At 43.2% G+C, this 144,179-nt stretch overlaps 1 protein-coding gene across 2 annotated transcripts; it reads left to right on the top strand.

The window, feature by feature from the left end:
- The first annotated feature begins 17,578 nt into the window (after positions 1-17,578).
- Positions 17,579-70,854, top strand: LOC129057792 (uncharacterized). Of its 2 annotated transcripts, none has more exons than XM_054548459.1 (2): positions 17,579-18,453; positions 47,250-47,391. In XM_054548459.1, exons 1-2 carry the CDS (start codon positions 17,869-17,871, stop codon positions 47,337-47,339), a joined length of 675 nt encoding a protein of 224 aa, XP_054404434.1. In that variant the 5' UTR covers positions 17,579-17,868; the 3' UTR covers positions 47,340-47,391. The 2 variants fall into 2 exon arrangements, with proteins under 2 accessions (XP_054404434.1, XP_054404433.1); XM_054548458.1 differs by lacking the exon at positions 47,250-47,391 and adding an exon at positions 70,682-70,854 and having other exon boundaries at positions 17,622-18,453.
- Positions 70,855-144,179: the final 73,325 nt, after the last annotated feature.

Below are 144,179 nucleotides of genomic sequence, written 5' to 3' on the forward strand. Positions count from 1 at the left end.
GCACTGCACCCTCCATCCTTCCTCACAGGCACATGTGGCCACATTGCTGGGTTCTGGCTAATGGAGGAAGACAGTGTTGCTGCATCCCACTTCTGGGCTTGGCCAGGAAGGCTCTTCATGCTATTTTCCCATCCCTTATCCTGGGGTAGAAGATTAACCAGAGGCTTTCCAAGTCCAAGGACAGGGCAGTTCCCAGATGGGCCCCTGAATAATAGCATGGAAGGACCCTCCCATCCCAAAGAGTCTTCACCAGATTCTTTGGACTTTGCTTGGAAAAGAAATAGGCTTTGATTGTTTAAATCCACTGAGATTTGGTAGTTACAAAAGCAAAACTTATTTTCCATAACACATACTTCTTTCCAAAGTTCTGAAACCACTTCAGTTACAACTCTGATCTTTACTAGCTAATGTCAGCTGCCCCCTATCTCTTGCCATATGCAAAAATTAAATCAAGATGGATTAAAGGCTTCTAAGACCTCAAACTATGAACTAGGACATTAGTCTGTATATTTGTCCTTTCTCAGGCTGCTATGAAGAAATATCCAAGACTGAGTAATTTATAAAGGAAAGAGGTTTAATTGACTCACAGTTCAACATTGCTGGGGAGGCCTCAGGAAACTTACAATCATGGTGGAAGGGGAAGTAAACATGTCTTTCTTCACACGGTGGCAGGAAGGAGAAGAATGAGTACCAAGCAAAAGGTGAAGCCCCTTATAAAACCATCAGATCTCATGAAAACTCACTCACTGTCATGAGAACAGCATGGGATAAACTGCCCCCGTGATTCAATTATCTCCAACTGGTCCTGCCATTGACACATGAGGATTATTACAACTCAAGGTGAGATTTGGGTGGGGACACAAAGCCAAACCATATCAGTCTCAGCAAAATTTTCTTGAGCAATACCCCACAAGTACCAAAGCCAAAAATGAAAAAATGGGCTCACATCAAGTTACAAAGCTTCTGCACAGCAAAGAAAAGAACAATATGAAGAGGCCAACCATGGAATGGGAGAAAACATTTGCAAACTAACCATCTGACAAGGGATTAATCACAAGAATATATAAGGAGCTCAAATAACTCTACAGGGAAAATATGTAATAATCCAACTAAAATGGACAAAAGATCTGAATAGACATTTCTCTAAAGGAGACATGCAAATGGCCAACAGACATGTGAAAAGGTGCTCAACATCACTGATGACCAGAGAAATGCAGACCAAAACTACAATAAGATATCATCTCATCCCAGTGAAAATGACTTTTATCCAAATGTCAGGCAATAACAAATGATGGTGAGGATGTGGAGAAAAGGGTACTCTTATGTATTGCTGGTGGGAATGTAAGTTAGTACAACCACTATGGAGAACAGTTTGGAGGTTCCTCAAAAAACTAAAAATAGAGCTACTGTATGATCTGGCAAACCTACTGCTGGGTATATGCCCCAAAGAAAGGAAATCAGTGTCTGGAAGAGATGCCTGCACTCCCATGTTTGCTGTTCACAACAGTCGAGGTTTGGAAGCAACCTAAGTGTCCATCAGGAGATGAAGGGATAAGAAGATATGGTGCATATACACAGTGGAGTACTATTCAGCCATAAGAAACGAGAGTCTATCATTTGCAACAACATGGATGGGACTGGAGATCATTATGTTAAGTGACATAAGTCAGGCACAGAAAGACAACAAGTTCTCACTTATTTGTGGGAGCTAAAAAATCGAAACAATTGAACTCATGGAGATAGAGAGTAGAAGGACTATAACCAGAGGCTGGGAAGGGTAGTGGGGTTTGAGGGCAGCCAGGATGGTTAATAGGTACGAAAAACAGTTAGAAAAAATAAATAAGACCTAGTAATTGATAGCACAACCGGGTGACTATAGTCAATGATAACTTAATTGTACATTTAAAAATAACTAAAAGAGTAAAAATGGATTGTTTGCAACACAAAAGATTAATGCTTGAGAGGATGGATACTCCATTCACCACGATGTGAGGATTCCACATTGCATACCTGTATCAAAGCATCGCTTGTAACCTACAAATACACACACTTACTATGTGCCCACAAAAATACAAAATAAATCTTTAAAAGTAAGAAATAAAGTCAGCTGCAACAACAAAACCAATAAAAACAACCCAACATAAGCTAAACTTACAATGCCCGGTGGTGGTTTTGGGGGGACAGGAATTGCGAGGTGGCAGGAGCAAAGGGGCTGTGTTCTCAGTGGAGAACCACCACATGTCTACACCAGCCTACTGTTTTCTTGTCAACCAAATAGGAATTACGACAAAATTTTAAAATAAATTAGTAATGTAACCATGCCTAGCACACTGTAGGTGTGCAAGAAGCGACTGGCCTTCATTCATTCATCCTAGAATTTTTTTTTGTCATGGTTTTTGTGATCATGTTCATCTTTAAGGTAGTTTGAGATTTCAATATTTGCTGAGTACTCTACTAAGGGCTTGTGGGATTTGGTTGTTACTATTCTATTCTATTTTTTTTAAATGTGCAAATATAAATTATATATCTATTGTATACAACATGTTGTCTTGAAATACGTATGCATTGCAAAATGTCTAAGTTGAGCTAATTAACATATTCATTACCTCACATATTTGTCATGAGAATACTAAAAATCAACTATTTATGCGATTGACAAGAACAGAATACCTTGCCATTACTATAGCCACTATGTTGTTTAACAGACTTCCTGAACTTATTCTTCCATCTAGACAAAATGTTTTATCTTTTAACCAACTACCTGTCGAAGTGCTCATCTCACTAATGCCTTCATCTCCAACCCAGTGGTAACTTAATGCTAGCCAGCACAATAGCCATCCATCTAGGGTAGTATGTGTCCTAACGGTACACACACGAGACATCCGTGTAGGGTAGTACACATCCTAACGGTACACACAGAAGACATCTGTGTAGGGCAGTATGTATCCCAATGGTACACATGATAGTCATCATCTAGGGCAGTACGCGTCCTAATGGTACACACGTGAGACATCCATGTAGGGCAGTGTGTATCCTAATGGTACACACGATAGCCATCATCTAGGGCAGTACATGTCCTAAGGGTACACAGGCTAGCCATCTGTCAGGGGCAGTACACATCCTAAGGGTACACATGCGAGACATTCGTGTAGGGCAATACGCATCCTAACAGGAAACACACAAGCCGTCCACACAGGGCAGTCCATGCCCTAATGTTTGCCAAGCGTGCTGTCAGAGCGGCTATGAAGGTCAGGAACCTGGTGGGTCAGAGAAAGTGCTCCATTCCAGTTGTATATTTTGGTTGTATTTGAAGTAACACTGTTACTTCAATAGTTGGGAGGGCACCGATGTTTGCCAAAGATTTACTTGTTTTCAATACTTAAGAGCAGTTTCGACGTTCACGTCGCAGGCTCACGTGGAAGCTTCCTGTGAAGGGCGGGGCAGGTCAACGCTGCCAGTGTGACCAGCGTCAACGTGGCTCACAGCTCTGGATGTGATCAGGGGTGAGAAGCATCAGAGGCATTTTCTGCCCCCAGGTGACCATGGTGACAATAAGTGGTCTTTCCCCAGGACTCTGAGTAGGCCCCAGGGTCACCAGCAGACTCTGGGAATTTCTAAGTAGCTGCAACCTTGAAGTTCATCCACTTCCATCCAGGTCACAAGGCCACACTGGGAGGCTTTGCCAAACTAGCCGAAGTCCTGACACGCTACCTGCATGGCGTTCTCCAGGTCTGTCGGTTCAACACTGTGTCGGGCACTGGGAGTTGGAACCCCTCCCCCTGCACACAGGTGGCAGGAAAATCAACCCCTAATGCAGTTGTCCAGAGTTGACACAGCCCATGGTTAGGCTCTTTCTTGGAGGTCCAGACCATAAACTTTGTAGGAATTTAGCAGAAGTAAAGGACATGGATGAGGGTTAAATTAGTCAGAGGAGGCTATGGAATAAAGAAGAAATTAGATTTAGTCCTGGAGGAAAAACTAACTTGGGAAAGTGGTGGAGAAATGGCATTTCACAAGCAAGGGGGGCAACGCCAGCCAATGGGGACTTGTAGGTCACTGAACTGATGGGAAAGCCTTTGAGACCAACCTACAGGAGTTCACGTCAGAAATGGCAGACGGCCAGGAAACAGGCAGCGCACAAATGTCCTGACCACCATGCAAAGCATTGTCGATTAGATATTGTAGGAAAGACCAAGCTGTGAAAAGGTTGTGTAGAGAAGAGACGCTGGCAGGTGTGCTGCCTGAGTCAGTGGCCTCGCGGGATGCCCCGGCTGGGCTTAGCCAGGTGTCTGTAACCCTGAATGAATGTGCAGCTGTTTTCATGGGATGCGACGGCCTCCAAGGTCTGTGCCACATGCTGGCTCCCTGGTGTGCCCTTGAGTTTCCCAACCCGGGGAGCACAAGACAGGGGCAGCTCCCTGTCTTTCCACACTACCAGTTGGCAAGGGACGGAGCTTACATTGCATGCTCACAAATTATTTTAAATACAATTTATATTCAGAACACATCTCCGAGGAGGAAATGAATACGTAGGAGCTGCAGTATCCTGAGACTGTGGCAATGAATTGCAAACTTAAGGACAAGCGAATGTTTTTGAAAACAATATGCTTATTTTATCACATGTTCAATTTTTTTTAAGAAAATCAGAACATAATGCATCTTGTTTTCCAGCATCCACAAAACATTCCTTTTCCTCCCTCTGAGGAGAATAAAATGAGCTCTCCCAAAATAAGTAACTTCTACTTGCAGAAAATTAGCAGCCTGTCATTGGCATTGTGTCCGTTGTTGTGTAATTACTGGCTTTGCTGTGCTAAAATTGCTTCAAATGAATCTACTGTAGACCATGCGTCATGTGCTGAACAGGGGCTGCCACAGGGAATTCTTTTCAGCAAATCATGTGTCTGACAAAGACAAATTCTTCTTTTCAGTACATCAAGGCCTTGGTGGTGTGATGTACTGTTCACCATATGTTATTTTAGTAGCTGTATTATTGTTATTTTTCTGCTCTCTGGGATGTGGATTTTAGCTCCCCACGAAGGCTGACACTTGATTGAATGCAAAGGTTAAAGAAAGCTGTTGCTTGAAGTCATTTTAAGGTTGGAAATAGCAACCAATCTTTCCCTTTGCTGGATTAAGAAATAATTCTGTACTAAAGGGACCAGGAGAACATATCCTCACAGGACAGCATCAGCCCAGACAGACACGGAAGCTTTGGCTGTGAATCAAGTTGGCTGTTTTGTGTAATTTTGGGGGAAGGGTGGTATTTTACCTATTTATGTTCCATCTATAAATATTGATCCTGCATGGACTCCACAGGGTACGATGTGGGAACAGAGCAGGTACCGCCCTCCCGGCCCCTCCACTGCACAGGACGGTGCTCAGGGCCTGAACAGAGAGACCCCTCGTGTCTCCACCCCAGCCCCGCCCCAGGCCTTTGCCTTCTCACACTGGGGGATTTTTCAGCAGCCTTTGACAAGCCGTCCTGCCTCTGGCTGCCCTTGATCCATGCGAACATCGTCTGCCTGGGCCGACAGCCCTCTGGCCTGTGGGGCTTCTGTGCTTTCATCAGTGAGTGGCTCCTCAGGGGCCGCAGGGCCGCGTTCCTCCACCTGTGGCCTGGCTTCCACTCCAGCCACCCAGAGGCTTGTGGTTCTTGCCGTGTGCCTTTTCACGCTGTCCTTGCTCGGCCTCCCCGTCTTCTGGAGAAGCCGCCCCCTGCTGTGGTGGCTGTGGAAACCTGCTTTGCTTCTACCACTCAGAGAATGGATTCTTCCAACACACATTTTCTTCAGACACCCCAGAAGTCCCATGAGAAACAGAGACCCAGGCTGAGAGCAGAGCTGGGCTCAGGCTGCGGGGAGGAATTGCCCCCAGGTGTGGACTCTCTGTGCTGAATCCTTAATAATAGTTAATTATATTTTCTATTATTACCATGAACAGAATCATCTGAGAGAAAAGGAGAGTTCTAGATCCCCCACGTTTTCAGTGGCTTGCGGGGTGGCGGGGCGGGGGGAGGGGGGTCTCCAGACCCTGTGTTTTTGTTTTTCCGTTTTCTCTTTTCTCTTTTTCACATGGAATAATAAGAACCAACTGAAGCCTTTCCTGAGGGGTTTGTTCAGGAGATGGCCTGTGAAGTGTATGTAAATGCAAAGTGTCCTAGCGATGTTGATTAAAATTGTGATTAGTGTAGGAAAGAGCGACATCATGGCTGAGGAAGCCGGCTGGGCACTTGCGGGCAGTGTGTCAGGGGCTCCTCTCTTGTTCACTGGCCTCCGTTGTGTGGCCTCTGCTCTCATCTCCAGGCCAGAGATGACCAACCGTGGGTCCAAATGCTTAGAAATAAAGCACTGGGTGGGAAGACTCACAGGTGATCCGGATCCCTGCCTTGATACAAGGGCTTCCATTGACAAATTAAAAACTCCTGAAGGATGGTTTCTAAATGACTGAGAGTCAGCAACGTGAAATCTAGGATGGAACCTCTCAAACATCCATCTTACAGGGCTCCACCAGCGTTTCAGCAATATTTGGATGAGTAATAAAGAGATTCATAATTCATGCATTATACTGTTTATTTATTCCATAAAATGTATTTTTCTTTTTTCTTTCAGCAACATCACAGATTATGATGTTTTGCTTTTATATGAGAAAAAAACAGGATTACCTCATTCAACATATTGTCTTCAAAGTGCTCAGAATATTACCTATTTTACAGAAAATGTAAATTAAATGTAAAATATTAAAAAGTTATTTTATTTTTTAAATTATTTTCTTATAAAACACTAAATCATATATTAAAAAGAAAACAAAAAAATTACTTTGTTAATATTAAAAATATAAAAAAATTACACAGAAATTTTATATTCTTTTTGGAAAATGTAATGAACTATTATTAAGTAATTTATACAAGTAATTCACGATCAGCTGTTTTCTTTCCATGAATGGAAGCGTTTAACACAAATAGGAGTTCGTAAGCACACATTCTGGAGTTCCATGTCCACCATCTGCTGATAGAAATAATTAGCGTCCTGCTCAGTGGAGTGCCCATGGATGTCTCCATACACAACAAATTCAAAAGTAACATGAGTTCTGAGATATTCTTCTCAATTGCCACAGACAACTCCAGCAAATAACATATGAATCCACAGGCTTATCAACAGCTATGGAATTGGAACACAAAGAAGCCAAGGAAGGGCTGCTCCGGGGACGGAGGGTTCATACTGTTTACACTGCATTAAGCTCTTGCAGGAATGAGTTGTCCTCCTGTGAGGGAGACCCAAGGGAACAACTGTCTTTCCCTTGACTCCAGCGCTTCTGAAGCCCAGACCTCCCGTGCTCCCGGCACTGCCCCCATCAACATGTCGTCTTTCCTTTGATGACGACATTATGATTTATTGTCCATTTCTCCTGTAAATGAACTTTGGGGTTATTTCCATTTTGGGAGTAATTTCACCAGATGATTCTGTGAAGCATCTTAACACATGTACGCAGGTGCTTGTGTGCCTCCGTGTAATTTATTTTTTAATTTGATTTAATTTTATTAAGTGACGCCAGGCATTCACTAATATTATCCTGATGTCTTTCTGGATGTCTTAGGCCCAGCGCCGTCCTGGCCCGGCTCTGCACTCTGGCACGGGGTGGGGCTGCTGTGATGGTTTTGGATAATCATGTCTTCACTTGCATCCGTATGAAACATTACAGCATTATCTACTTCCTGGCTGCACGGCAGGCCTTGGTTATGAGTTGATTTACTCTCCTTGATTTGCACTCTTTTGGAGGATACGTAAACAGATTTTGATCTAGGTTGCTTCTATCTTACAGGAATTGTTAAGTAAAAATTAATACAAATTCTACCATCATTTAATACAATGAATTTAACACTTAGATACTCATTAATGTAAATAAAATATTTTTTTCCTTAGGCTTTCTTTTTTAGCTTTTGTTAATTTGCCATGCATGAATAGCTAATAAGGGGTATAAAAGGACAAATCTCATTTTTGATGATTTTTTTCTTTTTCAATCAAGTCATCATCAACTTCTCGGTGCATTGTTTGATATGAATTCAGCTAAGATTGGCTGGGTGCTGATTAGACACTGGACTCTTGTCTTCCATGAAACAAAACAAAACAAAGCTGACTTTCTAGCTCTTCTTCCACCTACGAAGGACAAGTTACAGGAATTGCTTTCCTTCCATAAAAAAAAAAATAGAAAACAGGATAAAACATGGGAAGCACACGTTTGCAGATAGAAACAGCTCATCGTGGAGGCTCCTGAGAGACAGGAGACAGACCCAGTGAGCCCTAGGCATGGACGCGCTCACCTCCTGGCAGAGCCTCCACTCTGCAGCACAGAGACCAGAAATGCAAAAGCAAACCAAACCAGGGCTGCTGGGTGGAGAGACTGAGCTGAAAGCTCAGGTGGCTGAGACAGCCACGCTGTGTGTGCAACACACTGGGAAGCAGAGGCCGCCAAGCAGAGACTCCCGTGACACGCAGGGAACCCTCGTGAGTCCTCTGCTGGGCCCTGGTCAGCATGCTGAGTGAAAAGCCCACGAGGTCACTGAAAAAGACACCGGGAATCTTCAGGCTGAAAACGTCTCAGCGCTCACACAGGCCGGGGAAGGTTGCACTTCACCATAAGAAAGGAGAGGCCTCCTCATACACAGGAAGTGAGTAGGGTTTTAGAACGGCCAGACTAGTTCTAGACAGGACAGGCCATCACAAGGCTGGAAAAAACCACACTGACCCACAAGTAATTCAACTGTGAGCCTGAAAAAGGCATGAATCTCCTAACAAATAAAATAAAATACAGCTGTCTCACATGGTGTTCACAATACTATGCAGGCAATAAAAACATTCCATATAGTCTGAAAAACGGGGAAAATGCCCCCTTAGCAGAGAAAACGCAATGAAAAACATACCCAGCTGACAGAGATGATGAAATTAGCACATCATAACCTTAGTTATTATAAATATTATTAATAAGCTCAAGGCTCTAAAGGAAACAAACACAATAAAGAGAAAGAAAATATGAAAATGGATCTTCTAGAGATGAAAAATGTAACACTTGCTGTGAGGAATACTGTGGATGGAATTAACAGGAGGTTAGACATGGCTGAAGGAAAGATTGGAGAACTGGAAGAAAGGGCAAAAGAAACTGTCAAAAGTAAAACAGAGATTGAGAACAACATCAACCTTAATGCTAAGTCTTTAACTCTTATAAGGAACAAACTAGTTCCTTCATGCCATTTAGAACAACACTCAGGACAGTGTATTAAATATAATGTACATGGAATTGTAGTAAAAGGGGAAAGCGATGAGGAAAAACATACATAACAGTGGCTTAGACATTTCCAAATTTGGTGATAATTACAAACTCAGGAGGCTAACTTGATATTCCCAGAGCAGCCACAGATGCATTTCTAGCCCTGCATACTCTGCCGTAGCTTCTGCTCCCAACAGAGTGGAGGCTGTTTCTCTCCTGTCAGGCCCCAGTGATTGGGCAATCCATACACAGCCTGCACCAGCAGGGAGGCTGTGATGCCACCAGGTGACCTCCTTCAGGTCCGAGAGGAAGACAGGGCTGTGTCACTTGTTCTCTCCTTGGGAGCAAGTGACTTGGAACCCCTGTGCCAGCACAGAGGGCATCTGGCTGCTCTGAAGGTAGCATGCTGGGGAGCGCAAGTGGAGAGATGGCTTAGGGAGAAGCGCCCCCAGGGCCCTGCAGGAAAGCTCCAGTGGAGAGGCCACTTATAGAGGAGCACCCCTGGGGGCCCTGCAGGGGAACTCAAGTGGAGAGGCCACTTAGAGAGAAGCATCCCCAGGGGCCCTGCAGGGGCGCTCAGGTGGAGAGGCCACATAAAGAGAAGAGTGCCTCCGAGGCCGTGCAGGGGAGCTCAGGTGGAGAGGCCACTTAGAGAGGAGCACCTCAGGGGCCCTGCAGCAGAGCTCAGGTGGAGAGACCAGCAAAGAGAAGCGTGCCCCCAGGGCTTCGTTCCAGCCCCTTGATGCCGGAGCCCCTGGCCGGGACATAGCATGGAAGAGTGGGCAGACCTTCAGGTGATGCCAGTCCCAGTGCCAGTCAGGCCCATGGGTGCCAAGTGGGTCAGAGAGAAGCCATCTCCAACCCCCTAACCAATTTTCTGATTTGTGAGCGGACAGCTGAGAGAAGGCCACAGATGCAGACGAGACTCTGGACAGGACCAGCAGAGCCAGGCAGTTAACACGACTTCTGCAATCATACAGGTTTCCTACAGATGGGCTGGGACACTTGCAGTTTAAAAGGTTAATATCGTAGTGTCCTTTGGGTTGTTGAAAACACTAGTGTCACCTCTCTGAACACGCAGCTATTCTCAAATGTGTGTATTTTTAAAGTTGTGATGCCCACCTTGGCTGCATTTTTTTAATCAGTCAGGAAGAGTTTAAAAGTATCTCCCACCAGATGCCAACCACATGCCTGTGACAGGGTCTGGGCACCAACACTTTGAAAAGACATGTGGCCATGCTGAATAAATCCGTCTCAAAATAATCCCGCTCATAAATCTATTTCAGAAAAAATATTTAAAAATAACCTTGTTTTCCCTGAGCAGGGTGGTCTTTCTGAAGCAACAACAACAAAAATTCAGCTTTTCAAATATGGAACTTTCTTGGAAAAAGTAGTTTTCCTTTATACATTTCTTCATTCACTAAACCATTCCTTTATTCACTCATTCACTTATTCCTTCATTCACTCATCCATCCTTCATTCTCATCTATTCCATCATTCACTCATCCATTCATTCTTTCACTCATCCATTCATTCATTCACTCATCTATTCCATCATTCACTCATCCATTCGTTCTTTCACTCATCCATTCATTCATTCACTCATCCATTCGTTCATTCACTCATCTATTCCATCATTCACTCATCCATTCGTTCTTTCACTCATCCATTCATTCATTCACTAATTCATTCATTCATTCACTCATCCATTCCTTCATTCACTCATCCATCCTTCATTCTCATATATTCCACCATTCACTCATCCATTCATTCATTCACTCATCCATTCCTTCATTCACTCATCTATTCCTTTGTTTACTCATCCATTTCTTCATTCACTTGTCCATTCCTTCATTCACTCATTAATTCATTCCATTATACTCTTGTCCATTTCTTCATTCACTCATCTATTTCTTCATTCACTTGTCCATTCCTTCATTCACTCATCCATTCATTCCTTCATTTACTCATCCCTTCCTTTATTCTCGTCTATTCCATGATTCACCCATAAATTCCTTCATTTACTGATCTATTTCTTCATTCACTTGTCCATTCCTTCATTCACTCATCCATTAGTTTCGTCATTCTCTTGTCCATTCCTTCATTCACCCATCTATTTCTTTATTCACTCATCCATTCCTTCATTCATTCATTCTTTTATTCACTCATCTATTCTTTCATTAATTTATTCCTTCATTCAACTATTCCTTCATTGATTTATGTATTCATTTGTCCAAAGATAATAATTATCTACTATTTGATGGTCACTGTGCAATAAGGTTATAATTTAGCTTGCTTTCCACTGCCAATGTAGGCATTTCAACAGGAACATCTCTAACAGAAAAGTTATTTTCCCTCTTTTGTTCACCAGTAGGCAAAATTGCTATGAAAGGGACTTTGACCATCTTTTAAATATTGAACATGGACCCATCTTGACTTTCTTTAAGTTGTTGCCTTCCTCAAATATTATTGGGTTTCACATTCTGAAAAAATATCAAGATACTCAAATTCTTATTTTTTTAATCAGCCGAAGTACCTGATATTAAGATTTCAGATAACAAATTAGTTCAGGGGACAACTTATTCTGAAAATGAGAGGATGAAGGGATTTCTAAGGAAAAAACTTAAAGAAATTATCCTTACTTTTTGAGAAATAGTTGCCTCAAGTTGCAAAAAGTCTGTATTAGGAAGTAGAATACAGACAGGCCTGTTTAAAAGAGAAATGAAGCCTTTCAGACATGACTTGTGAATCAAAATGACAAAAAAATAGAATTTCTAAGAGTGGGTACATTTTTTTTCCAAATCAAGTTTTTAAAAGAACAAGTCAATATCAAGGCTAGAACCAGTGAAACATTCGTGAAGGCAGGCATGTTCCAATACTTCTTAACAATTTCTATCTTTCTGGCCCAGAGTAGAAAGCACCAAGGCTCCCAAACATGGTACCTGCTACACTGTGTTAGAAAATGGCTCCAGGGTCTTTGGCAAATGGTGGCACCAGCGCATTAGAAGACCATCTGCTGAAAACCCTGACCACAAAACAGCAAGATGGTGAAGAATATTGGCCCCCACACGTGGACAAGAGTCAGATACACTGACTGGCAAAGACTAGACAGTTAAAGGCTCTGGAATGAGACAGAGTCCAGGCCCGGCAGGATGTCCGAGGTGTGGGAGCTGCTGGCTTCTTCTGTCTCTGAAGCTCGTCCATCTGGAGCCCCTGTCTCATTGCCAGTTTTGCCAGCAGCAGACTCTGGCTCTGTTACATTCCTCAGAACACCCAGGAGCCCTGAGTCACTCGCCTTAAAGCAAGACAGACCTGACAAATGCCATTCAGCTTCCCAGGAGCTGAAAATTGACCACAGCCTTGTTTTTTGAAGACATGGTTCTCAAACGAAGTTTCTACACAGTAAATAGAGCGTGGATTTTTGCAAGACTGTTGAGTTTTCAAACATGACCTCGTGCTCATGAACTCGCTCTAGTTTTATAACAGCCCAGGGAAGGAGGGACTCCAGAGTGAATGAACTGGACAGTACTGGGCATTCCGATCATGCCCGTGGGGGCCATGTCCTCCATAGCCAAGGTCCTTCTGGGAAAGCCCAGGGGTGCGGTCTCTATGGCTGTGTCCATGTTCCTCCTACAGGTGAGTGAGTGACCCACGCTGTCACCGCTGGGGTCAAATGGTCAAAGCCATAGCCTGGGACCAATGAGACAGGTGTGGTGCTGCATGTGAGGACCAGCATAATTCTCATATTGGTTCCAAAAGCAAACTCTGGAGTTTCTGGAATCTGATTCAAACTGTGGATCTGGCACTTACTGCAGCATTGGAAATGGCCCCTAACCACTCCATCTTTGCCTTCTCCCCTGCAAGGTGGCACCAGAACCCAGGGCTACCCCTCCATCTTCGCCTTCTCCCCTGCAAGGCGGCACCAGAGCCCAGGGCTACCCCTCCATCTTCGCCTTCTCCCCTGCAAGGTGGCACCAGAACCCAGTGTTACCCCTCCATCTTCACCTTCTCCCCTGCAAGGCGGCACCAGAGCCCAGGGCTGTCCTGACGATCCCCTGGTACAGTGCATAGAAAGGGCTTATCATCCCGGGTAGGCCAAGTAAACTCTGAAAAATGAAACTCATTATCATCAATTAAATGTCCAGAAATTAGGAACTGAGGCACAGAAAGCCCCATTTGGATGGCGTGTGGTTCTGGAACGGAGAAGTGAGGAGGGCTGCATGTTTGCGCTTCTGTGAATGACGTGCAAAGACAGGCAGTGGGTGTCCTAAATGTGACCTGGAGAATGGACTTCACACATGGGAAAGCAGGTGGGAAGTGTGATCCCTGGGAATAAAGTCCCGAGGACCTGTCAGCTGCACAGGGTCCTGAGAGCCGCTGCTCCCTCGTTCTGCCTCATGGAACCCGAATTGGCTTCCTGCCCCAGGTTTCTCTGTGGACGTCCCAGTTCCTCATATTACTACCCCTTTTAGTATGTTAAGGGCTTTATGACTTCCAAGTAGGTAATCTCTAAGTCAATCCCGTTTAAGTCACATGTGCTCATGAAGCTGAGAGTAATTGTCATCTGAAGCTACCGTCTGACATGTGCTTCAGTCTAGACTCAAACCGCCTCCTGCCAGGTTTAGATTGACTTTAAATTGCCACTAAGAATTAAAGTTTACTGTTCCTGGTTCACTGAGGATTAATTAGGTTCACATTTTGATTTGCCTTTATCTTTTCAGCATGTTACTGAACACTCTTCTGAATGTTAGGTACTTCCCCAAAAGGAGCTGGACTAGGAGCCGGGCATTTGGCAGCTCTAGTGTTTTGGAGCAGGCTGGCTCTCCTCACTGCAGATTTCCCCACACTCAGTGCCAGGAGGGAGGCTCTGGGGTGCACGGGGTTCTCCCCAGCTGGAGGTGGGGTCTGGGCATGTCTTGCAGGCCCTGGGTCCAGGGCCTGGGCCCTCCTGTAGGACAGGTCAGTGGGCAGCCCAGACCTGAGCCAAGGAGAGCAGGGAACAGCTCCTGTGATAGGAGACAGCAGGGAGGCCGGCGGCAAGTCAACACCCGGGATCGGGTTCCTGTCCGTGCAAGAGAAGAATGGGGCCAGCTGCAGAGGTGTGAGGGGCAGGTCAGACGTGGGGAGGGGCACAGGGATGACACCCTGGGCAGGTGTGTCTCAGGTGGATGAGGAAAAGAGAGACCAGGGCTTCCTTTCCTGCCTGTCTCCCTCCTTCCTTTCTTCCCTCCTTCCTTCCCTCTTTTCCTATTTTCTTCCCTCTTTCCCTTCTTCCTTCCCTCTTTCCCTCCTTTCTTCTTTTCTTCCTTCCTCCCTCTCAATGCAGGGGCTGCTGTAACTGTCTTTGAGCTTCCACTGCAATCTTCTGAGGTTGCTATTTTGTACCCACTTTCAAAACTGAGGAAACTAACAGGGATTACAGCGAGTCTCGTGTCCCACTGGCTGCATTTATCTCCCTCGTGGCAGAGTGGCAAGGTTGCTCTAAGACATGCAGCAAGGTCTGAGGCCAGCAAGTGTGGTGTGTACATCCATTCACACCATGTTAGTGGAGGAGGAGACGGGCACAGAGCTTGAGAGCGAGCCTTTTCAAATGTGCCAGCCTGAGGTGGGCGCACTCCTCTTCCTCACGGACCTGGGAGAGCTCAGGTGCCGCGACCTCACCTGGCGACTGTCAGGAACCATTTGCTGTGCAGTAGGCAGATCCCGTGGCACCAGCTCACAGCAAGTGGTGTGCTGCAGTCAGCTTGCCCACGGTAGCCCAAAGGTGCTTAAAATACGGAATCAATTTATTTTTTTGAAAAATAATTTAAAATCAATTACAATATTACTGAATAAATCATAGGAACTGGCTACTGAAGAATGGTTTAAAGGGAATTTTCTAAATAGAGTTCCACCTGTGTCCTGAATAAGTGTTAGAATTGGTATCCTGAGCTTGCAGAAATTGCCTGAACATCTTCTCTTCTCTTTCACTCCTGTCAGCATAACTGCATGATTGGTTTCCACTGTGAGATGCATTAAAACAAACCATAACATTTCTTTAGAAATGCGTTATCTCTTGCCCGTTGAATTGGCACTCCATGTAGAGAAGATAAATGAACAAGCAAGAAGCAAGCTTATTTTTCACTTAACATTTTAAACATTGACACGCATGCCTTTCCTTCAAGGTGAGCTGCGGCACACATTACCTTTTGTTTGGTTGATTATGAGAAAAAGCAGAACAGCTCTGCCCTGCTGAGCACCCATACGAAGGCCCTCACTGTGTAGCCTGTGTATTTCCCTAAAATGTTTCCTTCTTTTCTATGTCACCTTGGGTTATAATTATATTTATTAAAATGTAGCAAATATCTAAGTTTGCATTTTGTATTTCCCATTTTAATTAAATGGCTTAGTATTCATTTTGTTGCATTTTATATGTGTATCAGCCTGTGAGATATTGTAAATCATAACGAAAATAGTCTGTCCTACAGATAGCATGAGAGCCACTGGCAGAGTTGATGGTCAGGCCGGGATGGAAATTCCAGTCTCTCTGGTACTACATGGATGCTCTGGGAGAGTAGGGATCCGAGACCTGCTGGAGGATGAGGGGCCCACATCTGGAACAGCAGAAGGAGGTGCAGGTGAGGTCACAGGGGCCAACTCAGCAGTGACCCCCTCATTCTGGACCCCAGACCCAGCCCTGGTGAGCAGAGAGAAGGTTAGTCTGGGGAAACTGTCTAGCAAATGCAGAATCTATCAAGCACAATGCTGTTTCAACGGGTGGGACTCTTGGAAAAGAGGTAAATGTCTGTATTATTAGTAGGTACATAATTTACGGGCATCAGCCTGTGACTAAGCCAGGAGACTACCGGCCACCTAAAATGATGAGGCGTGTCCTCCAAAATCCTGATCAGGAGCAAAAGCGTGTGGCGCAGCGATGGCCTGAAGACAGTCGGGCTCACAGTTACTGAGTGTGTATCATGTGCTGGGAAACGACCTTAACATTTCATAACCATTAACACATTTAACCTTCTCAGCAACTTCAATACAGGGACCTATCTGATCTCTAATTTATAGACAGAGAAACGGAGGCATGGAACAGATTAGCAACCAGCTTGAGTTTGCAAATATGGCAAAGGGGCTGCTTAGACTTTGCCCTCAGCAGGGGGGCTCCAGGGCCTCTGTGGTCAATCCTCTCACAGGAAAAAGAACAAGAAACAGAATCCTTAATACTTGGGTCTCAGCCCGGCTGCCATTCCGAACCTTGGAATTAGCTGAGATGTTTGACAGTCACTTTTCCTCTTCGCTCTTTGCTCTCCCTGTGAACGTTGGGATGGAACGGCACTGTGAGGTTCCTGCAGGCATTTCAAACAGCAGCGGGGAGGCTGAGATGTTCCAGTGTCTCCAGAAAACTTGGATTATTGCAGACACGGTTTCTACACCCATGCCCTGTTGGGCCTGGTTTTCTTGCCTGCAGCAGCAGAGCTGATCTGAGGGTCGGGTAGCACCAACATGCTGGTGTGCGGCTGGGTTTAGTTTAAGTTACATCTGAACCCAGTCACAGATATATATATACTTGGTCAGCTTATAGTTGTACATGAATGGAAAAAGATATTCATCAGGCAACTTTTAAAAGTATAAAATGGATACGTAGGTTTATGATAGACACTTTTTTGTTTTGTTTTAAGTAGACTTTTTTTTCCAGAAGTTTTAGCTTCATGGAAAAATAGAGTGACAATACAGAGCTCCTATATGCCTCCTTACCCCACAGAACACACGTGCTCCAATCACTCCAGAGACTACACGTGCCCCATTCACCCCACAGAAACACACACGCCCCAATTACCCCACAGAACACACGTGCTCCAATCACCCCAGAGAATACATGCGCCCCAATCACCCCACAGAAACACACGCGCCCCAGTCACCCCACAGAAACACATGCGCCCCAGTCACCCCACGGAAACACACACGCCCCAGTCACCCCACGGAAACACACGCGCCCCAGTCACCCCACGGAAACACACGCGCCCCAGTCACCCCACGGAAACACACGTGCCCCACTCACAAACATTACTCATTTATGTGATATTTTGTTACAATCAATAAACCAATATTAATACATGATCCACTGAAGCCCACAGTTTACATTAGGGCTCCTTCTTTGTGTCGCGCACTCTTTAAGTTTTGACAAATGCATTTTGTTGAGAATTCACCATGACTGTGTCATACGGAGGAGTTTCACTACCCTGAAATTCCCCTGTGCTCCACCAGCTCATCCCTCCCCCATCCCTGGCAACCCTGGACCATTCCATTGTCTCCATAGTGTTGCCTGCTCCAGAATGTGGCACAGTTGAAATCATACAGCCTGCAGCCTTCTCACAAGGGCTTCTGTCGCTTTGTACATTTTAGGTTCCTTCATTATTTTTAATGGCATAATTGCTCATTTTTAGATCTCTGAATAATATTCCATTATCTGGATGAACCAGTTTATTTTTCCTCTCAACTACTGAAAGATATTGTAGGTGCTGCTGATTTTAGGCAATTGTGAATAAAGCTGCTATAAATAGCTGCATTCAAGGTTTCATGTAGAAATAAGTTTTCAGCTCATGTGAGTAACTACAGAAGAGTATGAATGCTGGACCGCATGGTAAGAGCATGTGTAGTTTTGTAAGAAACTGCCGAACTATTCCAAGGTGGCTGAACCACTTCAGAATACACCAGCAGCCGATGAGAGTGAACTTCCACCAACAGAGGGTGAGCATGAATTTCCACCAGCAGCTGATGAACGTGAATTTCCACCAGCAGCGGATGAGCATGAATTTCCACCAGCAGCAGATGAACGTGAATTTCCACCAGCAGCAGATGAATGTGAATTTCCACCAGCAGCCGATAAGCATGAATTTCCACCAACAGAGGGTGTGCGTGAATTTCCACCAGCAGCCGATGAGCGTGAATTTCCACCAGCAGCCAATGAATGTGAATTTCCACCAAAAGCGGATGAGTGTGAATTTCCACCAGCAGTGGATGAGTGTGAATTTCCACCAGCAGTGGATGAGCATGAATTTCCACCAGCAGTGGATGAATGTGAATTTCCACCAACAGTGGGTGAGCGTGAATTTCCACCAGCAGCCGATCAGCGTGAATTTCCACCAGCAGCCGATCAGCGTGAATTTCCACCAGCAGTGGATGAATGTGAAATTCCACCAACAGTGGGTGAGCATTCCTGCTGCTCCACATCCTCCCCAGCATCTGGTGTGGTCAGTGTCTGCATTTTAGCTTTCCTAATGGGCTTGCAGTGACATCTTCTTGTTGCTTCAATTGGCAATTCCCTGAAGACATATGACGGGCGGAGGAGCATTTTTCTAAGCTGATTTGCCATCTGTGTATCTTCCTTGGTGAGGTGCCTGTTCAGGTCTTTTGTCCACTTTTAAATTGGGTTGTTTGTTTTCTTACTGTTGCATTTTTAGAGTGGTTCATATATTTGAATAATAGTCCTTTATCAGACAGAAACTTTGCAAATATTTTACCTCAGTCTGTGACTTATCTTTTCATTCTCTGAACATTGTCTTTTATAGAGCAGAACATTTAAGTTTAATGAAGTCCAGCTTATCAATTATTATTTACTTGACAGATCCTGTCTTTGGTGAAGTTGTTGCTAAACCCAAGGTCATCTAGTTTGTCTCCTATGTTATCTTATAGGAATTTTATAGTTTTATGTGTTCCATTTGAATTTCTTATCTGTGTGGAGTTAATTTGGGGGAAGGGCACGAGGCTTATGCCTGGATTCATTTTTGGCATGTGGGCACTATTTGTTGGAAAGACTACTTTCTCCAACTTGTGGCCTTTGCTCCTTTGTCAATGGTCAGTTGACTCTATTTATGTGGGTCTGTTTCTTTGCTCTTTATTCTGGCCCATTGATCGATTTTCCTAGTCTTTTGCCAATACTATACTATTTACGACTGTGGTTTATGCTAAGCATTGAGGTCAGGTAGCGTCAGTCCTCCAACTGTGTTCTCCTTCACTATTAAGTTGGCAATTCTAAGTTTTTTGCCTCTCTGTACACACGTTAAGATAAGGTTGTCAATATCCACAAAATAACTTGCTGTTATTTTGATTGGGGTTGCATTAAATCTACAGGACAAGTTGGGAGGAACTGGCATCTTGACAATATTGAGTCTCAGAATTGAGCCTCACTGCCCATAGTCACAGAATATCTCTTCACTTATTTACTTACAGAAAACATTCAAGCTATAATGTTTTGTAAGAAAACAAATAAAACACAAAGCAAAGCACTGTAATCCTAAATACACACAGTCACACACTTGCACACGCACATTTGCACACGTGCATACACATTTACACACATGCACACACAGGCAGAAGGAGAAAGCGCTCACCCCAGGTTACATCTGCACAGTGGTGTGCAGGTGGTGGGTATCTTGTATTTTCCTATGCTTTCTAACTGTTATATAATAAACCCACGTGACTTTTATCGTCAGGAAAAAGAAACTTTAACAAAATGATTTCACTTTAGTGGTGTAAAAAATATGACTGTGGATTGAATAGCAATGACCCAAACATATTCTCAGATTTCACTATGCTTCACAGAAGCCTGTTTCTCTCTTAATTTTTCCTCCTTTAAATTCCTCTGAAGTTAGAATTCTTTCATCCTTAGCCTCCACTCACTTTCATGACGTAATCATATAACATCAAAGCGCTTGTCAATTTCTTGTGAACCTCGAGCCCTCTCTTCATGAACCAGGCCCTCCATTGCCTGCTGTGCACTTGTTCCGGCTTCACTTGGAGTCACAGAGCGTGGCGAGGTCACTTCTAATTTAACCCCGGCAGCTCATTTTTTTTTTTTTGTCATTGACTTATTTTTAGTGATTCCAATTAGATTTGATGCTTATTGACAGAGTCTGCTATATTTTTCTTATGAGGAAGAATATATGAGAAGTGGATGCTTTTGATAATTTTGATGAAATTAATGCTTAAAAACAACATGGTTATTTAGTTAGAAATGGGTTACATTGCTACAGTCTCTCTGAGTTTCCCCTACACTGTCATTATTTTGCCTGCACTAGAGCTGGTAGTTAATTAATTATAAAACCATATGCATAATTAAATCCTTATTGTCTAGTGGGTTTTAGTCATCGTCCTTTGTTTTTTTCTGTCATTAGTTGGCTTAGTTTCTTAGAGATTATATGAAACCCTGCACACGGTAGGCCAGTCTTTAGCGGATAGAAAAATGAGTAAAAACATGTTGCCTCCTGTTCTCTTCTGCATACCATGGATTTCTGCTTGAATTGCAGTTACCATTTGAAGAATATAAACATCGTATTTCTGAAAGCTAGATCTCTAAAGATACTCTGATGTTACAATCAAATAGATGCATATACGTGTACATATACATGTGTATCTGTGTGCATTTCTCTATATATGTATCAATACACATTACATATTCACCCTGCAGATGCCATCAACAATAAAAACAAAACATCTCAGTCCTAACATTAAAAATAGAGATTTTAAATGCACACATAAAATATTTATCTGTTCTTTGAAACTGAGTACTTTTTGAAGAGATATGATAGAAGGAAAAAAAGATCCCACAACCTTTTAAAGAAAATTGCTTCCTTAAGGTGCCTAGAAGAATGGCAGGTCTATACTTTTAAAAACAAAATTATGAAAATTGTCTCTATTTCCGAGACAGCCTAAAATTAAGATGACTTTGAAACCACTTCAAACAGTTTTCAAAATTCTTTCAGGAGAAAGCCCTAATTACTAAAGTAAAATAGCTTTATTGGGCGCTCTTATCTTAAAAGCATGCTGTTTAGAAATTAAACCTACACCGAGCTGAGGGTGTGTGGCTCCTGGTCTCAGGGGTCTGGAGGCCCCAGTCCTGTGAAGATGTCCAGGGAAGTGTTCTGAGCCTGGTGTGGGTGAGCCCTGCTGACCTGGGTGGCTCCTGCGGTGGGAATGGGGTTCAGAGCTCCCCCCTCAGGTAAATGAGAACCATGCAGTCTTCTCACCTCAGGGGCGTGGACACTTTCAACCCGTCCATAGGGCTTCCACAAAAGTCATATGGAAGGGGCTGTGGAATTGTAACATTCTCTCAAGGGCTCCACGTGCAGTCAGGACATTTGGGGACTTGTGTTCAGGATTTGGAGGGGGCGTCTGCCCTCCAGGAACTTTCTAGTTTGTTTTGGTAAAAAATGACAGTGAAGAAAGAAATTAGTAGAAACCAACGGGTGCTAAGCTGTGTTTGAGGGACGTGTTCTGGTTAAGTTTAGGTGTTTTTGTTTGTTTGTTTCTTTACCCATTTTCTAGATGCCACAAAGGAGAAATTCTTAGCTAGTAGAATAAAACGAGTTATAGCAATTCTATTGAACTATTGAGTTAATTAAGGGCATTTGTGTTGGGGTCGGACAGAGCAAAGAAAATTCCAGGTGTGTGGGAGGGTGAGGAAAAGCAGTGATTAACCCGGGGGTGAATTTCAGCCAATCCACCAGCTTCTGGAAATGCCCCTCCGGCTTTTTTTTTTTTTTTTTCCAGTAAAATTGGTGCTGTTTTGCCAATGAAAAGATAACATGGTAGCTATTCTGATAGTAAATTTAATGCCTGGAAATATTTTTTGATACTTTGGGGTTTCAATGCAAGCTCAAATTGTTATTACATGAAATTTTAGCATTTTTGAATAGAAAATAACAAAATTTAGAGTTGTTAATTTATAGTCACAGAAATTAAAGTATGATTTTCTGCTCTTGCTCTATAACTACTACAATGAGTAACTAGACTGATTTACAAAGACACATGACCCCAGTTCACAGAGAGACCTGATTGCAAGACACCCCTGGGGCTGGGGCCTGTCCATCCGCTCCGTCCTAAGAGTTTCCTGGGGGCCCTGGCTTCCCTGCAGCATCTGAAGGCACTCAGGACCGACCCCCTCCCCCGCCGAAGGATACGGAGAGCAGTCCTTCGCATTTTCAGGTGAATTTGTGCAGAGAAATAGTCTTGACCTAAGAATGTGGAGCTAAAAGGCCTTTCAACAAAACACTAAACTGCTTCCTGCCCTGCAGGAATAAGCAGCACCCAGAGCTCTCTGCTGATAGCCTTTGAAAATCAGAGGGACTGAGGGAAGCTTCAGGAGGTTTCTGTTTTTGTTTTGTTTTGCTTTTCCATGGAAATTACATACATCTCAGTATTTGCCTATTAAAGATACCTTTGTTAGAAAAATGAGCTCTTGATAATATCCCACAATTGTTAGAAAATACCAATTAGTGAATAATATTCAGATGAGGAAGGAATTGTCTGAGGACACCTAAATAAAGTTTCAAAGCTTGAGGTGTTCTTGGCAGTGACACAGATGAAAGCGCAGGTCCAGCTCCGTGAGCGGCTGTGTTTACCATTTCCCAGTTGTGGTGGATATGCCCAGAATTCATTGTGGAGCGTGATCTCCAACTACAGGGAGCAGGAAAATAAAACAAAAATAAATGCATGGAAGTAACTGGCTGGGATTTACTCAGGGGAAGGGAAAAAGCATAAAAGAGAAAAGCTAAAGCCATATTTCCAAAAATTCAAATAATATTTTAAAAAAGAATGCAATCTCACTGGCAATAGCAGATGATAAAAAGCTACTCTTTTTACCAATAAAGTAGGCAAATACTGACCACATTATAGACACACACACATATATAATCACACAGAGACATCGTTGCACACCCACAAACACACGCGGCACATGCTACCTGTGAGGCGGTGGCTGGACTGGCCTAGATAAAGGAGACTGGAGTCCTCAGGAGTGTTTGTGTAGGTGCAGAAAGGGATGCAATATTGTTGGAAGGCATTGCGGCAGTTTTTCTCTCAAACATATATACATTCCATATCTACAAAATCATCCTCAGTAATATCGATAATACAGATCTGCTCATCTCAATACCATTGCTAAAATTAAAGGCAGCAAACGAAGGAAGGTTATATAAATTGCTATGTCATGCAGTTATTAAAAATTCTACTTAAAAGTGCTTATTGAAATTGATAGGTTAAAGCTATTATAAATAGAATTATACTACTACATAGACTGTAATTATATTTTTGAACTAAATATTCATGAATGTATGTGCACAAATGAAATGACAGATATGCTAAACCAAACGTGAACAGTGATTACCACTGGGTAATGAAATTGCAGAGGAGTTTTCTCTTCTTTTCACCTGTCTATCGTAATGTTTTTAGATGAAAATATACATGTTTTTGAGACAGGGCGTTGCTCCATGGGCCAGGCTGGAATGCAGTGGCACAATCACAGCTCATTGTGGCCTCCAACTTCTGGGAGCAATCTTACCACCTCAGCCTCCCCAGTAGCTGGAACTCAAGCACACACCACCACACCCGGCTAATTTTATTTGTATTTTTCATAGAGAAGGCGTTTCGCCATGTTGCCCAGGCTAATCTTGAACTCCTGGGTTCAAGCTATCCTCCGGCTTCAGACTCTCAAAGTGTTGGGATTATAGGCGTAAACCACTGTGCCTGCCCACTTTTTTAACATATGAAATAAAATCTATATCATAGATGTATGTGCATGTGTATATAAGAGATGTCTGTGTGTATGCGAACATGTGGAGAATAATTTCACTTCATCCAAGTGTTCTCTCTTGAAAGATAAATCAAAACGAGAGATTTTGCAGAAAGACAAATGGGATGTACTTTGGAAGAAAGTGCCTTGTTTTGGAGAATATGCAATAATAATCCTCTTGTCCTCTCACTAGTCTTCAAAACTGAATTCCCCGAAGAACTGAGGCTTAGGCAGCATTTTGAGAAAAGGACGGAGCTGCTTGTTGAATGAGGGATGCAAACAGCCGGTGTGGGGACAGTGCCGCATCCATCCCTGAGGTTTCTTGCGCGTGATTCTTCACTCTTCAAACAACCAGCCCAAGTTCCTCTTTCCAGATGCCCCTGAGCTTCTTCCAGGCACTCAGCCCAGCGGCTGTCATGGGACCCTGTGCCCCCTGCACTGTTGACCACCAGTTTATGACAGGAATGACCAGCTGCTTCAAGGATGGGACGATGGCATTCAGGAAAGGAGAGATGCTCACCCATAGGCCAGTGCCTGGGAGGAGGTGCACCCCGCAGCAGGGCGGCTGTGCTACAGCTGGCGACTGTGTTATGGCTCCCTTCCCCAACTCTCCACTCCAGTGTCCTGGGGATCACTCCACAGTGGGAATCAAACAATACACTTGTTAAAGTGTTTGGAACAATTAGATACACAATGCCCAAAGGCACTGCTCAGCGAATGCTGGCTCTATCAGAACTATTATCAGCCGTAGCTGTTTCTGTGGTTGGGACTCTTTGCAAGAGCTATAAAATGCTAAACTGACAAACCACAGGGAAGCTGGGAAGTCAGGGAAATACGACAACCCCTTTAATCAGAGTATGAAATCTCAAGGAAGTCAGTGTTTTGTCTTTTTTTTTTTTTTGAGACGGAGCCTTGCTCTGTTGCCCAGGCTAGAGTGCAATGGTGTGATCTCAGCTCACTGCAGCCTCCGCCTCCTGGGTTCAAGAGATTCTCCTGCCTCAGCCTCCCCAGTAGCTGAGATTACGGGCACCCACCACCATGCCTGGCTAATTTTTTGTATTTTTAGTAGAGACGGGGTTTTGCCATGTTGACCAGGCTGGTCTTGAACTCCTGACCTCAGGTGATTCTCTCACCTTAGCCTCCCAAAGTGCTGGGATTATGGGCATGAGCCACCGCACCTGGCTGAGTGTTTTGTCTTTAATAGCTAAAGCAAGATGGCGACCGGATGTTGCCTTGGTTGAGTGATGTTGCCGGTTGAGTCTGTGGGTGCTCCTTATCCGGGTGTGCTGTTACTAACTGGTTCTTCCCACTGTGCGGCCTGGATACAGGGTCGAGGAACCCGAGGGGCCTAACGAGCGGCCTGGATACAGGGTTGTGGAACCTGAGGCTAGAATTCAGTGTTCTGAAACAATTTCAAGCGAAAAAAATCAGATGGTCTGATAAAACCAGTCAGGTTAATCATCGTGTGAGTTTATACTCCTTAATAAACTCCGCTTTATATATACATCTATCCTATTAGTTCTGTCCCTCTAGAGAACCCTGGCAAATACACGTTCTTTTCTGCATGGAAAGGAGGTGGAGACATGTGTGTTTGTGCATGTATCATGCATATCTCCAGGCATCTTGTCAATCTCCAGGCTGGAGAGGTAAAAACTGAGGAGTTTTCTTTTTTTTCAAGTCCAAGAAGCTATCAGCCCTTCCACCCTCTCCAGGTGTCAGCACCGCTAATGTCCCCAGTGCAGGGCTTGTTTAGGCCGGAGCTGCTTGTTTTCCTGAAACTTACCAATTCCCTTCTGGTTAAAAAGCCATCTGCATCTTTGCAGAATGATTGGTTGCAGTGGGTCCCACTCACGGGCTGCGAGTTTCTCTTATGAATTAAAACCCCAGAAGGCAAAGTTCAGCCTTCAGAGGGTGGGTGACCCTCAGGCCTGAATGTGGCAAATGCCTTAGGAAACACTCATGTGCATTGGATTGTGAGATTCTGTACCACCAAATGTGTCAGCTCGATTTCATAAATTAACAAGTAAATTCTCATTCACAAGCAATCTGAGGCCCGGCCTGCGTGGGTGGCACATGAGAGAAATGCATAAAATGCCAAGTACTTGCCCAAGATTCATGCATTTGCCTATTTCAGAGAGAAAGCAGGCACAGGCCGCTTTTCATCCTAGATTGCCAAGGTGAAAGTGACTGTCGGTATTGTGTGCATTTGATATAGGGTCCAGAGAGGTGTAGAGGGAAGAATGGCTTACCTGATGTCACAAGGACAATTATTGGCAAAGTGGAAATAGAGCCCCTTCCAAACCATGAACCAAGGAGTGATTTCAAGTTGCTTTCTGGGAATTGTGTTGGCATCTTATAGACACTGGCTCCACTTTTCAGAATAACTGTGTAAAAAATGCTTTATACAAATAAGAAAAATGAACCTAATAAGAATTGCAAGACCTCCCTGGCTTATGTACAATTATAAATAGTAGAGACAAGGTACTCTTTCTGCCTGGCATATTTATCTTGTGTTTTGAGAAATTCAGAACTCTCAGATGCATTAAAAAGTGACCTAATTCAAAGAAATAGTTGCTTACCCCTGTCTCTACAAGGTGTAAAAGCAGGAGAAAGTGTCATCATTGTTTCTTGCCAGTTGTTGGATTGTATGGAAGAGGACACTATGGAAAACGGGATGAGCCTGTTTGTTGATGTAGAATATTCAGGGGTGTTCAGGAAGGAAGTTCAGGTCAAGAGGATGGACTTTGGGCTTCTTCCTCTGTGAAGGGGAAACATCACCTCACGTGTGAAGCCTTATGTGAATTCCCAAGCGGAATGGATCTCAGCTCCAGCTGCTTCACCACTCTTTATATAAGAATCGAGGCACTGTTTTGTTAATGATTTTATGAATGTAAATTTTAAATAGCTTTCTGCAAAACATCCACCTGTAAAAAAAACTGTTCTTCGGTTACTTAAGTTGAGAAACTGCAACCTGGGGTATATCGCAGCATAAGCAGCTGCTGCAGAGAAGCAGCCACGATCTACACGAGGACTTGTGAGGAAGAAGGTGTGGGAGGCGATATTTCCTTCCTACAGAGGGGCCAACACTCGAAATGTTCTAACAGCAGATAAAAGTGCGTTTTGTGAATTAAAAAAAATGACGCTGTTGCAGACAGAGAAATAACCAAGCACAAACACAGTAATTCAGGGAGAGACGGCCAGGTGGAAACAGGTGAGGGGTGAGGCCGAGTGGCATCAGGTGGAATCAGGTGAGGGGTGAGGCCAGGTGGAATCAGGTGAGGGGTGAGGCCAGGTGGAATCAGGTGAGGGGTGAGGCCAGGTGGAATCAGGTGAGGGGTGAGGCCAGGCATAAACAGGTGAAATCAGGTGGAAACAGGTGAGGGTGAGGCCAGGCAGAATCAGGTGAAATCAGGTGAGGGGCGAGGCCAGGTGGAATCAGGTGAGGGATGTCAGGATACATGGACTAGAGCCAGCAATGCTCAGAGAAGAACTTTTTAAAAGAAAGACCACTCTTTAATAGTAAAAAACATGAAAGACAATAAAAATAGGGGTTCAGAAAACATGGTAAAAGCTAAAAATATTGAGCAATGATGCAAGCAAGCAAATAAAACAATCAAGTGATTAAAGAACACAATTGGGAAACTGAGGCATTCACTTCTTGCATTTAATTGTAGCTTACGTGAGACTAGCTCTCCTGCTAAGAACAACTGTGAAACCCAGATATAATAAAAGTAAATTAAAAAAAAAAACCTGTTAGAAATGCTTTAGAAAAGCACCCCGACAGCCAAGATTTGGGTTGGGGGAGAGGCAGGCGGGGTCTGGAGAGAAGAGAAAGGCCCGGGGACCAGCCCTTCCTGCCACTTTCCCGGAGCCTTTGAACCTGAGAGTTAGGAAGCAGAGGATAAAACTTCCCTTCATGCATGAAAGCAACCAGACAAAATTGGAGTCCAGGGCTACCAAGGCAAAAATTAGCAAGAATCTAAGATCCCAGGAAGTAAAATACAAGTGAGCCCTGAATTCCACGACCCCAAAGCACTCACCAAGCCCCCATCTGCAAGGACGAGGTGTTCGCACAGCCCACAGAAGCTGTGTGCAGGGTTCTGGGGAGACAAACACAGGATCCCGGTCTCATGGGAGCAGGACAGGCCTCCGTCACACTTTGGGATTGAATCTGAGCCTCCAGAAGAGGAAGGGGCCCAGACCTGAAGTGCAGCCTGGATCCCCTCAGTCCTGCTGGAAAGGAGGTCCTATGCCACAGTGTTAGCAACAAGCCAGGAAAAAAGTAAGCCCTCCATGGAGATAGGCAAGAATTCCAGACAAAACTTTTTGTATACTGTGCCGGACTTAAAATAAAATACTCTTTGTCATGAGAAGAAAAAATCAAATAATAGAAAATCAAGGGGAAGAAAACCAGGCCGTAAAAAGCATTCCACAGACTGTTAGACATGAATGTTAAAATAGCAGCAATGCACATGCTCACAAATACAGGCACTTTCAATAGAGAAATGCAATCTACAAAAATAATATAATTAAAACTTTAGAACTGAAAAAGGTAGCTACTAAAAATAAGAACTCAATAGATATGTTTAATAATAGACTGGGTATACTATCAGAGAGGGTAAGTAGACTGGAAATAGATAGAAACAAAACAAATATTCTGAAGTTTTGAGAGACAAAAGAAAATACAAAGTAGAATAAGTGATGGAGAAAGTTATACCATACACATAACTGTAGTCCCTGAAAATAAGACGAGAAGACAAGAAGAGAGAGAACGAGGAAAAAGCAGTGTTAAAGAGACACTAGCTAAGCATTTCAAAAGCAATAGTGGAGAGACTCGCTAACAATTTTTGAAAAGTTATGAGACATCAAGCACTCTAGAAAATAAAAACAAAGAATACGAAGAAAATTACTTCAAAGGACATCAGGGAAAAACTTCTAAAAGTAATTTTTTTAAAGGGAAAAAAAATAGTAGCCATAAGGGCCAAAAACATTTCTTTTAAAGACCTATCAATAATCCTGACATCTGACTTTTCCACAGAAACAATGAAAACCAACATGTAATTGTTGTAAGAAAAATATCTGACAACCTATAATTCTATACCCAGCAAGATATACTTCAAGCATAGGCAAATTGTACATACTTTCAGGCACTGAAAAACTGGGGTGAATTATTTGCCAAAAGATCCTCATAAAGAATAAATACTGAAGGAAATAAATAAACAGGAGTCTTCAGCCATTCAGAAAATTGTACTAGATTGAAACACAGATGTGCAAGATGCAAAAAGTGGTATCTCAATGAATATATATCTATCTCCATCTATCACCTCTCTCTCTCTATATATATATGCAAAAATGGCATTCCAGTGAACATATCTATATCTATCTCTATCATCTTTCTCTATTTCTCTCTCTCTCTCTCTCTATATATATGCAAAATATGGTATCTCAATGAGTATATCTCTATCTCTACCTATCATCTCTCTCTCTCTCTCTCTCTATATATATATATATGCAAAAATGGTATCCTAATGAATATATCTCTATCTCTACCTGTCATCTATCTATACATTCATTGTATTACTAGAATGAATTCTATAACTAGAACATATAGAATTCTAGATATTCTAGTTCATTCATTGTATTGCTGAGCACTACTACACTGCATAAATATACCCTCTTTTATCAGCTCTTCCATTGATAGACAGTTGGGTTGATTCCAGTTTATGGCTACTTTTGCTAAAACTTTTACTCACATTCTTGTAAGTGTGCATGTGTGACTGAGTATGCATGCATACCTCTGTATGTTGTGGCAGTGTTTCTTGCTTAAATACCTAGGAGTGGAATTTCTATGCCATAGGATATATATGCTTCCACATTTACATTCCTATATTCTACCTTATAAGGAACTGGCAGACGATTCCCTGAGTTTCTTTATTTACACATTGAATATTGTTTTTAGTTTTGGGCTATTACTAATAATCAAGCTGCAATCAAGTCCCACTGGTTGATGATATTGTTCTGTTCTTCTGTATCCTTGCTACTTTATTTTTTTTCTTTAATCTAGTAGTTGTATCAATTGTGAAGAGCAGGTGCTAAAATTCCTAATTATAATTGTGGATTCTGTAAGCTTTCATTTCCTGGATTTGAAGCTTTGTTGTTTTCTGTATGCATACAGACTTGGAGTTCACTGGTCTTGGTGAATTTTTTTTTATTGCATAATATTCATCACTGGTGATTTGTTTAGAATTGTGCTTTTCTGTTATTAAAAATGGCATTTTAGTTTCCTTTTGATGGTGCTTCTTTTTCAGTCTTATTACTTTTTATCTACATTTATCATTATATCTGAAGTAAATTTCTATAAACAGCCTATAATTGGGTCATTTAAAAAATTATAAAACATGGGGGAAAAATCTCTGTCTTTTAATTGATTTGTCTAGACCTTTATGTTTCATGTAATTATTGATATGTTAGAAGTTGGTGCATCATTTTATTATGTCGTTCCTTTTCTGTTTTCTCTTTCCTGTTTTCCTATGAGTTACTTGAATGCTATTTTAGTATTTCAGTTTAATTTACTGATACCGTTTTGCATATATCTGCTTGGGTATATAATTCTTTTGTTGTTGGAATTAGAGTAGCCCCTGATCCGTGTGGGATATGATCCTGGTGGATGCCTGAGGCTATGGATAGTATCAGGCACTATAAATACGGTGTTTTTCAGCCTGGTGACTGAGAGGGCTACTGAATGTGTAACCGGAGGGTGTAGAGCACAGTGTGGAGATGCCAGACAGAGTGGGATGGTGTGATATTTACATTATGCTACTCAGAACAGCACACGAATTGAAACTTATACATCGTTTATTTCTGGAATTTTCTATTTAATATTTTGGGGCCACAGTTGATTGCAGGTAACTGCAACTGTGCAAAGTGAAACTGCAGGTGAGGGAAACTGCGGCACAGCACACACACCCGGCCTCTCAGAGTCCCCCTGTGCAAAGTGAAACTGCAGATGAGGGAAACTGCGGCACAGCACACACGCCCGGCTTCTCAGCGCCCCCGGCAGAGCCATTTGCTACTTTAAGTGGCGCCTGGAAGCCTCCTCTCCCTACTCGACAACGCGGCTGTCTTTAATATTAGCACAGCAGGCCGGGCGCAGTGGCTCATGTCTGTAATCCCAGCACTTTGGGAGGCTGAGACCGGTGGATCACCTGAGGTCTGTAGTTCGAGACCAGCCTGGCCAACATGGTGAAACCCCGTCTCTACTAAAAATATAAAAATTAGTCGGGTGTGGTGGCAGGCGCCTGTAATCCCAGCTACTCGGGAGGCTGAGGCGGGAGAATCACTTGAGCCTGGGAGGCGGAAGTTGCAGTGAGCCAAGATTGCACCACTGCACTTCAGCCTGGTGACAGCAAGACTCCATCTCAAAAAAAAAAAAAAAAAAAGAGCATAGCACATTCTGAATGCATTCTCAGTCAGTCTAATTTTTTTTTGCGTTTGACTGTCAAGCAAAATGTTAAATATTGAAAAGTAGAACAGTCCATTATGTTCACTTGAATATTTGCCCTTTGGGTTAAATTTTTTATTCTTAGTGTTCCAAGTTTCTGTCTGTTATTTCCTTTCTATCTGAAAAAGTTTTCTTCAGTCATCGTCATAGATTCTGTCTGCTGGAAACAAGCCTCCTTAATTTCTCTTTAAGAATAATGGTGAAATAAGGTGTTTTTAAAGGGAAACTAAGGTACTTATTTTCTGTCTTGATAGTCTGTCATCCATCATTAGCTGGGTGTTAACTCTAAACAATAAATATTTAAAGAAATGTCATTCTTTTTGGGTGATTCAACATTTCAAAATCATTGGTAGCAAAAAAAGAGAAACACTAAAATTTGATCAAATATGCTGATTTTTTTCATGTAAAGCAAATTTTCTAGCTGCTTATCTCCTTTTAATAAATAACAAATATAGAGGTCCTGCTCTTCTAATAAAAATACAATAAATCTGGAAAGGGCAAAATAGCGAGAGATAAAGAGTTCATATAATGTGGAGAACCCTCACATTAGGTGAGAATAAGATCTGGGGACAGAGAAGGCCTATATACACCCACAGATGATGTTTCCAGATATTTTCATAATACCACTGAAGGCCACAGTGGCAGGCCAAGCAATTACATCGTTTAATACTCAGTGGTGAGCCTCAGGGCAATGTGAAAATTGGCACAGCAGAGAACCACACTGCAGCGACCAAATCACTTTGGCAGCAGGTGCCGTGTTCACGCCACGGGCCCACTCCAGAGGTCCAGAGCAGCCTGCAGTTCTCCTGCCACTGACCCTCACTCTGTAACCCTGGCAGCTGAATGATTTCCTCAGCTGTTCTTCATTTCCTCGCATTTCCCACAAGCTGGCAGAGATGAAAAACTCAAATAGGGTTCTCAGCCATGGCAGGGTTTTAATGTTTCACATATATTGTATAGGTATTTTGTAAATATGCAATTCTTTTCTATCTTGGTTCTCTTAAAACATTCACCATACATTTCAAGAAAGTTTTCAGTGGTGGCAGGGTAAATAATTGTGTACATCTGATCAAAACAGCAGTGTGCCGATCAATAAGTGTATTTCTTAAAACTTATCTAGGACAAGAACAGGCTTTCTTACTTCTGAGAAACAAGGCCAGCTCTATCTCCTAAGAGACCTGAGAAGGGCCTATTATTTCCTGTTTCTATTTTAATGTCTAATCTAATACTCATGATTCTAGATAGTTAAAACAAGAGGCTCCAGAAAGAATCTCACTTCCCTGAAATTCTGTGATTTGTATTTACATGAAAATAATATATTTGTTTTTCTTCCTATTGCCAATCAATTATTTTGATGTTACTTTCAGAATCTCACCGGAATGCATATTCTTCCCACCTCATAAAGCGTGATCACCTCTTTAGCTCATTATTATTCATTTATCATGAATCTGGCTAAAAGCTATTGGAAATTGCTGGGAACAATGAATAGAATCTAAGATAAATCCTTCTGACATTTTCTAGGATGTGATTATTATAGTTTTCTTTTCTTTAGTGGGTTTTACGTTAACATTTTCCAGATCATCTTTAAATTATAATATGGTAAACATAGTTAAATGACACCATGCATGTGGAATAAAAGCTGTCTCCCAGGGAGGAATGATGCCAGGCTGTGATTTCACTTTGAGGTAGCCCATCCCATCTCCACAGACAGCATGAGAATCATGAGAACACGGAGCACCCGAACTGGTTAGTTTCTATCACTGCACTATTTTGTTTGGTTTTATTGTTGTTGTTTTCCTTTTTGTATCATTTGTATTAAAATTTCTTTAACAATTGAATTTCATTTCAATAAATAGGTGAAGTGGTTTTTTGTTTTGTTTGTTTGTTTGCTTGTTCTGAGACAGAGTCTCGCTCTGTTGCCCAGGCTGGAGTGCAGTGGCGCAGTCTCAGCTCACTGCAAGCTCTGCCTCCTGGGTTCACGCCATTCTCCTGCCTCAGCCTCCCAAGTAGCTGGGACCAGAGGTGCCCACCACCACGCCTGGCTAATTTTTTGTATTTTTAGTAGAGACGGGGTTTCACCGTGTTAGCCAGGATGGTCTCCATCTCCCGACCTCGTGATCTGCCCGCCTCAGCCTCCCGAAGTGCTGGGATTACAGGCATGAGCCACCGTGCCTGGCCTAGGTAAAGTTTTTAATACTCCTTAAGTAATCAGGAGAAAATTAAAATAATTTAGATAGAGAGAATGTGAAAATATAAGCTAAACATAGTGTTTAGAATATCCCATTTTCTGGAGTGTAATAAACTCAGTGTCTATTAGAAGCACAGAATCAGAAGGCGGGGAAATTCTCGTCTTTCCCATGCCATCATCACCCAGAAGGCTGCGGTGAGCTTGATGAACAGGACCTGCCAGGCAGTATGATAAGGGACCAAGCTCTCTAGGTGTAGAGGAAATAACGGCCCTCAGTGGTTCCTCTTCAGTCCGATTTCCAATGTCCTCTGAGGCAAACTCCCTGTGTGTTTTTCTCTTGTCATCCTCTGCAGCACGATGTACAAATCCGTTTCCCCACTCCTCACAGATCTACACATCCCTCGGAGCCTGCCGAAATTGAGTATTCCATTATTTGGTCAAGTTGTGCATAGCCAACACTGAACCAACATCTTCCTGTTTTTTAAAGTACCTAGATCTCAGATTTAAATTTTAGACAACCCAATGTCACTCAAACACTAATGCTAAAATTTATTCTTGCTCTACACTGGAAATTAACCTTGTCCAATATTGTCCTGCTAAAATTATTCTTATGAAGATTATCCTCAACTTACTAACAAATCCACTGGGAACAGAACAAATACATTTCAATGGCATTGTTACTCCTTACTCCATCTGTATGCAAATGTGACGTTGTTCACTATTTCCTTCTTCTTGAGTGATTATCTTCCGTCTTTCCTCCCATGTCTTGGTTTACTTGTTCCTTAGCTAATAATGTAAACCCTCCTTCTTCAAAATTCTGCCCCAGGCTCTCTGCCTTTCTTTGGACTCATCTCTCAACAACTTCTGACAGCCTAACTTCAAAACCACCTTATGCTGATGAAGCTCAAATCCGTCTTTCTGGAAAAGATGACCCTCTGATCTTCATCTTCCTATATCAGTGTCCTCCAGAAGTAACTACATGTAGTTCTTCCAGGCACATCAAGCTCTCTGTGTCCAAACGAATCACCTCATTTTCTCTGCAAAGTTGATCTCCTTCCAGTGCGTGGGTCTCCGTGGATCTGATCACCATCCAGCCAACTGACTGGGAAAGAAAGCCTGCCCCTTTCTGTCTTTAACTTTCCTTACATTTTTCATTCAATGAATCAGAATGTTCTGTTGTTTACAACCTCGTCATGTATCTTAAAGCCATCTATTCATGACCACTGACACCACAAGCTCTAACCTGGGGGAATCCCACTCTCTTGAACCATTTTCTGAGCTGTAGTCAGAGTGCACTTTTGAGATCCGAACACGGCCATGCTATTCTATGTGTGTAAACCTCCGACATCTCCAGCTGTAGTAGGAAAAATCCCAGCCCCACGGCCTGTTTTTAGGACCTCAGGATTGTCCCATACTTTCTCTTCATGTCAGCAAGTGTCATCTTTACCCCTCTGCCTTTCTTTCCTTCCCTTCCAATCTTCAGCCATTGGAGTCATTTTTTCCTTGAATATGATTGTGTTGTTCTCTCTTCCTTATCACTCCCCTAATCTCTTCCCCACCCCTGGCTTGCTGTATTCGTTGTCTATTTCTGTGCAACAAATTAACACAAACCTTGCACCTTACAAGAGCACCTGTGTATTATCTGTCAGTTCTGCAGGTCAGTGTCTGGGTGGCTCTTTTAGGTACTCTGCTGAGAGTGTCATGGGGCTGAAACCAAGGTATCTTCAGAACTGGGCTCTTATCTGGAAGCTCTTAGGGTATGATCCACCTCTGAACTCAGATTCTGTTCCTTGCAGATGTAGGAATGAGCCCCCCCGCCCCCCGCCCATGCCTGGTGAGTGTTGCTGGGCTGCTCTCAGCCCCTAGAGGCAGCCATTCAGCCCTTGCATGTGGCTCCTTCATCACCAAGCCAGCAACAGGAGATCACATTTCTCTCATGCCTTGGATCTTTCTGATTCTCTCTGTGACAGTCGGCTGGAGAAGACTCATCTTATAAAGTACCTGTGACTAAGGCCCATCCAGATAATCTCCTGATCCCAGAATCAGCCACTTAAAAACCTTATTGACATCTGCAGAAAGCCTTCGTCATTTAAAATAATGTCAGGGAGTCAAGCCAGGAGGGGGCATGAGAGTTCCCAGTTCATTGTGATGTGCCCTTCATCCCCCACCCGGAACGTTCCCCGCAGGGAGGCTGCACAGCTTTACCTTGAGTACAGGTGGGAGGGGGTGCTGTGTGCTCCGGGGCCCACAATGGAGCTTGCTCCCTAGATCCATCTCCTCCTTCTCAGGTATAAGCCCGGCATTGAGGCTCAGCATTGTGCTTATTTGAACAAAGCCTACACTCCCACCACCCCATAGTAGGTACTTCAGTATCCTAATTTCTACAACATTAATTTGTCTAGAAGTGGTGAGGGAAAATGTTCTTAAGCCAAATTGGTAGATAATTATCTTCCTCTTTCTTCCTGCTGGGATGGTGAAGATGAGGAAGGATGATTGAAGGCAGGGCAGACACCTCTGGGGATGGAGGGTTCAGGTGGAGGGGGCGGGTGGAGGGGGCAGATGGAAGAGGAGGTGGAGGGGGCAGGTGGAGGTGGAGGTGGAGGTCGAGGGGCAGGTGGAGGGGGAGGTGGAGGGGGCAGATGGAAGAGGAGGTGGAGGGGGCAGGTGGAAGAGCAGGTGGAGGGGGCAGGTGGAGGGGGAGGTGGAGGGGGCAGATGGAAGAGGAGGTGGAGAGGGCAGGTGGAGGGGGAGGTGGAGGGGCAGATGGAAGAGGAGGTGGAGAAGGCAGGTGGAGGGGGAGGTGGATGGGGCAGGTGGAAGGGCAGATGGAGGGGCAGTGGATAGCACAGGTGAAGGTTGGCATTTCACAACACAGAAGAAGCTTGTGTTCCTACCAATTCTTGTGTTACTCGTCATAGGTGAGAGAAATCATCCTTTTATGTTGCTTCCACCATATTTATTTTCGGTTTTCTGTCATCTGCTGCATTGCTTTCTCGGCCACTGTAGTTCCCACAGCACTCTGTCACTGGAACTGTGCCACTAAACATGCTGTATTAATGGTATATCTCAGGTGCTGGTCACTGCGCTCTTCGAAGTTGAATGCCATCCCTGGCTTCACCTTTATGTCCTTAGCAGGTAGATGAATGTCTGCAAATAATAGGCATTCAAGTAATATTTATTAGATTAATAATAATTCAAAAATGTTGAATTATGACTTTTCATAATCCACAATTTCCAATGTACACAAGATTCAAAAATCTCAAATGACTTCCTCAAGGGGAGAGGAAAATTTTTTTTTTTAAGAAAGGCAAAATTTAGTCTTAATAACCTAGAATTTTCACGAAAACAAAATCTACCTCTGAGAGAGATTTGGGGTGAGCACACACTTCCCCGCACTGCACTTACCATGAACAATCTGAAGATCTTCCCATAAGATTAGAAATGATCAAAACTATTTTAACTAAAGGCAGAGAAAACAAATGTCAAGACCCCAGTCGGGACGTGCAGCCTTTCTTCTCTCTCAGTTCTTTTCCAAAATGCACACTGTGTGCTGGGGAGCCCTGGATCCCAGGAGAGAACTGCACCTGGCCAGAGAAAGCCGCATTCAGGAGCCAGACAGTGGGGCCTTTTGAGTCCCTAAAAGGTGGACTATGCTGCACCCATCCAGAAGTTGAGCGGCTGCTGCAGATCTGGAATCACAGGATGGATGCCAGGAGGGTTCTAGAGCTACTGGTACCTGTTCTCCATGGGCAGTGGCTCCTCTTCACAGATGGTCAGAACTCATGGCTGTGGCCGGGATACCGGGGTGGGGACCTGGCCGGACACTGTCATCGTGGGGCCCCTTTATGCACTTGCCGACATGTACCTGCCTTCCACATCTCAAATCCTTCTCCTTTCCTGCGTCCTTCTAATCCCATAATACAGCTGGGTCAACAAGCAGAAAATGTAAGGTGAGAAGGGAAATAGATGAAGGAAAAGGCAGAAAAAGGCAGCGTTGCGAGGGGCGTGAAGTGCAAGGCAGACAGGAGGACGTTCGTCTCGATCCGAAACTGAGAAGGGCCTCTGACAGTGTTTCACCCAAAGGAACAAAAATGAAGAGAAAATAAAATAATGGGACCCATAACACGTGGTTGTTCCTTCTGATTGTGTTAAAAGAAAGCAAATCTGTGCTTCCTTCTCCCCTACTGGGAGGAAGAGGCCAAGACAGAGGGGGCTGGGACCGAGGCTGGTGACAGGAAAGGGAAGCGGGATGGCCCGAGAGGCCAGAAGGGCAGGGGCGCCATCCTGGTCCCATGGAGACCCCAGAGCGTGGGCTGAACTCTGGGAGGGCCTGCCTGGGCTGAGGTGGACGGTCCTTGCCCTGCGGCTCAGCTGCTGGGAGATTCTGGCCTCTGCATTTCCCTGAGGCCAGCACTGACCACGCCAGGGGTCACTGTGGGAGCTGAGTGGGGCATCGCCCTTGCCCGCCACAGCCGACCCCACGCATGATGTGGTCACTGACCATGCTGGCCTCCATCAACCAGCCAGTGATTTTGTCTGCTGGAGCTGTTCCCCTAGAGGGTGCTTTCCGGTGGACGTCGATGTGAGACACTGAATCCGCAGTCTCCAGACTCAGGTGCAGACAAAGGCCCACAGCCCTGCTCCACGGTTCCTGGCTCTCAGATTTCAGTTTCATCCTCCCAGACCCCTCTCCCGCCAGCCAGGCGTTTGCTCTGATTGGGAAAATGCACAGATTCGACGGTGAGCTGGGAGCGGCTTCTCCTTCCGTGTGAAGTGGAAGTCAGGTGCCCTGACATGAACCTGTCCGCGGGAGGCTTTCTCTGCAGCTCCTCCAGGGCCTCCCGGGTGTGGCTGGTAAAGCCGCTCCCACATCTTCCCTCCGTGGCTGCAGTGGCCTCAGTGTGTGTCCCTCCACAATCCCCATGTTGGGTCCTGCACTCAGAGAGGATGGAGACTTAGAGGGGTTAGGTCACGGGAGCTCTGCCCTCAGGGATGGGATTCGCACCTCATAGAGGGGCTCAGGGGTGAGGTGGTCCCCTTCTTGCCCTCCTTGTCCTTCATCTCTTCCAGAGTGGGCAGGAGACCCTGTCACCCACAGTGTCCAGAGCAGGCAGGAGACCCTGTCACCCACGGCATCTGGAATGGGCAGGAGACCCTGTCACCCAGTCAGGGCCTCTGTCAACCCTGCCCTGAGAGCTGAGGTCCCCAACACAGGAGTGTCTGCACCTGCTATTGGGAAAATAGAACTGCCATCAAAATCTTTCAACCCAAAAAACCTCTCCACAAAGGTGGTGGAGGAAGAAAACGATTTTATTACTGAATCAGCATTAACCTAGGATGTGAGGCTTGCCCCAGACAATCCACTAAGAGGCCGCGAAGATGGAAGGAGTCTCCAACCCCATCAGGCAGATGCAGCCTTTCCACCTGGCTCCCAAGACAGCGGTGGCCCCTGGAGCTGGAGGACAGCAGCACCATTCGCCACCACACCTCCTCCTGGATTCCCCGGTGATGGCGACAATCTGCATTTGCTAACTGGCTTCATTCCAAGGAAAAATAAACTCTTATCTTTATGACAGGAAAGGGCTCTGCAGCTTGGAGTGAGGCAGTCTCAGAATTTAGCCCCCTGCCCCCCACAGAGCCTGGGAGATGGCACCATCCAGAGGCCCTGCAGGATCGCACTGCCGATGGGGCTCCTGGTCCTGGGGAAAGATGGCCCTGGGTTCTAAAGCTGGCAAAAGGCTTATGTAGCTTCTTTAAAATGGAGTTACAACATTGCAAAGAGGTAGAGAAAGAACTATCCATTACAACTTTTCTAAAGCAAATGCTCTAGACAAAAAGGGAGGGCAGAGAAGTCTCTTCTCTTATTTGCGACATTTTAAATTTGTATTTGCCGACAATAATCCAAGTAGTCAATCCGCTTGTCCCTCTGGGGACTGGGGAAGGGCAGCCGGGTTTCTCTGCCGACTCGCTCTGCTGACTCAGCCCGTGCTCCACCTTAGCCCTCGGCACTGGTTCCTGACGCTGAACGCTGCTGCCTGAAGGCTCGTCAGGGGTGAGGCCAGGTCTCTGGCCGTCAGGGTCTGCCGGGCCTCGTGTCTCAAGGGGTCGGGAGGTCCTCCTTTCCTGGTGTAACCCACTCACTCATGCAAGTTGTCATGGACACTTTCGGGGAAGGAGTGGAGAATAGTTACGGGACCTTCCCACTGCAGACTCAAGAACATCTCTTCACTGAAAGAGCTCTGGGTCTGAAGCTGCCCAAAGGGGTCGACATGTTCCTGGGACGACTGCCCACCTCACCCTGCCCAGTGCCCACCACCTTCCATCCATCAGAATGTTACGTATGTTCTTTGTGGGCCGCCCAGCCCTCCACCCCCCACCGCCTTCCATCCATCAGAATGTTACGTATGTTCTTTGTGGGCCGCCCAGCCCCCCACCCCCCACCGCCTTCCATCCTTTAGAATGTTACATATGTTCTTTGTGGGCAGCCCATCTATTTCGGCCTGAAGACACCTGGTTTCTCAACCATCTCCATTGCTTTCTAGGGGTGTCTCTCTTGGCTGTCACCCAGATCCTGTTATGATAGTAATGACCAACCCCTGGCTCCTGTGGGCAGGCTCTGCCACGGAGTTCTCATTGCTTCAGGGCCCTACAGTGCCAGGTGCTCATTGCCGTCCCCCAGCCACAGGTGGGAGCCCTGGCCTGCACAGGGAGCCACTGCCACTCCCAAGCTCCTGAATGATGCTGGGACCCCACGCCTTGCATCTCCATGGCCCTGGTGCATGACCCACCTTCCCAGCTGCTCCTGAGCCCTCCCGTGGACTGTGTGTGCTCCGCTGATGCATATGCTGAAACCCTGAGACCCAAGGTCATGGTAGTGCGATGTGGGGCTTTTGGGGGATGCTTAGGTCCTGAGGGTGGCCCCCTGGTAATGGGCTGAGTCCTGGTAGGAAGACAGGAACAGACTTGCTTTCCTTCTCTCTCTCCCCACCGTGGGAGGACACGGGGAGAAGGCAGACCAGAAAGTGCAAGCTGGGAAAAGGACTTCCCAGACCTGGAATTGGCAGAGGCGTGACCGTGGGCTTCCAGCCTCCAGGGCTGTGAGGAGTCGATGTGGTTTCTGCTACCAGGTCTGTAATGGCACCAGCAAGGGCCTCTGATGGGTCTTTGGGCCTCACCTAATCCGTGGGTTCTTCACTTGACAATCCGCCTTGGCTGTTAAGACACCATCCTTGCTCTGTGCACTGGAGCTCCTTCCAGGCTCCCTGGAGACACCTGAGAAAAGAGGGCGACCCAGGTCAATGCGCTCGTCCTTGTCCAGCCTCATGTCTGCCCCTGGAGTCCCTCTGCAAGACTCTTCTGGGAGTGCCCAGGATGTGCTCAGCTAATTTGTGCCTGACAGGTGTGTGGGGCACAGACTCTCCCTCCCACTCCTGCCACCCCAGCTCACTGGGGAGGGTCTTGGCAGCCACAAACTAGCTCTGCACCAGCTCCTGGGGTGAGTGCCAGGCCTCAAATGTGACAGTGTCCTGGGGGTGACCCCTGTGAGAGGGGACGTCTGACCATGCTGCCGCCCTGACATGTCTCTGGCAGCCCCATGCAGAGCTCCAGGACAGAAACCACCCTTAGAGGGCCCCCACTGTATCCAGAAACCATGAAACCTTGTCTGGCTGCTTTGAGAAGCCACTGACCTGAGGTGTTGTCAGGCAGCACAGCTTTGTCAGGGAAGACGGCTCTCAGCCCAGCCCCAGCTCCCGGAGGCCCACACTCCCTGCAGCCTGGACGTGGGAGGGGAGCCAGGCCACCTGCAGGTCCCCGCCGCACTTCTCCTGCAGGAACACTGACCCCCTTAGCACATTCCCCTCAGCTTTAAGTGTCCAGGTCACAATAATACAGTGGCCTCATACTGTGGGTGAATAGAAACACGTGGGCTTTCAACAAAGAAATAAAAGGAGAAGCTCAAGGGTTCGTGATTTCCTCTGTCAACAAAGCTCAGCTCCAGTAGGAAGCAGAGAGACAGACGCCTCCATCTCCAATTACTCACTTACAGCACGCTAATGATGCACTTACTGCATCTAACTGGCTTCTTTTACTGTTGCAGGTTAATTAATTAAGGACCTAGCTGTTTCATTACACAACAAAGATGCCAGGTCTGTAAATGTGCCAGTGTTACATAGAGAGAAGTGCATTTGATTAAGAAACGCTCATGTTTATGCTGACAGCTGGAACTAAACTGAAGTGTCATCCTCAAAGACATCATACTCACTAAGACATCTCACTCAGAGATCGGCCTCACTGGCTTACTGGTGTTCTGTGCAGGAGACAGACCGTCTGACTGCCATTTCATTGGGTATAATTGGGGACTTTTTCTGCTCCTCCTTGTTAAAACTATTTCTGTCTCAGAGTTTAAATTGTCTGAATATCACCATATGCTCTTTAAAATTTTTACACCCCAAAGTAATTTTTCTGGTATTCAATTATCCTTAAAATATGGTTTATAATATGCACAGTACAATAATTGCTATTAGCATTGTGGAATAACATTTTTATGATAGCCCTGGGAGGTTTTCTTTGGGTGAAAATGCAAAATTACATATTGAAATTCAGAGAAAATAGTCCTATGAGAAAGATAGAGGTTTATAGATTCAGTTTAAATTACAGCCATTATTTTCCTTTAAAGAGCCTATTTTTGGTCAGTTAGATGATTGTTATTGCTTAAAGAAATATGTAGAAATAAACTTTATTACTGATTGCAGTTGTTTTCTTGGTGCTCTGTAATCATCATGTGCATGATGTGCTTGCCTTCAGGCTTTTTTACAAAACCTCTCACTCCGATGCTGGTGCAGGTGGAGAAGGGCTCGGGTCCTGGTTCCTACGTTTATGGAAACGGGTGCTGGAGTTACTGCAATATTCAGCTTAAACACTGGAGAACGCTAATCAATTTGTGATTTTGCCCAAATCACTTAAACATGTCTGAGCCACACATGTCACTTACATAAATAATTGCAAGTTAATAGCCACAAACCCCTTCCATTTTAACATTTTTAACAGCCTTAGCTGAAAACAACCTGTAATACATGCTTTAACTAAAAGTACATGAATTTGAGTGTCTGTTTACTGCATTATATCCAAAAGCTGCCCCGTTGATTTTTCTGCTAAAAATAAAGGTGACATTAAATCTCTGAATGACCTGACCTGCCGGGTGGAAGGTGGGTGTCAGGACAAAGCCAAAGGGAAGGTCAGAGAAGAGGGGAGGGTGCTGCCAGCTGAGGTGTGTGACTAACTTGGGCTGCAGCCTCCTTCCTACAGATGTAACAGGCATGGTAGGGAGAAACCCAGCCCAGAGCCAGCCCAGGATGGAGGGGCAGGGACAAACGCTTGCCTCTTCACACAGCTGAGGCTGGAGGAGCCACATCTGCTGTGTAGGAGTGAACTGGGGCAGAGCTGTGCTTTCAGGGAGAGAACAGGGCGTGTTGTTCATCTTCAACCTTGGCACTCAGCAGAGAGAAACATAGCTCCTCACAGAAGGTGAAATCACAAACCTCCTGCACACAGGCACCGGGTCTGCACCACACATCCAGATGTGCCCTTCTGAAGGGAATACTTTAATCCAAAGGGGTACAAATTGGTATTTCCCCGTGCAACGGGCCAATGTTTAAGCAAAATAGACCTTCCTTCAATGACTCCCGAAGTTATATTTTAAGGAATATGAGCTTTCCATCAAATTCTTAAATTAGCAAACGGAAAAAATGCACGTGAGATTTAGCAGGAACAAGAGAGAACCAGAACTGATCTACAAAGACTTGAGAAAATGGAATGAATAGACGCAGAATATAGAATAAACACATCTAAATTGTTTAAGGAAATAAAAGACTGAAAATGACTAGCAAGATATTTTTTAAAGTGACCAAGTAGAACTGAATAAGAACAAAACAGAACAGTGAGAATTAAAATTACAATATAAGTCACAGTTGAAAAGCGTTTTTTTGTACAACTGATGCAGGGCAGGTGAGCCCCAAACTTGGGGCTTAGCTGGGGAGGGTTCTTGACTTCACCCAGGACAGAAATCAGGTGTGAGATGGTGGTGTTAGAGAGCAGCTTTTACTGAAGCCGCGCAGTGGCAGCGGGACAGGCGCTTGCAGCACAGGGCTGCCCCATGGGCAGTGTGCCCAGAGTAGCAGCTCAGAGGCACTGATGCACTTGTATTTATACCTGATTTTAATTACATGAAAATTAAAGGGCAGTTTATGAAGAAATGTTTAGGATGAGGGTGGTAACTTCTGGGTTGTTGGGTCATTGCCATGGTAAGGGGCAGTAACCTCTGGGTGTTGCCATGGCAATGGTAAACTGACATGGTGCACTGGTGGGCATGGCTTATGGGGTTTCTCTGGGACCTGTTTTAATTTGTCTTCAGTTTGGTCCAGTGTTTGAGCTCTACCTCTGGAATCAAGCTTTGCCTCCTACCCCACAGTGAAGGGCCAGATGCCCTGTGGCAAATACACAACCTTGTCCTTGGAGCTTGAGAGCAGGTGTAGACAATATATAAACAAGGGAGGTGGCTATGATTCATAAATTTTATTTAGAAAAACAGGTGATGAGCCAGGTTTGGCTTTCAGGTCATGGCATGCTAACTCTTGATGTAGAGATTAAAAATGGAAGGTTTAGCATCAAATCGTAGACAACCCGAGGTGCATTGCTGACCTGAGACAGAAGGAAAGATGTGACTGAGGAGGCTGCACTGTGAGAAAAAGCCTGCAAATTTGGAAAGAAAGAGTCACTGAGAAAGGTGGAAACAGATCACATGTGAACCAAATAGGGCTTTAACAGGGAGAGATAAAACAATTGGACCTTGAGAATATTTATGAAGTTAAGGGCTAGGGAGTTTGCAGATAGGCTGAAAGACATTAAATCTCATACATAGGAAAGTAGAAAAGGAATTTATCTAGACATATTACAGTGATTTTGCAGCATCCCAAAGACAACAAAGATTTTAAAAATATCCAGAAACAAAAATTAGATTTCCCAAAGTAAAATAACAATGAATTTGAGAGCTGACTTCTCAAGCATGACAATATAAAAACATAAGACATGGAGTTATCTCTCAAATGTACTTAGAGAAAATATTTCCAGTTCAGCATACTAGATTTTTATACTTAGCAAATTAAACTTTTCAGTGACAAAAAGATAATTTTGGACAAAAGTGTCAGATTTTTGTCCCAATTAGCACATGTCAAAGGATGACATAAGGAAGGCACTGAGATAAAAGCAGAAGGGGAGCATCCTTCAAGCCTCACTCATGAAGAAATGCAGAACCAGAGGCTGATGAACTAGAGTGACATACAGAGTCTAAAGTTCAAGGGCCTGAGAATAAGGGATTCAATGAATGAATTTCTCAACAAGAGTTTTTTTTTTTTTTTGGAGAGAGAGTTTTGCTCTGTTGCCAGGCTGGAAGTGTAGTGGCGCCATTTTGGCTCACTGCAACCTCTGCCTCCTGGGTTCAAATGATTCTCCTGCCTCAGCCTCCCTAGTAACTGGGATTACAGGCATGCGCCACCACGCCCAGCTGACTTTTTGTATTTTTAGTAGAGACGGGATTTCACCATATTCGCCAGGATGGTCTCCATCTCCTGACCTTGTGATCCGCCAATCTCGGCCTCCCAAAGTGCTGGGATTACAGGCGTGAGCCACAGCACCTGGCCCCCAATAAGAGCTTTTAGTGGACAGAGATCTCACTACATTGGAAGGAGTATAAATTTTTAGATTATAAGGGAGGAAGTTAAAGATAACGGTTTATTCTAGATATTTACATTGTAGGTGTTTTTGATAAAATAACAAGAGAAGAGAAATAGATTTTACAGTCTGCAAACTAGTAGAGAAAAAATAAATGGACGCAAAATAATTCAATAAAATTAAAAGAAGGCAACAATCATCAGAATAAAAAGAAAGCAAAATGTAATGGTAAAAATAAATTTAAATATATAATTAACGGCAATCCCTGTGAAGGGCTAGGCACTCAATTATGACACAGCTTTGCAGACTCTTTTATGCTCCTACTAAATTCTGTGTACCAGAGACACAGCTTGTTAGAAAGTTTGGACGTGGGGCTGAGAAAAGATAAATCACATAGCTACAAGTCTGAAGAAAGCTGGAATAAATCTATTACCACCACACAAACTAGACTTTAATGTCAGAGGTGTTGTTAGGATCAAAGAGGGTCACTAGACAACAAGAATATATTCCATTTACTGCAGGATACAGACAAAAATTCAGATACTGCCTCTACCTCATAGAAGTAGCTCCACATGTATTAGGAAAGTGCCTAATTAAGATGTTGGAAAAATAAAAGCACTAAGAACAAAGAAGCAGAGAGAAGTTGATATTAAAACAAGGTCACATATTAGAGAAAGAGAAAACCGTGGTAGAGAGAATCCACGAAGACAACAGAGCGCTACACTGGTGGACAGCGAAGAGCGGCTGAAACGAAAACGTGACGTCCTGGAGAACTCTCCACAGCCCTGTGTGAGCCCAGGATCCTGGGATGCAGGCTCCAGGTGGGCCACATTCCACAAAGAGCAGGGAATCCTACCCTTGGTCCTCAGAAGGATGTTCTTGGTGAGCATTTGCATTGAGCTCTCAGGGACCACTCCCTAAATTCCTCCCTGAACACATCCCTCCTCCCTGTCCCTATTCCAGCAACAAAAACAGCTGGAAGCCGACGAGACACCTGAGACATCAGCCACCTTCTGCTCTGTTTTCATTCATGCGTCCTTTTTTTTTTTTTTTTCCAAAACAAATGTCACAAAAGCCCTAACTCATGTGAGTATCCCACTAAAGAGGGAACCAAGAAGCTGCATCTGACCAACTGAGATGAATGAGTGGAAAAGCCAGACGATGCATCCAACGTCCCCATGTGCTTGGGGGAGTCAGGTGGACACTGAAGGCTGACACCGCTGAGGAATAATTCCAGGCTCCTGGCTCTTCTAACGCTTGGAGATGCTTGCTTTCTATAACATGGTAGTGACTCCGTCGGCCGACCTTCTCCCAAGAAGCCACGAGTTCCCTCTTTTCTTGCCTCTTCCGCACTCTCCAGCCTCGTCGTTCTGGGAAGAGACCTAATTCCAGCAGCCTGGCATCCACTTCCCCCCGTGCTGGGGCTCCCTCTGGGAGTCCAGGCTACGGCAATGTGGGAATGCGCAGTTTTCAGCGCTAGTATGATAAAGAAAGTTTTTTCATAAACTTGGAAAATGTCACTGGCGGGATTTTACCAACTTTTATTTACCTCAACTTAACTTTTTTCAAATAGCTGCAAAAATGCAGCATTTGAGCAGATCCAAAAGTGCTCTTAATCTTTCAAGTAGCTCCTCTTTCTCTCTCCTCTGACAAGGCAGGACTTGTGGGGCCGTCTGTGTGCCCTGCATGCTTTTCTGAATTTTCACTGTCCTGGCTCAAACAGTCCCCACGTCCTTGACCAGCTCACAAAACATCCAGTTTTGTGCTCACAAAATATTCAGTACTTCTGGAAGCTTCTGTGTGTCTCCAGGACTTCTGGAAGCTCTGTTTCTCCGTAGAGCTTACTGACCTGTGTCTTTACCTGAACTAATTTACTCACCATTCATGTGATTTCTGCTAACTAGCTTTCCTGACCTGACTACGGAGGACTTTCCCTTTCTCAGCGTCTGGATCAGCTCAGGCCGGCACAACAAAGTACTACAGACAAGGCTGATTAACTCCTGTTGTTTTTCTCACAGTTCCGGAGGCTGAAGGTCCAAGATGAAGGTGCTGAGAAGTTGATGAAGACACCCAGGTTTCCTAAGAATCAAGCTGGAAGATATACCTAATGCTAAATAGTGAGTTAATGGGTGCGGCACGCCAACATGGCACATGTATACATATGTAACAAACCTGCACATTGTGCATATGTACCCTAAAACTTAAAGTGTAATAATAATAAAATTAAAAAAAAAAAGAATCAAGCTGGAACGGGACGATCCACCTGGCCGTGCGGTTAATGGGAAGCAGCTGAAGGGGGCCCTTCATTCCCTGAGGGTTGGCGTCCACACTGCGCTTCCCTGGAGCCCGGCGCACATCCCAGGGAGCCAGCGAGGACCAGAGAGGCCCAGGGAGCAGGAACCCCTGAGGAACTGGCAGACACGGCCCCAGAGGCAGAGGATGTCCAGCCGCCAATGCGATTTTTAAGTAAGAACAACAGCCTGTGTTTTTGCCGTTTGAATTACTTCTTGAGCGGAGGCTGGGAGAAGGAGAACCATGTGGCAGACCAGGCTTCCTTTGCTGCTGCCCGGTGAATACGGCAGCCAGCTTCATCACTCAGGCAGTGTGTGGCTGCTCTGAGAAGGCCTAAGAGCTTGATTCATGTTTTGTTTGTTAAATGTATACCTCTGGTGGCTTTTCATATTTAAATTTGTAGCGTGCTATTATATTGTATTTAATTGTGATTGACTCAAGTCATGTGTGGTGCAGATCTAACAAACTTTGTTCTTCTTACCCCCTTCTCCCCTCCTCTCTCCTCCCACCTGCTCCTCCTCCTCCTTCTTTAGCACAGTCCTTTTTTGGGACTTAGCTTTAAAATAAGCCGCATTTAACAAGATACACATATTCTAAAGGTGAACACATGAGATGAATTGGAATGTTTCTTTTAGATAAATGACACAGCTTGGCACATGCTATATCCTGGAAATACTTCGTATTATTATAAATATTTTATAATTGAGGCTCAGAAGTTTCCCAAAAATTAGTCTTGGAATAATTGCCCTACATGGGGTCATTCTTGATAGTTTTCTCCTTCTTTTCCATCTTATTCATGCCTTGTAAAGAAGAACATTGCCCACCAGTTAGAGGGAGAGAGGCGTGAGCAGTCCCGTTCACACAGCTGCCCGAAATACCAAAAACTCATCAATAGACTTTTTTCTCTAAAACATCATATTAGTGGGAAAAAAAAAGTTCTTTCAAAGGGAGCATATAATAGAGCTTTCTATTGCAAAACAATATCTGCCAAGGAGAGTATTTGAGAACTAACTAGGGAAGGTCACAGTGATGCCCACAAACACACATACATAAATGAAGTTTTAAAATGAAGGCTTGTCATGAAATATATGTCTGATTAACTCGATTTGTTTTTACATTGAATACAAATTTTAATTTCTTATGTCCAGATTAATCACATCATCATTCTTTTAGTAACATTGCGATTTGTATACCAAACACTGTGGATAAAATATAAATTAAATGAAACTCCTTTCTGGGATAAACAGGTATGTAAACAACTAACCTAGTATAAAATTAAAATTTTACTTGAAATTAAAAATTTACTAAAACTTAAAGATTACAATAGAGGGAACTTAGTAAATGAATGGTTTAATTTATTGGGCACGGATTGTGCCACAGCTTGGAAGAAAGATATTGATAGTATTTGGAAAAGATAAGCTTAAACGTGAGTAGGAGGTTGCCAGGAAGCCGCAGGAGAGAAGCGCAGGCGTCCGGGTTGAGTGACTCATGGATATCACTCCGGGGCTCTGCTGTTCCTGCAGAAAATTCTAAAACTGAAGCAGGAGCCAGGTACAAGATTCCGGTTTTCCTTTAGTGCGGTTTGGCCTTACTAAATGGACAGGGGAGAGGTGTTTTGAGAAACGGGTTTAAATGGGCAGAGCTGAAAGCCCCTCTGCTTCAGAAGCCTTGGCAGGGTGTGGGGATCAGCTCCCCCGGTGGTAGGGGGATGGCAGGGCTCCTGGTCCTGGGCTGTGCAGGGGGCGTGAGGATGCTGGTCACAGTCACACAGGCCCAGGGCCTCAGACCCGGCAGGCTCCAGGTGCGGACACAGTCGGGGGCACAGCCAACTTGGCCCTTGAAATATTACTGGTACACCCATCAAATGGATATTCAGTCATTAAAATGTAAAGTTATCAAGTTTGTAAAACATGATGGAAAATGCTTATGATGCAATCTTTACTGAAATGCATACCCCACTGCATTGTGCTGTAAATAAATACATCAGACACGCAAGAATACAACTTGGAAAGGGATTTTCAAATCACCTCCATGGTTCTGTTCCTCTTGAGGAATATCACAGGTGAAAATGTTCCTGCATCCTGTGAACATGAAAACAAACAAACAAACAACAACAACAACAAAAACTTGATGTTTGCATGCAGAAAGCACTTATTCCCAAATTTATTGTCACAGGACCCACCTCTTAGTTATTCTAAAAAATATTACACATGCAAAAATATTGTTAATGATGCATTCATTTTAAATTAAGTGATTGAAAATAAATACAATAAATATGCATTGAAGCAGATAAAATATATGCAGGGCTTGTGGATTATTGCACAGAGTTATAATCAGATTGGGGAGGTTCAGTTCTTTGACATTACCTGTGATCATGGGCAACTTTCTAAAATTTGTTAAGATTTTGAAAGTCAGTAAAACTGGTGTTCTTGCTCAGAGAGTACTTGTTTAGTTTTCTAATTTAAAGCAATACTACTTTGGGGGATAGAGACCAAATGTCATGAAGACAAAGAGATGAAAATTTCACCTTTCAAACAGAAATACTCTATAGCATGATGTCTTGTGACCATTCAAATGATCCCTCCGAATTCTCTGCCCCATAAAGAAGGCACACATGGTGGAGCTCAAGGGTGGACCAGGTTTCTGTGAACTGTGTGCATTAACTTGTGTTGTGTGACTCATGCCTGACTCGGAGCCCTGTTCTCAAGGTGACCACACTCATTAATATGACATTAGCTTTCAATAAAGAGACTTTAAAATAATTTAATAGTCATGACCTAAATTAATCATTTTATACATGTATGTTTGAAACAAATTAATGTTTTCAACTGATCAGCACAAATATTAGAATATGCGGTTTTACCATATTTGCACTTCTCTGGATTTATTTGACAATGAATTATATTTAAGATTTAGTCATATTTACTTTAAAAATATACACTAGAAAAAAGCTGTCAAGTACACTAAGGCAAAGAACTTTAAGATCATTTAACTGTTATGAAAATGACACGTTACTGTGATATTGAAAATTAATCATGATAAAAGCCAAGATGCTCACTTCCACCTTTCTACATATTTAGTGATGTTTGATACATATAATGTATAGTAATCAAATCAGGGTAATTAGCATATCCATCATCCCAAACATTTCTCAGTTTTTAGTGTTGGAAACATTTAAAATCTTCCATCTGGCTATGTGAAACACTCTATTATTGTTAACCATAGTCATCATTTAAAGCTGTGGAACCCTAGAACTTACTCTTTCTAATCTTTAATGTTGTATCCTTTAACACACCTCTCCCTATCCTCCTTTTCACCCTGCCTTTCCCAGCCTCTAGTATCCTCTGTTCTGCTTTCTACTTCTATGAAATCAATGTTTTTAGCTTCCATGTATGAGTGAGAACATGCGGTGCTTAACTTTTTGTTCCTGGCTTATTTCACTTAACATAATGTCTTTCAATTCCATCTATGTTTCCACAAATGACAGAGTTTCACTCTTTTTATGGCTGAATAGTATTCCATTATGTATATACAGTATATTCTTCTATTCCTCCATCTGTTGTTGGACAGCAGTTGAGTCCATATCTTGATTATTGTGAATAGCACTGTAGTAAATATGGGGATGCAGATATCTCCCCAATATACTTATTTCCTTTCTTTTGGATGAAAGCCCAGTAGTGGGATTGAGGATTATATGCTAATTCTACTTGGAGTTCCTTGAGGAACCTCCATCCTGTTTTCTGTACAGACTGTACTAGTTTATATTCCCATCAACAATATCAGAATTCTCTTTTCTCTGCATACTTACCAGCATTTGTTATTATTTTTTGTCTTTTAGATTATAGTCATCCCAGCTGGGGTGATATCTCATTGTGGTTTTGATTTGCATTTCTCTGAAAATTAATGATGTTGAGGATTAAAAAATATATTTGTTGGCCATATGGATGTCTTCTTTTGAGAACTGTCTGTTCAGATAATTTTCCCATTGTTTAGTCTGATTGTTTCGTGGTGTTACTGTTGAGTTGTCTGAGATCCTTGTATATTCCAAATGCTAATCCCCTGTGGGTTGAGCAGTTTTCAATTATTGTCTCCCATTGTGTCAGTTGCTTTTTTACTCTATTGACTGTTCCTTTGCTATGGAGAAACATCTTAGTATGATATAATTATATCTGTTTATATTTGCTATTGTTGTCTGTACTTTTGAGGTCTTATTCATAAAATTTTTTTCAGATCAGTGTCCTAAAGCATTGGACTAATCTTTCTTCTTGTAGTTTTATAGTCTCAACCCTTACATTTAGGTCTTTGATCTATTTTAAGTCGATTTTTGTATAAGGTGAGAGGTGGGAGTCTAGTATCACTTTTTCTGCATAGGGATATCCTGTTTTCCCAGCACCATTTATTGAAGAGACTGTCCTTTCCCTGCTGAGTGTTCTTGGCAACTTTCTCAAAGATCAATTGGCTCTACATACATGGATTAACTTCTCAGTTCTCTATTCTGTTCCATTGAACAGTGAATATGTTTTTGTGCCACAACTGTGATGTTTTGGTTACTACAACTTTTTAATATATTTTGAAGTCTGGTAGTTTGATGCCTCCAGTTTTTTTTTTTCTTTCGGTAATTGGGGGGTTGTTGTAGTTCCATAAAAATTTTAAGTTTTTTTTTCTATTTCTGTGAAAAATGTCATTGGTATTTTGATAGTGATTGCATTGAATCTGTAAATTACTTTGGTCATTTTAACAATATTTCTCCAGTTCATGAGCAGAAAATGTTTCATTTGTGTGTGTCCTCTTCTACTTTTTCATGAGTATTTTGCAGTTTTTCTTATAGAGGTATTTCACTTCCTTGGTCAAGTTCATTTTTATATTTTTTTTTGTAGCTGTTAGAAATGTGATTGCCACTGTTATTTATCTCTCTGCTAGTTCATTCATTTATGGAAATGCTACTGATTTTTGTATGTTGATTTTGTATTCTGCAACTTTACAGGATTTATCAGTTCCAACAGTTTATTATTATTATTATTATTATTTGAGATGGAGTCTTGTTCTGTCATCCAGGCTGGAGTGCAATGGTGTGATCTCAGCTCACTGTAACCTCACCCTCCTGGCTTCAAGTAATTCTCCCGTCTCAGCCTCCCGAGTAGCTTGGATTACAGGCACATGCCACCACACCCAGCTAATTTTTGTATTTTTGGTAGAGACAGGATTTTACCATGTTGGCTAGGCTGGTCACAAACTCCTGACCTCAAGTGATCCACCCACCTTAGCCTACCAAAGTGCTGGGATTACAGGCATGAGCCACTGTGCCCAGCCCTAAGAGTTTTTTGGTAGCGTCTTTAGGGTTTTCTATATATAAGATCATGTCGTCTGCAAACAGGGACAATTTGACTTCCTCCTTTGCAATTTTGATAGCCTTTATTTCTTTTTTTTGCTGAATTGCTCTGGCTAGGACTTCTAGTACTATGTTTAATAAGAGTGTTGAGAGAAGGCATCTTTGTTTTCTTCCAGTCCTTAGAGAAAGAGCTTTCAGCTTTTCCTTGTTTATTATGATGTTATATGTGTGTTTGTCATATTTGGCTTTTATAATGTTGGGGTACTTTTCTTGTATATATATTTATTTATTTATTTTGAGAAAGGGTATCGCTCTGTCACCTAGGCTGGAGTGCAGTGATGTGATCTTGGCTCACTGAAACCTCCACCTCCTGGGTTCAAGTAATTCTCATACCTCAGCCTCCCGAGTAGCTAGGACTACATACGTGTGCCAACATGCCCGGCTAATTTTGTATTTTTTGTAGAGATGGGGTTTTTTCCATGTTGGCCAGCCTGGTCTCAAACTCCTGACCTCAAGTGATCTGCCCACCTTGGCCTCCCATAATGCTGGGATTACAGGTGTGAGCCACCACACCTGGCCTATACATCATTTATTGAGAGAGTTTATCATGAAGGGATGTTGAGTTTTATCAAGTGTTTTTTCTATATCTGTGGAGATCATATGTTTTTTGTCCTTCATTCTGTTGATGTGATGTATGACATTTATTGATTTGCATATGTTGAACCATCAGTTTGTATATGTTGAACCATCCTTGCACTCTTGAGGTAAATCCACTTAATCAGGGTGTATTGTCTTTTGATGTGTTATTGGATTTGGTTTACTAATATTGTGTTGAAACAAATACATAGAAATTAAGCATCATGCTCTGGAATGACCAATAGATAAAGGGAGAAATTAAGAATGAAATTATAAAATCCATGAAATAAATTAAAATCAAAACACAACATACTAAAACTTATAGGGCACAGAAAAAGCAGTATTAAGAGGCAAGTTTATAGCAATAAATGCCTGCATCAAAAAACTAGAAAGATTTCAAATGAACACCTAACAGTGCCTCTCAAGGAGCTAGAATAGTACAAACAAACCAAACTCAAAATTAATAGAAGGAAAAAAAATAAAGATCAGAAAAGAAAGAAACAAAATTGAAACTAAAAATGCAAAATATTAACTAAATAAAAGGTTGGGTTTTGAAAAGATAAATAAAATTGAGAAACCATTAGTGAGACTAAGAACAGAAAGAGAAGACCTGAATAAATAAAATCAGAAATGAAAGAGGAGATATTACAATGGATAACACAGAAATACAAAGGATCATCCGAGACTACTCTGAATAACTATGCACTCATAAATTCTAAAATCTAGAGCAAATGGATAAATACCTAGACACACACAACCTACCAAGACTGAACCAAGAAGAAATACAAAACCTGAACAGATCAATAACAAAGAAGACACTCTTCAACAGAGCATCATGTGAGACAGTAAACTGGGTGCTGATCATTTGCAGATGGTGGGATGAAGGCAGAGCACTCATAAAATCAGTTGTGATTTGAGTCAGAGGCGAGAGCTTAGAGTCACACAGAGTAACACAAATAATTCACGAAGACTGCAAGATATTGAATAAGCTCTACCACACATTTTCTATCTATAAATTAAAACACATGCACACCTACACAAATGATACTCTATATTTTAAAGATATATAGCCAGCCCTCCATATCCATGGATTCTGCATCTGCTGTTTCATCCAACTGCATATTGAAAATATTTGAAAAGAAATAACACAACAATAAATATTAATAGAAATAAAAAAGAACTACTTACATCAAATTGAAATTGCATTAGGTATTATTAGTAATCTAAGTATGACTTAAAGTATACAGGAGAATGTGCAGAGGTTATATGCAAATAGTACATTTTATATAAGGGACTTGAGCATCCTCAAATTTTGGTCTTTGCACGGCCCTGGAAGAAATCCCCTGTGGATGCCAAGGGACAACTGTACATGTATTAATAGCATATCATTTAAATTCTTTAAACTGCATGCCTCTATGGATGCCGGGAAAATGTGAGGAATGGAAGGTAAAGAGGCAATTAAAATTACAATATATTAAAATCAGTGAAAGTGTCTTCTGTGGCTAAAGCTTTCAGTGTGTCATGAAATGAGGGCTATCAGTCACTCATTAATAAATTAAGAGACACCAAAGATCTGGTCCAAGCCAGAACATTGGGAAGAATAATGTTCTACAAACATCATCACATTTACAAGGTATTTGGATGATTAGATTATCTAGCCAAGGTTGAGCCATATGGAAACAATGTATATAAAGCTTAAAATGGGCCAAGCAGAGTGGCCGTATTTGCAATCCCAGAACTTTGGGAGGCCTGCCCAAGAAGATCACTTGAGCCCAGAGGTTTTAGATGAGCCTGGACAATATAGTAAGACCCCATGTCTACAAAAAAGTAGTCCAGCATGGTGGCACTCGCCTGTAGTCCCAGCTACTCTGGAGGCTGAACTGAGGATTGTTTGTGCCCAGGAGGTCAAGGCTACAGTGAGCTGAGATCACACCACTGCACTCTAGCCTGGGTGACAGAGCAAAATCCCGTCTCAAAAAGAAGAAAGAAAAGGAAAATATAAATATAAATATTATATTTATATTATATATATAAATATAAATATTATATTTATATCATATATATAAAAATATAAATATAATATTTATATTATATATATAAATATATATATAATATAAATATAATATTTATATAAATATAAATATTATATTTATAAATTTATATTTATTAATTTATATTTATAAATATAAATATTTATATTATATTTATATTTCAAAAAGAAGAGAGAAAAGGAAAATATAAATACCAAATTGGGGGGAAGAGAAAAAAGAAACACAAGCTAATTTTTCAAGCTGTCTTCCAAAATAAGGCATTTTCTTAAGGAAAATATGGAGAAAAAGTATATGTGCAGCCCTAAGTATGAGAGAGGAAATGTTATTAGAACCAAAAATTAAGTATTTCTAAGAAAATGTTACCTAGGACCTTAAAAAGATAAATTTAAGTTTCATTTAACATGAACTATTAAAGGAAATATAATCAAATAAATCTCAATTTGTAAGAGAAAATTTGAACAATCAACTATGGAGAGTTTAAATTAAAAAAAAATACCAAGAGATAATTATGGGCATTTTGACTAAACTTTATAAGAAAAACTAACTGCTATACTAATATTTTTGTCAGCTCGAGCATGGATGAGAACCTTCCCAATGCCTGTTAACATATTCACAGATTCCTACCACCAAAATGTAGCACCAAGCATTCTAAGAAGAAAACCGTGGATTCATCTCAACTATGGTTGCCACAAAAGTACATAATCCAATTGCTAATAACACATACAAATGATATATCATGAATAAGTCATATTTATGTAGGATTGCATGAGTATTTTAACAAGTGATGTATGAAATATCTACCCAAGTCCCTAATCTACTACATAAGAGTTTGGTTTCAACTAAAGTGTTGCATGTGTACATGCTTGGGTTTCAGAAGTGCTGACAACTTTGTGTTCTCAAGTGTTTACACTTAGTGATTACACACATCTCAAAACGGACTCAGGAAGAAGGGCCGGCGTTGCCAGTTTGGGCAGATGAGAATACAGGGCACCCAGTTCAACTTAAGTTTCTGATCAACAGTGAATTCCCTTTTTGTATAGGAAGTCACAGACATTGCACAGGACATGGTTATTCCAAAAATTATTCATTATTTACCAGATATTCAAGTCGAGCCTTGTATTTATCTGGCAACCCAACAGGGTGTCCACCATACGAGTGAGTATAAGAAATCAGGTAAGCAGTTCATGCATTTTGAAGGCCTCATCTGATTCTTGGAGAATCCTGGGGGCCCTGACATTAGAAGGGTTTGCAGTCTTGGGTGGGCCTTCTGCACAGACCTCCCGCAGAAAGGCCAGAGTCAGGGTGGCAGGACAGGGCCAGCCCTTAGGAACAAACCTGGCAGAGAGGCTGAGAAACCAGCCCCGATGCTGTTCCCTCTGGGAAAAGTCTGAAGTTGTCAGTGGAATAGAAAATGGCTTCCCAAGAACACCTTTAGACCATGGCAGTCCCACCAGTGAAAAGAAAGGGCCCTGGTCCCTGGAGAGGGATGAACACTGTCCGGAGCCCGGGAAAGAAACCGACACTCTCCAGGGCCGAGGATCCCACACTGCTCTGCTTCTAGGTCTCTGACCACTCGGGGAAGCTGGTTACTCCCCTACCAGGAACCTCAGGCAACAGCAGCGCTTGTTCCCATGCGGAGGAGGAGCAAGGTATTGACCCCAGGCACCGTGGCCCAAGCGAGGCTGGACTGGACGGCAGAGAAGCAGGCACGTGTGGAGCACCACACAGCACTCCCCTACGATGGGGCTGGACTGAACCTCAGCCCACTCTGGAGGGTTGCCGAGGCTGCGGTGAGCTTGCAGGTAACCACAGCAACAGGACCACCCAGCCACACTCCCGACAGGTTGATGCAAGCCTGCACAGTAACAGCCTGACAAAGAGGCACACGCCTGTTTCCAGAAGCTGGTCCAATGTTCATCTTAGTGGTGCATACACATCTGCTCTTTCCTATTGTGGTAAAAAATGATTCACAGTTACCAACTTAGCTATTTTAAGTGTGCAGTTCAGTAGTGTTAAGTATATTCATATTGTTGTAAAACACGTCTCTAGAATGTATTTTTATCTTGCAAAACTGAAACTTTGTACCCTTTAAACAGTAACTCCCCACTCCCTGCCCCCTAGTAACCTCTACTCTGCCTTTTGTCGCTGTGATGGTCTGTTCTAGAGATTTCCTGTAAGTGGAACCACACAGCATTCGTCCTGTTGTGACTGGCTTGTTTCACTTAGTAGAACCCCTCAAGGTTCATTCACGTGCAGCAGCTGGTGTCAGAACTCCCTTCCTTTTTGAGGCTAGATATTGTCCCATTGCACAGACACAGCACATTTTTATCCACTCACCAATTCATAGACACTTGGTGGCTTCCACTGTTGGCTGCTGTGAATCACACTGCTGTGAACGTGGTATACAAATATCCCTTTGAGTCCCTGCTTTCAATTCCCTTGGATATGCCCCCCGAGCTGAATTGCTGAGTCGTATGGAAGTCCCGCTTCTCTATTTTTAGAAAACTCCACATTATTTTCCATCACAGTGTGGGGGTTCTTCCAGGCACTGAGTATTTTTCTTCCAACTGCATCTGCATGAACTGTGGGAGAAAAACAAGCAGGAGATGGACTCAGGGACCTGCTTGACCCAGTTTCTGTTCCATATAATTTCTATTTATCCTGAAGAACTGTCATGTTTGTCTTTATTGAAATAACTGCTGTTAATAAATTCTGTCAGATTTTTGCTTTATAAAATATCTTTATTTTACATTTAATTTTGAGAGACATTGTTACTCTATGGAGAATTCTGGATTGGCAGTACTTTTTTTGCTTTCAGCACTTGAAAGATCTCATTCCATTGTCTTCTTCTTACATTGTTTCTCATGAGAAGTCAGCAGTTAACCTTATCTTTTCTTGGCTCTATAGCTATTTTTTTAGCATTTAGTTTTCAGAAATGTATCCATACATTTGTCTGATGCATTGTAGAGTCATTTTATTTGTGCTTATATTGCTAAGGGATTGTTGGACGTACTTTTCAATTTGTCAATTTGTATTTTAAGATTTTTCACCAAATTTGGGGGATTTTGACCATTATTTTTCAAAGTTTATCCTCTTTCAATCCTACTATTCTTTATTTTGGTGCTTGCTATTATTTCAAAGCCCCTGTGATTGTTTATTTTTCTCTCTTTATTCTCTCTGTGTCCTCATTTTAAAAAGCCTTATATTAACTTCCTGTCTGCCTGGTTGAAATATAAAGATCTCCTGGCACTTTGAGACCCCGGAAATCTATATTCACTTTCCATTTCCCAGGAAGGTCTCTGTTAGTGAAGTGGCACCATTGTCTGGGGTAATATCTGAGGTTCCTTGTCCCACAGCCACAGAAAACTAGGACATTGACACACCAGTGTGAGGTTAAGAGAGGAAGTTTAATAGGCAAAGAAAGAGAAACACGCTCTCTGCAGCAGAGAGAGGGGTCCTGGAGAAAATGGGTTTCAGTTCTGTGGTGAAATGCAGGATGTTTTATAGACAAGCTTGAGGAGGCAGGGCCTGATTTACATAGGGCACAAAAGATTGGTCAGACCAGGTGTGCCATTTGCATAGCATGCAAAGAAGCAGGCCACCTGATCTTAATCTTGTATTATGCAGACGGGTTCTCTCCCTGGCTGGTGCCATGTTGCCTGCTTTTTAAATGTACACATGATGACAAAGAAAAGGGAAGAGGGAGCCTTCATGTTGAATATACCTGGCTTCAACATGGTAGCCTTTTTCTATTGGCACAGCTGCTAGCATTCCCCCATACAAGCTTCCAGCTGGCTTGTCAATGTCTGCAGCTTGGTTTTACAGGCTGCTCTTCGTTAGAAAAGAAATTATTTGGAGGCTGCTTTTTATTAAATGGGAAGCTTTGCCGAGGACTCCTTTACCCTCATTATCTACCTGAATAATTTCTTTAGCTCCTGTATCACTGGGTTATACAAAGTTTTACCTTTGGCATGTTCAGCTTGGCATTCAGCCATTCAAAAAATCAGTTCAGATTCTCACTCCCTCTCTCCAGAACCGCCTCCTCTAGGGAACCTTGCCCCACAAACTCAAGGCACCTCAGGATCATTTGGTTTGTGAGTTTTAAGTTTGTTACAATTGACCAACCCCTGAAGTTTACACTCAAATAGTCAATTTTCTTATCCATATTTCTACTTGAATAGCTACTAGATATCCCAATCAAAATGTCTGTGATGCTGAAACACTAGGCGGATGCGGCCAGTTGCTGAGTATGTCTCCTACCATCAGCTGTTCTTGACCTGTGGGGAAAGATACACATGAGCTGGGCTCAGGGACCCAGGGTGAGGCCGACCTGAGCTACACTCCACTGCCTGACCTCTGCAGGCCCCTGCTCTGCCTGGCGGGCACAGCTCTAAACTCCACCGCCTGACCTCGGTAGGCCCCTGCTCTGCCTGGCGGGCACAGCTCTAAACTCCACCGCCTGACCTCGGTAGGCCCCTGCTCTGCCTGGCGGGCACAGCTCTAAATTCCACCGCCTGAACTCGGCAGGCCCCTGCTCTGCCTGGCGGGCACAGCTCTAAATTCCACCGCCTGAACTCGGTAGGCCCCTGCTCTGCCTGGCGGGCACAGCTCTAAACTCCACCGCCTGACCTCGGTAGGCACCTGCTCTGCCTGGTGGGCACAGTGACATTTCAGATTTCCCTCAGTTAGTGCCAGTTCAGGACCAGTGTGCAGGAATTCCTGAGATGTCTAATTTCTTTTTCCCCAAAGCCCTGTTAAAGGTTATATGCCCATTTGGGGAAGGCTGAGAGGCAGACTATCAGTACAAATCTTTAGCAGCACAGGAGAATCCTTCCTCAAGGAGACTCTGCTCTTAAAATTCTCATGTACAATGTTCCCATCTCAGTTTTCCCATCTTAGAGACTGAGAGATTCTAGCAAGATCCAGGTCCTCTCTCTTTCTTCAGAAGAGAGCTAAATTCTGTATTCTCACCTCCATTTTATCTGGATGGGTCCATGTGCTGATATCTGGCCTATAAACCTAGGTACGAGCTTCACGCTGACACATGACCCATCCTGCACAATCACTGTACTCTTGGTCTCCCTCCTCGGCCTCACTGAGGAGCTTCCCACACACACTGAGGAGCTTCCCACACACACTGAGGAGCTTCCCGCCCACACTGCAGAGCTTCATACACACACTGAGGAGCTTCACCCCCACACTTAGGAGCTTCCCCCTAACACTGAGGAGCTTCACACAGAAACTGAGGAGCTTCCCGCCCACGCTGAGGAGCTTCCCATTCACATGAATGAGCTTCAAGTACACACTGAGGAGCTTCACGCACACCAGAGTAGCTTCACACACACACTGAGGGGCTTCCTGCCCACACTGAGGAGCTTCACACACACACTGAGGAGCTTCCCTTCCACACTGAGCAGCTTCCCATCCACACTGAGGAGCTTCCTGTCCATACTGAGGAGCTTCACACACACACACCGAGGAGCTTCCTGCCCACATGGAGGAGCTTCACGCAACACTAAGGAGCTTCACACACTCACTGAGGAGCTTGCCGCAAACACTGAAGAGCTTCCCACTCCCACTGAGGATCTTCACACACACACTGAGGAACTTCACACTTACACTGAGGAGCATCCTGCCAACAGTGAGGAGTTCCACACACCACTGAGGAGCTTCCCCCCCACATTGAGAAGCTTCACACACACAATGTGGAGCTTCCCCTCCACACTGAGGAGCTTCCTCCCGACACTGAGGAGATTCACCCACACACTCAGGAGCTTCCCCTCCACACTGAGGAGCTTCCCACCCACACTAAGGAGCTTCCCGCCCACACCGAGGATCTTCCCACAAACACTGAGGAGCTCCACACACACACACTGAGGAGCTTCCCCCCGACACTTAGGAGCTTTCCCCTGACACTGAGGAGCTTTCCCCCACACTGAGGAGCTTCACACACACACTGAGAAACTTCTTGCCCACAGTGAGGAGCTTCCCACACACACTGAGGAGCTTCACACACACACTGAGGAGCTTCACCCCACACTGAGGAGCTTTACCCCACACTGAGGAGCTTCCCACAGACACTGAGGAGCTCCTCGCCCACAGTGAGGAGCTTCACACACACACTGAGGAGCTTCACACACAAAATGAGGAGCTTCATTCACGCACTGAGCAGCTTCCTGCCCACAATGAGGAGCTTCACCCCACAGTGAGTCGCTTCTCACACACACTGAGGAGCTTCACACACACTGAACAGCTTCACCCCACAGTGAGGAGCTTCACACACACACTGAGGTGCTTCCCGTCCACACTTTGGAGCTTCCCACTTATACTGAGGAGCTTCACTCACACACTGAGGAGCTTCAAACACACACTGAGGAGCTTCTCGCCCACAGTGAGGAGCTTCACACACACACTGAGGTGCTTCACACACACATTGAAGAACTTCACACCCACACTGAGGAGCTTCCCCATCTACACTGAGGAGCTTCCCCATCTACACTGAGGAGTTTCAGAGAAACACTGAGGACCTTCCCACCCACACTGAGGAGCTTCACACAGACACTGAGAAGCTCCCCCTGGGCACTGAGGAGCTTCCCCCCTACACTGAAAAGCTTCACACACACTGAGGAGCTTCACCCCACAGTGAGGACCTTCTCACCTCACTGAAGAGGTTCACACACACACTGATGAGTTTCACACACACACTGAGGAGCTTCCTTCCACACTGAGGAGTTTCACACACATGACCCACCGTGAATGATCACTGTGCTCTGTGTCCCCCTCCTCGGCCTCACTGAGGACTCTCCACAGCTGTCCAGGATCTGTTTTGTGAAATTATTCCGGATACCTGAGCCACAGTCAGGTGAGACACTTGGCTAGAATCTTTCGTGGTTTACTTTAATTGAGTTATGGATACAGTTTCCTTATTTTAAGCAACTGGGATTTAGTGGCTTGTGTATTACCATAGCCTTGCGGATGCATCCTGACTAATAAGCTCATGAATCCCCCTTTCCTGTCACCAGTCGGAAGTGCCAGCACCACCGTGACGCCTCTCTCTTGCCTCCACCTCAAATCTGTCAGTGATTTGAAGTGCTAACCTTATTCCATATATGGATGCTCGCCCTTCTCCACGTCTGCACATCCGGCACTCAGGTCCCAGCAGAGTCGCTCCATCTAGGCTGTGCCTGGGCTGTGTCTGAGATATTGCAGGAGCCTCCTACATGGACTTTCTCTGTCCTCCTGTCCCCTGTGCCATGTTTTACCCCAGATTAGTCCCTTGAAAGCATAAGTCAGAACATAAGCCCCCACTTAGTTCCAAACCTCCAGTGGCTCCTCATCTTCTCAGGATGGAAGCAGAATACTCCACAGGGTCCCCAGCCCAGCAGTCCGGCCCCCACACTGCCCGCCTGCCCTCTCTGTCTGAGCCCACCTGGGGGGTCTCTGTTCCTCACCCGGCACCACCTCCAAGACTTTGCACATGCCTTGCCTCTGCCTGAAACACTCTTCTTCCAGGCAGTTCAGTGCCTGATTTCCTCATCTCCTTCAAGACGTCCCCAGGTCACTTGTCACCCTCTCAGTGGGACCATCCCTGACACCTGTTCACAGTTTCAGCCCCAAACTGCCAGGCCACTGCATTTCCTCTCTCAGCTTTAGGTCTGTGCAGAGCATGTTCTTCTGGTGACTGCACAAACGGTGTCTGTCTCTGCCTCACTCCTCCCACTTAGCATTTAGGAACCATCAGGACAGAGAGTTTTGTTCCTTCTCTCTCGGATTCATTTGTAGTACCTAGAGAGTCTGCTTTTCTTAATTTAGTTGTTTTATGTTCTGAAAAGGCATTTTTTATGTTTTTAAAAACTTAGTATTTAGAACCAGAAAAAGGCATGCATTCAAATCTTGCTTAAACTTAGTCAATCATTATATTGTATATCATATGCTACTCAATTTCTGTTGAATGAATAATAGTGTATTAATATCAATATATATCTTATATACCTTAAAAAGTTTTAAGTATTAAATAGGATAATGTCTATGAAAATGTGTAACACAAAGTGAACATAAAATAAGTGCTAGTTTCCTCAACTGTTTTTGTTAGAAATTAATTTTTCATTTATCCACAATCCTTTTCCAGTTCCTGATACAGACCTAAATACTACAGATATTTTCTTTAATAAGGTATATCCAGGTAGATGGTCAATTTAGAATAGAAAAAATTTGAGACTATTAATTTTAACATCTTGTTGAAGTTTATATTAGTAAAACATAAAATGTTTTCATGATTAGAGCTCATGCAAGATTCTCTGCCACTGTAGTCAAAAGTGTACTGTGGACGCAGAGCTAGCCTACACTTTCTTGCCACTTGTGGAGGAAAATGTGCACAAAATACGAGTTTAGGGGTTTATCTTTAAACAAACATGACTGAAAGAAGCCAAATTAGAGGGTTTATTTTTAGATTTTGGCATTAAAAACTTGTCATTTCCAGCTAGATTACAGATCGCATTGTTGACTCAGGTTGAAATAGATCAGTGATGACTGTAGAAGTTATTAGGGGAAGTCAGCTATGCATGCAGACATCCTGATGAGAAGCCAGACCCCTGAGAAATTGCTGTGGGGCCAGCGACCAGGTCATGCCTGGAGAGAATCTTGGATTAACGATCTGTCACTTTCTGTAAACACATATCTCAAACCGCACGAACCCACGAGTACTGCATCAAAATTGTGTTAAACAGGGAATGAATTTCATGTTTGTGGATATGATATCTAAAAATAGCAAGAAGCCAGTTCAGAAAGTACCACCACTCCACTCTCCCCACCAGTGTTCTGACCTCATTGACAGAATATTTTCCCTATTAGATTCCTGTCACTTCACATAAGACCAGAAAATTCACAGGGATGGGAACGTAAGCTGAGAACACTGAATTTCCTGGGTCTGTGTAGCTAGCCTGTCCTGCCTGGGGGGCGACCAGAAGCCTAAGGGGGACACTTAGGGGTGCTTTTCCAGGTGGGCTCAGCATCTCAGTGCCTCCCTCTTCCTTCTGGGGTCTGAGGGCTCACAGGAGGCAGAGCCCATTTCTCACTGATACACGGTGGCTTTAGAGCACAGGTAGTTTGGCACTGGATTCCAGATTACTTTGGAAAACAGCCAGAATTGGGATGATTTTCTGCAGGTAGACACACAAGGCCATATACTAAGAGGGAGAGCCAGTCACACTCCAGCGCCCAGGACAGTGCTGATGGAAGGTGAAGGGGGCCACAGTTTTACCATCCTTGCACGTTCTGAGCCTGAGCACGTTCTGAGCACATTCTGAGCCTGGGTTCACGAACACTTTCTGAGCCTGGGTTCATGAGCATGTTCTGAGCCTGAGCACATTCTGAGCATATTCTGAGCCTGGGTTCACAGGCACGTTCTGAGCCTGGGTTCATGAGCATGTTCTGAACCTGAGCACATTCCAAGCATGTTCTGAGCCCGGCAAGGGTTCCTGGAGGTGGAGGGTGAGCAGGCCACATATCGAGCTGACAGAGGCTGGCACTCCCCAGCCTCCTGTGCTGCCCTCTTGACCCCGGGGTGAGACTGAGGGTCTCCTCTGCTGACCCTCACACCTCACACTGGCCCAGGCAGAGGGACTGAGGAAGAGGAGGTGCTCTCCAGACACAATTGCAGGTAAACTCTCTCCCGGAGCAGCCCTGGCCACCATGTTGGGCACCATGGGGACCACCAGCTTGGCAAATTGATCAGACAGTTTCACAACAGACAGCACTAAAAATCCACCAAATAGGGGCTTCGAGCCAGTGAGGGGAAGACTTTCACTGAATCCAGCAACGCACAGACCTGCTTCAGGGGCCTGGCGTTCTGTGTTTAACGAACAGACGTGGGAGTTCCCAGCCGCGGGAGCTCCCAGCCGCCATCTGCAGAGATGAAGGCAGTCACAGCCTGCAGGCTCCTGCTCTGAGAGGCCAGGGAGATCCCGGCAGTGTCTCCAAGCACGGCGGAGTGGGCTCAGGAAAAATCCCCTGCCAGGGCACCACGTCCAGGTCCCCTGGACCGGGCCAGTTTCTCTGGAGGGTAAATGACAAACCTGTTATTCACAACGGCTCAGACTGAGTTAATTAAGGAAAGGAACGGAGAAACCTCATAGAAGGCAGAGCCTGTTAAAATCCAGGAAGAATCACTTTTACAACTTTTCAGATTAATATTGAAATAAAGGTATCAAGAAAATATCAAAGAGAATATGCGGTCCCCTAAGAAAATATGCTTAGGTTCTCAAATGTCCACAGACCTCATTTGAAAAGTAAGTTTCCACACCCTGAATGTCTCACATCACAAAAACCCTCCCAGCTCCAGTGACTACATTTGCTCAAAGGAATCTTCCAAAAGTACATGTGTGCCCAGTGGACAGGTGGACCCCACGCTATGCCAGGCACCAGGCAGGCAGCGGAGGCCAGGGCATGGTCTCACCTCACAGACGAAACTGGCTTGCACAGGGTCTGTGAAGCTCTGTGGTGGGGATGTCCCCCAGCGTCCTGCCTTCCTTTATGATGTACTGGAGCAGAGATGAGCTGGTGACCAAGATTTCAGCTTGTCTTTGAGAAATCTTAATTTCCCTTCATTCTGGAAAGATATTTTTGTTGAGCAGATGTGTAGGTTGGCAGGTTTTGTTTTTTCCTGAGGGTATTTCGAAGATGCTGCTGCACCATACTTGGCTCCCACAATGCCCAGGGACCCTGTCGTTCTTGTTTCTGGGGGTGCAATGTGTCCCCCCAACCAACCGACTGCTCTTATGATTTTCCCTTTATAACTGGACTCAGGCAATTTTATTTATTATGATGTAACTTTGTATACTATTTTTTCTTTCAGCTTGGATTTAATTAACCCATATGCATTTGTGGGTTTTTTTTTTAATCCTATTTGGAAATCTTTGCTGCTTATTTTTTGCATGTTTTCATCCCTGCCTCTCTACTTCCTCCTTGGGGGACTCATCTCACACACAGTAGGAGCCTGCGCTTCTCTCAGAGCTCACCAGGGCCCTGTTCATGGTCTTTCATTTTTCATTTTTTTCAGTATTTTTCTCTCTGTGTTTCATTTGGACTGGTTTAGTTTGCCATGTCTTTAAATTTACTAAGCTTTTCTTCTGCAGTATCTAATCTTGTATTCATCACATACAGGAGCTTTTTAACCTCAGACATTTCAGTTTTCTACAAGTTTGATTTGGGTTTTGAAAAATATAGTCTATGTCCCTTCCTAACACATCCGTGCTTTTCCCAACTTCCTGAACAAACATAACACTTTTCACAGCTGCTTTTATTGTCCCGATCTAGTCATTCTGCTGCAGGTGGCATTTCTGCACCTGTTGCTGTTCATTGATGTCATTGTCATTTTACGTTGTATTTTTCTGTTTCTTTGAACATTGCTGAAAACTTTTTATTAGACACCAAATTGTAAATTTCACTTTGGTTGTGTCTTAAATTATTTTTTAATTCCTGTAAATATATTTCAGCTTTGTACTGAGACACAGATACTTGGACACACTTTGTGTTTCTGATGCTGAATTACATGTTCTATAAAGAGGGAGCAGAGTAACTTATTTTGCCTCTGTTTTGAAGCAATCCTGCTTTGATGACTTGAGTAAAGTTCCCGTGAATCACAAAGGCTTTCTCCCCACCCGGCTGGTGACATTAGAGACTGTTTTCAACACGTGACCTGCAAATACTGTCCCCCTTAGTAAATTTGGAGGACACGTTCCCAAACCAGGCACGTATATGACGGTTAAACCCCACATTTAGCCTCAGGAGGCCCTCGGCAGCCCCTACTCTCTCCTCCGTGCAGTTCCCTCTCTAGGACCCCCAGGAAACCCCACTCTCTACTCTCTGTAGCCTTCTCTGGGACACCCAGCAGCCCCTAGGCTGTGTCCTGTGCAGGCTTCCTGCCTGGGCTCCATGTCCTGTCACTCTGGGCGTCTGCTCTCTGCAGCACCAGGTCCCTTCCTGACCCTGCTCTGCTGTGACCTAGAAGCTCCCCACCCCTCCAGCCCCCATGGTACAAACATGGGACATGTGTTATTCACTTGGAGTTTCACTTCTTCCAGGCACCTCTCTTCTTCACTTCCTGATATCTAATATTGAAATTCTTTCTTTCTTTGTTTTTCTGTCTGGTGGTTCTATGCTTCCAAGAAGGGGATGTGTTTGATTTGTTGCCCTATCTCGTTGTTCAGCAGAAAATACTAATTACTCATGGATGTCTGGAGAGAACAGAAAAGGGACAGAGGCTCCCAGCAGGGAAAATATAACACTGGGAATACACAGGGTAAGTGGGGCTAGATGGATCAATCCAGATCGAGAACCGGGGAAATTTGGGGACCCAGGGTGGAGTCTCAGGTCAGTGATGTGTGAGCTCCACACACCTAGAACCCACCCCAGCAAAATTCCCGCCGAATCCTTGGGCACTGGGGCCTGTGTGGCCTCCCTGTTGACCGCACGGCAGGCATGTAGTCCCAGGGCTGCTGGCAGGATCAGCGCAGTCCTGCAGGCCCACTGGGGAGGACAGGAAGTCTGTGCCTGGCTTCTCCTGAACTTTGTGCCCTGCACCCTCCCCTGTGCTGATCTTAATCTGTAGCTTTTCACTGCGATAACCACAGCCCTGACTGTGAGAGCTGCTGAGTCTTGGGGATCCCTCCAGGAATTCATCCTGGGTGGTCCTGGGAACCCTGACTCTTTTCACATCCTTGAAATCAGAATGCATTTCATAATAAGCATAGGTTCTCCAGGACATCATCCTGGGGTTGTCCTGGGGATCCTGACACACAGATTGACATGCAGTTACTTCAGTTGCACTATTCGGCAAATTAACATTGCTCAGCTGATTGAAATGATTTTAAATATATATTTTAAATTAATATTGGATTTTTTAAATTGTAAAATAAATTTTCACTTAACTAAAGATTTTTTAAATTACCAAAATGAACAGAATGATCTGAAAATACAGAAATAAAAACTGTCTAATACCAAAGCTGGAGCACTATACTACAAAGACAGAGAATAAAACATAACATACACTTGGGGTGTGGGCCCTTTGGTCTTCTGATCATTGAAGGAGTTGGCATGAGTTCAGGAAGTTCTGCCCCACGCAGGCCCCCGAGGAAAAGGTTCAGTCTTTAAGGGAATGGCAGTGAATCCATAAATCACTGTGGGAGACATGTGCCTTAGCAATGTGGCACCGTCTATTGATAAACAAGTCACATCCCGTATGCACGGTCAGCAAGCTCTCAAGTCTTCAGGGAAGAAGGCAGCCATGGTTTTCATCTGGATTTGTTCTTAGTCACCTGAGGCTTTTCGCGCTATTGTAAATCACATCTAATCTGTTTCTGTTGTTTGTTGCTAGTGTGAAAATACAGTGGCTGAGACTTTAGCAGCAATGCTGTATTCACAGGCTAATTCTCATCCCCTAGAGGAGTTTGTATGAGATTAGCATTATTTCTTCTTTAAATTTTGAATTATTTACCAGTAAATGATTTGGGCTAGGAAACTTTATGTGTGTGTATGTTTACCCTACATTTATTTGGTAGATATTGTACTCTACAATTTTTGATTTCTTATTGTTATAGTTTCTATCAGTTGTGTTTTTCAGTGAGTTTACCCATTTCATCTAACTTTCCACATTCACTGTCATAGAGTATCCCCAGTATCTTCTTGTTACCTTTTCATGCATATGCAGCCTGTGGTGACGTCTCCCATCTCACGGTTTATTTCATTAACTTCAGTTTTCTCTATCTCCCTTTTATAAAATCTAATCTTGCTGGAGGTTAACTGGCCTGTCATAAAATAGCTGAATATTGAAGGTTTTCTTATGATGTTCCATGTATCAAACATTTTAGTTGACATACACTAATAATTATTTTTTCTAAGCAATTTTGAGTCATTATATAAAACAGATATAGCAAAATACATTTTTATTAAAATAAACGTACCCAATCATTAATAAATTAAAATTATAAAATAAAAAATTTAATTTCCTCAGAATCATCAACTGAATGCTATAATCTACTAAACACTTTAATGATACACTGATTCTTTTATTATAAACCAACTAAAATAAAGCAGACTATACATTTCTTAAACACTAGTAAATACTTTGATTTAATTTTTTTATGGTAGGACCTTTAGAATTTCATATTTCATCATAAAAATTCCCTTAGGACAAAAGTTGTTTTATTTTGTCAGACTTAATTTCATGTGTTATAAAGGAAATTACACAAAAGCAGCCTGCTAAGTGCTACTTTTTATGAGCAGGATTGAATCTATATAAAGCATCAGAAGCTGTGATTGTGTCTTTATCATTAAAACACTCCATTTCTTGAAAATCTTAATTCTCACTCTTTACACCAATATTCTGCACTAAGAATTCATTGAACTCCATTAAACTTCAGTTTCCCTGTGATTTTTCTTACTGAAATAGAAACTATACAAAAAGCTAATTGATTTTTTCAACTTTCTTTATTCAGATATCAGTCAGTGATAAAAATGAATACTGAGATTTGACCTATTATACTAATAATTAATAGGGTATTTCAGTCCAATAGACACAGAGCTCAACAATGCAATTATTGTAATTTTATAAGTTGCAACCTTTAACTGTAGGTTTATTATTATAATATTTGTCATTCAAAGTGACCACATTTGTGTGCAATTTACTTGTTTGTTTTTGTTATTGCTTAGCCTTACTATTTTTAAGAGAAAAAAATGATTTAACTAAAACTGGTTTCCATTTACATTAAAAAATCAGAGCAAATTTTCTCTTTGTGTAGCTGCCTCCCTGTGAAGGGCCTCCTTCAGATGCTGGAGTCAAATAAAGTGTGTTCACATAAGTGGCTGGCTTCTCGCCTTCCACATCTTGGTGAAACGTGCATCCTGCAGAGGCTTCTCCCAAGGCTGAGCTGTAGGCCACAGACGAGTGGTGCCTAGCGATACTGAGGGACCTTCTCCATGTATGCAGCTGAAATAAAGGGCAGGGGGAACCTGGGCCCGTCTGCAGATGTGGACGTCGTGGCTTCCCCGTGAGTCTCAGTGCATCTGTGTCTTCCTGCGGAATATGTTGTTTGCATCAGTATTTTATTAATGAGCCTGCCCAAGTCTAACTTGGTGTTTTTTCCAGGAACTTTCCTGTCCATGGAAGGAGTTAAGTAAGAGTCCGGTTGAATCCCAGAGCTATTACCAGTCCTCACAATGCTGCACTGCAAGGAATGCATTTGTGTATGTTTGGATGGCAAGTGCTAGAATGTCTTCATCTCCATAACGGCACCTAACAGAAAAGACAAACAGTTAATAATGGATAACTACATGTACATATAAATAAATTTAAAATAAATATTCATAACTTTTTTTGTAATACCAAATTTAAGTAGCAGACTGGGTTCGGTTATGATAATTCTGCTGATCCTAATATCTTACAATTATACATGCCTTCACAGATATCAACATTTTCAATACCTTCAGGTGAACCAGCATCTGTTCACCTCCTTTTTTCCTTTTTTTCCGTTAAAAACATTTGTAATTTAATTTTTGTATTTAAAAAACTTCCAAATCACAAAAAATTTACAAAAATTTGTTAGAAATTCTTGTTTACCATTCACCTAGCTCCCAAAACATTACATTTTTCCGTACCCATAGTAGAATTATCAAAATGATCAAAAGCAGAAAATTATCATCAGTGCAGCGCTGTTAACCAGTGTGAAGCCTTAACTGGAATTCCACCAAACGGCCCACTCAGGCCTTCCTTCACAGGGTCTAATTTGGCTTATCAGATTACCATCATGTGTCACCTCTTTACTCATTTTTTAGATGATGTGAAACTTTACCATGGTCCTGAAAGAGCTATACGAAGGGGTACTCAGGGAGGTGGGGCACTCCTGCCCTTCTGCCCAGGCCCCTTCCCTGGCCACATCCCTCCCTCTATCCCTCCCTTTCCTAAAGGTAAAAACACTCAACACTTCCTTCTCATTGATCCTGCCTGGGTCACTCTGTACACAATTCTGTTTTGTACCCTCAAAAGTTAAAATACACAGTTCTGAAAATCAAGAAACGGAAGTAGGTTGGCCCCTCTGACTGTCACCAGAGGACCTAGTGGGCCCACGGGCACTATTTGTGCTTCCAGACCCAGCAGGCTCTGTGCTTGTGGGACAGGCATCTTGGTTTGCAGAGACTAGGGAGAGAATTCCATCAGGAAACCCAGTGAGCTGCCATGGAGCTTGTCAATAGTGACCGATGGTTGGTTTAGAAGTCTCATGGCAGATATTTGGGGAGTGAAAGGAGCTGCCCTATTGACAGCATCCCTCAAGCGCCTCTTATCTTCAGCTGTCCTCTAAGCTGAGCCCTTAGTGTCCTTGGCAATTCCTATCTCCTCATATTTTCTCCAGGGAAGATCTTGACTGTGTGAGCTCTGCCCTCTGTTTCTCTCCATCCCTCTCCCTAATGTTGCTGGAATTGTTTAGGACTTTTGGGTTTACACCATTAGTGTGTTCTTTCTCTCTTCTAGTCCATGTTTCCTTTTTTTTTTGAGACAGAGTTTCACTCTTGTTGCTCAAGCTGGAGTGCAGTGGCGCAATCTCGGCTCACGGCAACTTCCACCTCCCGGGTTCAAGCGATTCTCCTGCCTCAGCCTCCTAAGTAGCTGGGATTACAGGCCCCCAGAACCACGCCTGGCTAATTTTTTGTATTTTTAGTAGAAACGGGGTTTCACCATGTAAGCCAGGCTGGTCTCAAACTCCCGACCTCAGGTGATCCTCCCACCTCAGCCTCCCAAAGTGCTGGGGTTACAGGCGTGAGCCACCACGCCCCGACATTTCTTTATGTTTATATTGTCTCAGATGTCTCACCATTACCCATTTAGATTTAAAATGTATAGAGAAATTACTTAAATAATGTCATCAGAAAGCGACCAGACAATTTTGGAAGGGAAACATTCTGCAGGTTGCCTGACATTGTCCTTTCAACGAAGCCTGTCACAGAACGATGTGCAGGGCACCTTCTAAGCATTTGGATTTAGACACTCGGTGAAAGACACCTGCAAGCACCATGTAAGCCCCGGGGGAAGGTTGGGTGACTCAGGCATATACGGCATGGGGAGGCTGGATGACCCAGGCATGTATGGCTTGGGAAGGTTGAATAATTCAGGCGTGTATGGCATGGGGAGGTCGGGTGACCTGGGCATGAACAACAGGGGGAGGTCGGGTGACCCAGGCATGTCCAGCATGGGGAGTTTGGATAACTCAGGTATGAACAACATGGAGCCAGCAGCCCCATGTGGCTAGTCCAGACTGGGATGAGCTGCAAGGTTAAACAAATACCAGGTTTCAAGGCAACAGAGATATTTAACTAATATACTCATATTGATTCTATGTTTTAACAATAACATTTTTGGAATGCTAGATTAAAAAGTATTATTAAAATTAATTCACCTGGTTCTTTAGGTGTTTTTCATTGTTCTAAATAAACACTCCCTGGCACGTTGGGTCCCAGGCACAGGAATCTCGGTAGCCAGCGCACAAACACACCTTGACCATTTTATTTATTATTTGTTTTATTATTTAATTTTTTAAATTTTTAAAAATTTCAATACATTTTGGGGTACAAGTGTTTTTTGGTTACAGGGATGAATTATATAGTGGTGACATCTGAGACTTCAGTGCGCGGATCACCCAAGGGGCATACATCATACCCAGGATGTAGTTTTTAGCCCTTGTCCCCCCAACTTTCTGCATCTCCATAGAGACCATTTTCAATAACTAGCAACCATGATACCGAGGGGCAGTCCTCTCTGTAGCTTCTTATTTACCTACAACTTCAAGGACCAAAATATTAATTTCCAGGCCTGACATTGGTGCTACTAAAAACAAAAACAAAGAGACAGCTACTATAGAAGTGCCTGAAGCACAGCCTTTTGGGAAATAATTATCGAAGGAAAGTTGTTTTTAATGGCAGGAAGGAGGAAAACGAGGTCACCCTGTATGTCCCCTGAGCTGAGAGCCACGAGCAGGAGCAGCCCTGTCAAGGCTGGGAAATCTTCTGATCTGCACATCTCTTTTACTACAGGAGAAGAAAGTGAGGCGCCAGGCCGGGGAATCTTATCTTCCTCAACTCCTAGCCTGTCTTCCTGCTCTCTCGAGGTGAACCCACACAGCCAGAGCTGCTGAGAGCTTGCTCTGAAATTTGCTGGATTTCAGTGAATACTCTTGCTTTCCTGCAGCCAGCACAGCTGGGCATAGCAGTGCTCTGCCATGCCCTGTTCTTAGCCATTGCCACGTAATCACAGTCTTTATCCACACCACCTCAGAGGAGGCATGTCTTAGCACCTCTCCATTTTAAAGTTAGAGCAATGAACATGGAGGAGTTGGTTGTTTACCCACAGTCACCCTGGCTGGGAAGCTCCAAAAAGGTCAGCTGAGGAGGAAGACAGAACATCACGAGAGGAAACATGTATGTGTGTGGGTACACATGTGTGTGCATTCATGTGCATGTGTATATATGCAGGAGTGTTTTGTGCATGAGTGTGAGTGTGCATGAGTTTGTGTAAATCTGCATTGTATGTGTGCATGCATGTATTTGTACGAGTGTGCATTGTGTATGAGTTTGAGTGTGCATTGTGTGTATGTATTTGAGTGCATTGTGTGTATTTGTGTGTGCATTGTATATGTATTTGTATCAGTGAGCATTGTGTGTGCATGTATATATGTGTGTATTGTGTGTGTATATATTTGTATGAGTGTGCATTGTGTGTGCATGTATGTATTTATATGAGTGTGCATTGTGAATGTATTTTTATGAGTGTGCATTGTGTGTGCATGTATATATTTGTATGTGTATGCATTATGTGTGTTTCAGTGTGCATTGTGTGTACATGTATGTATTTATATGAGTGTGTATTGCGTGTGTATTTATTTGTATGAGTGTGGATTTTGTATGTGAATGTATTTGTATGAGTGTGCATAGTGTGTGCATGTATTTGAGTGTGCATTCTGTGTGTGTGTATTTGAGTGTGCATTGTGTGTGCATGTTTGTATTTGTGTCAGTGTGCATTGTATTTGTATGAGTGTGCATTGTGCGTGCATGTATGTATTTGTATCAGTGTGCATTGTGTGTGTGCATGTATGTATTTGTATCAGTGTGCATTGTGTGTGTATTTGTATGCATTTGCATTGTGTGTATGATTTGAGTGTGCATTGGGTGTGCATGTATTTATATGAGTGTGTATTGTGTGTATGTATTTGTATGTGTGCACTGTGTACATGTATGTATTTGTATGAGTGTCCATTGTGTATTTTTATGAGTGTGCATTGGGTGTGTGCATGCATGTATTTGTATGAGTGTGCATTGTGTGAATGCATTTGTATGTGTGCATTGTGTGAATGTATTTGTATGAGGGTGCATTGTGTGCATGTATTTGTATGAGTGTGCATTGTGTGTGTTTCTGTATGAGTGTGCATTGTGTGTATGTATTTGTATGAGTGTGCATTGCGTATGTATTTGTATGAGCATGCCTTGTTTGTGTTCATGCATGTATTTGTATGATGTGCACTCTGTGTGTATGTATTTGTATGAGTGTGCATTGTGTGTGTGAATGTATTTGTATGAGTGTGCATTGTGTTTGTGTATTTGCATGAGTGTACATTGTGTGCGTATGTATTTTTATGAGTATGCATTGTGTGTATGCATTTGTATGAGTTTTTATTCTGTGTTCATGCATGTATTTGTATGAGTGTGCATTGCATGTGTTTTTCTACGAGTGTGCATTGTGTGTATGTAGTTGTAGGAGTGTGTATTGTGTGTGCATGTATTTGTATGAGTGTGCATTGTGCGTGTACGTATTTGTATGAGTGTGCATTGTGTGCGTATGTATTTGTATGAGTGTGCATTGTGTGCATATGTATTTGTATGAGTGTGCATTGTGCATGTATTTGTATGAGTGTGCATTTTGTGTGCATGTATTTGTATGAGTGTGCATTGTATGTGTATTTATTTGTATGAGTGTGCATTGTGTGTGTATTTGTAAGAGTATGCATGCATGTCTGCATGTGCACATGCATGTGTGTGTCTTTGTGTGTGTACAGGTGTATATATGCGCGAGTGTACATGTACACTAGTGTGAGTGTGCATGAGTTTGTGTGGATATGCCTATGCATCAGTGTGTGTGTGCACGTGTGTTGCATGTGTGCACTGGCTATCACTCTGGAGGGTCTAGTTTCAAGTCAATTTAACCCCTCCTTATTTAACACTGGTCAGGATGGAGACTCTCCAATGGAAAACGCAGGTGATGAAGACAAGTTTGTTCTTTCGACAAGTTTAGCCCTGAGCTGACCCTGTCCGACTTCTGCATGCCACACTCTGCTGTTTGTGCTTGGACTGAACAGTGGGCAAAGTAGACAATAAACAGTGGCTTAGGAAACACGGCAAAGTGAGAAAACAGTGAATCCCATGGAAAAGACAGGGTGGGGTTAGGGAGCCAAGGAGCATCCGTGGCTGGGTAAGTTGCTATTTCAAACAGGTCTATTCTAGTAGGACTCCAGGGAAGGTGGTGTTTGAGTGGTTTTGGAAGTGGTGGCACAGTCAGCCATGGAGACGCCTGGGAGAAGGGTACGCCAGAGAGAGAGAGCAGTTTGTGTGAAGCCTGCAGACAATGCTGTAGGAATCCGGCCAGATTTAGGAATAGCCAGGGCAGCAGCGTGGCCAGGAGTGGGAGGAAGACAAGGTGTCTTCTGGGATCAACAGGACAGGAGGCACAAGAGCATGACGTGCTTAACAAGGCAGCCATGGACTCTGACACCAGTTCAAAGGCAGAAACGTGTATTGAGTTTAAATTAAGAACACCCACATAAATAGCAACTCTTCTCATGAAAAATGTTATTTGCAATGGACCTTTGCAGAGGGATAGAATTTCAAGTGATAGACTGAGACTTTCAGAAGGTTAGGAAACAGCATGAAGAGGCAGCGAACTGGGTAAACTTAAATGTTTATTTCTAAGTTTCTCTTCTCGATATTTAAGGTTGAAGAACAATAAATACAAACTCTAGGTCGGGGACAATTGTGCTCAGATTGTGACCACACAAGTCCCCAGTTGTCTGACCTCAGCAGGTTTTGTTTCTGGGCCAAAGCCACAGACCCATCCACATTCCCCCAACTGTCCCGGCAGTGGCACTTTTTCTGTGATACTCCAGGATCTATCCTAGGCTCACACACGGCACGTAGCTGACCCGTCTCTTCTGTCTCTGTGGACCTGGGTCCTCTCTGCCTCACCTTGTTTTTCCTGCCCTCAAGAGTGTCAGACAGAACAGGCCTTTCTTATGGAGGTCTCCTTAGAGCTAGAGCCAGGAGCACCTGCTGTTGGGGAGGCCATGGCAGGAGTGTGTAGTACCCTCTGGTGCATCCGTAGGACGCCCGAGCCACAGAGAAGCTGGCAAACCCAGGCTGCACTGGGGCCTGCCAGGGGTCCCCACTTAAAGTCACTGTTTCTCCTCTGAACTTGATGGCATTTGTGGGAGGACTCTTCCCCAGGACTCTGCCAATATCTAGTTTCTCATCTGACCTCCGCCTCCAGCCCAGACACCCTGAAGACATCTCAGCCTAGGTCCTGCTGTTCTGTGCAGCCCCAGAACCAGGGAGCATGAACTTCTTTAGAAAAGGGCTCTTTGCAGGTAGAATTCAGTGGAGGATTTTGAGAAGACTGTGTCCTGGATTATCTGAGTGTGCCCTAAATCCAATGACAGGCGTCAGAATATCAGGGTGGTTTGACTCCGAGACACACAGAGAGGAGAAGTCCATGCAGAGATGCGCAGAGATGGAGGCAGAGGCGGGAGCGATGCAGCCACCAGCCCGGGGCACCAGGGCCACAGAAGCTGGAAGAGGAAGGAAAGGTCCTCCCCTGTGGCCTCCAGGGGCAGCGCAGCCTGAGACACCTTGACCTCTAGGACTATGAGGGACACATTTCTGCTGTTGGGAGCCTCCCAGGGTGAGGTCCTTGCTTATGGCAGCCCCAGGGAGCTCCCGCAGCCTCTGCACTCTGTGGCCATCCCTGTCTCCATCGGAACGCTCCTGACATTCTGTCTGCAACACACATTCCAAGCACTGTCTTCCTCCTCTCATGCCAGGGACCTGGCATTTGTGTCAAAATTGCCCTACTCCCTGCATAGAGCCGGAGGCGGTAGCTGAGCTCCAGCGCCCCTGGGCTACCTGCGGCTCAGCTGTGATTGTCTCCAGGCTGAGAGAAAGAGAGAGAGAGAGAAGAGAGAAGAAAAGGAGAAGAAAGGAGAAGGAAGGAGAAGAGAGAGAGAGAGTCTATGAACACCTGCACATACACAGACACACACAGAGAAACACATACATTTTACATGCCACCTATGTTATTTATATAAATGGTAGTTCATTCTAACTCCAGTTTCAATCCCAAACCTTCCTTCTGGCCTTCCCGCTTCCCTATGTGTGAACCCCACTTCCAATCTGAGAAGCCGGCCCCTGTTATCCTCAGTGTGTCTGCTTATGGGCTTTGGCCTCCTGTGTTTCCAGAACCCCAAATATGCCTGTCACCACCTGGGACCCCCTGGGCCCCTGGCCCAGGACAGCCTGTGCAGGAAGAGGAAGTTGGGGAGAGGTGTTTCTGCAGGGCAGGCCCTTAGCTGTCAGTCACCGGACCCTGTCCCGAGGTTCTAGGAAGAGGTGACTTCTGAGAGTCACTCCTTTCCCTTTTAGGTGAAAATGTGGTGTTAGAAGCACAGGGTCTGTGCTACTGAGATTAATTTATGCCACAGAAGTGACAAACTGAACTAGGCTATGGTTTGAGAAGAGGAATTCAGCAGACTCCCGACTTCAGAGCCGGGATGAAGAACTGCACTGGGACTGCAGATTCCGGTGACTCATCAGAGCCTGGAGATGAGTCTGCACTTTCCCAAGACTGTGGGAACGTGGCTAGAGTCTTCGTCATCTAGCTGGCAATGGTGGGTGTTATAACATGGAATTGGCAACAAAGATATTTTATTCAATGTAGGTAAAACTGTTTTAAAAGATGAAACAGAATGTACTTGAGAAATTAGGGGTTTCTCTTTGTTGTGTGTAATTGTGGTGTCCTTGAAGGTCCGCAGGAGCACCAGGGAAACTGAATTCTTTGGTGCTCACCATGTCATAATCAAAAAGCCCCCTCAGAAGGAGCCCTGTGTGTTCCCCAGGGCGGAGACACTTGCACCAGCACCTGGAAAATCGTATCATCCCTCGGGGCAGACTGGGTGGCTCTGAGAACATCCTCAGTCTCTTTGGGATATTGGTTCGCTCAGAGAATGCCCAGGGGGAGGCAGGAGCTGGGGCCCTGGACCTAACACACACTGAGGCCACTCACTCCCAGGACCTCATGGGTCACACAGCAGCCCCACCCACTCCAGACGTCCACACCTCTTTGCTGGAATTTCACAGCCAGCCCCCCAGTCCCCACACCCAAAGTGAACATTTTTCTCTGTGGAGAGCAGATATTCACAGCGTGCATCCTGACCTCATTCCAAGTAAAGTCCATCTTTATTCATATATTTCAAAAGGGTGCTCCATAATGAATCATCTAGAGAATGTTAGATGAGGACACACGGGATCTCATCACATGGACATTTTAATTGTTAAAGATTTAGCAAATGCGTTTCAAGTTCCATTTTTTAGAATGATGTCTAGTCCGGGATTTCCTTACTTTGTTCAGAGCAAAGGCATGCAATTTTGCAAAGATATTTGCCCCAATTTAAAGATGCTCAGTTTATTAGGGTGAGGGTGGGGCTCGGGGTTTGAAGGATGCATGCACTCCTGGCACTCCCATCGTGGTGGGAATTTCCTTCAGACGTGGAACGCTCACCTCTACGCGGGCCTATCGCCATAGGCCTCTGAATGGAATGGTGCTTACAGCACCCGGCCTGACATTTGAGGTACCTTGTCCTCTGTGCAGGCCACAGTGAGAACCTGAGTTCTGTACAGGGGACAGAGGAGAGGCCAGCAGGCCCTGGGCACAGCCTGCAAGGAGGACGTCTGAGGTCATCACACAGAGCGCCCCAGGAATCAAACCCTGAAACTTGCCCGTTGAGAATCTCACGCTGCCTGGACATTGGAGTGGACATCTGTGTTGGGTTCTCTTTGCTGCAACTTGAGTTCCTTGGCCTGAAGGGGCTGCATCACACTTAGTCTCGGGTTAGGGACACAGTGCTGTTCTGGGTTTTCATCCATTATTGATGGTGCTACCGTACACGTGCGGGCACACTTTTCTGTACTTGATTCACTTCCCTTCTTCTGGAATACAGATCCAGGAGTGGGATTGATGAGTCCAATGGTAACATTTGTCATATCACAAACCGTGAAATGTGTGTGATTTCTTTTCTCATTCGAAGTATTCCTTTTTGTACCCAAGCATTCTTAACACTGTAGTGTTTTTCCTACAGAAAATCCTAGAATTGTCCAAGATTGAGGTCCCACAGAGCCTAGATTTGCCCCTGGAGAGCTCCAGGTGATCCCTTGATGTAGGGAGAGCACACTCCCTTGCCAGGGCCTCTCTGGCCAGAAGCCAAGACAGAGAGGCAAGTGTGAGCCTTGTCCAGTTACAAGGATGCTGGGGCATGCAGCCCACCCAAAGCCAGTTATACAGGGAAGAAGCCCTGTGCAAAATAAAGAGTCTCTTCTTCAAAACCATTACAGATTTTATCATCATAATAGCATTACAGCAACTGCAGTAATTAAAACAAGCGTGTGTCCTTCTGAGCACAGACGCTGTGTGACTATAGGGATCACACATCCAGGAAGTTGGCCCCAAACCAACCATGAGTTAACAGAAAGGAGATGAAAATCTCACACGAACAAGTTAGAACTTTTTAAACATCCCATCAACCCATAATGCAAACCTCATTCAAAAAACAGAACTTTAAATCTTGAAAAAATTGTGAATTGCTTGTCAAAATGAACGCGGCTGTCAGCACATGTAAGGGTGTGGAGTTGACTCCATTGGGCACAGTTTTGGTGTTACTGTTGTTAACTGTCTGCTGATGGGGCGAAGAAAATTCGGTGGCTTCTTCTTCACTGTAGCCAGAAATTGCTTGACTGCAGTCAGGTGTGGCCTGGAGAGAACTCTCCTCTCCCAGGGTTTTCTCCGTGGGAAATTCCTGAAAGGACTGGAAGAGATGAGATCTTTACTTCAAATCATGACGTGCTCTGTGACCAAAATCTTTAACATGATTTCCATTGAATAGTCTAGCATATCCATTAAACAGGAGGAATTATGGAGGAAAACGGAGTCAGAGAACAGCCCCCACCCTCTGTGGTGCCTTCATGTCATATTCGGGGTGGTGCCGCTGCACTGAAACACCTACAATTCTTACTCAATCCAACACAGTCGTGTCTCCAGTTTTCCAACTCATTTTTGGAAAGATGCCTCTTTTTTCTTTTCTTTCTTTTTCTTTTTCTTTTTTTTTTTTTTTTTTTTTTTTGTTTTTGAGACGGAGTCTTGTTCAGTCACCCAAGCTGAGTGCAGTGGTGTGATCTCAGCTCACTGCTCACTGCAACCTCCACCTCCTGGGTTCAAACAATCCTCCTGCCTCAGCCTCCTGAGCAGCTGGGACTACAGGTGCATGCCACCATGCCCAGCTAATTTTCATATTTTTTGTAGAGACAGGGTTTCACCATATTGGTCAGGCTGGTCTTGAATTCCTGACCTTAGGTGATCCACCCGTTTTGGCCTCCCAAAGTGCTAGGACTACAGGTGTGAGCCACCACGCCCAGCCAGAAAGATGCTTATTTACAAAATCTCCAAGAAGATAATGCCTGTCTTTGGACTGCAATTTTAGTCAGAGGCTTGCAAATCAGCTTCTAATAATGTAAGTCGAACTTCAGAGCTATGCACTAGAGTATTCCGTTAGTTTGTCACAAGGAATAATAAAAGATGTTTTGCAGGGTGAAAATTATAGTGCAGCTTAAAGACATGAGATTTTCATAGAAGCTTTGCCTTATGTGGTCAAATAAAAACTTCCTGTGAAACCTTTTCAGATAGAAATATATGCCTTGTATAAACCAGAACCCGAGTCAGTAAATGATCAATACACACTGGCTGAATAGATGTAAACTGTCCTGGTCACATCTTCATTTGCACACGTGATTTTCAGGTATTTGGAACTAATATCCATACCACATGAACATGTGCATATATGACACATATATGTGCGTGTATGTAAATTTGTAGATGTATACATTACATATGTGTGTACACATGGACATTTTACATAATAGTGTATATAAGTATATGCATGCAACTATGTATAAGCCTTATAAGTATACATATGTACACACACACTATCGTATATAATGTGCATGTGTGTATCGAGTATATGTAACAACAATATATCCACCAATAGATATACCAATATATATGGCCAGATGAAATATGCTGAACAAATCTATATTTACAGAGCTTTTGAGTGCATGTAAAAAGTGTGAGAAACTGATCTGTGCTCATCCAGAGCCTGATGGCAGCACACGGGGGCCAGCGTCGATGAGGAGGCATTTTTTAAAATTGGCCATCACAGTTATTTTGCTAGGCCATAGTATTAACTATTTAAACTATTACCACATTATTTTCTTGATTATTATTAAGAAAGGTCCCTTCCCTATTGTGTATGTTCTTCTTGATACCTCAGCCATTGTGTGCATATGTGTGCAAGTGTATATGTGTGTACCTGTATGTGTATATGTGTATATGTGTGTGCCTGTGCATATGTGTGTGCCTGCATGTGTGTTGTGATGTGTATTCATGTGTATATGCATGTGAGTGTATGTGTGTCTGTGTGTGTGTAAGGGGGTGGTTGGGAAGCTGACATCCTAAGGGACACCTCATTCCAAAGTTGTTATCCTGTAAATGTTCTTACTTCATATTACATTTTTTGCCATTTTTATTTGTTTTCCTGTTTATTATACAAGAATTAGTTATTATAGACAAAGGAATGGCCTGAGAGGATAAATTTGAGGAAAACATATAGATAGATGGATAGATAGATAGATAGATAGATAGATAGATAGACAGATAGATAGATGATATATAGGTACACAATTTGAAAGCTTTTCAACTTTCTATGCCTTTCAGATTACTAATTAATCTAATGCTGTGGGAAATGATCTTTTGCTCAATATTTAAAGAGTTTCTATCTATTCAACTATGTTTCACAATTGACGCTGCACAGTTTTACTTCTTACTTAGGATGTGGAAACAGGTTTTAGATTGTGCTTTTGTGCAGCTTTCTTCTAATCATTTTTCATTAATTATATGGGGAGAGCGAATGTTCTAGATTTGTCATTTGTATAAATGGTGGTTTCTTGTACATGTTATTTTTGTTTTTGTTTTTTAAGAAATGCCACTGTTTCGGAGTTGAGAGTTTCATCCAATAACTTTTTCTTTGGGAGAACTCGACCAGAATAAATTGCTCTGCCCTTTTGCTGTCAGCCTGGCAGCTTCACCTCTGTAATTTGGAAAGAACACTCCTTATACTTTCATAAAATGGCCAGTTTGGGGTCCGCAGATATCTTTATAAGTAATGCTGGTTCCATGAGAGCTGACACCTTCTTTCACTATTGCTCTTAATATTCTCCAGAACAAATTCTTTTATTTACAAAGAAACCTCAACACCCACATTCCTCAAAGAATTACTAATTAATCTGGGACATGAAAGAAGAGAAGAGGAGAAAAAATGTTTCTGGCATGTGAGATGCGTATTTTCTACGAGCTTTATTTTCATCCATGCTGTTACAGGGTTGTAATACAAGTATTGCTACTTGACAGCCAGATGGATTTCATAAGATAAAAGTTATTATACAGCATAACCCTACCCTAAAACATACAATGAATATAATTGCTACGATTGTTAATATACTACAAATCTACACAATGCACAGGGCTTGACCTACGTATTTTACATAATTAGTTTTGAAGTACATCTCAAGCTCCAAGTAATTCCAAAAAACAACAGCTTAAACAGAAATCTTAATACATTTTACAAATTTTTCACAAAACGGAGTGAGTGCCAATCTTGGGATGTGTGTGTGTCTGGGACCCTGGCTGCAACGCTAGAAGCGTACACAGCCTTTCCTCTCTGCCCCACTCCTTCATGTTAACGGGGCATGAGGCTGGTCACTCGGTTACCCCTCAGGTCAGGGAATGCTCCCGAAAGTCAGTTCACCTTGAGGACGGGTGTTTGTCACAGAGAAGCCTTGAGTGTGTTATTACATCTTTACCTTCCCTTCCACCGGTGGAAGCAGAAGTAGATTTTTAATAGTCTTCACTCGAGAACATGGTGGGGCTCCTGCAAGGAAATCCAAGGAAGCGTGTCCACTGCCTGGAGTTTTCAATTCTCAAGCTCGTCCCCAACAAGCCCCAGCAACGCGCCAATGAGCCGCTGTGTCTACCTTCCAGGGGTCCCATAATGAGCCGCTGTGTCTACCCTCCAAGGGTCCCAAAATGAGCCGCTGTGTCTACCGTCTGGGGTTCCCATAATGAGCCGCTTTGTCTACCGTCCGGGGGTCCCATAATGAGCCTCTGTGTCTACCGTCCGGGGGTCCCATAATAAGCCGCTGTGTCTACGGTCCAGGGGTACGGCAGTGAGCCACTGTGTCTACTGTCTGGGGGTCCCATAATGAGCTGCTATGTCTACCGTCCGGGGGTCTGATAATGAGCTGCTGTGTCTACTGTCTGGTGGTCCCATAATGAGCTGCTGTGTCTACCGTCCGGGGGTCTGATAATGAGCTGCTGTGTCTACTGTCTGGTGGTCCCATAATGAGCCGCTGTGTCTGCCGTCCAGGGGTCCCGCAGTGACTTCTGTCCCAGCCACTCTGGCTGTTTCTCTCTCTAGTGATGGGGGTCCTGTGACCTCAATTCTGTGATGATCTGAAACACAGTCCTCAGCTTCTAGCCTTTCAATCTTTTTGTGGTGAGGTTGGAAGCAGTGACTTTGAAGCTTTTTATCCATTAGAGATAAAACTGGAAGAGAGTTGCCAGGGAGAGTTTTCCATTTTTAGATTAAGATGAACAAATGTATAAACAACGTAATGCAGGTAGTAATTCAACATAACTCACCCAGAGTCACAGTACTCAGTGCTAATTGGAGTGACTTGACCTCAGCTCCCCAGCTCCCCTAACTCAACTTGTCTTCCTCGTAGTGCTACAACATGCCCCGTGGATTCTAGGGAGAAGCAGCCTTCCAAGAGAAAATGCAGTGCCAGCATCGAAGAGGATTAGTGATCATTATACTTGGGCCCAGGAGAAACCAAGTTGTCTTCCAGGAATCCATCTTACAAAATACAGCCTGGGAACGTGGCCATAAAAGATGCCCACATGCTCAGCATGCCGCCCTGCACTCACCAGGTCATCCACACCAAGTCATGTTAACTGGCTGTAATGCATCCACGGGCGTGGGCTTTGTACAAAGTGAGTTTATCCACCTAAGAATGCAAGTCTTGACGCTGTTGTGGAGTACCGAAGGCTGTGCCACAGCCAGGCTTGCTGAACGCCAGGTAGGATCTGGATGCCTCCCGAGGCCTGGCAGGAAAGAGAAGGGGAAGGTCTTAGAGTGATGTGTTTGCGGAGTCTGGGAGGAGAATGGGGTCTCTCCTGCAGGTAGCCAGGGAAGTTGATAAAAGGCACAGAATTTTAATGGGGCCAACGATCCGTCAGGCCTGCTCAGAGTTTATCGATTTTCCCAAAGGCTATTTTGAAACCCAGGGAGCAAAGAGCATGTGTATTACGATCTACACATAAGAGAAAGGTCACTGTACATGTCTAAGCATCTCTATTTCAGAAGTGATTACACGAAAGGAATCCTAACAGAAAGGAGAGGCAGCATCGCGTGGGCTGGAAACCTGGGGTCTGCAGCCGGATGTGAGCTCGGTCCCTGCCGCTCAGCGGGGAGCCCTGCAGTCACCGGCCTGTCCACCTGCTGCGGGCGTGCTGCCGACCGAGGAGCCAATGCCGGTGGCCTCGCGGAAGCTCTTCCCGAGTATAAGCATGAAATATGGTCTCGGACATTTTCTTTTGAAGCTTAAAAAAAGTCATTTTCACACCAATCCATCTGCAACACATGTCCAGTGTGACGTCAGGAGGAAAGCAGTTCTTTATCTCTTCGTGGACGGGTCCTCCATGAGTCAGCCTGTTTCTTCCAGTGATGAGCTCACGGTGCTCCGCCTGCGCAGCGAGACCTGATCGGAGAGCCCACACCTTCCTGTGAGCCACACGCCTCGTCCAGGCTCAGAGCCAGCATTTCCGTCCTCACCCACACTCAGGAGACCCAAGTTGGTTATCGCACTGCCAAAGTGACGTCAGCTAGTGTCTGGGTGGCCAATTCACCTCCTGGTTCCGCTTTCGCATCTGTCTCCCTCTCCCTCCTCATCCTCCCTTTATTACAATCCTGTGCCTAGATGGTTACCCTTGCAGTAGCTGAGTTGTGGATGATGGTAATCACTCAAAGATTATGTATTTTGCATTTCACAAATTTCTGTTTTTGTCTTGGTTATTCATGTTTTTATTGTCTTTCGTGCTGATTTTAAATATGATGGAGTTGAAGGCCTAGTCCAATCATTTCCAAGCATTTCATCAAATAATGTGCTACAGATGTGTGTTATTTACATTAAAATTAAAATTAAAAATGCTTTTAATTTGCTTCCTCAGTCGTGCCAGCCAGACGTCAGCCACTCAAAAGCCGCATGTGGCGAGTGGCCACCATGTTACTTAATGTAGGATAGATTATTTCCATCAATATACAAGTGGTACTGGACACTTGTAAAATATATTATTTAAAACCATAAAATATTCTTTAAAATTGTGTTGCCTGCTCCAACAAATTTTCATGTATGTCCATTTCATCATCAGATTTTCAAGTATTAGATTGGTGCAAAAGTAATTGAGGTTTTTGCCATTACCTTTAATTATATCCCATTACAGCTGCTTTAAAACATCTTATAGGTTAAAGAAATAATCACGATTTGAAATATAAAATATTAAGGTGATGCAAAAGTAATTGAGGTTTTTGCCATTAAAGGTAATGGCAAAATTAATGGATGCCCACTATCCGTCAGGCCTGCTCAGAGTTTATCGATTTTCCCAAAGGCTATTTTGAAACCCAGGGAGCAAAGAGCATGTGTATTACGATCTATACGTAAGAGAAAGGTCACTTGCCTTTCTCTTGCCATTAAAGGTAATGGCAAAAACCTCGATTACTTTTGCATCAACTTAATATTTTATATTTCAAATCGTGATTATTTCTTTAACCTATAAGATATTTTAAAGCAGCTGTAATGGGATATAATTCATCGACATAAAATTCCCTTGATCAGTGTTGTTTTAGTGTATTCAGAGTTGTGCAATTACTACCACAATCTAATTTTAGAAGATTTTCATTACACAAAAAATAAATCCTTAACTCATTAGCCATCACTTTCCATTTTCACCTGTCTCTGCCCCCAGTTCCAGGCAACAACTAATCAACCTTCTGTCCCCATGGATTTGTCTATTGCAGACCTTTCCCAGGAACGGAACCACGCGTGATTCCACGAGAGATGTCAGTCACAGAAGCTACGTTCTGTGACTGACATCTCTCGGGCGGCACAGCAGCTTCAGGCTTCATTCACGCTGCAGTGTGGGCCAGAGTCCACTCCTGTTTACTGTCCCGTGTGGCTCTGCCACACCTGTTTGTCCTTTCACCAGACACTGGATGTGTGTGATTTCCACTTTTTGGCTATTTTCAATAGAATGCAAGTTTTGTGTGAATATATGTTTTGACTCCTCCTGGGTTATAAGCTAGTTGAAGAATCGCTGGACACAGGATAAACATTTTGAAGAACAGTTATGCAAAGTGGCTGTACCATTATGCCTAGCAGCGTGGGCTGAGCCCACGCAAGTCCACATCTCCTCCCAGCACTGCTGACCAGCTTTTTAATCTTGGCCTTCCTGATCGGTGTCGATTGGCATCGCATCACTTTTATTTTATTTTATTGTTATTATTTTGGTTATGTTTAATTGACAGATACAGTTGTATATATTTATCTTGTACAAGATAATGTTTGAAATATATACATTGAGGAATGATTAAATCAAGCTAATGAACATTTGACTTTTTGTAGTCCTCTGTATAAACATTTTACCTTATGGTAACAAAGGATTGTATGTTGCATAAAAATAAAACTTTCCCACACATCGATTTAAAATACACACACCAGTCATTAAGTATTTTCCATTTTTTCAGTTTTTGAATTTTCTGGAATTGGTTTTTCCTGAGCAGTCAGGTGGAGCTCTAGCTGCACACACACCCACACACACACACACACACACACACACACACACACACACATTTAATTGACAGAAACAGCTGCCAAGTGTCCCAGGGTTGTTTTGTTGACTAATTTAAAACCATAAAATATTCTTTAAAATTGTGTAGCCTGCATCCAACAAATTTTCATATATGTCCCTTTCATCATCATATTTTTTCTGTTATTTTCTGTTATTTTTTCTGTTATTTTCCAACTTACTTGAAATGCCAGCCTCATCATGTAATTAATGTTTATTTGTAGTTTGTTTTATCTCTTGACTCTTTCTTTTGCATGTCTCTTCTGGCAGAACAACATCAACATAAAACTGTCTCAGCTACTGCAGCTTTACACTTGTTATATTTGTAATGGTCCCACTCCTTTCAGAATTTCTTTGGAACTGTGAGTTTAGGACCAACCTTTCAGCACCGCAGTTTTGCTCAGTACTAGTTTCCATTACTTGATGGCAACACGCTTTTCAGGAAGCAACCCCGACCGCAGTTCTAAGTGGTAGGGATGGTGGTGGGAAGGAGTGAAAGGCTGTACTGGTGAACAACCCGGCATTAGCATGGTTACTCTATTGCAGGCACTGAATTATCTCAGAATGGAATCCTGTATTTGTTCTTTATTTGCCTGGGCCTGACTATTTGTCTCGATTGAGACTGGTTGAGTAAAGAAATCTAAATCAAAATTAGCCAATTTGAAGAGGATTAAATCAAGCAGTTGTATAATTATAAAGTGACTATGAGTCCAGTCATTCCTTAGGGTATGGTGATTAAAACATAAAATGGAAATATGCTAATAAAATGTCCAAACCATCTTGAAATCAAAGCTGATTTAAAATTAGCCTTTCTGGTATTTATGAAAGGATTGAAATTTTTGACAGTGACTAAGTGTTGCTATGGTGATGATTTTCTAAGGGGAAAGTCTCCAAAGTGCAGATCTGTATTCTTGGGGGTGGAGGGAAAGATGACCCTTTGGAGTGGGAACTAAAATTAGAACATAGACGCATAATGACTTTAAAGCAACATGTGTCATCCATGAACACGGATCAGCTGCATCATCCTCCTCCTACCTACGTGTCCCACATCACATGGGAAGATGCTGGACTCCCCCACACCCACCACCTACATGCCCCACATTAAAGGGGAAGATGCCAGGATGCCCACACCCACCAGCTACGTGACCCCATCACATACGGAAGATGCCAGGACCCCCATACTCACCACCTACGTGACCCCCATCACATATGAAAGATGCGGGGCATGTCCCACGTCACATGTGAATATGCCCACACACCCACATCCACTATCTGAATGCCCTGCATCACACGGGAAGATGCTGGGCACCCCCATACCCACCACTTGCTTGTCCCCCATCACATACAGAAGATGCCGTCACCCCCACATCCACCACCTACATGTCCCCATCACATACGGAAGATCCGGGGCACCCCCACATGGTGTACCTATGAGTCCCCCATCACATACAGAAGATGCCGTCACTCCCACTCCCACCACCCACGTGTCCCCCATCACATACGGAAGGTGCTGTCACCCCCACACCCAGGCACTTGCGTCTGGGCTCCCATTCATCCAAGTGTGGCTGCCAATCAAGTGGATGTAAAGAAAATGCAGACCTGATTTAAATAAATTAAGCCCTACAATATACACGTGTCTTTAAAAGAGTTTGTAAGGAAGCTGTCAGTTAGGATGATGCAGTTAAGCTCATGAGCACAACAAAACATAATAAAAGAGCAAATTTTCCCAGTTCCTGCTTTTCCGAGTATTTGCCCCCTGTATTTTCAGATTAAAAACAATGATAAACTCATCAGATCTGACAAGATGTCAACCAAGAAATTGGCAGTTTTCAAGATGACTAGTCTATTCAAATTCAAAATTGATACTTATTATTTTAACCATAAAGCTCATCCCACGTGAATATTGTACTTAGCTATCTTTTCTTATGACATTATGAACCCAATTATTAAGACTTTTAAAAGATTTTTAAAAAGTAGTTTTAGAGGATGCAAGTGCCCTTTTGTTACATGGCTGTATTGCTTAATGGTGAAGTCCAGGCTTTCAGTGTGGCCATCATCCAAATAGTGTACATTGCACCCATTAAATAATTTCTCATCCCTCACCCCCCCCCCAGCCTCCCGAGTCTCCAACGTCGATTATTCCACACTGTATGTCCATGTGTACATATTATTTAGCTTTCACTTATATGTGAGAACATGTGGCATTTGACTTTCTGTTTCTTAGTTGTTTTACTTAAAATAATGGCCTCTTGTTGCACCCATGTTGCTATGAAAGGCATGATTTTTTTTTATGGTCTAGTAATATTCCACTGTGTACACATGCCACATTTTCTTTAACTATTCATCTGTTAATGGAAACTTAGGTTGATTCCATATCTTTGCTATTGTGAGTAGTGCTGTGATAAACATATGCGTGAGGTATCTTTTTAAGACCTTCTTTGATAAGTTCTTTTGCCTTAGGTAGATAACCCAGTAGTGGGATTGCTGGATCAAATGGTAGATCTGATCTATTTGCAGTTCTTTGAGAAACCTCCCTACTGTTTTCCATAGAGGTTGTATTAATTTATATTCCCACCAACTGTGTATAAACCTGCCTTTTTCTCTGCATCCTAACAAACATCTATTATTTTCTGACTTTTTATTATCATTAAGTCATTCAGACCCATGAAAGATAGCATCTCATTGTGATTTTATATTGCATTTCTCTGATGATTAGTGATGCTGAGCATTTTTTCATATACATGTTAATTGCTTGTATGTCTTCTTTTGCAAAATGTCTGTTTATGTCTTTTGTCCATTTTTCAATAAGATTATTTAGATTTTGCTGTAGTTGTTGTTAAATTGTTTGAGTTGCTTGTAGATTCTGGGTATTAATCTTGAATGCATAGTCTGCAAATATCTTCTCCCATTCTACAGGCTGTTATTTCACTGTGTTGTTTATGTCTTTTGCTGTGAAAAACTTTTTAGTTTAATTAAGTCCCATTTGTCTAGTTTTGTTTTTGTTGCGTTTTCTCTTAAGGCCTTAGTCATAAATTCTTTGCCTAGGCCAATGTCCAGAAGAGTTTTCCCTAGGTTTTCCTCTAGGATATGTGTAATTTCTGGTCTTATGTCTACAAATTTAATCAATCTTGACTTAATTTTTGTATACAGTGAGAGCCATGGGTCCAGTTTCATTCTTCTGCATCTGGCTATCAAATTTTCCCAACAACAATTAATTAGTAGGGTGTCCTTTCTGCAAAGTATGTTTTTGTCAACTTTGTCAAAGATCAGTGGGCTGTAGATATATGGCTTTTTTTCTTGGTTCTCTATTCTCTATTGATCTATGTGTTTATTTTTATACTAGTACCACACTGTTTTGCTTACTGTCACCTTGTAGTATAATTTGAAGTCAGGTAATGTGATGTTTACACCTTTGTTCTCTTGCCTTAGGATTGCTTTGGCTCTTCTGGCTCTTTTTTGGTTCCATATGAATTTTAGGACTCTTTTATCCAATTCAGGAAAAAGATGATGGTATTTCAACAGGAATTTCAATTAATTGGTAGATTAATTGTGGAAGTATGGTCATTTTAGCAACATTGACTCTTCCAATCCATGAAGATGGAAGGTTTTTTCATTTGCTTCCTCTACAATTTCTCTCATCAGTGATTTCCAGTTTTCCTTATGGAAATGTTTCATCTGCTTGGTTAGATGTATTCCTAGGTATTTTTTTGTAGCTATTGTAAATCAGATTTCCTTCTTAATTTGCTGCTCAGCTTGATCATTATTATTATTATTTTTTTGAAGCAGAGTCTCACTCTGTCACCCAGGGTGGAATGCAGTGGCGTGATCTCGGCTCTGTTCCTGGTTTGTGTACATAGGTTTTGTATCCTGAGACTTTATTAAATTTATTTGTCAAATCTAGGAATCTTTTGGAGTTGTTAAGGTTGTCTAGTTATAAAATCATATCATCCACAAACAGGAATAATGTGACTTCTCCTTTTCCAATTTGGATTCCTTTTATTTCTTTCTCTTGCCTGATTGCTCTGGTGAAGACATGAAGTACTATGTTGAATAGGAGTGGTGAGAGTGGGCATCCTTGTCTTGTTCTAGTTCTTAGAGGGAGCACTTTCAACTTCTTCCCATTAAATATGATGTTGGCTGTGGGTTTTCATGTATGGCTTTTATTATTTTGAGGCACGTTCCTTCTATGCCTAGTTTGTTGAGGGTTTTTATCATGAAGGAATGCTGAATTTTATCAAATGCTTTTTCTACATCTGTTGAAATTATCATATAATTTTTGTTCTTAATTTTGTTTATGTGGTGAATCACATTTACTGATTTCTGTATGTTGAACCATCCTTGCATTCCTGGAATAAAACCCATTTGATTACGGTGTATTATCTTTCTGATATGCAATTGGATTCAGTTTGCTGGTATTTTTTTTGAAGTTTTTTGCATCTATGTTCATCAGGAATATTAGTCTGTAGTTCTTATTTTTGTCATTGTGTCCCTGTTGGGGATACAGCAAAAGCAGTGCTAAGAGGGAAGTTTATAGCATTGAATGTTTAAGTTACAAAAAAACAGAAAAATTACAAATTAACAACCTAACAACACACTTCAAGGAACTATAAAAACAACAACAAATCAAACACACTGCTAGCAGAAGAAAAGAAATAACAAAGATCAGAACACAACTAAATAAAATTGAGCCCCCTCCAACCAAACTACAGAAGATTAACAAAACAAAGAATTGGCTGTATGAGCAGATAAACAAAATGGATAGACTGCTAGCTAGACTAACCAAGAAAGGAAGAGGGAAGATTCATATAAACACAATTGAAAATAAAAACAGAGACATTACAATAGAAACCACAGAAATACAAAATATCACCAGAGGCTACTATGAACAACTCTACATTCACAAACGAGAAAAACAAGAGGAAATTGATAAATTCCTGTAAACATACAACTCCTAACATTAAACCAAGAAAAGATAAAGAAACCCTGAACAGACAAATAATGAGTAGTGAGATTGAATCAGCAATAAAAAGTCTCTCAAGAAATAAAAGCCCAGGACCAAGTGGATTCACAGCCAAATTCTAATGTACAAAAAAGAACAAATCCTACTGAAACTGTCCCAAAAAATTGAGAAGGAGGAAATTCTTCCTAAATCATTCTACAATGCCAATATCACTCTAATACCAAGTTTTTTGTTTTGTCTTCCAACATATTCTCTTTTATTTCCAATTGTTATGTATGTTCATAATATGCTTAACATATTTGGGTAAACATCCATGTAATAAGTAAATCCAGTATGTATTAAAATTTCTTAGCTAAAGTAGTGCATATTCAAAAATATCTTGTGGTAGTTATGGTAAAAATAAAGTTGCTACATTTGCCCAATTTTTTTTTCATGTTAAATGAGGTAATAATATTTAGTTCTTTGAGATGTGTTATTTTGTCCTTGGTGAGAAATCAGAATTTGGTTGAAATTGTGATGAAGAACAACTCAGTTGCTTTCCTGTTGACCTCTAGGCACAGACACCCTACAGTGCAGTGAGTTTGGAGATGAAGGAGGGAAGCGCACACGCATGTGCCACATGCAAGGAGCCTGGGTCTCCCTCTCACTCAGCGCAGGCGAAACCAGAACCCCATACCTAGGTTGGGCACACAGGGCAGCAGGATCTCTGTTGGGTTGTGAAAACTGCAGACCACAGTCATCTCAGCTCGTGCCCATGTTTGGGAGCTGAATGTGCCATGGGCTGCCCTTCTCACCGTCAGCAGAAAGTTAGCAGGAAAGCTGCTCCTTTCCTCTGTCTTCACCTAAGTGTTCTCACACTGTCTTCGACTCTCACAGATGCACTTCATCAGCAGCACTGAGAACAATCAAGTCACGGAGCTGGGGAAAAGGAATATAAGATTTTCATCTTACTCTGTTTATAACTCACCTATCCCCACCCTGAGCCCTGCCGACCTAGCTAATAGTCATTCATTTATTAATATGAATGGGTATAAAGGGGGTTTCTCTTGGTTCATATATTTTACTACAATCATTTTTTATAGTGAGGCTTATTTGAACTGAAGTTAAATTTTTCATTTGAAATTACAACTGGCTCCCACAAAAATGGGTTCTTTTTTTTTATTATTTTACTTTAAGTTCTGGGATACACGTGCAGAACATGCAGGTTTGTTACGTAGGTACATGTGCCATGGTGGTTTGCTGCACGTATCCACCCGTCATCTAGGTTTTAAGCCCCACATGCATTAGGTATTTGTCATAATGCTCTCCCTCCCCTTGCCCTGCACCCACCAATAGACCCTGGTGTGTGATGTTCCCCTCCCTGTGTCCATGTGTTCTCATTGTTCAATTCCCACTTATGAATGAGAACATGCAGTGTTTGGTTTTCTGTTCCTGTGTCAGTTTGCTGAGAATGATGGCTTCCAGCTTCATCCATGTCCCTGCAAAGGACACAAACTCATTTTTTAGCTGTCAGGTGGTGGCACAGGCAGTTGATGGTGTCCAGAATGACATAGGTGGTGCAGGCAGTGTTTTCTGTTCATGGTGATGGAGGCAGCAGTTGGTGTCCATGATGACAGAAGTGGTGCAAGCAGTGGTTGGTGTCCGTGGTGACAGAGGTTATCCTGTCAGTGGTTGGTGACCGTGGTGACAGAGGTGGTGCAGGCAGTAGTTGGTGTCCGTGGTGACAGAGCTGGTGCTGGCAGTGTTTGGTGCCCATGATGACAGAGGCGGGGCAGGCTGTGGTTGGTGCCCATGTGTGGTACAAGGGCAAGGAAGTGGTGCTGGCATCTTGTATAGCAGAAAATAACTTATCAATTAATACTTGAAAAGTATCTCCACTCGAGTTGCATATTGGACAAAGATTTAAATTATTTGGTAGTTATATTGTTTCTTTATCCTTATATATTGCATTGTTTTATCTTTGTCCATAAATCATCAATGTCAGTAAAGAAGATGTGCTGTAAATTGGAATTTTAAAAATTCTATTGCACCTGTGACTGTCCATGCCCAACCAGAATATCCGTATTTATTGTGCATTATCCTTTAGGTGAGAGGCATCCCTGCTTACAATGAGAAGTTGAAGGAGGCCAGCCATGAAGTGAAGTCACTCCTCAAGGGCATCCTGAGGTCCATGGGTGGGTGCATAGGAAGGATATCTACAGGAGGCTGCCCATGGACTGTCATTTTTTTTTTCAAAATAAAGGCAATTTTTAAATAAAGATGTGTTCTCATTGTTTTGAAAGGCAGCTATAAAGTGTGAGGACACAGGTGTTTGAGTTTGTTCTTCAGTCAGCACAGGCAGGAGTAGAGCCTTGCCAGGCACAGTACAGAGCAGGTTACTTTAGAACGTTCTGTCTGGGTAAAATTGCCCAAGATTTAGAGGGATAACATTTGATTGACGTTCTAATAAATTATTATTATTTAGTAAGTAAAAACATATATGTTAGCATATATCTAAGTATGCTATAGGAAGCAATAAATGATTGATAAAAGCTCCCCATAGAGCATTTTCTTTTTTCTTGAGACACGGTCTTACTGTGTCACCCAGGCTGGAGTGCAGTGAAACAACCACAGCCACAGCTCACTGCGGCCTCCACCTTCCAGGCTCAAGAGATCCTCCCACCTCAGCCTCTCAAGTATCTGGGACCTCAGGCATGCTCCATCATGCTCGGCTAACTTTCGTATTTTTTGTTGCCCATGCTGGTCTTGGACTCCTGGACTCAAGCAGTCCACCCATCTCGGCTTCCCAAAGTGCTGGGATTACAGGTGTCAGCCACTGCGCCCAGCCTCATTTGTTTTGCTGCTACTGAGTCAAGGGGCTTGGCTGAGCCAAGGTTAGAGAAGGTTATTATGAATTAAGACCAGGACTCAGATTTTCTGCACATGTCCCCATTTTAATCATTTTAATGTTATTTCCATTGTATTCTGTGTTTTGTGTCAGAGAAGTGTGGACCTGAATACAATAATACTCATTTAATGGGCAGTAATAACAAAAGAAAAATAAAATATTGGATGATGATTCAATGTAGAATAGAAAGGATATGATCAAAGGTAAAAGAGTCTAATATCTTTGAATGATCCTCGATGATGGTAGAAATAGTTTTTTTTTAATTTCCAACTTTCCTAAACAAAATATGCTGCCAATATTTTAAAGTTAGCCAGTTACAAATAGAAAAAAGATTTAACTTTCAAATAAGTAGAGAGAAAATGAATTCAAAAACCCTTAGTTGAACTAACAGAAGGCAAAAAAAAAAAAAGATAAAAGAGAACTTAGGATAAATAAAACCAGGAAAAAATTGCAAAACAAGATTTTAGAAAAAAAATTATATGAGTATTCACACCTTCGTCAATCTTCTTCTTCATGGTGTTATTTTTCTGTTGGTTTCCCATCATAATAATGTTAAAATTTGGTAGTAGCTTCTCCAGTATCCCCTCTTTTATTCCCAGGATTGATTTAAATTTATATTATTTTACTCTCAGTTAATATTTGTAAAACCAGCAGCAAGCTCATTCTGCTATTTGCATATTCTCTCCCTTCTCCTCGCCAGTATTTTTAGATTTACACTGAATCCACGGTGCTAGGACATTAGAACATGATCCAGTACTGATGCACTCCACGCTTCAGAAACATCACTGAGTTTCAGTTATCAAGATGAATGTGTATTTACTGTTCCTATTAATCCTTGTGTTAGCGTTCTCTAATCTGGCTTTCTAAAGCTTAGTCTTTTTCGGATTTCTCAGGAACCTCTCAGGAGAGAAATGCATACTGAGGTTTGCAAGTTCACAGTCGCTTGTGGTCTTTCTATGTGAATTCACTTTAACAGATAATGATATATTTGAATTACATTTTCTTTCTTAGAGATTTTAAATATGCTACTTCATCATCTTCTGTTAAAAAATCTTCTGACAGTCTGGTCTTCATTTCTCTATAACAGTCTTTTTGCCTGAATGCTTATTTTTTTTTCTTTTTCTTTTTTTTAACCCAGTAGCTTTAGCTTTGGAAGTGGCTTTGATGTTGGTCCTTTTGGATCGATCTTTCCAGATGGTGGGTATATCCCCATAACATGTAGCTTCCAGATGTTTATTTTAAAATTATGGATAATTTGCTTAGATTTTTGTACTAATTACATTTCATTTAAAAATTGTTAATCTTCATAGACTTTTATTATATCTGTCTTTCATATCTATTATTTTTTCTTAAATCATTTACATTTATTTTTGTATTTTGTTTGATTTTAAATTTCTGTTTTACAATGATCTTCTCTGCCTACAATCTTTCTTGAAAGTGATGTACCCATTACAAATACTTTAACATTCCCCTTTACCATACAGACAATAGTTTATCAATTTTATGAACAACTTTGCTACAAGAGAACTATGGGCTGTTTTTCTTTTCTTTCCAATCGTTAAGATACCCCAATGTGTAACTTCTCCATTACCACATCCACATCTCCCGCTTCCGCCTTAAAGCACTCGATTCCATTCCACAGCTTCTCGTCTTGCTGATTTGTAAACACAATTGGGAAAGTGGCTGTTAAAGAACTCACAGTTTTGTTCGTGGTCCAAAATAAAATCAAGGAATACATTTAAAATAAGGAAGGCAGTTACAAAGTACAATGTTGTGAAAGCATTTATTTTAGTGAAGTGACCAGGGAATCCCATGATTATGCAGATCCTAACTCTTTGACATTTACACAGTATTGATAACAGGGCAGGGAGATAGAATGAGAGAAAACAATTGAACTCTCCTAGAAAATGTGACTGTTTCTTAGAAAATTTCTGTTTCATGGAAAGTGCTTAGCCCATTAATTAACACATAGCCATGGCTCAATAACACCCTCCAAATCTATCACCCTGTACCCATACTCATGCATGCACACAGGCATACACACATGAACATGCATGTACACATGTGCACACAGACACACTCGGACACACTCACAAAGACATACAGATACACATGCACGCAGGTATGTGCACACAAATGTAAACAATGAACTAACATGCACAGACATACATGTACACATATATACACACACATACACACATGAACACAGGCACATGGGCACACACAGACATACACACATAAACACATGCACACACTAATGCACACATGCATACAAATGTGCACACATGTAACACAAGCATGTGTGTGCACATATCTGCATAAACACAGGAATACACACATATTCACACATACATGTGCCATGCTCATACACTGGCACACATGCACAAACATCTCCACACATACATAAATATCACACACATGTGCTCATGCACACAGACACACACACATGCACATGTATGTATGCACACGTAACATACCTGCACACACATATGCAGGCACACACAAGCACACACATGAACACACAGGTGCACACACACAAAGTTATAGAGAACCCTAAGTTGGAGACTTAAGACTGTCTGTGAAAGGTTTGAGTGTAAAACTGGAGTCTGAAACCACATCATCTGGATGCAGTGGTGGCTCTGGGATCCCTTAGGAAGCTGTCTTTGTCTCAGACACAGCAGTCACTTCACACCAAGGGAACAGATTCAAGAAGTTGCATGTCTTACTTCAAATCATATGTCTGCTTAGCATGTGAAAGGGAGGGAGGTATGATTCAAAAAGGTTTATTACAGTTCCTAAATGATATCTATGTATTCCAAAAAAGGCAGTAAAAGTAATGCAATAAAAACTCCATTCTTTATGCCAATTCTTTCAGTATTAATATCATTAACAACATAAATGCTAGGTAGAAACATGGCATTTTATTTTGCCCATCTGTAATGCCATATTGCTCACATATATGCATGCATGTTTAATTTTATGTGTCAATTTGGGTAGGTGAAGAGATATTCAGGTAGCAGGTAAGACATTATTTCTGGGCTTGTCTGTGAGGATGTTTTGAAAGAGACCAGCTTTTTAATCAGGAGACTGAGTGAAGCATATCTGCCCTCACCCACGTAGGTGGGCATCATCCAACCAATAAAGACCCCAAATGGAGCAAAGAGGTGGAGGAAGGGTGTGTCCGCTTTCTGTTTGAGCTGGGACCCCTCACATTCCCCCACTCCCTTGGCTCTCAGGCCTTCAGATTAAGATGAGTGTGCACTGGCAGCTCTCCTGGATCCCCAGCTTGCAGATGGCCAACTGTGGAGCTCCTCTGCCTTGGTAATTGTGCAAGCAAATCAGATAATTCTCCTATTCACCTGTCTATGTATCTATGCATGTATCATCTATGTATGTGTCTATCTCTCTATCTTGCATGGGTTCTGTTTCTCTGCAAAGCCCTGACTTATATAATACACATAAACTAAAACTTACGTTAATTTTTCTCACAAAATAAGTGATGTGCCTATGCTTTAAAATCCAAGCTTGGGCCAAATTTCACATGAATACATGTTGACACTATGTAAATGCTAAGTGTCCTTATTTAGCTTCCCAGAAGGCATTTTTCTCTAGATTTCTCTCCTCCCAGGATGTGGTGGAGGGGGCCTTCCTGCTTCCTCTGCACGTCCCTCCTCATGTACTAATCCAGGCTCACTCTGCACATCCCTCCTCATCTGCTGATCCAGGTCTCCTCTGAACATCTCTCCTCATTAACTGATCCAGGTTCCTCTCCACATCCTTCTTCATTGACTAATGCAGGTTTTCTTTGCACATCCCTCCTCATTGACTGACCCAGGTTCCCTCTGCACAACCTTCCTCATTGACTGATCCAGGTTCCTTCTGCACATCCTTCCTCATTGACTAGTCTAGGTTCCCTCTGCATATCCCTCCTCATTGACTGATCCAGGTTCCCTCTGCACATCCCCCCTCATTCACTGATCCAGGTTCCTTCTGCACATCCTTCCTCATTGACTGATCCAGGTTCCCTCTGAACATCTCTCCTCATTGACTGATCCAGGTCCCCTCTTCATGTCCCTCCTCATTGACTAACCAGGGTTCCTTGTCCTTAGCCTCAGGCTTCCTTTCTCCTCTCTTTCTCCTTCTATGAAACCTTACCTGGAATCTTACTCTGTTCTTTGGCTGCAAAAACTCCATATAAACTGAAGATTGAGAATGCATCCAAAGCTGAATCCCAGATACCATTTTCAGAGCCTGGAGTCACTATATTTAGCACAACACATGTTCTTATTCATATCCATCTCCATCTACTCCAAGTGTGACCAGCTGAGGGCACAGAATGTGAATCCACACTTGCAGCTGCCTTGCAAGAACTGCGAGCTCATGAACACTTGCTGGAGAGAGAGTGCTAACCAGGTGCCTTCGGGGAGGGCTGCCTGGCTGACACGAGGTCCAAGGCTTCCCTGAGAAGTTGGGAACTCAGATTCCTTGTCATTGCCTTCTCAATAAAGGTCAAGCCGGAGTCAGAAGAGCAATAAGGGTAGCCTGGGGAGAGAAAGGCGCTACATGGAGGTGCACAGTCCTGAGGCTGAGTGCATGGGGGAAGATCAGATGCACAGCAGCCTCCCTGCGTGGCCAGCCCTGCTGCCCCACAGCACCCCTGCTCCTGTGCGGGGCCTGCAGCACAGCGTTGTCTAAGCTTTCGAATGGGGGCCATCACCTGCACTTCTTCTTCAGCTTATAACTTCCCTAAGTGTCCGCCCAGGGCTCCAGGCTATGGTTTTGGAGGAGGCTCAGGAATGACAGAGCTTCACTTCCCACTCTCCCCAAGAAGAGTGTATTCAGCACAGGTTCCAACAAGGGCCCCGCAGGGAGAATGCTGACCACAGTGTGTTTAAAGCTTTTCTACCGTGGCTGTTCACAGCACTCCTAACTCATCATATATTAAGCATTAATGTAAACACTCTCAGTACATTGATAAATAGTTACAAGTTTTTTAAATGAAAACTATTGATTTTATTGATTGATTCCAATTTTGTCTTATTTTCTTAATAAAAATATAGATTAAAATTCAGTACTATAAAAAATAAATGTATTAAAGGTTTTGCAACTATAGCACAATATGCTAAGAAATAACATTACTTGAGGAAATGCAAAATTGCACTTTAGATAATTATAATAAACAATGAATACACAAGTTCAAAAAGGGGTTAATTTATGTATTAGTTCTCCATTAATCCCTAAGCTAGATGGTAATATTTATCAATTTAACAATGATGTGTTTGCTTCTTAACTATTTTATTTACCATTTTTAAAAATCTTCACTTTTAAAAATTTATTATTAGTCCAATAAGTAAAAGAAAACATTGTCACTTCATTACTGTATTAGTGAGGGTTCTCTAGAGGGACAGAACTAATAGGATAAATGTATATATTAAGGGGAGTTTATTAAGGAGTATTGACTCACATCATCACAAGGTCCCACAATAGGCCATCTGCAAGCTGAGGAGCAAAAAAAGCCAGTCTGAGTCCCAAAGCTGAAGAACTTGGAGTCCAATGTTCTTCAGGAAGGATCCAGCACAGAAGAAAGATGTAGGCTGGGAGGCCTCACAATAGTGGCAGAAGGCAAGGAGAAGCAAGTCACTTCTTACATGGATGGCAGCAGGCAAAGAGAGAGAGCTTGTGCAGGGAAACTCTGCATTATAAAACCATCAGCTCTCATGAGACTTATTTTCTACAATGAGGACAACACAGGAAAGACCTGCCCCCATGATTCAATCCTCCCACTGGGTCCCTCCCACAACATGTGGGAATTCAAGATGAGATTGGGGTTGGGACACAGAAAAACCATATCATTCCACCACAGCCCCTCCCAAATCTTATGTCCTCATATTTTAAAGCCAACTGTGACTTCTTAACAGCCCCACAAAGTCTTAACTTATTTCAGTGTTAACTCAAAAGTCCACAGTCCAAAGTCTTATCTCAGAAAAGGCATGTCCCTCCCACTTATTAGCCTGTAAAATCAAAAGCAGATTAGTTACTTCCTAGATACAATGAAGGTATAGGCATTGGGTAAATACAGCCATTCCAAATAGGAAAAATTGGCCAAAACAAAGGGGCTACAGGTCCCATGCAAGTCCAAAATCCACCAAGGCAGTCGAATCTTAAAGCTCCAATATGATCTCCATTGACTCTATGTCTCACATACATGTCATGTTGATGCAAGAGGTGGGTTCCCATGGTCTTGGGCAGCTCTGCCCCTGTGGCTTTGCAGGGTACAGCCTCCCTCCTGGCTGCTTTCACAGGCTGGCATTGAGTGTCTGCCATTTTTCCAGGCACACTGCACAAGCTGCCAGTGGATCTATCATTCTGAGGTCTGGAGGATGGTGGCCCTCTTCTCACAGTTCCACTAGGTGGTGCCTCAGTAGGGACTCTGTGTGGGGACTCCAACTCCACATTTCCCTTCAGCACTGCCCTAGTAGAGGTTCTCAAGGAAAGTCCCACCCCTGCAGCAAACTTTTTCCTGGACATCCAGGTATTTCCATAAATCCTCTGAAGTCTAGGTGAAGGTTCCCAAACCTCAATTCTTGAGTTCTGTGCACTGGCAGGCTCAAAGCCATGTGGAAGCTGCCAAGGCTTGGGTTTGCACCCTCTGAAGCCATGTCCCAGGCTCTATGTTGGCCCCTTTCAGCCATGGCTGGAGTGGCTGGGATGCAGGGCACCAAGTCCCTAGGCTGTACACAGCACAGGGACCCTGCGCCCAGCCCATGAAACCACTTTTTCCTCCTAGGCCTCCAGGCCTGTGATGGGAGCGGCTGCTGTGAAGACCTCTGACATGGACTGGAGACATTTTCCCCATTGTCTTGGGGATTAACACTCAGCTCCTCATTACTTATGCAAATTTCTTCAGCCGGCTTGGATTTCTCCTCAGAAAATGGGGTTTTCTTTTCTATCGCATTGTCAGGCTGCAAATTTTCCAAACTTTTATGTTCTGCTTCCATTATAAAACTGAACATTATAAAACTGATTGCCTTTACCAGCATCCAAGTCAATTCTTGAATGCTTTGCTGCTTCGAAATTTCTTCAGCCAGATACCCTAAATCATCTCTCTGAAGTTCAAAGTTCTACAAATCTCTAGCGCAGGCACAAAATGTCACTAGTCTCTTTGCTAAAACATAACAAGAGTCACCAAGTCACCTTTTCTCCAGTTCCCAATAAGTTTCTCATCTCCATCTGAGACTACCTCAGCCTGGATTTCATTTTCCATATTATTATCAGCATTTTGGCCAGAGCCATTCAACAAGTCTCTAGGGAGTTCCAAACTTTCCCACATTTTCCTATCTTCTTCTGAGCCCCCCAAACTGTTCCACCCTCCACCTGTTATCCAGTTCCAAAGTCGCTTCCACATTTTAAGGTATCTACAGTAGCACCCCACTCTATGGGTACCAATTTACTATATTAGCCTGTTTTCACACTGCTGATAAAGACACATACCTGAGACTGGGAAGAAAAAGAGGTTTAATGGACTTACAGTTACACCTAGCTTCGGAGGCTTCACAATCATGGAGGAAGACAAGGAGGAGATAGTAATGTCTTCAATGGATGGCCGCAGGCAAAGAAAGAGAGAGCTTGTGCAGCTAAACTCTGCCTTATAAAACCATCAGATCTCATGAGACTTATTTACTATCATGAGAACAACATAGGAAAGACCTGCCCCCATGATTCAATTACTTTTCACTGGGTCCCTCCCACAACATGTGGGAAATCAAGATGAGATTTGGGTGGGGACACAGCCAAAGCATGTCAATTACTACTTCTGAGTTGAAAATGACTCTATGTTTTTCTTTAGTTGAAGGCAAAATTACTCACATTTTCTTTCCTTACTGGAAATATTTGTTTCGCATGGGGCCTCCAGCCATTGGACTCTATTATTTTTATTCTAATAGAACATATCAGAGAACTAGACAAAAGCTCAATGGCTTTCCAAGCTTACATATGAGAGTGCTTCTGGAGCCTCTATCACTGCATCTCTACAGAAAGACATCTAACTGAAAAGTTGACTTTTAAAAATGGTCTCCTTGATATTTGGTAATCTTGAAGAGATCACAGTAGGTATTGTGCTAATTTGAGATATCTCAAATATACTAAGACTAAGACAAAAATGGCTTCCCTTAATAGTAAATACTAACGTTTTTGAGACACAAATGTTTAATAATTGACATACTTTTTGTGTATAATTGAGCTGTTAAAACAATGTACTTCTGGGTACAGAAAATCACAAACCTGCTATGTGGCTTAAACATTGTATAAAATCTGACATGTTTCCATCAGTTACTGAAAATTATAACCACATATTTACGGATCTAAAATGTAATTCATTCATGTAAAGTATTAAAATACAAGCTAAAAGAAAGCCGCCTAACCAGAAACTGAACATATAAACTTCATTTCATTTCTTTTTCTTTAGGTTCATTTTGATTTAGCTTTTAATCCCCCTGAACTCTTGATTCCATGGAGTCTAGACCACTGGCAGTGAGACTCTGAGTGAGGAAACAAGTGCAGGGGGAGCAGGGATGGCAGTCACCTGCCCAGATGGACGCTCCCGGAGATGGGGCTGGGGCAGCAGCTGAGGACACCCGGATAGACGGTCCCGGAGACGGGGCTGCAGCAGCAGCTGAGGACACCGGATGGACGGTCCCGGAGATGGGGCTGCGGCAGCAGCTGAGGACACCTGGATGGACGGTCCCGGAGATGGGGCTGCGGCAGCAGCTGAGGACACCTGGATGGACGGTCCCGGAGATGGGGCTGCGGCAGCAGCTGAGGACAGCCTGAAGGCTCAGACCACACTCCAGGCTCTGCTCATCCCCCCACTGCTGCATCTCCAGGGAGGGGGCCACCCACTTAGCACTGGGCTCTGAAACCTTTCCAGGGCAATGGCAGCTCCTGCAGGCCTCCAGGAAACAGCAGCCCATGCTCACACAAGAAAGTCAGACAGAGAAGAAAGTGCTCCTGGAGCAAACCCTGCCTGAGGCCGGCAGGATGCTGGGAGGTCCAGCCCATCATGAAGGCCAGTTTCTGCGTCCAGCACCTGCTCTGGGCACTGGGCCAGAAGGCGGAACAGGCAGAGCTGGCAGAAGGGCAGAGCCTTCCTGCCTCTCCACATCATGTTGTTTTCTCCCTGGGGTTGAATACATGTGGGACCCTCACCTGCCTTGGTTCCCGTCGGTCACAGAAGTAGTAGTGCTGAGTGTGGAGGTGTGGATGGAAGCAGCTTTTCTGTGAGTAGGCTGTTGTCTCTTCTCTGCATCACTGCTTACATAACCAAGTTTCTACTGCGCCATCGAAAATAGGCTATATATTGTTTCCTTTTTCATGTTGATGGGTATGTAATAGCTGCACATATTTATAGGGAACATGGAACTGTTTTGATACAGTTGTACAACGTGCAAGGATCCAATCAGGGCGACTGGGGCACCCACCACCTGAAGGATGCATCACTTCTCCGAACTGGGAACATGTCAAATCCACTCCTCTAGGTGTGTTCTTTTTTTTTTTTTTTTTGGAAATATACAAGAAATATTTTAAACAAAACTTTTTGACAAACAAGCTCATTAGAAAAGTCAAATGTGTTAGTTCTAGGAGATAAATCTATAAAGAGGCCAGGCTCTGATTATCTATGAGTGTGCTTACACAGCATCCCCTCAGTAGACAACATCACGTTGGAAGATTACCAGTTTTCGTTTGGCACCTGAGACCTGTGTCTCCCACTGTGAGAAGGATGTCGTCTGGTGTGACAGTGAATGTTAGGACAGCCTGGCAGAAGTTAATTCAGGGTAATAACTGTGTTTCTGTTTTACTCGGGCAGTGCAAGTAGATGTTCATAAAATTATACCAAATACAAGAAAACGTGTCACCACATATCACCTGGAACAGAATCAGTGATTCTGATTTAGTCTCTGGTAGAAAAAAAGATCTCCCTGGACCAAAATAACCTTGAGTAAGCAGTCTCTATTCTTATACCTCTCACAATACATCTTTATGTAAATGCTAAAATAATGTCAATTTTTGCTTTTTTGAATATCTAATTAAACATCAATACAGCATATAAAAAGGAAATATATATTTTCATACAAGTTTTTGAAAGCATGCCTGTAGGAATGCTTATGTTTTACTTACTCTTGCAGGTTCCTGAGTCTATAAACAAAATACTTTGTGCCAGGTACTGCATCAAATGTTCAAATGTGTGTGTTTGAAGGGGCTGCTGAGGGCCCAAGGGAGGTTATTCACAGCCTCACTTAAAAAAATATAAAATCGGCCCGGCATGGTGGCTCATGCCTGTAATCCAGCACTTTGGGAGGCCGAGGCGGGCAGATCACCTGAGGTCGGGAGTTCAAGACCAGCCTGACAAACATGGAGAAACTCCATCTCTACTAAAAATACAAAAATTAGCTGGGTATGGTGGTGCATGCCTGTAATCCCAGCCACTCAGGAAGCTGAGGCAGGAGAATTGTTTGAACTCGAGAGGCGGAGGTTGCGGTGAGCCAAGATCACGCCATTGCAGTCCAGCCTGGGCAACAAGAGTAAAACTCTGTCTCAAAAATAAATAGAATAAAATAAAATAAATGAAATCCTCCTAAGTTTTTTCAAAGTTTCTTTGGTTTGTTCCAATTCATTTACAAGATTCTGAGAGAAAAGAGGTTAGATTATTAGTGAGGAATGAAATGTGACATTCCTCACTAATAATTGAAACCTCACTAATAATTGAAACCAAATCAGAGTAAAAAATCAAATAAAATCGATACCTAGTCAATTAAAAATAACTTTGGCATCACTGTTTTCCTATGAAGAACAGGTTAATTTGTAAGAGAGGTGCCTGCTGATCGGAAGTCCCAAGGCCGGGCATAATCGGATGCGACTTGCTGCCCTCGGTTTGCGGCTCTGTCCTTCCTTCAGGCCGTGGAGGATGCCGAGAGCCCGGCCATCGGAAGAGAGGCTGCGATGCAAGGGAAGGACAACTGAAAATGAGGAAGGTGAGGAGGAATTGACTGAACCACAGCAAAATAGCCGGGAAAAATGAAGATATTATCAAAACCATATATAGATATTACCTGTGATTTCTATGTGTGTCCTGGTTTCATGGCTGTGGCCACACTCACAATGCAGAGGGCTTTGAATGTTAGTTAGAGGACCTCTGGATTCTGTGCAGTCCCCACGCGGGACCTGCAGACCCCGAGGAAGAAGCCACGGCTGGCTGCAAACCGCAGGATCAGCGGGTGCTGCCCCAGCGGCGCCTACATAAGAATTTGGGACGACCGCAGACTGGTCTTGGTTTTAGGATGGGAAGCCTAGGTGGCTTCCTCTGGCTCATAGACCCTTTTCAGATTCGGACCCATGACACCCGTGAGGCAGGAACCCTAGCTCCCATCCCTGCTCCAGCAGAAGCCTACAGCCTCCGTCCTAAAGTGTGATCTGCAGTAAGAGGGGACCCAGGCTCCTATCTCTGCTCCCAGAAGAGCTTACAGCCTCTGCTGTAAGCATGATCTCCAGTGAGAGGGGACCCAGGCTCCTGTCCCTGAGCCTGTTGGAACAGCCTACAGCCTCTTTTTTTTTTTTTTTTTTTTTTTTTTTAACAGAGTCTCGCTCTGTCACCCAGGCTGGAGTGCAGTGGCGCAATCTCAGCTCACTGCAAGCTTCGCTTCCTGGGTTCATGCCATTCTCCTACCTCAGCCTCCCAAGAAGCTGGGACTACAGGTGCCTGCCACCACGCCTGGCTAATTTTTTGTATTTTTAGTAGAGACGGGGTTTCTCCATGTTAGCCAGGATGGTCTCAATCTCCTGACCTCATGATCCGCCTGCCTCAGCCTCCCAAAGTGCTGGGATTGCAGGTGTGAGCCAGTGCATCCAGCCTACAGCCTCTGTCCTGAGTGTGAACTCCAGTGAGAGGGGACCCAGGCTCCGGTCCCAGCTCCTGGAACAGCCTACAGCCTCTTTTTAAAGTGTGAAGTCCAGTAAGAGGGGACGCTGGCTCTTGTCCCTGCTGTTGGAACAGCTTACAGCCTCTGTCCTAAGTGTGAACTCCAGTGGGAGGGGTTGCTGGCTGCATCTTGGGGTCCAGCAATTACCTGGGGAAGTGGACAGCTGGCTGAGCCCTGGAGTCATCTCTTTAGTGAGGGGAGACCCAGGAAACGGCTGTGACCCCACGTGTGGTCAGGTCATCACCTGTGGGGCATCCCTCACAAGCAACACAGGACGAGAGAGTTTGAAAATAATAAAATGGACTTGGAAAATTTCCCAAGAAACATACAGCAATAAGGTTTCCCTATGATCCAATCTGATGAAAGAAATGTTCATAGTAAAGACATGGACAATACAAGGACATAGCTTTAATAGTTTCATCTACTGTTTATGAGACGAGCAATTGAACTCTGACGAAGTGCTTGTCACACACGAAGCGGTCGAGAGACCTTTGAGTTTAACAAGGGAAGACGGATTTGTAGGCAAATGTGATGAGCTCTTGTGCCATCATCTGGAAGACCAAAGCAGCATTACTCTCATGTACTGAAAAGACAGGCCACCTGAGAAACGCTGGAGGTGTCACCGATTCTGTAAGAAGAATGGGAAGTGATCATGACAGGTCACAATTGAAGGTAAAAGTAAGAAGGTATTTATGCCTCTATTTACTTTATCCTGCTACTTATTATATTCTAGTTTATAAATATCAGGCTTAGGTTGTATATACTTTAATGTAATTTTTATTATAAGAAAGGTGTTGTTGGGAGAGTAGCAAACACGCCATCAGCGGCTCCCCGGCTCCTGATACGTGGACAGGCGCCACTGTGGATCCAAGCACCTCTGTCTGCCCAGGCAGGTTTGCCTGTAAAGTCCAAACTTCTTATGATGTAACCAAAGGCCAAATAATAATGATAATAATATTGTTAAGATATATTAGAAGCTTGGTTGATGAAAGAGTTAAAAACAGACCTTTCTGAGCATTTTTTTAGAGACTCAGTTATTTACCCACTCAACAAGCATGATGTTTACGGTGTGAAAAGCACGCATGCAAGCACTCATGGTAGGAACAGAAGATTGAAATAAGATAAAGGAATTTCCTAGGAAGGACACAAAAATTAATATTGTTGGGGGGGGAAAAGGAAAGAAGGCTATTTTCCAGAGTATGGTTTTGAAAAAGTGAATATTTCATCACTACAAATCTAGAAATAAAATGAAACCTTGGTTTCTACGTTTTTAAGTATGAAGCCGTCTTTACAACATCCCAAAGGTGATGTTGTAAAAATACCCCATGGTAGATTTACTTTATTATTAATCTGTGACCTCTGATGGAAACCAATGACAGAATTCAATTAGGAATTCCATATTGTTGAATAAATTTTCATCTTATTTATCACAATAGTATCTGCATACGAGAGAGAACATACGTGCAAACGGCACATACGAGGCAGCACGTGCAGGGCACACGTGGGCTCCAGGGTGTGCGTGATCCTCATGGAGTCACCCCGAAGTCCCCATTTAAGGGCATAATTTAAGATTCTTCCTAGGTAATGTCGTGAGACAAAGCATTTTTAAACAGCTTGTTTTCTTTCATCTCCAAGAACTTGGTGATTTACTGCAATTTCATTTTGCTTATACAATTTTTTTTTCCTTTAAGGTTATTTGCTTTGGGGAAAGATTCAGTGCTCTCTTAGGGGCCCTGTCTGCAGAGCTGTGGGACATCATGCCTGCAGGGCATCACACAAGCCCCAGATGGGTGAGGGCTGCAGTCAGGGAGTGGCAGCAGGTGCCCGGAGCTGGCAGAGCCAGGGCCACTGGCCACCGAGGACAGGGCTGAGGGTGCCGGAGCTGGTGGGCCACTCTCCTCTGCACTGCCTTGGGCCTGGGCCATTCTCCAGAGGGCTCCCCTTGGCCTGGGCACCAGAGCGTTACGATGCGACAGAACGCCGTGTTGCCCCATATCCTTGGAGAACAGCCGCGTCCTGGGTGCCCGTGGCTGTGTCATTGCGGAATGTTGTGTGGCCCGATTGGCCGCCCGGCAGCAAAGCACCCGTCACCCACATCCCAAATGTCTGGCCTCCTGCATGAGCCTCCATCAGGGCGAGGGGAGGCTGTGAACTTCCTGACGTGAGGGAGGTCATTTCACTGGCTGCTGCCTCCCAATGGATGGGCATAGGTCAATTTTGGTGCAGAGATTCTGATGCCCAGGACTTTATGGGATCGGCTGCCATTTCCTGCAGGTCCTAGCCCAGATCCAAGCCTGTCTCTCTCCTCCTTCTGCATAATCCTTATCGCGAAACCTGCTGCCTGATTCTCTCCCTGACCCTAGTCTCAACATCTCCACCAACCCCTGAGGTCACTCCATTTTCACGCTACTGATAAAGACATAACCAAGACTGGGCAGCTTACAAAAGAAAGAGGTTTATTGGACTTACATTTTCACGCGACTGAGGAGGCCTCACAATCATGGCAGAAGGTGAAAGGCACATCTCACGTGGCTGCAGAAGAGAAGACAGCTCCTGCAGGGAAATTCCCTTTTTTAAAACCATCAGATCTCGTGAGACTTATTCACTATCACGAGAGCAGCACAGAACAGCACGATAAAGACCTGCCCCCTGATTCAATTACCTCCCATCAGGGTCCTCCCACAACATGTCGGAATCCAAGATGAGATTTGGGTGGGGACACAGCCAACCATATCAGTGAGGCTCCCGTCCCAGGGGTCTCACCACTCCCTAGCCCCTGCCCCCTCTCACTCTTGCCCCTCTCTTACCTCACCCCTCTTCCCCATCCCAGGTGTAGAGGGTCCCTAGGTCCACTTGGGCCCCCGGCTACCCCACAGGTGCACACCAGGGGGGCGACCCTGTGGGTCTGCAAAGCTCCTCACTGACAGGTGGGCCACTGCCTCTGCTGCTTGGAAAGGTGAAAACAGCTGGGAGCCCATCCCTCCTGCCCATGGGCCCAGGCCCCACTGTGGCTGAAAAGGGGCTTGGAAGATGAGGCCCCAAGTGCATCAGGCTGCGCGCCCAGGGGAGGTGCGAGCAGGAGGCGACTCGGAAGACCAGAGCAGGAAGAGCAGGCCCGGGGCTGCCTGATACCTCCTCCCCACCATCACCTTCACCCTCCACTCCTCACAGGGTCGTGAATTTTGCATCGTTTCTAGTTTCTAGTCCAGTCTTTTCTCTCTTTCTCCACCCACCGTCCAGCTCATCCTCCAGCTCAGTAGGAATATTGGCTTTTGGTGTCCCCCACCCCAAAGTAGCTCAGCTCAGCCGTCAGCCCCGCTGCCCCGAGGCCATGTCCACTCCTGATTCAGGACCACTCACTTGCTGGCCTCCCAGCTCACAGCTCTCAGAGGTTCCGAGGGGCTCAGAGGACTCAGGCCCCAAAGAGTCCTCGTAGCCTTTGTCCACACACCAGCAGCCACCTGGCACCTCCGAGGATGGGATGGGATGCGCTGGCACTGGGGGAAGGGGCGTGAGGAGGGTGAGGAGGGTGAGCACCACAGCCATGCCAGCTGGCACAGATCCCCCCCAAACACAGCACCAGAGCCCACAGCCATGCCAGCGGCTCACAGATTCCCCAAACACAGCACCAGAGCCTCCTCAGAAGACACTGAAACCAAATGAAAGATGAATGGCTGTTATGATACCTGTCAAAGGGCAGTTTTCATTCAGGGAGGAGAGGGCTGGCTTACCAAATTGAGTTTCTTGATAAATAGTTATAAATATCATTTTTAAATATATCACTAAAAATAGTTGCTTAGAAACACACCTAAGGGATCGATAAAGCTTTTCAAAGAGATAAATCAATGTGCTCCCATGAAATAGCAGATGAAATACTTAATTCTCCATTTGCAGAATTAAAATTCCACACTCAGGTGTTAAAACAATTCTAAAGCTTTGATTGTTTTAATTTGAACAGATGCCCAGGTAACAAACTGACATGGAAAGAAATAAAAAAACAGATGTGATGAGGACTTTGGTAAATCCAACTGCCATTTATGCTTAGAGAATGTAAAAGCTGGGGACTGAAAATGTCTCAAATTGCAGATGATGAGAAAGAGTTTGACAAAATAATGAACTGATTGGGCAATATTATCTTATTTATATAAACCTTCAGACAAAGTATGTTGAACTATGATGGAATCCATCTCTTAATTTTGGCTAAACTCACTGCTCAAATTCCATTATAGTAAAAGTCTCCTGAAGAAGATTCCACAGACATGTTAGGAGAGTGCTAGGATTTGTAAGAATCCCCTTTTAGGAATTTTACTTTACCCTAAATTTGGAGGGATATCTTCCCAAAAGACAAAGCAGAAAGTCTTTCCTCCACTTTAGCTGTGTGGGCACCCAGGGGAGGAGGCCTGGAGTCTGGCCAGGCCAGCAGCATTCGCAGGGGGCAGATTTCCATTCATCTGCAGGGCAGCCTTGATTTCCCCCTCTCACGCGCCTCTCACCCCTTGGCCTCACAGCATAGGCGCACACCTGGGGGCCGATCCTGACGGCTCTGCACTCTGGGGGACAGGCACTGCGAGGCTTTGCTCTCTGTGGAGAAGCGCACTGCTCTCAGGAACCCTCTGGTTTTTGCTTAGTGATGAGCGTGGCAGTGGCTGAATTTGCGCTCTTGATCAGGATTGGCGACGGGCAGGGGGCAGAGGGCGGGGACCAGGGCCCTGTGGCCTCCGTGGCTATAGCTGTGGCCGCCGCCTGTCCGCGGTGCTGGTCCTGCTCTGCTGCGTAGACGTCGCCTTGGGAGAGCGGGGTCAGGGCGCACAGCTCCTGCAGACCCCGCGGCCCCCCAGACCCCGCAGAGGGTCCACGCGGAGGAGCAGGCGGGCTGGGCGAAGGCTGCGCGGCTCAAGGCGGCCTCGGGTTCCAGCCCCTCCTGCGGAGGCCCCAGGTCCTGGGAGCAGGAGTCGAGCCCGCGCGGCGGGTTCCTGTTCCAGCCCCTCCTGCGCTGAGCGCCCACCTCCCTCGCGGCCAACCCCGGCGCCCCGAGAGACACCCCGTCCGCCCTCGCGGGAGCCTCAGTGATGAGGGCAGGGACGAGGTCGGGGACAGGGTCGGGGACACGGCGCCGCCTCTCCTGGCCTGGGAGGCGGGTGCGGCTGTGACCGGGTCAGAACCGTCTTGAGGCGGATGCGCAGCCCTCCCCTCCCCGCCCCGCGTTCCTCCCCCCACCCCGAGACCCGTGCACCCTGGGTTTCCGCCTCTGACGCGCCTCTCACCCCCTGGCGTCCCGGCGTCCGCCCAGGAGCGCGGAAGGGTGGGGGAAGGGCGCAGCGCTGAGCCCAGGCTGGTCCACACTCGCCGGCACAGCGCTGGGTCTCGGTCTCGGAGCTCTGGGTTCGGTGCAGCCGGCAGGAGGACGCCCCGCCCGTGTTGGGGGGCGGCAGCCGCGTGAACCCCGCTCGCCCGCGCTGGAGTCCCCGTTTTGGGGGGTCCCCGCTTCTCCCACGCGGAGCGCGCTTTGCAGAAAGCCTGGAGCCCCCGCGCTGTGGGTTCGGGGCCTCAGCCCAGGCCGGAGGTTCTTGGTTGGCCCCCACCCCACAGGAGCTGCGTCGTCCATCAGCTCTGAGCCTCATCCTCGTACTAGGAGGCAAAACTCCTGTTTTCCTGACGGAAGTTCTGAAGACTGCGCAGTTGTGCCGTCACCTGTCAATCACCAATCAGCCTGAGAGACAAGGGTGGGTGATTCCAGCGGGGCTGCTCCTGCCGTCCCCCTTCACTGACTGCCGCCGTGGAATGCGCGCTGTGTCCCGAGCGGGTTCACACGGTGCGTGCGGTTTTGTTCGCTTTGGGGAGGATTGTCTCATCTGTTTTGTTTTCCAGGAGGAGAAAAAGTGAGATTTATGGGAAGCTATTTGTGGAAAAATGTTGAACGTATTTGTGTACAAACCTTCATAAATGTCTTCTAATTAATGAGCTTCGAGAGAAACGAAGTTCTCCTCCCATCTGGAAGGCTCAGGAAGGCATCAACCTCGCCCAGGCACGGATCAAAGCAGAATAGAGAGGACAGGCGAGAACGGGAGGGGTGACGACCACGCGCTCTCCAGAAGCTCTTTCTTTAGTGCACAGCAATGCAAGGAAATGGTAAAACCTCAGCCTCCTGCAAGGATAGGACGTACATTTGTGAGATTCTGTGTCAGGCACACATGCTGGGGCGCATGAAGGCAAAGGCCCCGCGGGGACTGCAGGGCGCACGCTGCTCAGGGAGGATTTGCTCTCAGGAGGTGGACGCAAGCGCTGTCCCTTAGTCACCTGTGACTCAGTGAAATACCGGATCCCAGTCTTAGCCCACTCTGTGCTGGGGACAGGCCGGGAGCGGGGCTGAGACAGCAGGAACTCCTGTCTGTGCAGACGGAATCAAATCCACACCAGCTCTGCAAGCTCCACCACACCTTGGTAAGCCTAGTGATCCCAGGAAACCTTCCGCCTTTGAATGCCGAGAGCTTCTAAGACACTAGTGTTCGTGGAAGGGGACCAGATTCTCATGGACTGCTCAGCAGCAAGAATTCAGCGTGGAATCGGCCTGGCGAGATGGGATCCACTGCACTGCAGGACTCTCCCCTTTCTGCAGAGATGGGCCCAGTGGGGCTCTGCTGTCTGCGGGGATGGACACTATGGGACTCTGATCCCTTTGAGGATGGACACTGTGGGGCTCTGCTCTCTGTGGGGATGGACACTGTGGGGCTCTGCTCTCCATGGGGATGGACACTGTGGGGCTCGGCTCTCTGTGGGGATGGACACCGTGGGGCTTTGCTGTCTGTGGGGATGGACACTGTGGGGCTCGGCTCTCTGTGGGGATGGACACTGTGGGGCTCGGCTCTCTGTGGGGATGGACACCGTGGGGCTTTGCTCTCTGTGGGGATGGACACCGTGGGGCTTTGCTGTCTGTGGGGATGGACACTGTGGGGCTCGGCTCTCTGTGGGGATGGACACTGTGGGGCTCGGCTCTCTGTGGGGATGGACACTGTGGGGCTTTGCTCTCTGTGGGGATGGACACCGTGGGGCTCGGCTCTCTGTGGGGATGGACACTGTGGGGCTCGGCTCTCTGGGGGGGATGGACACTGTGGGGCTCGGCTCTCTGTAGGGATGGACACTGTGGGGCTTTGATCTCTGGGGGGATGGACACTGTGGGGCTCGGCTCTCTGTAGGGATGGACACTGTGGGGCTTTGATCTCTGTGGGGACAGACACTTTGGGGCTCAGCTGTCTGTGAGGACGGACATTGTGGGGCTCTGCTCTCTGTGGGGATGGACACTGTGGGGCTTTGCTCTCTGTGGGGACAGACACTTTGGGGCTCAGCTGTCTGTGAGGACAGACACTGTGGGGCTTTGCTCTCTGTGGGGACAGAGACTTTGGGGCTCGGCTCTCTGTGGGGATGGACACTGTGGGGCTTGGCTCTCTGTGTTCTAGTTTGTTGTTGAAGCTCTCCATTGCATTTTTTAAATTTCATTCATTGAGTACTTCAGCTCTAATATTTCTGTTTGTTTTTCTTTTATGATAGCTGTCTCTGTTGAATTTTTCATTCAAATTATAAATTGTTTTCCTGATATTATTGAACTGTCTATATGCTCTTATATCTCACTGAATTTTCTTAAGATTATTATTTTGAATTATTTTTCTGGCAGTTTGTATGCCTGTATTTTCTTATGATTAGGGTCTGTTATTGGAAAATGTTTGTGCCCTTCACTTTTTCATTTTGATGTGTTCCTATTTGATGTCTATGCAGTCCGTGAAACAGTTACCTCGAAGGAAAGACCTTCTCATATAGACGGGTGTTGTGGTGTAAGTTTGGTGGAGTAGATTGTACTAGGTTTTAGGTGGATGCTGCTGTGTAGCCTCTGTGTAATTTCTTCACCTATAATCCATGCTAGTGATGTTTGTGAGTGTCTTACTGGCCTCGCCTAGCAGTCTATTTCAATGGTGATTAGGCTGTGCTGGGGATGGGCTCACCAGGCTGCCTCAGGTCAGGGGCACCTGCATGCACACGGCGGGCTGGCCAGCTCTAGGTCTGGCTAGCCATCTTACTGATGTCACTTCTTTCCGAGTGCAAAAGTCTCCATTTGTTTTTTGTTTTGAGTTGTCATTTAAATTTATTTATTAATTGACAAATAAAAATATATATATTTATGATATGCAACATGATGTTTTAATAAGTGTATATATTGTAGAATGATTGAATCTAGTTAATTAACTTATCAGTTACCTCACATGCTTATCATTTGTTGTGGTGTAAGATCTACTCTTAGCAATGTTCAAGGATTCAATATTGCTATTAACTACAAGCTTCATGTTGCCCGATGCCTCTCTTGAACATTTTCCTCCTGTCGAACTAAAGTTTTTATCTTTTGAACAAAATATCCACTTTGTGTTATTACAAAGAATGCTATTATGTACATTCTATGCATGCATCAGGAATTTATCTGAGGATGTGTTTCTCTGTAAAGCAGATATCAAAATGTGGAATATTGGGCCATTTAAAATTTGTATACTATAAGAGTATCATCCATTAACATATCTTGGTATTTAATCAGAGCTTTATATCTGTTCATGATGTTTATAGGTTTTTCTGTAACATCTTGAGATTTTTGGTAGATATTTATATCTAATAGATATCTGTTAGATAATCTAAATTTCTTGAATTTTTAATTGCATATATATTTTTATATAGCTTAGATAACATATAAATGTTAAATCTACATATACATCCACACACTATCTATCTTCTATGTGTTTATTATTGGCATTAGGTGGTAAAGCTTATACAAAAATTGTTTTAAAAATTATATTTTTCTATAACTATAAAGATGGTCATATAGTTTCCTGTTTAATTCATTAATATAAGAAGTGTCATTATTAGTTTTTCTAAAGTTGGTTGAAAGCATGAATTCCTATACTATGTAATTATGCTGCTAAATTATATTTCCATTATTTTATTTAGGTTCTTTGCACTTCAAAAAAAATGTAAGCCTACTATTTCTTTTTCTTTACATGGGCCTTGTCAGTTTCCTATACAGTGAATAAAATAAAATGAATTCAGCAACTTTACACATTCTCTGTTCTCTAAAACAGCTACTATAAGATGAAAATCATGTGTGTGTGTGTTTTGTTCATTCACCTGGGAATCGTCCAGAACAGCACCATTCAGTAGCCTGTCTGCAATGAGTGAAGTCTTCTATCGTACACTATGCAGTGCCCCAGCTGCAAGCCACAGTTATTGTGCATTTGAAATATGCCTAGTGCAACTGAGAAAATAAACTTTTAATTTATTTCTAATTAATACAAATTTGAATAATCACATCTGGTTTTTGGCTGCCACATTGGAATATGGAATAGATCCATGGAAATATATCTAATTTAGGGCTACATCTAATTTATCATTTGTCTTGTTGCTTTTTCCAATGACTACAATTTTTATTTCTAAAATTTCTAATTTTTTACACATATACTTGTTCTTGGTTTATTCATACCAGTTGTCTCATAATTTCTTGTTCAATTATGTGGATGTTATTTATTTGCCTTTTTGAGTATCTATGATTCTGTTATTTTAATTGCACCTAGAATGACTCCAGCATAAACCTGTTGATTTTGTGGGCTGTGTCCTTAGCATTAGAATTCTTCACAAACATAATCTGGAGGCTTAATTTGAGAGGAGGCATCACTGTCCTTCTCACATTGCCTCTTTCATCCCCACAATCCTGCCATTGCTCCAGTGCCCACGACGGTGCGTGCTCCAGAGCCCACCCTTCCACGGATGGCTCTCAGCCCAGATGGAAACACCGGTGATCGCAGGTGCAGGGACTGGCCAGTGGGCACTGTGGGTGTCCTCCTGGACTTAGCAAGTCATATTCTCCTCCTCTCCAGGCTTCCCTTCAGAGCGAGCTGCCTGAGCAGGAGACTCCAGAGAGAGCTGTAAAGGCTTAGCCCAGCCCTGGTCTCAGGAGCCAGATGGCAGTGATACCTGCTCTCACATGTGCCATGCTTGACTCTCCATTCCCAGGAACCGCTTCTGCTGGGCTTCTCTGAGCTTGAACATGAATCTGGAGCTCAATAGGCCCATGGATTTTTGTTTCTTTTCCGTGATCTTGTTCTGCTATATTTCATGTTCTTGTTGTTTTTTCATTCCAGTTATGTCATCTTAAAATGTGCTTTTTGCATGGCATTTAAATTATGTCATTGGAAAAGAGATGGCTCCTAAATGTCAGTATAATAGAGGTGTTTTTACTGAAACTCACAGTTTTATTTTTCATGAGTAGAGAACAAATTGAGAGTTCTCCCCTACTCTCTGCTAGGATAAATTCCCACCTACTTGAAAAAATTAGGAGCCATATAGAAAATTTGAGAGGAAATTGCATCTCTTAGCTCACGGGAGCCAAGAGATTGTAAATCTGGAAAGCTCTGGCAGGTTCCTCATCCTCTGACCCCAACTTCTGACACTGTCTTTACTCATCTGGTTATTTCTTGTTGCTCTCAGTACAATGTTGGGGGCAGGAAGGGCAGAATTGGGGTCACTACATCAAGAATGTTGTAATTGCTTTTCAAATGCAAATAGAAAAGACAGTAGAGAATATTTTTTTTCTCCACATTTGTTCAGTCACATCCATTGAGTGTCTCCCATGGTCTGCACTATTCCGGGCATTTCAAATAGAACAGAGAGCATAGAAACAAAGTCACTGCCTAAGATCATGCATTCCACTTGGAAGAAATAGTCCATCTGCAAAGAAGCAAAAGGAAAAATCCTAACACCGCATTCTGCAGGCATTGGAAGGCAAGTTGAATATGAATCCTAAATTAATGCTGGCTGTAGAAAGACAAAACCTTCAACTACTTAAGACCATTTTCAGCACTAAGATTAGAAACATCATGCTTCTTTTCAGGCCTGAAGGGTCCTTCCTGCCTCAGTGCAAGGTAAGTAATAGCGCTGTAATGCACTCTTCTGTAAAATAAAGACTCCTCTATTATTATACCTCTTTGATCACTGGCTGGCTAATTAGAGAAAGCCTGACTTTGTTGGAGACATATTTAGTACTTAACAGAATTAAGAACAGTTTAGCCAGCTGACTTCAGGAAATTTGCAGGTAAACTCACGTGATTAAGATAACAAAGTTGATTGAGATGACAAGAGGTTCATGATGGGTTCATGGTTGGCTCTATTCACAGTTAATCCCAACTTGTCCCATTGTTGTGCCATTCGGCAAGAATTTAAATTCAAGGGGAGAGACCGACTTTGCTTGCATGCCCCAGGATAGAGTGGGGCTCTGATTGAATGTGTCACCTAAAAGGCATGTTTTGAGAGAGATTTTTCCAATGGGAAAATGAGGGTGTGTATTATTCAGAGTTTGGCAAAAACAATTTGACTTTAATGGTTCAAGTACAGGCCAGGCATGGTGGCTTACACCTGCAATCCTAACACCTTGGGAGGCCAAAGAGGGAAGATTGCTTGAGCCCAGGAGCTCAATACCATCCTGGGCAGCAAAGTGAGACGCCATCTCTAAAAAATAAAATTTAAAAATTAACCAAGCATGGTGGCACAGGCCTGTTGTCTCAGCTACTCGGGAGGCTGAGGCAAAAGAATCACTTGAGCCTAAGAGTTTGAGGGTGCAGTGAGCTGTGATTGTATCACTGCACTCCAGCTTGAGTGACAGACTTGGACCCTGTCTCAAAAAAAAAGAGAAAAGAAAAAATAATGGTTCCAACACAGAGCCTCTAATAAAGGAGCTATTTGTGGGGGATGTGCAAAGTTAAGGAAATCAGCAAAGCCTGCTGAGGCACCAGAGACTAGCAGCAGGAAGCGTGGTCACCACGTGTCTACCTGAAAAGAAAAGGGGAGGACTAGAGGACATGGGACCCCAAGAAGGCGGAGCTAAGGGAAGGCTTACAGAGCAGCCATTGAACAAAAAAGCCATGCAGGGCGGAGCTTAGGGAAGGCCTACAGAGCAGTGATGGAACAAACAAGCCATGCAGCACGGGCGGGGAAGAAGCACCTGGCCCCTCTCTCTTCTCCTCTCTTTCGTGGTAAGATGCGTGCACACTAGAGGGCCGAAGGCAAACCCAGTGCATCATCACCCCCTGCCTCCACAGTGTCCTCTCTCAAATCCAGTGGTGTAGAGTGTGTCTGATATTCACTCAACCTAATGCAGGTGTCATACCTTGTACACTACCATTAAGGTAGGTGCAACATGCCTAAGAGGCTTGTGTGTTTGGGAGGTGGGTTTAGATACCCTATTTTGACCCCTGCACCAGATGCACAAAAGAGTGGTAAACACAAGTGAAGGCTCCAATTGCAAAGCCTCTACTGAGACACAAGTGAAGACTCCAATCACAAAACCTCCACTGGGACACAAGTGAAGACTCCAATTGCAAAGCCTCCACTGAAACACAAGTGAAGGCTCCAATGGCAAAGCCTCCACTGAGACACAAGTGAAGGCTCCAAGCACAAAGCCTCCACTGAAACACAGGTGAAGGCTCCAAGCACAAAGCCTCCACTGAGACACAAGTGAAGGCTCCAATCACAAAGCCTCCACTGAGACACAAGTGAAGGCTCCAATGGCAAAGCCTCCACTGAGACACAAGTGAAGGCTCCAATCACAAAGCTACCACTGAGACACAAGTGACAACTCCAATGGCAAAGCCTCCACTGAGACACAAGTGAAGGCTCCAATGGCAAAGCCTCCACTGAGACACAAGTGAAGACTCCAAGCACAAAGCCTCCACTGAGACACAAGTGAAGGCTCCAATGGCAAAGCCTCCACTGAGACACAAGTGAAGGCTCCAATCACAGAGCCTCCACTGAGACACAAGTGACAACTCCAATCACAAAGCCTCCACTGAGACACAAGTGAAGACTCCAAGCACAAAGCCTCCACTGAGACACAAGTGAAGGCTCCAATGGCAAAGCCTCCACTGAGACACAAGTGAAGGCTCCAATGGCAAAGCCTCCACTGAGACACAAGTGAAGGCTCCAAGCACAAAGCCTCCACTGAGACACAAGTGAAGACTCCAATCACAAAGCCTCCACTGAGACACAAGTGAAGGCTCCAATCACAAAGCCTCCACTGAGACACAAGTGACAACTCCAATGGCAAAGCCTCCACTGAGACACAAGTGAAGGCTCCAATGGCAAAGCCTCCACTGAGACACAAGTGAAGGCTCCAATCACAAAGCCTCCACTGAGACACAAGTGACAACTCCAATGGCAAAGCCTCCACTGAGACACAAGTGAAGGCTCCAATGGCAAAGCCTCCACTGAGACACAAGTGAAGGCTCCAAGCACAAAGCCTCCACTGAAACACAAGTGAAGACTCCAAGCACAAAGCCTCCACTGTGGAAAGAAAACATTCACATTGTCCACGTTTCACTGTGGACATTGATGTCCTCCCCAGCCAGACCAGCACTCATGTGCTCAAGGTCATCAGAAAGAAGCTGCAGGTGCAAGATGGGCTGTGAATCACGTTACAGCATGGGCTGCTCCTCACCGAGTTAACCTGGTCACCAGCTCCCAGATAGGTGAAAAGCCCAGAATGAACCCACTAGCTACCTGCGCCTCATCGATTATATGGACCCCTTCCATGATAGAGAAGGTAACAATTGTCCCTCTCAAGTAAACGCTTTTCCTGTATTTGGGTTTGTTTTTTCTGTCCATCATGGCTCTGTGTGCAGTGTCAGCCATGGCTCTGTGGAAGGAAGTCTGACCAGAAATCACAGTGTGTTGGGAAACATGGAGCAATGAGTTGATTTCCTTAGGATTATTTAGATTTATCAGGTATCCCCTTGTCCTCGATCACCTGACTTTGAATAAGACAATGTCCAGTTGAATATTGCCTGGTAGTTAAGACACCAGCTACGAGACAAAGGCAATGAGCTGCTCTACAGAACATACGTGTTGTAAGTCAGAAAGAGCCATGCAGTGCTCTTGCCCTGAAAATCTCAGTGATTTGCTGGAAATCAAGGTGAGAGTTTAACCAGAGACTCTACCCCACCAGCTCACAGCAAGGAACAAGATCGACTTTGCCTGTGAATATTGAGCATGCAGCCAAAGAGACTGAACATTGTGGGATTGGCTCCCAGCGGGATGCACCTCTGACCTCATGCTTGGCCATGACTGCACCTGTACCTCCATGGAGAGATCAGGTGCAAGTTCACAGGTTCTGGCCCAAGAACATCACTGATGTCCTACTCTGGGGGACCCCTTCCTTTTTCCCTCCTCCAGCACTTGGTCAGTTTCCCGTCTGGAATTCTATCACCTTTGTAGCACATTTTCTGCATTTTCCTATATGAAGTCTCCCCTGTTTTCATTAGCTAATGTGGCTTCTATTTTCGCTTCCGGATGGACGCTCATTGATGAAAGCCACATTCTCCCCCAGAAGCAGCATCTGCCCAAACCATCCCTGCTACGTGATACTGTTGCCATTGTTCCTGGCAGCCAATGGAGCTGCCCCTCCTGCCCATCACTTTCCCTAGGAACTTACTTCATTATGTAAGTGACTGCTATATTTCCAATAAACTGCTTTTGCCTAAGGTAGTTGCTGGATTTCTCTACCAAATATCCCTATGTGGTGCACACAATATATAGGCGAAGATGGAAGAAAACGTAAAAATGTGTGTGTGTATATATGTGTGCACAATGCCTTAATAAAAATGATAATTAGTATCATGGAAAAAAGAGTACACATATATATACACACATACATATGTGTATATATATGTTTTCTTTTTTAGTGTACGTAACTTATTTTATAGTACTTTTACTATATTTTATAGTACTTTTACTACTTTTAGTGTATATAACTTATTTTATAGTACTTTTATAGTACTACCACAAAGATCCAAATACTGCCTGAGTTCCCAAGTTTTAATAATTTAAAAATTAAATTCCATATATGTATTTTAAGCAAAATGTACAAAAATGATTTCTGATTTACAACCAAATAAAGAGTTTTTTAAAGAGCAATGCCAGAGTTCAAGTGTCCCAAGGTTGAACTCTGGAAATAGCCCAGCAATAAAACTAACAGTCTAAGAAATGTTAAATGCTAGAATATTTTGATAAGTTGCCAAAAGGAACATAAATACATTAAGAGTGATGATAAAACTCCCTTCTGTGGTACAACTGTCCAGAAAATGGAGTTCAGCCTTTCCAAGCCCCATCACTTTTGGTGTAAAACTAGCAACAGGTACTGATCGCAAAATGTCCACATAATAATAAATATCTTGCACTTCACCTGAGCACGTTCACTCAGTGATTATTAGACAAGTGGACAATGACATTTTCAGAAAACACCACTGACTGTAAATTCACGATTCACCTGGAGCTTGCCCCAAGCTACGTCATTCCTCAGAATTTACCTACCCAACAGTCCTGCACCAACCACGTCTGACCGAGTCACAATTCATGATGTCTATGCACTTGGGGACCGTCAACAATTCAAATATAAGGAGGACAAGAAAAATGTGCTGTACAATCCTAGCATATCATGGAACCCTCCTCCCATGGGTTTTGGCTAATTCTCTCCTTTGACCGTAGCCCAGCATGAGCCTCTCTGTCACAGCTGCGTGGCCCACAGGCGCTGCTGGCACCTGCGTCTCTCACACCCTCCTGCAGGACACCTGGGAGCTGAGGGAAAGTGGAAATCAGAGGTGATCTGGGTCACGGCTATGCAGGACTCTGGGCTCTGCAAGGCCTCCAGTCTCAGTCAGGGCTGAGCACACAGCAGCCATCACAGGAATGTAAGTTAATGCAAACTCTCCTCTCAAAAACCTAATTGAAATCCCTCTCGTTGTGAAAACTAAAAATATTTTCTAGTTTCCGCTGTGAGATTATTCACTATCATACCTGTGTCTCACTGCAAGAAATTCAGAGATGTTACTGAGAAAGATGCTCTCTACTCTTAATCTAAACTGCAAGTAAACTTCCTTAAATGGAGATATCAAGTAAAATAAAGTGTTTAGATGATTCTGTGTTCTTTCTACATCTGTTACTATTTCATGTTTTTCTGCAACTCCAGTTAGAAATATCCTCTATATCCTCCAAGGAGAAAAAAGACAAAATGTTACAAGGTGAAAATGGAAGCAAGTTCAACCCTCAGTGGCTTCATTAAGTAATTGAAAATGTGTTTCTTTGTAACAACGCCTAATCCTGCAGGAACAAACTGTGTGAGGCAAGGCAAACTGAACTCCAGGCTTTACTATTTTAGGTCTGCAGTTTAAAGTTGCTCCTGATTTTCTGTTTGGCTTTCCCCGTGAGGCAGCAGCAGGCCCTGGAAGCAATTCCAGACCAAAAGCCACAGGGTTGTTTGAGTAGAGAGGGCTGTGAGTTCCGTCTGCTGCATAGTCAGTTGTAGGTCCAAGTATTAAGAACTGGTATTGGCCAGGCACAGTGGCTCATGCCTGTGCTTAGTGAGCCTGAGGCAGGTGGATCACCTGAGGTCAGGAGTTCAAAACCAGCCTGGCCAACATGGTGAAACCCCGTCTCTACTAAAAATACAAAAATTAGCTGGGCATGGTGGCAGGTGCCTTAATCCTATCTACTCAGGAGGCTGAGGTGGGAGAACTGCTTGAACCTGGGAGGCGGAGGTCGCAGTGGGCCGAGATTGCACCATTGCACATTGCACTCCAGCCTGGGCAACAAGAGCAAAACTCTATCAAAACAAAAAAAAAAAGAACTGGTATTGAAAGTGCTGGGTTTGGCTTATGCATTTTAGGAGTCAGAAGTAGTTCAAATGACAGAAACCCATTTTACATTATCTGAAGCATAAACAAATGATGTAGGCTTATCAGAACTCCAAAAACAGATGGTCAGGGTGGCTTCCGAAGTCAACTCCAGAGCTGGAGTGGAGATGAGTCATCAGGAGAGCTGGGAAATGATAACCCAGGAGAGTGTAAATGATGCTTCACACCAAAGGAAACCCAAAAACCGTCATCAGCATGACCAGGGGCTCTGCCAGAGCATGTGGAATATATGTTAAAAGACAGCAGCCCGGAGGTGGAGCTGCTAAGAAGTAACAGTCATTCATGTAGAAAGCAGCGTGGGTCAGGCTTCTGCAACGGAAATGGGGAATGAGAAGTGTCCGTGTGACAAGGAGAGAAAACAATAGAGAGAAGAATCAGAAGTGACTCTGTCACTTCCCACCTAGAGAGCCCTGGAGTCAATGACAGACGTGGCTTGGGTAAGGGAAGAGCTGCTGTTAATTGGGAAGATGAGAGCCGTGATGAATGACCCCTCAGAACTGCTGGAGAAACACGCTTAGAGACATTTTATAAAAATGCACACTCAGCTGGAATGTGTCCACCTGTTATTCAAATAGTTCACATGTTAGACTTGTCCCTGAGACTGCTTGAGTTGTCATTGTTGTGTAACAAAAGTGTAACAGTGTAAGAAAACCACATGTATCTCTAGCACCCCTAAGCGAGTCCTCCAGCTCAGGGTTTCCCACAAGGCTGAAGGCAGGAGTGGCAGGGCTGCCATCACCTCCACAGTCACCTGGCAGGGGCACTGACCTTCCAGCTCACTCAGGGGGCCTTGGCCAGGTGCCATACCCTGGGGCGGGTGACCAGAGGCTGCTCTCACGCCCTCTGTGTGGCCTGATTTGACATCGTTTTATCAAAGCTCAAGAGAGTGCTTACAAGACAGAAGTCACTGGCTTTTATAGATTGGTCTTGATGCGACAACCCATCTGTTTTCTATAATCTGTTCCTTTGAAGTAAGGCCCTGGGTCCACTCTACACACTGGAGACAGAGCCCCGCAATGTCTGCAAAAGCCCCACCCCTTTGCAGGTAGACGTCTTCACTTAATTTATAATTAACTCTGTGAGAACTGTCAGATACCAGACACATCCTCTTTCTCTCTGCACAAATATCACCTTCACATCTGGAATGAGGCCAGCCACCAAAGACAAAAGCTCCAAATGACAAAGCTAAAGATGTAAGACCACTCGTAATCATTGATTAGGAATCATTTGCATGTGAAATACTTTTGCTTTATTTTTAAAAATAATCGATGCATTAGAATAATAGTTTTCTTTTATCTAATTTAGAATTACAGCACTTCAGGAACAATGTACTGAACATCATAATGAACACCACTGTTGGCTCAGGCTTAAAAACCAGCGATAAACTTGTCAGGACAAAGCCCAGGCCCATCCTACTAAAAGGTCTCTGAAGCACATCCCTGTGTGTGACAGGCAACACTAGGGGCGAACACGCAGCAGGGCTGCCTTCTGGCCAGTTCCTGACCAGCCTCTGTCTAGGACACCTGCCCAGATGCCCCCTGAAGATGCCAAATGTTAGCTCAGGAGGCCCGGCTGGAGAGCAGCCCAGCAGCCCTGCCAGCTCAGGGCAAGCCGACAGATGCTGGCCCTTTTGGTAAGTTTCTCAATAAATACGAAAGTGCAGCTAACTTAACGACACTATTGACTTTCAACTATCACGGGAGAAACGACTGACTGAAGTTTTGAAAATATTTTTTTTAATATTCAGAAGAAAATGGTCTGCACCTTAATTCCCTGGCATAATTAATTCCCTTTATGGTCTATATGGCAGTTCCCATTCCCAACTTGGATTGTGTATATTTTATTAAGATAAGATCACAACTTGCACCAATGTGTGCAATGAAAATAAGAAAAGCACCAAAGAGCACATGTGAGGAGTGTGATTAAGGATGAAGGAGCCCCAGGCCAGTGGCCTGCATGAGGAAGCCTGACAGCCCCCGACTCATCAGGGGGCCACAGAGGTTTTCTCTGAATGGGGTCAGAGGACTCCTGGGAGGTCTGAAACAACCATTTGGGGCAAATACTCTGTAAATCCAAAGGTCTTGTCTGTGCCAATTGAAGAAGTTGGTCCTTCTTTAAAGCTGTTTCTTGCCAGCTTCAGAAGCTTGGCAGCTGCACCTTCTCATCCAAATAGACGGCGACTACCTGGGGCGATCCGGCCACCTGGACTTGATCTGATGTCCCCAGGATAAAAAGAGGGCCTGAGGGACAGCAAAGGCAAGAACTGCCCAGATGACGTGTGTGAATCCTGCGTGCTATTCAAGAGTAGGGTGCGCAGGGGACTCAGGGGTGGGCTGGAGGATCGGGAGGAGACAGACAGCCTGGCTGGGCCTGGGCCCCTTCCCTGTCCAGCCTCCAGTTCTCCCCTCCGCGTACCTTGTCACATAAGAGGGGCGGCCAGAGAGCTCCACATTCACCTCTCACTAGCTCTCACTTTACGTGCTCTCAGCTGTTTATTGTCCCAACGCTGTTCAGCAAATGGCATCTTTTGCTCAATCTAATAGGAACATTTACGTAGTTCACAAAGGATACTTACCTCGTTTGCTTCCTCTACTGTTGAAGCCAGCGTGGGACAAAGCTAGGTTGGCAACGGCTCCTGGGTTTACGTGGAACTGAAGTCCAAGGCTTGTTACCTGGGAGAAGACTTTTCCTGCTTAATTCCTGAGCAAAAGTGGGGAGGGTTCCAAGCACCCACACCCACCAAGCAAAGGAGGTTCCTTGGCCAGGTGGAGCAGGGGCTCCCGCCAGAGGTGGTGAAGGAGGCCCTGTAGTGGGCCTGCGCCTGAGGGTCCCTGTGTCACTGACAGGCGAGGAGGCTGATACCAGAAGGGAGCTCGTCAGCCGCACGGTGAAGGATGCACGTTTCTGAGCGTTCATCATGCGCTCTGCCAAGTACACACCCCAGTGCCTGGCTGTCCGAGCCTAGGACATTACATGTGCATTCCAGGGCCCACGGTGCACAGCCCACCCTGATATCCCAAGGTCTCACCCGGCTACTGTCCCTGCTGTCACTGCTGACGACGCTACACTGCGATGGCCTGTAAGTTCCTGTCTAGGAAACGTTGAAATTCACACAGAAAAAGATTTGTCAGATTGTGACTCCTCTTAAAGATGACCCGTGCCTTCCGGCAACTCTGCTCTTCCGTTAAATTCAAAGTATCACCATGGTAACAGTAACCTCACTCACTTTAAATCTCACCATTTATTCTGACACATAAAAGACTAACAGTTGTTCTTTTCTTAGCATTTTTTACTTTAATTTCACAATAGACAGCAAGATAGTTAAAAACTCCCCTTTTTAGACTTAGCACTTCAAGTCCATGCCAACTTCCAAACTGATGCCCGCAGATGTGCCTGGAGAAAGACAGTGGGGGCTGGACTCCCATTCCAGGGCTCTCACTGAGGCTCTGGGGAGATAGGGGGAGTGTTGTAAAATGTCCACACCTTACGGTCATGAGGCCAGAGAACCATGAGTCAGACCATTCTCACCCAAAATTTTGAAAATAAATTTAGTGACAAAATGATTTCTAATGAGAAACAATCTGTAAATTCAGATTGCGACCTCAGTTTTATTTTCAGTAAAACAGACATATAATGACTGCTTGCCCCATTTCAAAAGGTCCTTGAAATATTTGAAACTGTGTGGCCTGTGTTGAAGGGTTCTGTACCCTGTGGGGAATGACTACAATGGTTACACAGGAGGCCCTTGGTGTTAGCAGGCATCCAGAGCCAGGATGGTGGCTATTTTCCCAATTTTCCAGTGAAATGAAAGCAGCAACAACAATAACGACTGTAATAGGGAAAAATTCCACATCATGGATAAAAGCCCTCTACCCCCTTATCTAATATTTGGAAACATTTAGTGAAGGATGGCATGGGAGGTAAGAGTCAGGTGTGAAGGTGGAGCTCCACTGAGAATGGCGCAAAGAGGTTGTCCTTCCCCATTGAGTGCTCTTGGGACATTTGTCAAATTACTTTGTCTGTGATTGTGTGTATTAATTTCTGGACTTTCTATTCGGTTTCATTGATCTATTTATCTGTGTTTATGCCAGCACCATGCTGTTTTGCTCATTACAGCTTTGTAGTATGTTTTGAAGTCAGGTAGTGTGATGCCTGCATTGTGTTCTTTTTGCTCAAGATTGCTTTGGCATTTAGGATTTTTTGTGGTTCCACGTGAATTTCATGATTATTTCTCTATTTCCATCAAGAATGTCGTGAGATTTTAATATATATTTTAATATAGATTTTATTGAATCTGTAGATCTCTTTGAGTAGTATGGACATTTTAACAATATTAATTCTTCCAATCTGTGAACATGGGAATATTTTCTTTCCTTGTGTCTTCTTCAATATCTTTCTTCAGTGTTTTATAGTTTTTATTTTAAAGATATTCCACTTCCTTGGTTAAATTTATTCCTAGGTATTTTATTTTTTGTAGCTATTGTAAATGGAATTGCTTTGTTGACTTATTTATTCAGATAGTTTGCTAGCAGCATATAGGCATGCTACTAGTTTCTGTATGTTAACTTGGTACCCCCTAACTTTACTACATTTGTTTATTAGTTTAAACAGTCTTTTGTTGGAGTCCTTAGGGCTTTCTATGTGTAAGATCATGTTGTCTGCAAACAGGGACAATTTGACTTCCTCCTTTCCAATTTGGATGCCTTTTATTTCTTTGTCTTGCCTGATTTCTTTGTCTAGGACTTCCAGTACTATGTTGAGTGAAAATGGGGAAAAAGAGAACTATCATATGATCCACCAGTCCTACTGCTGGGTATTTATCCAAAGGAAAGAAAATCAGTATGTCAAAGAGATAGCTGCACTTCTATGTTTACTGCAGCACAGTTCACAACAGCCAAGATACAAAATCAACCTCCATCAACAGATGAACAGATACAGAAAATGTGATATATACAGACACACACACACACATACACACACACAATGGAATATTATTCAGCCATAAAAAAGAAGGAAATCCTGTTATGTGCAACAACATAGATGAACCTGCAGGACATTGTGTTAAGTGAAATAAATCAGGCACAGAAAGACAAACACTACATGATCTTGCTCACACTTGGAATCTAACAGTTTGCTCTTATAGAGGTAGACATTAGAACAGAGGTTACCAGAGACTGACGGGAAGTAGGGGGTTGGGGAGAGACTGGGCCACAGGTGCAGAGCTACAGTGAGACAAGAGGAATGCATTCTGCTCTTCTGTTGCATGGTAGGGTAGCTAGAGTTAACGATAATTAATATTGTATTTCAAAATAGCTAGAAGAGAGGTTTCTGAATATTCCTATCAAAAGGAAATAATGAATATTTAAGATGATGGATATGCTAACTACTTAGTTACTCTTATCTGATCACTACACAATGTTTGCATGTATCGAAACATCAGGTAGCACCCCAAATATATGTGCAATTGTTCCGTGCAAAAGTTGTCAGAATTAAAATGGTGTCACTTGCGTTAAAAAAAAAAAAGTCTAGGAAGGCCATGGAGAAAGCGTTCTCTTGCATGAATGCCTGATAACAAGAACTATCACAAAAGACTCTACAGGAACTACAGCCTCACACAAAGGCCATAAAAACCTTACAAGAAAAATACTTCTGCAAGGACAAAGATGTCAGCAGAGCAACTTCCTGTCCAATGTGGATGGCGATGTCGTTGTTCCTGATATTTGTAGCCAAGGATCATTATCTCAAAACAATTATATAGTCCTCCTCAGTTTTCATTTAAAAGTCATTGTCTTCCTTTACCCTCCAAATATGCAGAGTTTACTATGGCACATACATTACCATTGTAATGCCCATTCCCAAATAAATGTCATTTTCTCTTGGAGAACCTCCCTCTCTGTCTGCTATTTAGGACAACATATGTGTCAATCATAAATGACAAAATAAAAAAAGACTGGCCTGTTGAGCTGTTATCCCACCTGTAATGTTGGGTCTACAAGGTAAGTATATCTGCTAACACACTGGCTAAGCTCACTACAGACTGTGAGTATTGGCTTACATAATCTAATAGAATATTTCTCAATCTCTAGCACTAGGTGAAGTACACCTGCCTCTGAGTTGACATCAATAGATGATGGGATATAAAATAATTTAACAACTCCAAAGATTAGCATTTGTAAAGCCAAAAGTGTCTGAGCCAGGTCTCAATCAATCTAGAAAGTATATACCAAGCTTAAGGGCATGCCGTGACACAGCCTCAGGAGGTCCTAATGACATGTGCCCCAAGTTTCTCTGCCTCCCTGCAATACGGGATCATGAGAACACCTTGGCTTGTGCCCTAAAGTGTTTGTGTGTCTGTAAACCTGGGCATGTCCAGCAAGCCAGTTCCACATCTACACCACAGAGTCCTGTCACCTGTGCCTGTAACCCTCTGCAAGACAACCATTTATAGAGAAGCCACAGTAAATAATACTTCAATAACACCATTGAGGCAATTTCCAGTTAAGTATGGATACACACAAGAACACTGCTACTTCTATTATCATTTACATCTTCTTGAAGATTCAGCCAAATCTGTGAAGGAAAAAAATACAAGAAAAATTAATAATCAGCATAAACATAGGGAAAGAACTCAAGTGCATTTGGCTATGTGTACAATACATCATATTATGTTTATGGCATTTATTAAAAACCATGAGAAATTACTCCAGAAGTAATAACTAGTGTTTAAATTATAAAAATATACTTCTACTATGCTATATGGTTAATTTTGAATTCTAAAGGATGAGGAAGCAAAATGTTGAGGGTGGAGTCAGTGCACATTCATGTAGAACGTGGTTAGAGATACTGCAGATACCTTTAGAGTTTAAATAAAGCACATTAGAATAAAGTGAAATAAAAAGACAAAGAATAAGGATCAATGATTTCAATCCTCTAAGTTTGAATATGTCAAAGCAATCTCAACTAATGCCAATAAACCAAAGAATATAACACAGCTAGCCAAAGTTCAATCTTAAAAAGTTGCAAAGAGAGCCTTTGCTGAGCTAATTGACACACAGGATCCATTCTCCCTTTAAAGTTTAGCAATAGAATCTCTAGAGTATTAGCTGGTCAGACACCAGGAATTTGAAAGTTGGGATAAAGGGTTTACTTTATTTCATTTTTTAATTGTTAAGTAATGTTTTATTTTTTCTTTTTACATTCAAGGGGTACATGTGCTTACATGTTCCATGGGTTTATTTTATTTCATTTTTTAATTCTTAAGTAATGTTTTATTTTTTCTTCTTACATTCAAGGGGTACATGTGCTTACATGTTACATGGGGTGACATGGGGTGACATGGGTATTATTACATGCATAATGGATGGGGTTAAGCTTCTAGTGGAACCATCGCCCAAGTGTTGGATACTGCATCCAGTGGGTAATATTTCAACCCTTATTCCCCTTCTTTCCTTCCACCTTTTGGAGTCCCCAGAGTCTATTCTTTCCATCTTTATGCCCATGTGTAGCCTTTGTTTAACTCCCACTTATATGTGAAAACATGGGATACTTGATTTTCTGTTTCTGTGTTAGTTCAGTTAGGATAATGGCCTCCAGCTCCATCCATGTGGCTACAAAGGACATGATTTCACTCTTTTTATGGCTGCGTAATATTCCATGATGTATATGTTCCACATTTTCTGTATCCAATCAACCACTGGTAGATAGTTCAGTTGGTTTCCTGACTTTGGTTTTGTAAATAGTGCTGCAATAAGCATACAAGGGCAAGTGTCTTTTTTTACAAAATGATTTCACTTTCTTTGGCTAGATGCCCAGTAGTGGGATTGCTGGGTTGAATGGTAGTTCTATTTTTAGTTCTTTGAGATATCTCCATACTGTTTTCCATAGAGGATGAAATAATTTGCATTCCTATCAACAGTGTATGAGCATTCTATTTTCTCTGTACCCATGCCAACATCTGTTGTTGATGTTTTTGACTTTTTAGTAAAAACCATTCTGACTGGCTTAAGATTATATCTCATTGTAAGGCTGATTTGCATTTCTTTGATGATTAGTGATGTTGAAAATTTGTTCATGTGTTTGTTGGCTTCTTGTATTTCTTCTTTTGAGAAATGTCTGTTCATGTTTTTTGCTCAGTTATTAATAGGTTGTTTGTTTTCTTGTTGTTCAGTTGTTTGAGTTTCTTATAGATTCTGGATATTAGTCCTTTATCAGAGGCATAATTTGTATATTCTTTCACATTCTGTAGATTGTCTATTTATTAGGTTGGTGATCTCTTGCTGTGCAGGAGCTTTTTAATTTAATCAAGTCCCATTTGTCTATTTGTTATTTTATTCCACTTGCTTTTGGAATCTTTGTCATATATTCTTTGCCAAGGCTAACGTCCAGAAGAGCTTTTTCTAGGTTTTCTTCTAGAATTTTAAGATTTTTCAAGTCTCACATTTAAGTCTTTAATGTACCTTGAGTTAATTTTTGTATATGGTGAGAGTTAAGGGTCCAGTTTCATTCTTCTGCATATGGTTAGCCAATTTTCCCAACACTACTTATTGAGTAGGGTGTCCTTTCCCCATTGTTTATTTTTCTCAGCTTTATTAAAGAGCAGTTAATTGTTGACATATGGCTTTATTTCTTGATTGTCTGTTCTGGACCATTGATCTACAGGTCTATTTTTATTCCAGTACCATGCTGTTTTAGTTACTATAGCCTTGTAATTCGAAGTTGGCTGATGGGATGCCTCTGGATTTGTTCTTTTCGCCTAGAATTACTTTAGTTAACTGGGTTTTTAGTTGGTTTTATACAAACTTTAGGATGTTTTCTAATTCTGTGAAAATGACATTGGTAATCTGATGGGAATTACATTGAATCTGTAGATTGATTTGGGAATACAGTCATTTTGACAATATTGATTCTTCCAATCCATGAGCATGGAATGTTTTTCCATTTGTTGTATTGTCTACAATTTCTGTCATCAGTGTTGTGTAGTTCTCCTTGTAGAAATCTTTAACCTTCTTGGTTAGATGTATTCCTAGGTATTTTATCTTTTTGTGGCTATTGTAAATGGGATTGGGTTATTGACTTGGTTTCCATCTTGAATGTTATTGACGTATAGAAAAGTGACTGATGTTTTGTATGTTGATTTTGTGTACTGAGCTTTACTGAGATCACTAATGAGGTCTATGAGTTTTGTAGAGAACTCTTTAGGGTGTTCTAGGTATATGATCATGTTGCCAGCAAACAGAGAGGATTTGAGTTTCTCTTTTCCAATTCGGATGCATTTTATTTATTTCTCCTGCATTGCCACTACAGTGTCAGAGTTCAGTAGTCTTGACGGAGATTATACGGCCAGCAAAACTGAAAATATTTAATATCTGGTCCTTTCCAGAAAAATTTTACCAATCCTGTTTTAAAAGTATTCGAAGTCAGCCGGGTGCAGTGTCTCATGCCTGTAATCCCAACATATTGGGAGGCCGAGGCGGGCAGATCACAAGGTCAGGAGTTCGAGACCAGCCTGGCCAACATGGTGAAACCATGTCTCTACTATAAATACAAAAATTAGCCAGGCACGGTGGCACACGCCTGTAGTCCCAGCAGTGAGCTGAGATCATGCCACTGCGTTCCAGCCTGGGCAACAGAGACTCTTGTCTCCAAAAAAAAAAAAAAAAAGGGGGGGGGATTCAAAGTCAAAGTCAAGCCAAGAGCACATAATGATGGATTAGATGTAAAGAGAAAAGCAAGGCAAGAGAAAGACTGGAAGGTTTTACACCTGAGCTACCAGAAGGGTGATGTTGCATTGACTGAGATGGAAAATGCATCTTATTTGCACCTAATTTCTTTACTCCAGTTAAAAAAAAAAGAAACCCAGGCTCTGAAATCTTTGAAGGTGAGGCCCTGAGTCATAGCTTCAATGGGATAAAAATTCCCTGAGAGAAGATGTTGAAGAGTTTTGTTTTGTTTCTGTTTTATTTGCTTGTTTTGTTTGTTTGTTAGCTAATGCACAGCCCAGCATTTTACATCAGTTCACATCAACATAGTCACCAAGTATTTTCTCTAAGACCCTGGCTCATACATATTAAAGGTTTTTTATGTGTTTAATATATTATAATTATAACATTCAAGCCAGACATGGTGGAGTGCACCTGTGGTCCCAGCTACTTGGGAAGCTGAGGCGGGAAGATTGTTTGAGCCTGGGTTCAAAGCAAGGCTGCAGTGAGCCATCATCGCACCACTGCACTCCAGCCTTAGGTGACAGAGTGAGACTGTTGTTTATAAAACAGAAAAAATAAAAACTATTGGCAGAATGATCTGGGAACTCAGGCTCTGACACTGGCAGTTTTAACTGGACACAGTGCTCCCATTTCTCATGCAAATGCCTTTTCCAGGGCTTGTGCTCAGAAATCATTACCTGAATTGCAAAAAGGAAGGAGGGATGAGTGAATTCAGAGATGCAGAGAGCCAAGCACCATTTTTCGACACCCCTGATGTTGAATTGTGCAGGCCCTGGATTCAGAGGAGGGGTGAAGGTATAGAAATGGTCACGAAAGAGACACTTACGCAAGGTGCCTGGTCACATCTGTACTGATGCATTATCATATTTCTTTGTGTCACTTTCGTTTAACCATCCTTAATTCTGGAGAAACTCTGCTGTGCCCTGGTGCCAACTATGTTCACTTTAAGACTAATAGAAATATTTTACTGGGCATGGTATTAGTTAATAGCTCAGAATATAAATTTGCTTCATGATGTTACTTAGTTTCCTTCCAAGAATATGTATCTCCCTAGAGTCCCTTGCATAATCACTATCCACACAATGTGTCAGACACTACTTAGTAATTTAATCTGCATTTAATTTGCCCATGATTAGGCACTTTCCCCTGCAAACAATGTGTGTGTAGAAAAGTTATTAACTTTTTATGTGATATCTGTGTTCAGGGTTGAAATTTCTTCTACCTCTTAATTATCTTGCTTCAGAAAGCTGATGGTTGTAATGACAATAGAATACCAAGTAACCCCACTGCTAATTCTCATTCTCCTTCCAGTCATTTTAAACAAGCCCTTTTCACCCACATTCTTTCTGATTAACAATGAAATTAATGAAGGGAAGCAATAAGAAGGAAAATTGATATGATCTGTAATTGCTCTTCAGGCCAGCGATGTCCATGTTGGATTGCTCTGTGGAACACAATTCTCATTAGCATAATGGGGTTCCAAAAGAGTAGAGTGATCCCTTCCCACCATGCCCCCTCACTCTCTCTTATGCGTGTATAAAACTTTCAATGAAATAACTGAACACAGAATCATCTAACTAGTCCTAGTTTGCTGAGGTTCTCATTTGCTGAGTTTTCTTTTTAATCATGAAAGGGTATTGAATTGTATGTAATTATTTTTCTGCATTTATTGGAGCAATCATGTGGGTTTTGCCCTTTATGCTGTTAATGTGGTACATTACTGTATTAGTCTGTTCTCATTATGCAATGAATAAATACCCAAAACTGGGTAATTTATAAAGGAAAGAGGTTTAATTAACTCACTGTTCTGCATGGCTTGGGAGGCCTCAGGAGACTTACAATCACGGCTGAAGGGGAAGCAAACATGACCTTCTTCACATGGCAGCAGGAGAGAGAATTGCAGTTGAAAGTGGGGAAAATCCCCTTTTAAACCGTCAGATTTCATGAGAACTCACTCACTATCATGAGAACAGCATGGGGGAACCATTCCCATAATCTATTCACCTCCCACAAGGTCCCTCCCCCAACATGTGGGGATTACAATTCAGGATGAGATTTGGGTGGAGACACACAACCCGACCATATCAATGACACAATTGACTTTCTGATGTTCAATCAACTCACATACTTGACATAAATACCACCTGGTCACAGTGCTTAATCCTTTTTACATGTTTCTTTATTTTGTTTGATAGTATTTTTTGAAGACTTATACATCTATATTTCTTAGAGATGTTTGTCTGTAGCTTTCTTTGCTTCTGATAACATTATCCAGTTTTCATATTAGAATAATACTGTCCTCGGCTGGGTGTGGTGGCTCACACCTGTAATCCCAGCACTTTGGGAGGCCGAGGCAGGTGGATCATGAGGTCAGGAGATCGAGACCATCCTGGCTAACATGGTGAAACCCCGTCTCTACTAAAAATACAAAAAATTAGCCAGGCGTGGTGGCGGGTGCCTGTAGTCCCAGCTACTCAGGAGGCTGAGGCAGGAGAATGGCATGAACCTGGGAGGTGGGGCTTGCAGTGAGCCGAGATCGCACCACTGCACTCCAGCCTGGGCAGCAGAGCAAGACTCTGTCTCAAAAAAAAAAAAAAAAAATGAAGAAGAATACTGACCTCATATAGTGAACTGGCATGTGTTTTCTCATTTCCTTTTTTGGAAAATTTCATAAACTATTGGTAATAACTCCTTAAATGTTTGCTAGAATTTATCAGTGAGGTCATGTGGTGCTTTGTTTTTCTTTGTAAGGAGTTTTAAAGTTTTGATTCAATCTCATTACTTTTAGTAAGTCTATTCAGATTTCTGTTTCTTTCTGAGTTTGTTTCAGTATTTTTTGCTTTTCTAGAAATTTGTCTATTTAATCTAAGTTACCTAGCTTGGCATTTGATCATTTGTAGTACTCACTTATTTCCCTTCTATTTCTATAAGGTTGAGGTGATCGCTCTTCTTTAACCCTTCATTTTCATAATTGGAATCTTCTCTCTGTTTTTCTTAGTGTTATGGGATGAAATGCGTCCTCCAAAATTCATAGATTGAAGCCCCAACCCCCATTGTGACTGTATTTGGAGAGAAGCCATTTAAACAGGTTACTAAAATTAAATGAAGTCATAAGCGTGAGGCCCTAATCCAATAGGACTGGTGTCCTTATAAGTAGAAGGAGTCCCCATACACAGAGGAAAGGCCAGGTGAGGGCACAGTGAGAATGGGGCCATCTACAAGCCAAGGAAAGAGGCGTCAGGAGAAGCCAAACATGTAGACACCTTGATATTGGGTGTTTAGGCTCCAGAACTGTGACAGAACAAATTTCTGTTGATTAAGCTGCCCAGCATGTGGTGGTTTGTTCCGGCAGTCCTAGCAAACTAATACAATCAAAGTAGCTAAGAGGTTGTTGATTATGTTGATTTTTCAAAGAACTGACTTTTGGTTTTGTAGATTTTGTTACTATTTATGTTCTATTGTCTATTTAATTTATTTCTGCTATAATTATTATTATTTCTTTATTCCTGCTTGCTTAAGGCTTAGTTTATTATTTTTCCTTAAGATTTTTTTTAAAGTAGAAGCTTAGTTAATCAGTTTGAGATTTCTTCTTTGTATTTATTAGTATTTATTTATTTATTTATTTATTTATTTATTTAGAGACAAGGTCTCACTCTTGTCATCCAGGCTGGAATGCAATGGTGGTATCTCGGCTCACTGCAACCTCTACCTCCCAGATTCAAGCGATTCTCCTTCCTCGGCCTCCTGAGTAGCTGGAATTACAGGCTCCTGCCACCACTCCGGGCTAACTTTTGTATTTTTAGTAGAGATGGGTTTTCGCCATGTTGGCCAGGCTGGTCTCAAACTCCTGACCTCAGGTGATCTACCTGCCTCAGCCTCCCAAAGTGCTGGGATTACAGGAATGAGGCACTGTGCCCAGCCTAATTTCCTCCTTTTTTTAGTACGGATATTTTCAACTATCAATTTTCTACTTCAAATTTACTGCTCTGGTATTCCATAGTTTTGGTATTTTTTGTTTTTGTTTTTATTCATGTTAAAGTATTTTCTAATTTCTCTTATAATTTCTTCTTTTTGACCCATTGGTTATTTAAGAGTGTGTTGTTTTGTTCCCATATATTTGTAAATTTGTCAATTTTCTTTCTATAATTGATTTATAATTTCATTCTACCGTGGTCAGAAGACAGCGTTTATCTGATGTGGATCCTGTTAAATTTGCTCACTCATGTAAATTGTCCCAGCATACGATCAACCCCTGGGAAGGGTCTCTGTGCTCATGAGAAGGATGAGTATTCTGCTACTGTTGGGCGAGCATCCTTCAGATGTCTGTTAGATGTAGATGGTACATAGTGTTATTCATGACTTTCCTCTCCTTGTTGTACTGTTCATTATTGATAGTGAATTTTGACATCTCCAACTATTTTTGAATTGTCTGTTTCTCTCTTCAATTTTGTTAGTTTTTGTTTTATTTGTTTTGGGGCTTTTTGTTTTCACTTCACATATTCCCCTTCACTTTTGAAAGACAGTTATACCGAATACAAGATTTTTGGTTGACATTATTTTTTCTTTCAGTGCAATGAATTCTTCATTTCAATGCCTCTGGTCTATATTGTTTCTGATGAGAATTTATCTGTAACTGTATTTATATTCTCTTGTACATAACGTGTTGTTTTTCTCTTGAAGCTTTCAAGGTTTTTTCTTTGTCTTTTATTTGTTTGTTTTGACCATAATATGTCTGAGCATTAATATCTTTGTGTTTATACTACATGGAGTTCACTGGACTTCTTGGATGTGTTTGTTATTTTTTAAAACTACGTTGTAAAGCATTCAGTTATTATTTCTTCAAATATTTTTATACCCCTTTCTATGTCTCTTCTTGTTTTGGGACTGCCATGTGCTTAGTTGGTGCACTTTATAGTGTTCCACAGTTCTCTAAAGTTTTGTTCATTTTTATTCATTTTTTCTTATTATTATCCCAAATAAATAATTTATACTAATTTATCTTCAACTTTGCTCATTATGCTATTCAAATATGCTTCAACAGTTCAAAAATGCTGTTAAGTCCCTCTTATGAATTTTTCATTTGGGTTAAGAAAATTTTTGACTCCACTATTTTAATTTTGTTCTTTTAATAGTTTATGCAATTTTATTGATGTTCTGTATTTGATGATGCATTGCCACTGTCCTTTTAATTATTTTTTAAAAACCACTTTATAGAGGTATTATTGGCATGTTAAAAGCTATATATATATATACACACATATATAGCTTATATATATAGCTATATATGTGTGTATATATATACATATATAGCTATATATGTATATATATAGCTCTATATATACATATATAATTACATATATATATATACACACACATACATATAATGTATAAAATGGAATTAGTTTGGGAATAAGTATATACCTGTCAAATCATCACCTGAATTGAGGTCATAATTATTTTCATAACCTCCTGGTTTTCTCCAAACCCCTGTCTTCTTGTTTTCCTTCTTGCTCTTGTTCTTCTTTTTTTTTTTCTTTTGAGACAGGGTCTTGCTCTGCCACCCAGGCTGGAGTGCAGTGGTGCAATCTTGGCTTACAGCAACCTCTGCCTCCCAGGTTCAAGCGATTCTCCTGTCTCAGCCTCCCGAGTAACTGGGATTACAGGCACATGCCGCCATGCCTGGCTAATTTTTTGTATTTTAGTAGAGATAGGTTTTCACCGTGTTGCCCAGGCTGGTCTTGAACTCCTGAGCTCAGGCAATCCACCGCCTCGGCCTCCCAAAGTGCTGGGATTACAGGCATGAGCCACCGCGCCTGGCCTTTTTCTTATTATTAGTAATAACCCTTAATATAAGATCTACTCTTTAGCAAATTTTAAGTATACAATATAATGTTGCCAACCATATGCCCTGTGCTGTATTGTAGCTCTCCAGAAATTATTTATCTGGCATAAATGAAACTTTGTACTTTTCGCTATCACATCTCCATTGCTCTGTTACCTCAGCCCCTGGCAGCCACCATTCTACTCTCTGCTTCCATGAGTTTGACTATTTTAAATTCCACATATAAGTGATATCACACAGCATTTGTCTTTCTGTGTCTGGCTGATTTCACTTTGCGTCGTGTTCTTCGTGTTCATCCATATTGCTGCAAATGGCATAGTTTCCTTCTTTTTTAAAGGCTGCATAGTATTCCATGATGTATGCGTACCGCATTTTCTTTACCCATTCATCTGTTGATGGACACTTGGGTTGATTCCATATCTTGGCTATTGTGAATAGTGCTGAAGTAAACATAAGAGTGCAGATACCTCTTTCACATACTGATTATCTTTCCTTTGGACAAATACCCAGAGTGGGTTTGCTAAATTATATGGTAGTTTCATTTTTATTTCTGCTAAGAAACCTGTCTGTTTTTGTTCCAGGATGATGCTGTTTTAATTATCATAGGTTTGTAATATAACTTAAAATTGGCAGGTGTGATCCCTCCAGCTTTGTTCTACTTGTTCAATTGGTCCCCTATGAAATTGAGGATTTGGTTTTATTTCTGTAAAAAATGCCATTGGAGTTCTCATAGGGATCACATTGAATCTGTAGATCACTTTTTGTAGTATGGACATTTTAATTATTTAATATTAATTCTTCCAATCCATGAGCACAATGTCTTAATACGTTCTGGCTGCTGTAACAAAATACCATAAACTGAGCAGCTTATAAACCACAGAAATGTATTTCTCACAGTTCTGGAGGCTGGGAAGTCCAAGATCAAGGTGTCAGCAGATTCATTATCTGAGGAGGGCCCACTTTCTGGTTCCTGGACAGCACTTTCTCACCGTGTTTTCACAGTGGGGAGGCAGAAGGGAACTCTCTAAGGTTTTTTAGTAGGGCACTAACCTCAACCAGGAGGACTCCTCTCTCACCACCTCATCACCTCCCAAAGGCCCCTCCCCTCCAAACACTGTGACTTTGGGGGTTAAGATTGCAACATAAATGTAGGGGGGCACAAACATTCAGACCATAACCCATGGGATATCTTTCTATTTATTTGTATCTTCATTTTTTAAATCAATGTTTTATTGTTCAGTGTACTGATCTTTTACCTCCTTGGTTAAACATTCCTGTTTGTTGGTGCTATGTTAAATGGGCCAGCGGGGGTGGGGTGTTTCTTAATTTCTTTTTCAGAGAGTTTATTGTTAGTGTATAAAAATGCATTTTATTTTGTATGCTGATTTTGTAGATTGCAATTATACTGAAGTTATTATAAATAATTGTTTGATGGAGTCTAGGGTTTTCTATGTACTTTTAGTTCTTTAATCATAGTTTCTTCTAGCTCTTTGAGCATATTTGTCATAAATTCTGTGAAGTATTCCTCTGCTAAGTACAATATGGGGGTCTTTCTCAGGTCATTTGCATTAGCTGTTGTTTTTTATGTTTATGTGTTACACTTTAATTTTTTTTTAATGCCTTATACCTTTCTGCTGAAACCTGGGCATTTTGAATAACATGTCATAACAACTCTGGATACCGATCCCTCCCTTCCCAGTTTGCTTGCGGGACTGTCTATTTGTTCAGTGTCTTGGCTGGCCTAGTTTGGTGAAGTCTGTGTCCTCTGCTTCTCAGACGGCACAGCTCTGGGCATATGCACAGTCTTCTTGACCACCAGGGACCCTGTGGTTTCAGCGAGGCTGTCTCTGAAATGGTCTGTTTCCCTGATCCCTCTGCTGAGGATGTGGCTTCTCTGCCTCTGTTGGTATCACATCCAACTGTCATCCTTCACAAATTGCTTGTGGATCACCCTACTGTTTTCCACAAGATCATGGGGTATGACTTGCTCTACTCTGATCCAATTAAATCTGGGTCTCTTGGCAGGGGAAGGGTGCTGCTCATCTTTGAGGCATGAGAGACCTTACCTAGAGAGTCCTCTGTACTATGGACCCAGAGCTGGGGGACTGGACCCCTCCTCCCCTTGATCTCTTTGGGTCCTCTCTGGGTAGCATGAACTAGAGATGGGACAGGCACCACCTTCCCAGCACTGCCAGCAGCTCCATGTGGGCCTGTGTGGAACTCTGCTGTGGAGAATAAATCTGCCCATGTTCATTGGCTGTCAAACCCACTCAGGACAGTTCTTCCCTACCAGGAGCTGAACAGGATGAGAACTGCCCATGGTCACTGATTTCCCAGCCTGCTGGAGAGGTTCTTCCTCACTGCAGAACTGTGGATGGATGGAGGGAATTCCTACAGCGAATGCCCTGTCCTCCCACTGTTCTTGTCAAGTATCTGTAGATTTTGTTTAACAAATTCTTCTCAGTTTCTGTAAGCCCTTTGATCAATCTCCAGTGATTTGGAATGATTGATTTTGCTGATTTTGATCAGCATAATAATGGATGCCTCTCTGGGAGAACGGTTTCCACAGCCTTCTTAACCGCCACTCCAGAAGTCATGCCTCCAAGTTGCTTCTCTCTTAAAACCTTAGTAAGTTGAAAATGTCTGCAGGTCTCTGCATGCTCTGTATAATGATGCCTCATGTCTTTGAACCTGCAGTTCTCTCCCCGTCAGTGTCCGACTTTCATTTTTATCATCGTTCCCCTTAAAGATCTACTTAGATGTCACCTGCCTTAAAAAGACCCCTGGAGGGTTTTTAGATTATTAACATCTGAAGACTTTAGAACTGTTCTAAATGGTATAAAATATTTAAATCTTCTTGTAAAACTCTGATTGGGCGAGTTGCTTTAGGGGAATTCAGTCTAGAATGATCAGCAGTAACTAGTATTTGACTTTGAAGATGATGCTGCCTGCTTTAGCCTGGTACGTAGGCACTGGTGATGATGCTGCCTGCTTTAGCCTGGCATGCAGGCACTGGTACTGGTTTTTAGGCACTCTGAGTAGACAGAAAATGTCATAGTAGTTTCTATTTTAATTCAAGGAGGAAAATGCAGGATACCAGTGCTGCTACATAGACACTGACTTTTCTAAAAATATGCCACATTTGTCATTATAGTATGTAAGTTTTATGGAACATACACCTGGACATTACATATACTTCTGGATTTTACCATTGAATCCTTAAAATTGTGCTTAAATATTATTATAGCCCATTTATATAGAGAGAAGCTTCAGTTTAAAAATGGATGTTCAAAGTCATTTTTACAGATGTTCAAAGTCATTTTGCAGGTTTACAGAGCTAACAAGAGCAAAGTCCAGATTTTAAAAACTTCTTAAGTCACATCAAATACCACAGCTCCTTATTTGGATTTTACTATTGCGTTTACTTCCAGGAGATAAATTTCTATTCCCAGGAAATATCTGTGTAAATAATATAGGAATATATAAGTATTTAGAATGTCAGAAAAACAAATAAGAGATTCATAAGTTTTATACGGAAAACAAGCAGATATAAACAAAATAGGGCTTTAAAGTACTAAGCCGTGAACATGCCAAACTTAAATTCATATTTTGTAATGGGATGCATTAGTTGAGCAACACTTAATATAAAATCCCTGAAAGATAAGATGGCAAGCAATGAGACTGTGGTTTTCACTTTAGATTTCAAAACTATTAGCAAAAATTAATTTCTGTCATGCTTAGATACAGTACTCTCACATTTTAAATATGAAAATAAAAATAGTGCAGGAAAGTCCATTTTCTTCTATGGATCCAGTGGTCACATTTCTTTAGAAGAGCAAGCAAATATCATGACTGCTGGGAATTGCCTGCATTATATTCATAACCAGGTACAAGACAGGTCATTTCCTAAGTAGTTAAGTGCAATGAATTCATCTTAAGTCCTTAAAACTTCCCATGTGAACTCTGCACAAAAGCACTTCCGTGAAGATGTTCTCAATATTTGGAGGAAGAATTCGTAAAGAGTTAATGCTTGAATCAATTCAGTTGGTCATTAACTTCCTATGCAGCTAATTGCTATTGATGACATTAAATGCCAACCTCATGATTGCTTTGTCTTGAACAAGGG

Source organism: Pongo abelii, chromosome 12 (assembly GCF_028885655.2).
Source record: "Pongo abelii isolate AG06213 chromosome 12, NHGRI_mPonAbe1-v2.0_pri, whole genome shotgun sequence".
NCBI classification, from domain to species: domain Eukaryota; kingdom Metazoa; phylum Chordata; class Mammalia; order Primates; family Hominidae; genus Pongo; species Pongo abelii.

Coding starts and splice junctions, on each gene's coding strand:
- LOC129057792 (XM_054548458.1), top strand. CDS start 17,869: ATGAATGCTGGACCGCATGGTAAGAGCATGTGTAGTTTTGTAAGAAAC. Junction 18,454..70,681: donor TGAAATTCCACCAACAGTGG/GTGAGCATTCCT, acceptor TGTTTTTTCCAG/GAACTTTCCTGTCCATGGAA.